The sequence below is a fragment of the Sinohyriopsis cumingii genome, chromosome 4 (genome assembly GCF_028554795.1).
Source record: "Sinohyriopsis cumingii isolate HCF-2022 chromosome 4, ASM2855479v2, whole genome shotgun sequence".
In the NCBI taxonomy this organism is placed as follows: domain Eukaryota; kingdom Metazoa; phylum Mollusca; class Bivalvia; order Unionida; family Unionidae; genus Sinohyriopsis; species Sinohyriopsis cumingii.
The window spans coordinates 134136818-134280996 of record NC_142964.1 but is presented as its reverse complement, the minus strand read 5'-3'; the positions used below and the strand labels follow the sequence as shown (position 1 = coordinate 134280996).

Sequence of the window (144179 nt, the reverse complement as noted above, 5' to 3'; positions counted from 1 at the left end):
TCCTAACTGTCCGGTAGCTTCGTACAGGGACAAGTACGATCTCAAATAATTCTTCGCGGCACCAAAGTTAGGCTCAAAAGGTCGGGTACACAAGGTCTTGCCATCGCGACTGACTTCGATCTTGGACACATTGTAATGATGAAAGTTGAAAGGATTTTCATTGTAGGCTCCATTGAAAGCTGAATTCTTGACGATACCAACAATCAAACGCTTGGGTAACTGTCCTTGGAACAGATGATCTTCGATCATGGATCGCTGTCCAGCGGGAATGCTGAAGGTTTTCACTTCCACGCGACGTATCGGATACTTGGCCGTCGTTCTGCTCAACGTCTGACTGATGTCGTTTCCCACTTTAGGTAACACTTCTACGCGACGCACGTAGAGTCTGGCTTCTTCGATTTTGGTTTTGTAAGTGGCATCATTAGCAGCCATCAAATGGAAAGCGGCACTGCTGCGATTCAGTCTCAGGCGGATATCCACTCCGTTCAGCAAATACTTCTATTGCAACCACATCTCTAGATGCAAGCGATCCATCAGTTCTAAAACACGACTTCTAGCAATTTTCGTTCGTCGTTCTACAAATCCCGTTGTATTTTGAGCATCCCCAGCAACTGTAATGCTGTTGAACCTAGTCGCTTGGTCAGGTTTCCATACCACGCAAGCATCCAGATGAGTGTTCTTGGCTTCTTTTCCGTACGTCAAGAAATTTTCCAGGTAGGCTCGATAAGGGTAAGTATCCATGCTGCTGCTGACCAGTTTGTTATTCAAGTACAAGTCCACTTCGCTAAACAAGGAATGCGTGAAATTATTGACGGGAGCTACTACATCATCATCGGCTAGGTCAGTGTTGGGTGGTTCAATCACTTTCACTTTTAAGTATAGGTAACTGCTATTCAGATCGATGTAATCTTCGGGCTGTCCTTTGATTTCAAACTCGATGGGAGCGGAATCGGTCAATGAGGAGACCGGGTGAAATTCCACCCACTGGGATTCTTGCATGGTCATCATGGTGGGGGGCATGGCAAACATATCCAGTTCCGTCTTGGAACAAGCGCAAGACTCTCGGTGCATCATTTTTTCTGTTTTTTTTTTTTGTTCTTTCTCAATAATCGAAAACGTCTAAGTCTCGAACGGTTCTTCTTTTCTTGGCCTTTCTAGGTTGAAGTCTGGTGAAAGGGTGTTTTCTTCTTCGTCGTCTCTTTCTGCCTTGTCCTTGCTGAATGCCTGACTCGGTAGCGTGCAGGGCATTTATAGGTGTGTCTCGTCGGCCTAAAATGTCTTTGCCCGTTTGCAGCAAGACATTTTTGCCTGCCCTCATGAAGGCTTCTTTAGGGTTTTGTTTGTCGATGATGACATTTTGGAGAAATTCTTTGCCTTGCGTCAGTGCCGCATCTTTCATGGCGTGCAATCCGCGTGTCACCATCGGTTTCAACACTGGGGCCACCGAACGAAAGGCCGATTTTAACATGTCTCCTAAACCGTGTCCTCGCTGTCGAGCAACCCCTCGGTACACTGGATACATGACTTACTTACGAGTCGTGAGAGAACCGTTTTCGAAAATGGAGTTTCACCGTGACTTTTCCTTTGGTGAATGGAATATTTTGTCCCAAATCTCCTTTTATAGCAATGTTGACCGTGTCCAAATACGAGTTGCTGACAGGCAAATAGTGAGGATGGACAAATTCGCGGTGAACGTGGTAAGTGTTTCCACCTTCCTCGTCAGCGTTCGTGGCAGAATCCACTTTGAAAGGAATGACACGCAGTAACGGCACGGAGGTGTGTCCCACCACGTTATACTCCACCACATCGGAATACACAAATATCAAATTCAGTCCTTGGTTCAGTTCTGCCGGGGTACGAAAATACTGGGCAAAAGTCTCGTTGTCGTAAATGACTGGTAATTCGGGTTGTCCTTTTTGTTCTAATTTCTTCCTCAGCTCCATGTCTCCGCCCAACATGTCAAACAATTCAGGACAAAATACAATGGACATGATTTTACTCCTCTCAAATTTCATCAAGAAGCGACGAGCTACTTTGTGGTACTCCATGGTGACACTTTTGTTCTTGACATTCTCAAAAGCTTTCCCAAACACACCATTAAACCTGGAGGCTATGGTGCTGACCAAATGATGACCACTAAAATAATAGCCTGGGAGAATGGACAAGTGGTAGGTCGTGGTTTTAGTTTTCTCATTATAGGTTTTAATGTCAGATATGGTTGTTCTCTTATTCAATTCCTGTTGCAATTGCTCGTCATGAACTTCCACATCAAATTTCTTTTGATTGGGAAGGACATTGAGGACTTGGGTCGGGTGAATTATTTTTACTAAAGCCACTTCCCAATGGGCTTCGTGATCTAACGGGATGGCTTGAGGTAATTTAGCCGTGTAACAGCACAACGTGTTGTTGGGAAACACCTCCATGGAACTGTCACTGGGTAAGGTTAAGTAAAATTGGTTTTGGTGACTCATAATTCCAGAGTTCTGTGGCTGTCCGAGGGGATATTATTGGACGTCAGAGGCGTGTCTCCGCCCAAAATGGGGTTCTGGTTGTGGTTGTTGGAGTGGTGACTGACACTGGCACTGGGCACAAGGTTCCCGTTGGAAGAGAATTTCAGGGAGGGATTGGGAAGCAGGTAACCGATGCAACTGCTCAATAAAATGGTCCACAATTGTTTGTCTCCTTGTTGCAAACTCAAATTGGCGATGGCTGCCCCGATTACACAATACACCACGAAGATTTGGCAGAAAAAGACGATTTGCGTTTTAGGCACACGTTCTCCACACCACACCCACAAGGGTTGTTTTTGTAAATCTTGCACAGAAGAACTAGGTGAAGGAGGAGTGGTCGACGTAGCTGCGTCTGCTGTGTGAAAGGGCATGATGGTCACTTCTTTTTATAGTCGATGACTTGCGAAGCGTCGATCCAAGAATCAAAACTGGGTGGATATCCTTTCCAACGTACTTTGACTTCTTTGACACGTCGTTTGCCCACTTTACGGGTTCTGCGTTAGAGAATGCTTTCGATGTCGTACACGTCGTCTTCTTTTTTGGTCACACGTTGTAACTCGGGCAAATAAAACGTTCCTTTGAGCACTTCTCCGTTCATGTCTTCCAATTTATAGACGGCAGGATCACGGCCATGCACTCGTCCAGTGACACGAAACAATTCGGTCGTCCAGTTAGGTAAGTAACCTTTGTCGAAAGTGCGTTTGGTTTTGCCAATGCGCACCCAATCTCCTACAGCCAACATTCCACTTTTCTTGGGGACAGCCCTCGTCGGGGACGTACCGAACAGGCGCTCAAACACCAACACTTCGTTGTCGGGAGTCACTTCTTGCGGGGCACGTCCGATGCTTCGATGGTAAGATTGGTTGTACGCTTGCACCAGGTGCGGTAAGATGTCGATGTACTTCAGAGTGTGGTGATGCGTAAAATATTTCCACATGCGTTCTTTCAAAGTGCGTTGAAAACGTTCCACGATGCTGGCTTTGGTTTCGGGATTCTCGGTGGTAAAAAAATGAATGTCACGTTTCTTTAATTCTTTTTGCAAAGCTTGGTTCAGAAATTCGGTGTCTTTGTCCGTTTGCCATCGAAGAGGGTGACGACCGCTTTGTTTCAACACCCGTTGCAGGGCTCGCACTAACTCGCTGCTCGATTTGGAAGTCAAGGGCACGACCCAGGCAAATTTGGAAAAGACGTCGATGACACAAAACAAATATTTGTAGCCGCGATTGTAGCTGGCCAAATGAGAGACATCGGCTAAATCGGCTTGCCATTGATTGATCGATGCCTTCCACTCGGGTGCGACTTCTGGCAAACTTGCGTCGAATGGGTTTGTGTAAAGTGTAGGTAGCTTGTTCTTGTAACCATCGTTGCACTAGAGGTAAACGGAGACTTTTCAGTCGAGTTTTGGCAGCACGATACAATTTTTGAACTCCTGCGTAACCTGCAGGATGCGAAGGATCATAGTAAATGCTGGCTAAGACTTTTTCCATTTTTTATTTTTTGTGTTGGTTGGTGTGTTAATAAGTCACCCACTCTTCGGTGATGCTACTTTGGGTGGGTCGAAAGGGTGGTTTGGAAACGGATTTACGTGTCCAATGGGCTACGGGAGTAGAAGTCGAAGGTAGTGGTGGTGGTGGTGGTGGAGATGGCAATGGAATGGCTTTGGTTTTCTTTTCTTTTTTCACTTCTGGTTTCCCTTCTTTCTTTTTCACTTCTGTCGAAGGAGGCGTGGACATCATCTTTTTAACCCAAGCTTTCATTTCTTCTCGTTGGGGTCTGGGGGACGGGGTCAACAAGGAGGCTGCAATCTTACTCGAAATCTGAGCTGCTGACGGTGTTTGAAACACTTCTCGCATCTCTTCTTCCTCAGGCCTTCGTGGGGTAGCATCTCTGGTGACCCCAGGGGATGGTAGTAGTGGTGGTGGTAATGATGATGGTGCTGGACTTTTCATCAAGGTCTTAAAATCTTTCAGAGTGGGTAAAGCTGTTTCGTCTAAAGCTTTCTGGTGAAAGAGTTGCAGTCGTTGCAAGAGTTGACCGTACTTTTGTGATTTTTCTGTTTCGGACAAATCTTGGCGATCCATCAAGGACTGCAATTCGTGTTGTAACTGGGACATCTCGCTCAAATTGGGATTGGGAGGTAAATGCGGGGTGCGTTGTTCTTGCCACCGATGGTATTCCATCCATCGTTTGTAAGGCACTAAAGCTAGTTTTCGTCCTTCCATGGGGTTGTCAGCGGTCGATTCTGAGATCTTGGGACTTCCGAAGGCCTTTTCATCTTGCTCACACCAGTCCTCCCAACATGGTTCCCAAGACTCCTTTCAGTATGGGGCCTAACAAGAGAGGCAAAATGCCTCCACGTTGGACCAACATCTTCTTTTTTTGACGAATGGGAATTTTCTTTCGAACCATTTGGCGAAGAACGTGACGATGCTTGCTTAAGCATTGTTTCTGGTGTTTGGACAAAGGGATCGTGCCTTTCAAAACGTTCAAACAACATTCGCACACGGTATCGATGACCTCTTTGGAGGCCGTTTGAATGAGTTTTTTTCGTAGGGGTGGAGAAGCTTTGGACAGGACAGATAACATGTCCCCATGTTTGGCTAAACGTGGTGGCAGTCCTTTCATTTTCTTTCCTTGGGGTTTTCTGGAGGGTGACATCTTTGAGTCTTCAGGAGCACCAAAAAACGCTGATACCCTACTTGGTCACAGGCCTTTTTTATACTGGAACGCGTCGCCACTGATTGTCTTTACGTCGTATCAGTTTGAGGACAGGCATGACACGTCGTGCAAGGGTACGCAACGGACTAAATCGAGCCAGTTCTTGCTTGGACAAATCCAGTAAACTTTGTAACATGCCCGATCTTTCATGGACTTTGATTTTGGGAGAAAGTACTTTGTGAGCAGCAGCCACTGCCACTAAATTGGAGGGTCCTGCCACTGGGGAAGTTCTTTTGGGGGTCATCAACGGAGAAGTTCTTTGTGTGATCAACGTCTCCAAGTACTCTTCAGTTCTGGGTGTCATTAAAGGAGAAGTGGACAAACGTGAGGCTGCCGGAGACGCAGTCACCGCTGTGGCACGTCGTGGTTTGCGAGTGTAAGGTTGCGTCCTGGCCGAAGTACCTTTCTTGCGACTAGTTTTCTTCTGTGGACTTTTCTTTCTCTGGGGACTTTTTTTCTGTTTCTTTTTCTGGGGGCTTCTTTTCTTTTTCCGGGGTGGTGGTGGTGTCTGGTCAGAGGAGGGTCCTGCCACTGGAGAAGTTCTTCTTCTTGGGGACCTGGTCTTTTTCTTCTTCTTGGGGCTTTGTTGGACTTTTTTCTTGGGTATAACTTTGGGGGCATTAGGATCCCATCTTAAGAGAGAACGAATGATGACCCCTCCTAGAGTACCGCTCCCTCCAGGTTTCAAAATGATTTGTTTTTTGGTTTGAGTGTCGATGCGGATATCGGCCAGTTGGACCAAAGCGACTTTGTTTCGATCGAAAAAGCGTTTGGTTTGATGAGGAATCTGAATGATTCCTTGGAGTAATTGACGTGCCGTCACCGTGAACCATCGTAAGACTTCTTTGAGACTAGCTTCTAAGACACGGGCTCGTGTTTGTGGATTTTTTTCTCGACTGATGCCATACAAAGCACGAATCAATTTGACGGGAAGATGCGACTGAAGGGACGTCATGTTCACACTGTGTGAGACAGACGAAAAAGGGTCTGAGGTTTTTATAGATTTTTTTTATGGGGAGTGAAATGAAGTCGAGGACGGAGACGTGTACAGGACAGGCCCTCCGTCTTGGCACCAGTGGTGAAACAAGTGGGTACGAAATCGCACATCCTCGGGAGTCGTAGGTTTCAAATCGACTAGTAAATAGGCGTGTGGAGTTTGAGTGGCATCGTCGTACGCCTGAGTCAGCCAAGGCGTTCCTAACTGTTTGGCTAAGACTTGCACTTGCGATTTATCTCGAGGGCTTTTAAACAAGACCACGTAATGCGCATTGAGACTGATGGTGCGATGGGCTTTACTTTGTTGAAACAAATTTTGGGTGATGTAAACGACACTGGCATTACGGTGATGCCCTTTGCGCGTGAACCACAATTTAATTTCTTCTTCGTTTTCTCCTAACATGTCGTCGAAAATGACCAAATGGGTTTGACAAGAGTCAGAGACGATGCCGTCGTCTTCTTTAGGAATGCCTTCCACAAACACGATGGAATCGCCTTGACTTTCTCGCAAGAGGTTGTACGCCGATTGCCACTCTTTGTAACACCACACGATCCGTTGAGGGGGCCGATCGATCAAATGATGTTTATGTTCGATCAAACGTTTGACGAATTCGGTTTTGCCTGAACCGCTAGGTCCAGCAATGAGCATGTTAAAGGGATGGCGAAGATACAAAGCCTCTCAACTGGCACGATCTAAGTGTTCGTCGATGACTTTGACAGTAGAGGAAGAGGGAGCAGAGACAGTAGAGGTAGCCATAGTGTGAGGAATGTCACTTGTGACACGAAAACAAAAAAGACAAGAGTTTATATACTTTTTTCAGAACACGTTTATTGAATTTTTTTTTTCAAATATGAACACGAAAGACAAAAATACATAAAACCCAAATAGTGATGTACAGGAATAAAAAACACATCAAAACGATCAAAGTGGAATATAAACAAGTGTCTGTACAACATGTTTTGGGTAACCAAGATGTCCTAGGGACAGTGTGTAATGTTCTTACAGTCTCTACATGAGGTATTGTCACACAAGTGTCCTCCCGGAATGACCTTTCAGGCATGTCCATGACAGTCCTGTCCTGAAGCGCGTGGTTGTTCTCGGTGACGGGTTCTTCTGGCACCGTCACTAACACAGGTTGAAAAGTAACTTTTTTCCTTGAATAACTCTTGTGCATACTGGGCCACTTCTTGGGTCCAAGCCTCAAAACCCCCCTTTTTCCAGTCACGAACATCTGTCCAATGAGGGTGTAAGTCACAAGCTACACACACATCGTCATACACGTATTGGGTCGCTAAAAGTTGACGAATCTTTTTTTCCTGTTGAGGTCGAGAAGTATCCAGATGAAACCGGAAGGCTTTGAGCAAAAGGAGTCTTTCGTGACCATTTAAGGCCATTGAGGTGGTAAGTACTGATCGTAAAGAGTCCACAAGGAATCGGCTGGTAAACGAAATCCCAGAAAACAAGTCACTAAGACACACACCACTTGTCGTCCCAAATTGAATGGATAAAATTCTTGTAATAATTGATGGTAATGATCCACGGTTTGAATATGGTCATTGAGTACCTTCCACGGAATCTGTTCAATGATATGTGACATAATCCGTGGCATGGCAACTTGATTTTATAGTGTCTTTGTTTCGGAAGCAATAAAGGTAATTTCTAACCAAACATGTTCGTTCTCCAGTAGGGAATTTAAATGTTACATACTGTAACTGAAACGTCAGAGTTTGTCTAGATGTTTCGTCTTTTTTCTAAGCAGATTCCATGTAACAAATGTTGGTAATCCTTTAACTCGTCTTCCTCAATACGTTGCAGTAAGTGAATCTCGAAGTAACCAAAATTACGAACGTCTGGTCCATCATCATTCACAAACTGAAAGTGTTCAACAAGGTCTGACCACTGAAAAAATTTCTGACGAATCAGTCCTCTTATACCATTTAGGTACCAGTGGTTAAAGATCTGGTGACGTAACGGATGCAATTGTTCTTTACGTTTCACTTGTATTTTCACCAGCTCTCGGTAAATCCTTTCTCTCAACTCCTCAGGCAAGCCCAAAATGTTCTCTTGTAAAGTATCCATAAGTATATACACTGTTTTTGGAATCGTTGGGTGGTGGCCAATAGCCTCGTTTAACTTTGTGCCTAATGTAATATCCACTCATAATCAGTCTTCTTGTACTTTGGAACATAGCATAATTTAAAAACGGACGAATCACTTTGAGTTTGCGTTTCACTTGTATTTTGATCAGTTCTCGGTAAATGCGTTCTCTCAACTCCACAGGCAAAGCACGAATGTTCTCTAGCAAAGTATCCATGAATAGGTCATACTAAATCCTCTTTGGTCTGACACAAGAAATGTACTGTTTGCACAAACATGGTTTTACTTCAGTGTCGAATTTAAATCGTTCAGTCACTAATCTACACGTTACAATTCGTTCAGAAGTTTCCTCTTTCACCAAGTTGACATTGTGTTCAAGATGTTGGTAATTCGTTAACTCTTCCTCTGGAATTCGATGCAGTACGTTTACAATGATGTAGGTAGAATCGTCCACACCAAACCAATCCTTTTTAAAACTAGAGGATCGTTGATCAATGTCTGTCCGATGGAACACTTTCAATTGAATCAATCCTTGTATAGCCTTCAGGTACCAGTGGTTCAAACACCGGTGACGTAACGGATGCAATTGTTCTTTACGTTTCACTTGTATTTTGACCAGCTCTCGGTAAATGCGTTCTCTCAACTCCACAGGCAAAGCACGAATGTTCTCTTGTAAAGTATCCATGGACAGATTATGGTAAGAAGTTACTTCAATGTCTCGGTCCCACTAAGGGTAAGTAATGACAATTCGGTGACCATCGAGCATGTTCAACGTAGGCCGAAACTTGCGGTTCCCAGTGGTGAAGTGACACACCGCAACTGAAGCACTTGACTTTATCTCCTTCGCCCAAGTAGAAAAATCCGGCTCTGGCTAATTCTTCGGGGGTCGGTCCTCCCAGATACTTAGGCCATTTTCCTTTGAACGATTGAAGACGATTTTCAAAGTCGCAGTATTCCGACAAACGCACAGGAAACGAATATTCGTCTTTCACAGGTTCGTTTCGATGAGGGTTGAGTGACATGGGTAGGAGTTTGCTCAGGGCTGGATGACATCCGTAGGGGGGTAGACGTGAAGGTGAACATTCCCCTTTAAAACGAAGCCCAGTAAAATGTCCAAGAGGACGAGCGGCATCACTTTCGCATCCCTCAGGTTTGACACGCACAGCATCCCTTTCCATGATAGGGGTAGTGACACTAAAGTTCCCATGATGCTTTACGGCATCGCTAAGGTCACAACGTACAGCATCGTACCCATCGCAAGGCTCACAATCGCATTCCACTTCCGAAGCCTCACACTTGAATTGTGCCTTTCTAAACAACTTGTTCTGTGTTTCTCTGAAAGTATTCATCTTGTTCGCTCGGTCTTGGTAGTCACAATGAACTATCGATCTTGCCTAGGGTTCCGTTTTATATACAGACCAATATCGACGTGACCGTACGGCAACGTAAAGTGATTGGGAAGTCTCACTCGCTTCTGGTACACGATTTGATAGACTTTTTCCAAGGGTCGACTGACGATGTGGTGAGTGGGTAAACGTACAATCTTGTTCGGTTGATAGGTGGTCACTTTAAAGTTTCCATCCTCTCCCGATTGCAAGGCTTCTTTCAATACCCCAAAGTTGACCACTCGACTGGTACGATGATTCAGAGTCAGTCCTTTCACTTTGCTCGTCGTGTGCACTTCTTGTTTGTCACGGTATTCGTAGCCGTAATTTTTGGGACCACCACTGACGAAACTTAGAATCTTGTCGTCGGGATGCTCGTCTGTCCAGGCTCCTAAACGGTCTCCTTCGATGTCAGGGTGATGTTGAATCGGGTGATGGATGTAAATGCAACTGTCCGTGTCAAAGTACAGGACGCGTTCTTCTAACAGTTCTAAAGCTTCGTACAATTTTAAGCGAGCATGGGCTGTCACGTAAGCCGCAATGATGACATTTCCAAAAGGGTCGTCTTGTACAAAGTCCAGATCTTCTTGGTAATTGACCAAGATCAAATCCTCTCGAACGACGTCCACGTGTTTCATGTATTTGGTTTTGTCGTGAATCATCTGAAAGTAGCGGGAAGGTTCTGTCAAATATTCCGTCTTGGGTAAACACGGTCGTTGTGCCATTTTACCCCACAAGCAATTTAACATCACTTTGGCAAACGATCGCCTGCCTTCGTTTTTTTCGATGTGGTCTAAAGAGATGCCTTCTGGTTCGTAGTATTTCTCTTTGAATTGTATTTGGTCTTCGGGAGTGTGACACCAGGAAGGATAGTCGCTGGCTTCTTGTTTCAGTTTCAAAAAGGCATCCACGTAGTCGGCGAAAATGCCTTTCTGAGTAGGGTCACCCTTGTGGTACTGTTGTGTCTTGGGAAAGTGGCAAACTTCGTACACTTCTAACAGTTCGTATCCCATTGTCCAGAGCTTTGAACAATTCTACGCTGACCCAGGTTCCCGTCAAGGCACGTTCTTCCTGGGTGTGCTGACAAGGTTGGTCTTGGTTGCACGTTTCGGCACAAGTACGACACAAGGGAAACATCAGTTTGCCTTGACAATGGTGAGGTAAGACGGGATGGTATAGGTTCGTGGGAGGCAAAACTTTACACTTGATCAAGCCTTCGTATTGTCGAATGTTTTTCAGGTCGATGTGTTCCGTGAACAATTGCGGGTGCCCTACAGGAAAGCGACAATATTTGCACACGTAGGGATACAGCGAACACACGTCCAAGTATTTGATTTCTTCTCCTTTCTCTTCGTCGGCTTGGTACAGCAAACAGGTGGCATTGGTCCTTCCTCCGTACAAACTATCCCTCGGGTCCAGCGGGTCCATGAACTGGTAACTTTCCACGAGACGTTTAATTTCGGGATCGGTTTTCATACCGTGATCGTACTCGTGTTCCCACATTTCCACCACTTGGTATCCTTCCTGTTCCAACTTTAGGCGCCCCTGACAAGTGTCCTGGTACAAGTCTTCCATGGTTCGTTGCAAAAACTGATTTTTAGTGCCACGGTCAGGGTAAGAGACGGGACATCCGTGAAATAAGCAACCGTTAAACTCGTACACGATCTTGGGGTTTTCTAAGTCCCAGCCATCTACCGAATACGTTCCGATGGTCTTTTCACCCCCTCCGTTGCGGGCATGCTGAATCCATTTATCTTCCTTGTCGCACAAGTAATGTAACCAACGTAGGGCTTTGACCGAGTATTGACGTTTGACATAGTGGGTCGTTTGAGGACTGATGACAGCCACGGTGTTTTCAGGCATGAATCGTTGTCGATACACTAAGGAACACGCTTTGGCAATGGTGCAAGCTTCTTTCAAAGGATCGACCCCTCCGTGTTCCATAAACAGTTCTCGAAATTTTCCACAGCAACGCCGTAAAATGTCCACGTCGGAACGACAATACTTTAGCATTTCTTCCTGAAAGTCGAAAGGGTCCGAGGCGTGAGCCTGGTACCAAGCGTAGAAAGCTTCTCGTTGTTCGGTACGCATGTTGTCGGGGTCGTAATAGTGAACCTCGGGCAAATGGGGTAGAACGGCGTGTTGATTGGCTGCCGTATTGAAAAAGTGAGGAAAGTACCCTTTAGCCATTTCTGTCATTCCAAACGTTTTAGGCATTCGACTCAAAGGCATGGCCAAATAGCTCATCGAATCTTTAAACTGTACTTGTCCCACTTGCATGAAAATGATTTTGGCTCCGTTCAAAGTCACTTTAGGACGTTCGGTGCCATGTTCCGTATAGTATCTCAAAAGAAACTGTCCATCGTATCCGGAGAAATTGTGAGCCATCACCGTGGCATGGCGATGACAATCTCCGTAACGTTCGATGTCCTCTTGGCTCCACGTCTTGTCGATGGGATCTAAGACCCATTGGGCAAAATCGGCTAACGTGTTCGGTCCTCGAAAGATTTTTTCACGCCCTCCAGGAATCTTGCTACAGAGAGGGCAATGACTGAAGATAGGTTCTTGAATGCACTTCTCGCACGCTCGATTAGCCACGCAGAAATTAGGAATGTGAATGCCGGTTTCTTGCATGCATTCGAAATCGAAAAAGATGAAATTGCCTTTCTTCTTGTGACCATCCTCTTTCTCTGGTGGGGGTTGGTATTTTTGCACGTAGCATTGGTGTTCCAAGTCCACGATGTGGTGACAAATGTGACATTTTTTCTTTCCTGAACATACGTGTGCCTTGGTATTATTGGTACGTATGACTTGTTCACACGTAGGGCACAATCTCAGGAGTTGACAAGCACATTTCTTCTGTGAACCTTGCGTTTTCAGATGTTGTTGGTAACAGGTAGGGCTGACAAACGTGCGCAGACAAGTTGAACAAGGCACTGGTTCTTCGCTCAGACAGGGTGAAGAGGCAAAACATCCTGAGCATTTCAATCCACAATGCTTGTGTTGCTCTCGATTATTATAACCATGGTCACATTTCTCACAGTAATAACCGTATCCCAGGAATCCGGTGATACTGGTAATGGTATCGAAATGGTCATCGTGATAATAAACATGAATGTATTTTCCGTCCTTAAAATCTTGGCCTCGAAACAACAGAGTTCCACGCATTTCTTGAGGGTGCACTTTCAAGGTGTAGCGTGGAGCTAGGACATCTTGCAGTTTTTGCATCTCAGGAATGCCACAGGGTGTGTCTTTGGACATGCCAGCTTGTTGTTCTGCTTCGTTTCGTTGTTTGGCTCGATAGGAACGTTGAATAGTGTTCCAGGTTCTTTTCCATTCTGTCGTGTCGTTCTTGTTGGCATAGGTTCGTCCCACCACGATGGCACGGGCTAAACACATTTGGTCATGAGGATTGTGAATTTGGACAAGGCTACGCTTAATGCTGCGAAGCTCGTTCACCAATAACATCTTTTTGCGTCCGGTCCCTTGAGGAGGAGAGACGTGGGTCATGTCCAATGTGGCTTTTCCATCGGTGATGTCAAACTGGTCATTAGATTGTTGCACGTGTTGAATCTTGTCCATGACTTTGGAAGCGGTCAATTCTGCAGGGGTGCTAAACTCGATCCAAACAGGGGATTTCAAACCGTCGTGTTGTATGGAAAGTCTCAAGCGATCGTCTTCTTTGGGTTGACATTGTCGCTTGAGTGCAGTGAGCAAAGAATCCCACACCCCAGTGATAAACACTTCTGCTTTCTCTAACGGCACTTCAGCCTTGAAATCTTTAAACTTCACTGTGTATTTGTAAGCCGTGGTTCTAAATTTTCTAGAGGAGCGCTTTTCCGTCTCTCGAATGGAATAGTATTTTTCAGGGTTGACTAAGGGTGGTGAACTTGGTTTAGAGGGTTTGGATTCTGGTTCGCTCATGTCCTCTTCAAAATCACTGGCATGAATTTGTGCCAAGATTTCAGCCCTGGTTCGAGGCGATAGATCACGTTTCTGCCTCTTACTTTCTTCTTCTTCTTTCTTCTCGAATGAATGGGATCGTTTCATCTTGAGTGCAAAACGTCAAATGACTCAAGTTTAAACACCATAGACTAATTTATAGTCATGGCAGACCAGCGTATATACAAGGGTGTGTGTCTTGTCCTTTCACTATTCATTTCACTCTCAAGCCGAGCACAACGATGGAAGAGACTAACCAAATCGAACGTTTCGTCAGAGCTTTGCGAGGGGTCATTAGAAAATTCTCTTCAGACCAGCCCACGGACTACTCTCCTTCCTTTCGAGATAAAAGTCAAGAAACTTGCTATATCTGTCAGAAGAAAGGGCATTGGTCTTCAGAGTGTCCAGACCGTCAAAAAAGAAAAAAAACAGGGGCTAAAAAAGACAAAAGTCAAGATACCTGTTATTATTGTAAAGAAAAAGGACATTGGTCTCCAGATTGCCCAAAAAAGAAACAAGAGGAGTCAGAAGAAAAGAGGAATTCTTCAGAAGAAGAGAGGGATTCTTCGGAAGAAGAGAGGGATTCTTCAGAGGAAGAAGAGGAAGAAAGAAGACAATTCTATTTACAAGAGGCAAAGAAACAGGAGAAGAAAAGAAGAAGGGAAGAAAATGAGGATAAACGGTGAAGAAATTAAAAAAACAGAGAGACTAAAAAAGGAGAAAGAAGAAGTGTATGAACTTTATATTAAAGTGTTCTGTTGTGAATTGTGAATTGGATTGTAAAAATGGATAAAAGAATAAATTAATGATATAAGGTAAGTGTCTTTGAGTTTTGATTTTAAAATAAGAAGCTACACTCACGCACTCATACACAGACACGTACTATAAGGGTAAAATGGGTTGGTTTATTATTTTTTTGAGTTATTGGCAAATTGAAATTGTATTTGTTTTCGAGAAATGTGAGTGGCCCTGAAAAGGGCCTTTTTTATTTCGGTGTAGGGGTGAGTTTAAGCAATCAACTTTAACTGCCTTAAGCCTTTGCCACGGCCAAGGCCTACTTCTGGACTACGTAATGTTGATGATGATTGGGTTGAAATCACTAAGGGTGGTACGGTAGGCTTAGTCACAGGGTTGGCGTGTTTAGCTCGGGAAGGTCGTATTCTCTTCGGTCGTGATAAAGAAGTCTGATACATTTGTTTCAGACTTCTTAACTCCGCTAAAATGTCCAACAGTACCGTGCCCGTTTGATTTTCACCCTGTTGTTTCTTTGCTGCTACTTCTTCTTGCTGTTGTTGCTTTTGTTTTTTTCTTACCTCTTCTTCTTGCTGCTGTTGCTGTAGGAGAAAAGCTTGTTCCGCTTCCTTTTGTCGTTGTATAAAATTTCTCCAATTCTTCTTTCTGTCTCTGTCTAAAATTTTCCACTTGCGGTAATGAAGAAGGTAACGAAGGTTCCGGAACAAATTCTTGCGAGGAGAGAAAATCCACAAAATCCCAATGTACCTCTTCTGAAAGCAAGTCCGGGTTCCCTTGGGCAGTCTCCCCTGTTGGTACACCCCAATGGATCGTTTTCTGAATTTCCGTCATGTTGAATCACTGTCGCATAGATTGACTGCACACAAGCGCTAGCGAATCTATATAGACCAACTGACGTCACAGACTGCTCTCTTCGGATTGGATGCTAGCTGACTGAATTTTGTAACGCGTGTTTGGATTGGTGAATGAACTCAATCCGTTTCAATCCTTCCTCTACCTATAAATAAGCGCAGTTCACTGCATTGATTCACCTGTTCTCGGCGCCTCAACATGTGGACCGATGTGCACTCTTCAACGCTTGTGTCAACGATGATGTTCAGGACGGACATGCTCATGTATGTCCGATCCAAGTGGACCGTTGTCCACAGGACAAACACCAGTCTGTGGATACGTAGGATCTACGTTGAAAGACAAGGATGCCTGAAAAGAGTGCTGATTTACGGGCCAACAGTGAGACGCAGCCTAAGAACAAGAAGAAGACCAATGCGGTGCCATTTATGTTAATGAATACATTAACATAAACCCAAAGGCCCTTTTCAGGGCCAGCCATATTTCTCGAAAAGAGAATGACTTTTCAATTGCCTACCCCTTTTTTTAAATTTTTTTAAAAAAAAAATCCCATGTTAAATTCCCCTTGTACGTATATTGACCCACGATTTTTCGCCATGTTAAATTCTCCTTGTACGTATATTGACCCACGATTTTTCGCCTTGTTAAATTTCCATTGTACGTATATTGACCCAGGGGTGTTTTTAATGCTAATTCCCATTGTACGTATAGTATCCCCCTTAACTACTGATGGCTGCCATATTTTGTATACACGTCTGAGCCAAAGATAACTAAACGCTCTTTCCGCTGCCCTGCCCAGTGCTTACACATCTGTCATGCGTGCCCCTCCCTTTTATTCCCAATACATTGAGCAACCTCCAGATTGATTGGGCCAGAAAACCTCTACAACCAAGTTCCACATGGAGCAACCATGTTTTACACCCTCTATCCCTGCAAAACTCTACTAACTCTTGGTACTTAGTCCTCTTTCTCTCACGAACCTCTTCTGTCTTGTCGTTCCACAACACAGTAAGTTCCACCAGGATCATTTTCTTTGCAACTATTGACTAGATGACACGGCCAGGATGCAGTGATGTCTGACCGACGTCAGGAATTACGTTTCCTGCCCATGTCGACTGACATCTATGATTTCGCTTTTTGCAGCAGTCATGCATTTTCTGCCGCTGCTGTCTTTTGCTGTTGTCCCGCTTTAACAAACTTGATAACTGGTGACCTGTCTTCTTTGGAGCTCTGTCTTTCCGCCTTTCTCTATCAAGGATATCAGCCATTTCCCTCAATACTTTGTCAATTCTCCACCAGTAGCGACCTGGGGTCAGCGCAACCTGGCATCCTGATAATATGTTAGTGAGTGTTTCTCTTCCTTGACAAAGTTGACATGATGGGTCTACTAAAAGTCTCCACTTCACTATAAAAAATTTTTGTTCCACTGCCTTCTATCATTCGATATATGTTTCATTACTATGATGACTTCCAAATCTGTAAAGTGGTATGTGATAAGCCAATAGAACGACAAACAGTCAGCATTTTCAAACAGATCAAACAAATTAACATGGAAGCTGCATCAACAATTAGCATCTCTTGATTTTTGAAGTTTGGATGTACGGGTATATGAAGTGATACAACTCTATCGTCCTAAATTAAGTAACAGAAAGAAGCGAAACCAATAAGTTTAGTGAAATGAACAAATAAATTTATTTCTCTAAGTTACAAAGTGAAAATTGAAGATAAACTTACAATATTGTGACTAAATACCAAATAATCCTAATTTTTTTCTATCCAAAGTCCACACATATATAATATTCGAATGAATTTAAATTATCTAGCATTTGCTGATATACCAATAGTCTTAATGTATCACAATCCAGAATATCGTTACATGAATTAACAATAACCCCATGTCCAAAAAGTCAATGAGCACTATGTAATTCCAACGAATAATTTAAATAAATAATTCCTCTCAAATTATGTCTGAACACAACTATAAACTCTGATCATAGATTCTCAAATTCTGGTTTTAAAAACAGCTCTGAATATGTGCGTGTAATGAACATAATTTGAGTATGATTTGGATTTTAGTATATACGAAACTTACTGGGTTTTTTTAATAATTGGGAACATTCTGTAAATTTACATATCATAAATAGGAAGACCAATATCAAATGTTTTGTCTTCTGTCTTCAATTTTTAGTTTAGTCTGTAAAAGACGATAAATCATCTTTGGTACACAAGTCTACAAGTTTAACATATGTAAAAATGTTGATATATAGAAAACGTTTGTTCATAATTTCACGTGTCATTTATCTTAGAGTTTCATAAATTGTCATGTATTCCGTCGCTTTTAAAATCCACATCCCTTAAAATTATTTAGAAATACCGACAAATTAGAAATGGTGGGAGATAACAAAATCTTGATAGAACGTCATAACGCCATTTTAAAATGCTCATTTGTGGATGAAAAATACACGAAGTAACAAGGCCTCAGTAGTCGATTCATATGCATAAAAACGCCACTCTTTATTAAGTGACATGCGCTTGTATCAATTGTTTTGTAAGGTCACTATGTGGATTAATCACTGGAGGTATACAGTAGTTCAACCAACCATCAAGAATCTACCAGGATGATCGAGTAATGTTGATAGCAGAAGGACACAAACTCTGATGTCATATTACCATGGATAGAAACTATCCCAGTTCTCGCAGTTTGTCCTAAGATTATAACCCAGCAAAGACAAAGTCAAGTGCAACTCTTAGGAAATGGTCACTGTGTAAAAGTTAGTATTGTGATTTTAGATTTGGATTTTTACAAAGGTAAAATAAACTTTGCAATCATCAGCTTGTCAAAAAATCACACAGTGCTCTAATCTAAACATGTTCTCCCACCAGTTATATAATAAAATACCACCAATGAAGTTAGGAATTTTTTGTTACCACTAAAACAGGTACTAGGCACCGAATATATATATATATATATATATATATATATATATATATATATATATATATATATATATATATATATATATATATATATATATATATATATATATATATATATATATACATACACATATATATTTATTTATTTATTTATTTATTTATTTATTTATTTATTTATTTATTTATATAAAATGCTAAACAAGCTATTACATATAGACCACAACAATACAATACTGACAGATATAACCAGTGGCTTAAAATATAATGAAAATAATATGTTACTAAGAAACGGCAGGCAAACTTATAAAGCCAGTTCGAATTACAGAAGGAGAAATAGATAGTAATGTAGATATACTAATTGCGTTTGATGGGAACGGTTATCATTATTGTGGAATAAATGATTTGTCAACTCTAATACCATCCCCAGTAAGTAAAGGGCAGAATATAAAATATTTTTGATTGAAGCGATTTCATTATTCTTATCCTGAATTATAAAATGTTATGCATAAGAGTATATAACAATGCATGAAAAGGGTTCTGCATTTAACTTTAGAAACTACAAATATCAACTAAAGGCTCCATTTCTTTGGTATTGCGACTATACACGTATTCAGGAATCCATAATCGAATGCTAACAGAACTAGAATACATCATGAACAATGGCAAAGCACAGACCGTCAGGAGTTTGTTTATACATTTAAATCATCTCAGTGAAACTATAAGCATATATCATACAAAGAAGCAGACTACATAAAATCTTTTACGAATATTTGTAATTAATTGCAGAAAGAAGAACTAAATCTCTAAAGGTCGAGCTTCTGCCAAGGCGGACTTGACACATATCTGCAACGGTCGAGCTTCTGACATGGCAAGATTGACACAAATCTGCAAGGGGCGAGCTTCTGCCAAGGCGAACTTGACACAAATCTGCAAGGGTCGAACTTCTGCCATGTCACATTTGATACAAATATGCAAGGATCTAGCCTCTGCCAAGGCGGACTTGACGCAAATTTGCAAGGGGCGAGCTTCTGCCAAGGCGGACTTTACACAAATCTGCAAAGGGGCGAGCTTCTGCCAAGGCAAGTTGGACACATCTGCAAAGGTCAAGCTTCTGTCAAGTCAGACTTGAATGAACTCGGCAACGGTCGAGCATTTGCCAAGGCATACCTAATACAAATCTACAAGGGTTGAGTTTTTACCAAGCTTCTGCCAACGCAGACTTGACACAAATCTGCAAGGGAGGTCCTTTAAAAATAAAAGTATTGATTTGAATTGACACAGGAGTTTTGATTTATTAAAATAGTTTACTTCTGCTTGCAAAATAGTCAACTTACAGATACGATAAGGACATCTCAAATTACAGAAAGCATAAAAAACGCCATCTAAATTTGATATCCCCCACACACCAAAAACAAATGTCTAACAATTTTGGTGATGTAAAAAGTTAGGAAGTTTTTTTTAGGACACCTGATGCTTGACAGATGAAGCATGACACATGGGAGGTGAATGGTCATTCCATTCCATAAACTTACATGGCCTTTGGTGGAAGGGTCGATCGACTACTATTGCTATACTTCCCTTAGTAATTAGTAACTGGAAGCCCAGAATTTAAAAGAGCATGATCTCAGTCTGATTCGTTAGTTATAGCCAACAACTGGAAAACCATACTCCTTCTCCTTGGACTTTTTCATATGCGTTTGTTGTCATGCTTAGACGTCTATTCGGTGAATCGATTATCTTTTTGTCTTGCTGGAGTGTTTTTCTCGACAGCATTTACATTGTTTGCGTGTTTCTTGTGGTCCTTTCGCTAGCTTCGCCGGGTTTTTATTAAAAACTTGTGCAGTATGTGGTGCTTGTTTCCACCAAATCGGAACTTAAAAGTCTAACCTACGGATTCATCTTCGCTAGCCATGGTTCCGATATGTTAACCCTATCTACTTGGAAATTTGGCAGGCGAAGATGCTACCGGTCACACTGCCATTTAGAACACCTTGGCTATGTACAAACACAGGATTGACAGAGAATATGCTAATATATTTAACTGTTTTTCACTTGTGACGCCTGTCAATACTACGATTTAACCAATATTGTATAAAAATCCGAGGTGGCCCTAATATATTGTAGTTTCTTCTTGCAAAGAAATTTCCGACAAACTGCATTTTTATGTAAATTAATTTGCCAAGGTATATTGTTTGTCTCGCGAAAATAGATGAGGTGTTCTGAATGCTGTTCAGCGTAAACCCTTTCTTAATAACGCTGAACGCTGTATTATCGCGGTACTTAAAGTTCTTAAAACTGTTTTGCTATTGCTGCTTACTTATAATTTGTGAAGTTTCAATGACTTTCCCTCTTTCTATTCCTATAAAAAAGATCTTTATCAATCGAAGCGAGTAAATGTAAATAAAACAGCACATGGTGGCCGACCCAGATTAACGTACCATGGGGGAACAACTCTATAGTATCGAGTTATTTGCCTAACTTACGTAACCATGCGGGTATTTTAATAAACATAAATTGCAATTTACCTATGAGAAGGAAAGTCCACGCCTGAACTGGCAGAACATTTCCACAATAAACGAACAGACACAATGAATAAATCGAACAAATAAATGATTAAATCGAACACACAAATGTATTTAAAGTGGAAATCCATGAATAACAACATTACAAATTAAAAACAATTATTATTTAACTTTATCTGAATAAAGAAATATAAACATATATGTTTTTAAATTATTAATAGTATTATTATTGAAATATTGATGATTTCAAGAAAGTTTAACTGTTATTGTATTGATACAAGCCAAGGATCCTTACTTGACCGAGCGGTTGTCAAACCCTGGCGCGATTCTCGCTAGAAGTAATAAGTTTACACCAACTTTCCAAAGACTTCCATACAACTTCAGTTGTAAATTAGAAAGCCCGACGTGTCCATTTTATACCTAAATTTTACTCTAATTAATGCAAGACCACAGATAAAACAACCTGCCAAATATCTATCAACCTCACATCTGCATGGTTTATCTTCATCATGTTTCCGTACCGCCAACCGTTCGCGCCTTAGAAAATATACGAATATCCCTTAACACTGGGAACTATTTTAACTCCCCCACCTTAGGCCAGTCAATGTATGCCTTCCAGGCACATTTTGCCAATATGACGGCACCACATTTGCCCCCACGGCGACATAAACGGTATCTGCCAAGTCCCTTCTTATTTATTCCCTTGTGTAATTTACCGGTTTCCTACCGTAAATACTGCCACTGCAGTCACACCACCAATGTACACCACTAGATTTTAATATGGACTATCTTACGACAGGGACATTCATTCGGTTTGGCCAGAATTCTCTACCAGTGAACCATGGCATCAAGGAAACTCACTAACACTTCACTCCGTGACGTTTGCTCCCAATAATTAGCTAATTATTTCGGGCTAGGAATATTTCCATTGCGCCGAATTCCAATAATTACACAAGTAATCATACAAATCTAAGAATTCCTTAAAACGGGGCGCTATAACCAAATGCGCACACTCCATATTTATTACAGTATTTACGTACGAGAAGTATGGTCATAAGCAACATTTTGTAAATTTTGGTCCATACTGGCTACCATTGAATGAAATTACAAGCTTAACCTTGTAAGGACATGTATGGCACCATCAGATATATGACCTATAACCAACAAACATCAGACGATACACTGAGTGTATTTCGTAATCAAAGCCAATACAGATATAGCGACTGGAGGTTTGTATATGATGATCAACGTAATTGCATACACTTTACAAACAAGTGATGTTCATTCTTTTTCACTCTAAACTTACCCAAAAAAATGTTGACATATTAGAGGAAATTGTGCTATAAGATATTCCACCATGTCGGCCAATTCTGCGCTTCGGGTAATTCTGCGCAACGATACGTCATTCCTGTAAACATTGGATCACGTGTTATTTTGGTTCAAAAATCCATTTTGCATCAAGAAAGGACGATCGTACTTTAATTCAGAAAAGTGATATTCATAAAGTGTACAAAAATATCCCACATTTAGACTCGAAATGCACATGAAAATGTGATTTCTAAATGGCAACATGTAGACCCACTCCATGACCTTCTTGAACCTGTAACCCAGAAAATCCAATTTACTATGTATCTTTTAAAATCATACAAATAAATGCATTATATAAAAGATGGAAATGTGTATCTTAAAATATTCTGCATCTTAATCCAAGTTTCCAATTTTGCAAGAAGTTGTCCCACACGTACAAAATTGTCTGCTACCCAACGTGTCAACTTGCCGCTAGAACATAAATTCTCAAGAAATTCCCATGGCGTATAGTCTGTTTCTAAATTATGTAGTAATTTTCCCCCATCAGCAAGACGTTGTAAACACATTGCATCCTATTCATTGTTGTTTTTCTTCAACATGATAGCATATTTTATTTTTTTATAAAATGTTGAACTTTACTAACTTTTTTACAAGATCGGTTTAATTTGCTTAATATCTCTTGCCATTTATAGGCATTTTTATGTTGAATTTTGTAAAACTATAAACCTGACCAAATTACTCGACTGAACTGCTGACAGAAACAGTCTAAGGTAATATATTTCATTTCTATAACCTGATGGATAAACATTACATCTTATCAAAGCTGTGCGCAGAAAAGGCCGACATATCGCGAGTCAGGAAAACACGGGGGTGGTATTCCCTGTGTCCAAAATTAATATTATTTTGAACAGAATATTCTGGTGACAATTGCCGTTTTCAAATGGTAAGCATTGCTTTATTTTATTTTCGTCAATCGGTCGAATTTTGTATGCGTTTTGCTTCAGTATTGGAGACGGAAACCTTTGGTGCGCAGAAATGCCCGACAGCGTGGTTTGCATTCTCACGAAGTTACTGGGTACAGTTTTACATCTATCTGTAAACAACCACTAGACGCCACCAGGGACGTCATTTCAACTTTTTTCGGGGCCGAGGGGGGGGGGGGGATTTAACGGGATTGTTAATTTTCGTATATAGGCTACAGCAATTTTACAGCACATGCAAAAATTCAGGGGGGAGGAGCAAATGCCACCCTGCCCCATCCCCCCAATGACTTCCCTGGACGGCACGTGTCCAAAATTAATCGGAAAATCCCGTTTTCCGCGATAATATAGAGCCGGCGATAATACAACGTTGGAGTATAACCGTTGTTGTGATAAGTATTACTTGCCCATCATTGGTTCCATGTTCTCTTTTACTGATTATCATGTGTGGTGTGGGTAAACGCGGGCACAAGACAGTCAGGGGCGGATTAAGGCTCACTGGTGCCCTAAGCACTGACAAATCTTGGTGCCCCCCTCCTTTGCTCCTTTGCACATACACCTGGGAAGATAACCCTAGGGTGCACCATGATCAAGAAACAGAACATTATGATCAATTTGCACTAGTTTTATCATTTTTTTTTACAAATCTGCATTCGTTTTTTTTTTCACCCTTTTCTCAACTTTGTGGTGCCCCCTTTGGCCCTGGTGCCCTAAGCACGTGCTTAGTCTGCTTAATGGTTAATACGCCCCTGAAGACAGTCACATGTGATGCACCACCTGCATACAGTGCACTGGTTGTACATGTATGGACGGAGATCCTACATGATGTATATGGACAGATGAAGTAACGGGACTTGGCGTGAAGTCGCCACACCAGATGTAGTCATAGGTTCTCGTATCATTGCTTAGAATTGACCTGTCATACATGTACTATATAATAATTACAAGGGAAGACACTTGTCTCCTTACTCGCGCGACCTATTTAAGAATAAACGCTTTGCGCAGCTTAATAAATTTGGTACCGATACTTAGCTCAGACATTCAACTGTTTATCCCTATCCAAAGTTTGACTTAATATCATATTTTTAAGAAATGCTAAATCATTTTCCCACGCTACCGCTCGACGTGCCCAATCACGTTCACTTGATATGCAAGAAAAACGCGCTGAATGGAATATTGTCTTCTCATTGGCCAACTAAAAATAAGTTATAAAGAAATACAGGACGTCATTTTCTTTTAACCAATGAGAGGACAGTATTCCATTCAGTGGGATCTCTCTTGAATATTAAGCAGGCACGATCAGGGCCATGTCGAGCAGGATTTGTCTATTCACATCTACAGGGATGAGCAGCAATCTCAATAAGACGAATCAAACCCTCATTGTTTTCACCAACTGGAACTGGTTCCATCTCCACTGTCAGTGGCGTCACTAGGGTTGGTGTCGCCCCCATGGACCTCCTTCCTGCACAAACATTCAACAGTTTTATAGACAGTCATGTGTAGTAACTCATGGTGTCAGCCCATAGACCTCCTTCCTGCACAACAATTCTAAATTTTTTATAGACAGTCATTTTGGTGTCAGCCCCTCTGATGGTGTCACCCGGTGAGGTCCGCATCCTCCCCCCCCCCCCCGTGACGCCACTGTCCATAGTTGTAACTAAGTCAGACAATTAGATATAAGACTGCCTTATTATTATGTGTAGACCTTGTTTATTATAATTAAACTCAATATCATCTTGATAATATAAGACTATTCCAAAAGTTCTTACAAAATCTTATTAGAAATACAGTTGCTAGATTGCTGACAAGCTCAACCAATCCAATGCATGGTCAGATTATTAAAATGCATAAACTTATAAGCATATTCAACCGAGATCTTGGTGACAAAGGCCTGTTGACCCTATTCGATCAAAATTATATAACAAATATGGCCTCTAGAGTGGTAAAACAATATTTCCCTATCAGATACAAGATCGCATAAATATGCACAAGTTTTGTGGATACTAAAATCATCATACAACTTTATCAGCGTATTTACAAAGTTACAGACAGTCTCTAAGAAATTCAGCCAATCATATGTATGATCACCTCATTAATATGCACAGACTTTGCTCATACAAAGCAGTACAACATGAGGATATTTACCTACTTAAAAGTGTGATAAAAATTATGATCAGAAATAGAATTGATTAAGTGTTTACCAACTAAATTAACCAGATGCAAAATCTCGTTAATATTCATGGACGTTGTTCATATTTATTCTCATCTTTTTGATTTAAGCCTACTTAGCAAGACTGGTCAGGAATGTTCTATTGAGTGAAAACAAGGTTAGCCATTCATATGCAAAATCACTGCTCCGGTGGCTTAGTGGTTAGAGCGTCCGCCTTGGATGTGGGAGGTCGTGGGTTCAATCCCCGACCGATCATACCAAAGACTTACAAAAATAGTACTAACAGCTACCTCGCTTGGCGTTCAGCATTAAGAGGTTAGTGTTAGGACTTAGGTCGCCCTGGTGTCAGAATAATGTGACTGGGTGGGACATCATCCTACATGTCTGCGACATGATGCCCTAGTGCTAGGCATCACTATAAACTGCCACAATGCAGACAGTGTAGCAAAGTGACTAAAAAATTGTTAAAGCTACGTTAAAAATCCAAATCACACACACACGCGCGTGTGCAACATCACCTCATTTATATGTGTTGATCTCGGTAACCCTATATATATAGTTTGATCGAAATCAGATTAAAGTAGCTCAATGTCTACCAAACAGTATAAAATTCCCAAACCAAATAAGGAATTATTTTTTTAAAAGTTTCCAATACCCTGGAACTTTGCTCTGGAACAGTATTCCAGTTGAGATTAGAAATGCCCACTCAATTTCCTTCTTCCAAACCCAATATATCCAGTGGCTTCAGAGATGCAGTTAAAATAAATAAATTCCTTTGTATGAGGGCCTCAAGGTAGATTAGTTCTTAGCTAATTGTGTTACCCTCTTCAAATAAATAAGGTCATTATTATTATTATTATTAGCCATAATACAGCTCGGACAATGGCAACATGGTCAGCTAATCAGATTAACGCATTCATTTGCATGAATCTTCTTGCTTTTGAAATCATCCAAGACCTTCATGATGCAAACTCACGTTCCACTTTTGATCACAAATGGACGAGAATTATGGTAACAAAGTGGAAACAAATCAGCTAATGTGATGCTACATCACCCGATTAATAAGCACAGATCTTTCTTATTATCCAAACTGTCCAAGATCCCAGTGATATATGTATATATTGTAAGTTTTAACAAACTTCAGATCATGAATATGGCTTCCTGAAAAGCTCAGAAGTTAGATTCTGTCATTAATAAATGTGGATCTCGTTATCAAATTCATCAAAGACATTGTGATAACAAACTGCTAATCAGATGCAAGGTCACCTCATTAGTATGCAAGGTCACCTCATTAGTATGCATGCATCTTACTAATTATTGATCTTTTCAAAGATAGAAATTCTAAGTTTGATAAAAATCAGATCAGAAATGTGGTCTCTAGACTTGTATTAAGCTCAGCCAATCAGGTCACTCATTGGTATGCATGGATATTTAATCATTACTAAACTCACTGAAGATTTTGATGATACAGTATAAGCATTTCAATTTTTACCAAATTTGACCATAAATCTGGCTGCCAGATTGGTAACAAGTAATGGCTGACAGACAGATAATAAGGGTCCATACCATAAGCTTACTAGACTTAATGATCATGCAAGTTAAAAATTAAACTACGAGGACTCGGATGACAGCAGCAGGAATCTGACCCATGCAATGAAACCTCCATTTAGAAATATTCAGAACTACAGTAATTTGAATGCACACTTGGTTTTCATAGATTTTAATTGGTTTGTAATACAGATAGGCCCATCCAGCTGCACTCTATGCATGTATGCCCCCGACCTGAGTCATCATATACCCATGATTTCCAACTGTCCAATGCTTTCAGATGCTGATAAATGGTATTATATAGAGACTGATGTTATCAAGCCATCTTCAGGAAACTTGTGTTGAATGCTTGTACATTATTTGCTTTTAACAATGCTACACATCAATTCAGTAGTGCCCACAAAAATATTTTTGGGACGGTGTGTGTGTGTGAGCAAACATGTAGTGGTCAGTTATCAAGTTTTACAGATGTAGACCAAGAGATGTTTAGAGGTGAAATCGGGGAGTAGGGGGGGGGGAAGCACTCATCTATTTATATTTGATCAAAAGTATAAAAGAAAATAATTTTAAAAACAATTTTTGCCTGTGACATTGTAGTGAGAAACTATGATATAAATTGATTATAATTTTTTCATTTCAGACAAGTTACGTCAATTCTTGTTATTTTCCACCCAATATTGCACTTCTCGATTCCACTTCCTAATTTTTTTATTATTTCAGGCTCTCTTCCTTGTATGAACTCTGAAAAGTCTTTTACAATCAGTGCTAATGGGAATAATCATCCAAATAAGTCAAGATAATCAATGTTAACAAATTTTGAACAACATGAATCAAGTTTACCCCCCCCCCCTTTCCAAATCCATGCACAATCAAAGGAACCTGAAGCAAACCGAGTATCTCAATAGTAAAATTTATATTGGTAAATAACTCTTCTAAGTATTATTCAAGAAAAAAAAGTAAAATTTTGCATCAAATCTTTGGGTTAATATCATTATTATTGTGAAATGCTTCAGACATAATATTTCAAGCAATCTGAAAACGATTAATCATCTTGGCCATATTTAGATGAAATGATATTGCTGGGAAAAGGAAATAATCTGAACTGACATTCTTTGTCAATTTGTGCTTCTTCTTATCTTAAATATGTTTAACATCAGTCATATCAGTTAGAACTGTTCAAAATAAAGATGTTATCACTTGACTGAATCACATACACTAAATTTTTGTAATTACTGAGAGGAAAGAACAATACTCAAGTAAAGAGCAGATTTTCTCAGGATATGTGAGCTGGAATTCTGTGAACAGTGATCCTGTAACCCTGCTGCAGTTACTAGTCTTTGTTGTTAATGCTAAATTACATCTAACATTACTTGAATTACTAGCCTATATTTCAACACTAAATTAAAGCAATTGCTGCAGTTTCCAAGCAGGAATCCTGCTAGTTTAAATATTTTGTCTCATTTTCTGGTTCTGTTCTGGTTGAATTCCTGCCACACTGATTGGGACAAAACATACCTCAGGTAGAAATCACAGACTTCATCACATGAGAAGCTGATTGCGTTTTTTATGCTGGAAAATAAAAAATATTTTCCTGCAGGATTCTCAGTCAAGAATAGCTGAAGGATTTGGGATGTGACAGAGGTAAAACGCTTGCTTTGCACCTCTAGGATTTTAGGTTCCACCCACAGCTCTGGCAGCTGCAAGAGTCAAGTGGTCACCCATCTTAAGTTGGTTTACTCAGGGTTCCCTGGTGGCATCCATCAGCAAAGACCAGACTATGCAAACATCTGAGCCACACAGGGTGCTTAACATAAGTTGTGAACGTATGTTACAGTACTGATGTGACATGAAAACAAGATTCTCTTGCTTATCTCTATTTCTACATGAAACCGCTTAAACCTAAAAAGAAGTGATAAACATATCTCCCTATAGGAACACAATGACAAGGTGAGATTTATTTACCAAATTTACTTTATTGGACACTTTGTGTCAGATTGATATGATGTGGAGCTGTACATCAAAACAGAGTTATAAGAATAGAATTCTACATCTCAAGGTAGGAATATATACAATAAAAATAATGAATACATTCAATATGGTGACATCAACTGAAACATATTACAACTGCTTTATGAAAAAACTCCCTTATACCTTAAAAAATTCAAAATGGAAATTCTAAACAATTCAACTGAAAATGAAATGACCCTCTAGCAATCTAAATGTCTTGTAAATGAATTTCAACTCGTATGTAAGCATGAATTTTCCTCTTTAAGCTCTTTATCACCTGAAACCTTCAATTTTTTCTGGCACATTTTCTCAAATAAAATGGAAAATAATATTTAATAAATTTTCTGACATTAAATGTAATGTTATGCTAATATGTAGGCATCGTTATCTCTGATCTGGGTGATTCATCAATTATAATCATATAAAAAAGTTAATTACCCATCATAATGATGTACACCATTAATTTCATGCAAAGCAAATTTATGATACAAAGATGAATTCTATAACTATTAACTCCTTAATTGTTATTATTAATTAATTAATTATTCATGGAGTAAAAAATTTGAAATTACAAGTCAACACCATTAAAAATACATTTAAAAGTAAACACAGGATGTGCCATTACAGGGTGTCTTTTTTTGGCCTTGGATTGATGGCCAGGCTTTAAAAACAGTATTTGGGACTCCACAACTTACAGATAAGTAAAGATTGATTAGGATTCTTGGATGTGAACATTAGTGCTAAAATCCTGAGAAAAACCCCGTTTCTTGATTGGCAACTGCTCCAGTAATTATGAGCTAATCAAAAGTAATATGCGAATTTGAATGATAAGGATCATCTTACAATACAAAACAATGCTAGAATCATATTTACACAGACAGTTTATACTTAGAAAGTGATACAATAAAAATCTAAAGTAATGCCGAAACACAATTCTAAAAATATATAAACAAGGATAACATTATTAAGGGGCGCTTTAAATCAGAGGAGCAAATTTTAATAAAATGATTCATTTACATTGCCAGCAATCTACAATAATATATTAATGCAATACAGATTACCTGGAGCAAGGTTTCTATATATAAGGTATGTAGGTTACTGAATTTAAACAATTCTGGGTAGATTAATGTCCATTTATAATTATACAATGCTTGAAAAACTAGCTGAGTAAAGGGAAGTAATCAGAAGATAGGTAATCCATGTTTTTCTACAATGCCATGAAATCTGACCAAAACTCTATTACTGATCTTCTTTCAAAAATCTCATTAAGTAATAAGCAATGCTATTTACAACCCTCAAAATTAAAAAAAAAATAACTTTAAATAAATTGGACACATAAATATAAAATTCCATTAAAATCAATAGCCCAGTAAAAAAGAATCCACAGAAGTAGGGTCATGTCTTTTCGTTACCATATTAGACCAATTTATTTGCAGAAATTTAACTTTACTTTTCTGGCCTTTTAACATACATATGAGAGCCAAATGGGTGTCGGTCCAAAGTGATGCCAACACCTCCCCTGGCAATGCTATGTACATTATGCACTGAAAAGAACGCCCTTCAATAAGTTTATATATTTACCACAAGAAAACTGGATAAATCTTGACAAAATGACTACACAATGTTACCTTAAGACAAATAACATGGAGTGTTACTGAGCATGGCAAACTTGTGGCTAGTGATAAAAAATGACAATATATAAAGAAATAAAATAAAAAATGCTTAAAAAGTGAGCAAGAACATGAAAATGAGAACCATATATACTTAGGAGTTCCTTCTGTCAAGAATATAGACCTTGATCTGTTTTTGCATATCAGGGTCTATGTTGCATGTTCTACTGATTACTTCTAACAAACTGCATAGACCCAGATCTGCTTGCACATACAAAGGTAGATCTGAGTCTATTAACTTTGCAGTTGGATATAACTTATTAGTGAGTGTATACAGTAGGCAAATATACATTTATACAAGTACAAGCAAGCCTTTCCAGCAAAAGGATCATGTTATTGTAGAACATGCTTGCTAAATAGCAAGATCAAACTGTTAATAGCTGATTTTAGAAAAGCATACTTCTGGATGACAAAAGGTTGATCATGTAAAAAAAGTACTATTGTCAATGTCATTTAGTGGCTTAAGTTCATTACATAAAATAATGAAAAATAGATCTCTGTAATTCACTGTTTGAGGAAAAAAAAGACCATTCTGGGACATGTGTCATCTTCTATTATCAACTGTCTGATCTGGGACAGGTGATTACTTATTTTTATTATCATACGGTATATCTCTGTAACAAATGCCAATAAATATGAATTTCTGTTCCAGAAAGTTGACTGGCAGGATGGGAAGACAAGTCCAGAGAATGCCCAATCTTCATACAATAATAATATCCATGCTTATTTGAGTTGACCCATTTTCCTTGATTGGCACATGTCTTGCATTAAGATTTAACATCATTTTGCCACACATTGCACCAAAACCAACTCCTGTAGTTACATGATATCTGACAATCCAAATTTAGCAATATAAACTAAAAGGGAGTTCTCTCAGTGATTTCTGTTTCTATTGGATAATAAATCAGTTTAACTGTGTTATAAAATACAACATTCTTAAAACCATTTAAAATTCTATATAAAATGAAAAAATATTCTAAATGAATTAATAATTACATATTTTACGTGATTAATGTCCAATAAAAACTATGTTGTATAAAATGAAAATATTGTGAATACATAAAAAGGATCATACTTCTACATTCAAAACTGGAGGCAGCATACAAACTTCTATCATGTAAAATGAGTTATTTTCCGTGACTGAAACTAGTCCAGGTTAAAACTATTATGCAATGGTAAATCAAACTGTTAAAACAAACTCACAGCTGTCTGATGTTAAGTGATACAAATGGTACAAAAGACAAGTCAATTACAGACTATTTTAAATCAAGGCTGTACTGTGATAGACTAGTACTGTGATACAGTACAGACAACAAAATCCACAAATGTAAAGGACATAAAAAGAGTGATACAATTTATAATATTAACCAATACATGGGGTAAAGTGGCCATGAAAAATGGATACACCATAAGAAAAGTAGGCAGTGTTACTTCCACAAGCTCTTAACCTACTGAAATCTGGTTCATTATTTGACAGACAAGTTTATTTGCATTAAATTATCAGATTGTGCAGGAACCCATTCCACGATTGGTGGACACAATTTATGTCTGTACATGCTATGGTAATTAGCCAGTCACAAGGCTTTAATATTGCATAAAGTACAACTTTGACAACTCAAACATCAATCACTTCAATATCCTGAACATCTCAAACATCAAACACTCCAATATCCAGAATAACTCAAACATCAATCAGTCCAAGAACATCTCAAACATCAAATACTCCAATATCCAGAAGATCTTAAACATCAATCACTTCAATATCCAGAAGATCTCAAACATCAATCAGTCCAAGAACGTCACAAAATCCTGAACAACTCAAGCACTAATTAGTCAAATATCCAGAAGATCTCAAACATCAATCAGTCCAAGAACATCTCAAACATCAATCAGTCTATTATCCAAAAGATCTCAAACATCAATCAGTCTAATATCCAAAAGATCTCAAACATCAATCAGTCTAATATCCAAAAGATCTCAAACATCAAGCAGTCTAATATCCAGAAAATCTCAAACATCATCAGTCCAATATCCTGAACAACTTGTACATTCAATATCTGGCATCACAAGAATAACTTTATCAATCTTGGAGTAAAGCCTTACCTTTTCTCTGACCAAACAAAATATAAAGAAATCAAAATGATCAAAAAGTCAAACAAGTATATGGGTTTTGGAGCATTTTGTGGAAGTTATGTGAATAAAAATGTCAAGGGTTCCATAATAATTTATGTATGGGTTCTTGTTAAGATGAGGTAAATAACAAAGTCCTAGATGGTCTCTTAGAGCTGGCACTGGTACATGCCTGCAGGTCTACATTTTCTTGCCACAATCTTCTTTTGTATTCCAAATAATGCTTTGCCTTAGGAAGATCAACTCAGCATAAAATTCAAAATCAAATGATGGTGTCCAAACTTTACAATCAAATTCCACCAGCAATAACGAAAACACATAATTATTATGCTGTGTTCACCTTCTCAGCTTTTAAAATTGACTTTCATAATAAAAGATCAAATGATGCCAACAAATGCCAATTATCATTTCAATGTATATATTAAAGTATATTTACAGCACACTGAACTAACAGGTAATGAGATACACTGACGATAGAGAGCTGTCTTTTGACTGTATTTTAAGAATCCATCCCCATGTCATTATATCAGTCAAATTCTTTTGCTTGTTTTGCATGGAATCCTTTTTGTAAGAATTCCCTCAACTAATATGCCACAAGATACAAAAGAATTGTAAAATGTCAATTTGAAATTAGTCTAAAACAACATTTATTTCACAAGCCTCAAAGCATTATGAAATTATCAGGCACTGTTCTGAATTTGACAAAGTAATCTTTTATTACTTGTTGGCTTGATTTTATATGTTACTGCTTCTTTTAAAGACTCCTATCTTTGACTGCACAAGTCTTATCTGATGTTCACACAGACTTATGTACATTGTCTTGCTAAGCTTTGTTCACATATATATATATATATATATATATATATATATATATATATATATATATATATATATATATATATATATATATTTATATTTATATATATATATATATAAAATCATATAACAATGTTCTACTCTCAGTCTATGGTCACATCCCAACTTGCCAGTTCCAGGATCTTATTTTGAGATTGTCAAGTTTTGGGAATAGAAATCATCAGCCTATACCAGAAATACTTTGATACATCTATGGGAGCATTAAATTAATAGATTTGGAATTACAACCAACATTTTTTTCAAATTAATAGAACAGGCAAGTTAACAGTATAATATGACTCCAGTAAACTAAGTTACCATTAGGATGCTTTTGAGAATATCTCATATAATTTTTAATTACAAAAAGTCAAGTCTGTGCTATGTGTCTTAAGTGACCATATAATTTAATTATACTTCTTGTACTTTCAATGCTCAAAAAGCTGTATTAAAAATGAAAAATTATCTCAAGAGACCTTTCTGGCTTCCATAGTCTTCATGCTTCTGTGTACATTCTATAGCAAGACTACCACCGAGATTACACACTGCTCTTTAACATAGGCAGTCTCATGTATGCACAATCAATCCAATAAAGTGAAATGTTTCGTTTTTTTATTACAGCATATACTCACAAGTCAGGTCCAACTGCAAACACCAATGATCCATATCACTTACTGCACTGTCAAATCAAAGTCTATGCTGCTTGTTCCATGATTAGTCCTAACAAACTGAACAGACTCGGATCTGCCAAAGAATTATGTGCTGGTGAACCTGGGTCTGTGCAGTCTGCAGTTGAATCTGACTCATCTATGAGTATACATATTAACTCTCCAACATTTGTTTTTCTTCAAAGAAGTCTATGATAATTGGGTTTCATAGAAGTGTATGATAATTGGGTTTCATAGAAGTATATGATAATTGGGTTTCATATAAGTCTATGATAACTGGGTTTCATAGAAGTGTATGATAATTGGGTTTCATGCAAGTCAATGATAACTGGGTTTCAAAGAAGTGAATGATAATTGGGTTTCATAGAAGTCTATGATAACTCGGTTTCATAGAAGTGAATGATAACTGGGTTTCACAGAAGTGAATGATAATTGGGTTCACAGAAGTCTATGATAATTGGTTGTCATAGAAGTGTACGATAATTGGGTTTCATAGAAGTCTACGATAATTGGGTTTCATAGAAGTGAACGATAATTGGGTTTCATAGAAGTGTATGATAATTGGGTTTCATAGAAGTGAATGATAACTGGGTTTCATAGAAGTGTATGATAACTGATTTTCATAGAAGTGTATGATAATTGGGTTTCAATGAAGTGAATGATAATTGGGTTTCATAGAAGTGTATGATAACTGGGTTTCATATAAGTCTATGATAATTGGGTTTCATAGAAGTGAATGATAACTGGGTTTCATAGAAGTGTATGATAATTGGGTTTCATATAAGTCTATGATAATTGGGTTTCATATAAGTCTATGATAATTGGGTTTCATAGAAGCCTATGATAATTGGGTTTTATAGAAGCATATGATAATTGGGTTTCAGAGGCTGTATTGCATTGTACTTTGCTGCTGCATCTCCAGCAGGTTTGAATGCAGAAGTGTATTACATACAGCAAAAAAAATCACACAGAACTGCCAGCACAAAATGCACCATCTGATCTGACCATATGCTATTAGATTAAAACTGCTAGTAAAACACCATAGAAAACAATCTTCATCCCATATACATTCACAAATATGCCACAGTCTGAGGCCAAGCTCCTTTCCTGCAGGTAAGGTTTTATGAGAAGCACCTGACTGTTCATCTGTCTGTATGTGGTTCCCAAATGAAATTTACAATTAAAATGACACCTCTTCCTCATCTTCATCATGTTCTTTCCCCTCATCCGTCGCTGCACTCTGAAAAAAGATACAGATGATACTTAATTTGGTAATTCTGTGGAAAACAAAGAATATAGCTTTACTTTCTTGTGTGTACTAATAATTCATACCTTGAATGACACCTGAACTGGATTGATACAGAAGAAAAAAATAAAAATAAAATAGATGCTATTTACTTGAAAATTTAGAAGTTGTTACATACTTATCATTTGTTTATATTATTTAAAATTAATCAATTGCAATTATTTCTCATGTTCCAAAATGTTTATGTTCATATTATTTAACATTATATGGAAAATCAGTTATTAAATATTCCACCAAGCATTCTTAAAATTCTTTATTTTCATTTCCACATGTAAATAAAGATGATTTTCATAATTATACACAAAAGCTAATTTGTTGAGAACTTTCTGTGATATTACAAATTCATCAAAACTAGTATTGCTTCAATAAATAAGACATAAATTAGGTGATGAGATGTTTAGCAAGCTAAAGCCACATATTTATATGTGAGAGCTGGTTCAGAACAATTAAACAGACATGTACATCAGTGATGTGTATTCCATTTCTACTCATCAAGTCAAACAATGTTATTATGCCTTTGGTTACAAAATAGCAAAGGGACCAGATCGAAAGTTTTCACAACTTAGCAAGGGTTCTCTCCCTTGTACTAATTATTCTTGCAACTTCAAATACAAGAGACTACACTAGGTATACATTGTTAAAACTATCATACAGCATATATGGATTTATATTAGTTTCACTTCATATATAGTACTAACAATGTGCAAATGAAAAATTGGCAAAATGATATTAACCCCTTGAAGGGGATGATGCTCTACTAGCCAAACAGAATATACAAGAATCCATGACAATACTTTCTTCTATCCTGTTGTCCTTTTTTAATTGCCAAGTACTGAAACCATTTCTGATATTCTTAAAAGACCCCGACATACCAAATTTGGTAACAAATATATTTTCTTAAACATGAAAGTTAAAATGCTGACAAGTTGCATGTAAGTACTGTACAAAATTTAAGTAATGGCCTTTAAATGACCTTGAACCTGGTATGGTGAAAAGAATATCCCTGAACTTGTCTCAGACAATTTTGAGATATCCTGAAATAGAAAGTTTTGTTGAATTAAAAGAAAACTAATTTTGCTGGTGGTGGGATTAAATTATCTAAGTGGCATCATTCAATGTACAGTTTGTTGTTGTTGTTGTTTAGACCACTTGGCCACTCGGGGCATCTTACAGTTTGTATTCTAACATATCCACAAACTGGACTTGGAAAATAAAAGCAACATTTATACTGATCCATTATCATGCTCACTTGCTGGTACTGCTAAAAAGCAGAGTCAAAATCTTTGACCTTAATATCAAGGTTAAAGTGACAAATATCAACTTGTTCCTTTAATGCAAATAAATATATTATATGGTCAAACTTTAACTTTAATATGGACATGTTACTGTGTCATATGGCCACTGAAGTACAGAAATGCAAAAAAAATAAATGACCTTTGTCTGAATCAGTTAGACCTAGTTTTCAAAACTCCTTTAAAAATGTGCAGACATATTGGTTGTTAGATATGCTAAATTTTAATTCAGAACAAGATTTTCAAGACTGATACAAGGGTGCCATGTTAGATGAACATCATTTTCATTCAGAATCAACTCCATACCATTATCATGTTTAGATCAACCCCATGTTGATACAATAAAGCTGGACCTCAAGGCAGCCATTCTGAAGTTTAGATAAAGCTGGACCTCAAGGCAGCCATTTTGAAGTTTAGATAAAGCTGGACTTCAAGGCAGCCATTTTGAAGTTTAGATCAACATAGGAACATCTAAATATTGCTTTTAAATGTCAATATTGCCATCCATTCCAAAGAAGTCGTTGTTACCAGATTTGTCAAACTGTGTGATGCCATAATGGCATCATTTTCATTTTGAACCAACTACAGAGAACTATTTAATGATAAAACCATCTTGATTTAGGACTCAAGAAGTCTTTTAGTGACAACTTATCCATAAGACCATTTGTTCAGAAAAAGTAGTTGTAACAAGATCTGCAAGATGGCCACCACGGCAGTCATAGGGGACTTAGGACTAACTACACCTAAAAAGAAGATTTCTCAGCAAAAAACCATGTGAAATGATCTGAAAACAATGCATAATGACTGCAGTAAGAAAATAGATCATGGACCTAGTAATTTGTCATTGAGGTGTTTAAAATTCATAATACAAATACAGCTATCAAAATATCATGACTGTATGCACAATAGTGTCCACTGTACTGAGCTCAATGCAAAATAAAACATTATTGCTGCAGCAAAAGTAGGTCACAATGACCTACGTTTGCCTGTGGTGAGTGGCAAATTCCAAGTTTCATGACTTTGTATATAATGATGTCAGACAAACAGACTTAAATGCAAAATCTTAACCAAATCATTGGAGATTGAAAAGGTCAGCATGACCTGCTATTGCCCACGGTTGGTAGTACTCATGAGTCCTGATGAATACTTTTAGCTAAATGCTAACACTTGACATTGATGCCTAAAACAACAATTTCAACACAAAAGTTGTACCTAAGCTTTACTAGTGAGTTAAAAGTTATAGGAATTTGTCATGTGTAACTACTGTATAATTGAATTAACACATCTTGTGATGCAATAATTATGTCCCTTTGCAATGGATCAGTGGTCAGTGGAGAAAATAATGCATTAAAATCCATCAGCAAAACTAGAAATACACAAAATATGCAAAAATTCTGTAACATGTTATAGTTCACACACACTTTAAAATTAGTATTAATTTAGATGTATTTACTGAAATTAATTCTAAATGTAGATGATGTTTTCCCTGGTGACCTCTGACCTATTGTAAAGTGATGTTAACTTTTACATCTCTTCAGGAAATATGTAGACTGTTCAGTATTTGTTTAATATGAGATCAATGAACAAGCTATTATTATCACAGTTATCCATCTACAATGATGCACTAACACCAGTCAGTATTTTGTTCACCGTCAGATCAGTAAAGTCATTATCAGTTATCTGACTACAATACGGCACTAATTGGAAGTAGAAGTGTGCTGGAATATGGGCGTCAGCACTGTTAAATATAGTCATAGCATTATAAAACTGCTAGTCTGGTTTTTGCCATTAACGATACATATGCCATGAATATTTTAATCACTTTGGGCATTTCAGATTAGCTTTTGATGTAAGCTGATTCAGAAAACAAATCTCAAAGAAGAAAACCAGTCAATATAAAAAGTATGCTACATCGATTTGTATAAAAACATTTCTAAAATCAAATTGGCCTTTAATGAAGCATGTTATTCAAGAAGGTGGATTCTAACATAAAACAAGTTTTCATCATCATTTTACTGCTTTTCGCTATAAGCAATCTTTTAGCAATAAATGTATACCTGATATTGAAAAAGTAGCAATTTATCTCGGATAATTTTCCTCTCAAAGTGGTTCATTACTGTGAATGACTTGACCCTAAGGCTAATGTTGTAATGTTGTACACAAATGGCATATAACGGTGTGACTGAATACAGTAGGAGGAATAAAGTTTACAATATTTAGGTATCTAGGTATTTAGGTAAAATAAATACAATATTAGCAATGAAATGAGTACAGAGTTCAAAGGTAAACTCAAGCAACGTCCTAACTATTGGTCATATGTGGATATATTGAAGAAGCCATATTGTAAGGAATATGAATAGTCATTTGCAACTATGCCGGATTACCCATTGTAACAGAACAATCACTCAAACGCTGAAAGAAAATGAATAAATTAATTTGCAATAACCTAAGATAAATCATTCATGTTTTCTAAATGGCATGTCTTGTCAGCTGCTGAAGCTATGACAGTTCGACTTTGCACCAAGGGCTTAGCCATACAAAAAACCTTTCCCATTATCCCATGATTTTGATTTGGAATTCTTGAACTTAAATGACATATTAAGGTGGCTCATAATTTGCAATAATTAAATACAAATAAAGAATAATCATATATGAATATTTGATTTTTGTCTGTTTATTTTCTTTCTAGGTGTCTGTTTGTATTTTGTTTGTATATAATATAGGGCTTCCTGATGTGATCCTTTAATCCAGGGCTGAAAATTAGCAGTAGTCTGCAAGTTCAAGGCTAGTAAATTTCAGTTGTTTCCAGTCAGCATTTCATGGGATGGACCAGTAAAGGTTCAGTTGGACTAGTACATTTCTGAATCTACTAGTCCTTCTGGTTACAAACAAGTTATGTTAAATTCAAGGTCTGTTTGATAATTTTTGATATATGAATGCACATATACTTTTTACAGGACATCAGAATGCCTTATGGAAGAATAATTGCTGGCTAATGTTCACATCTCAATAAATGAATTAATATTATTATTATTACTATTTTTCAGTATTATTATTATTATTATTATTATTATTACTATTTTTATAACAGTACTACATTACTATTACTGGTCTCAATGGTTCAGGTGCAGTTATACAAAGGTACATATACGTGTGTTGGTAGTCTATAGTATTCTATCCAATGCACATGAAATTGGTTTCACCAGCATATACAGTTTTTTTAACTATTACATATACATGTATTGCTACCTTAGGTACAAAGCTTATATACAACTGGTATTCAGCAGTGACTCACAATGCTCATTATAACTGAGAAATGAATGGTATCATACAATGAAAAGTGACTCACAATACTCATTCTAAATGAGAAACAATTGGTATGTAATAAGATGAAGTGACTCCAAGTACTCATTCTGAATGATACAACTTGTATCCCACAAAGTGACTCAAAAGTACTCATTCAAAATGACAAACAACTGCTAATGCACAAAGAAAAGTGAGTCAAAGGACTCATTATGACTGATAAACAATTAGTATCCTATAAAGAAAGCTACTCTCAGTACTCATTGAGAAACACCTATTAAATTTTTGGAAAGAGATTAAATCTAATAAGCCCTAATGAAGTCATTTTAATTCATACCTTTATCTAAAATTAATTCATATATATATAACTTTGCACAAGTCTATGCACACAGTTACCATGGTAACAGCTGGGTTAATTCTCAGGACAAAAGCAAGAAAATGACACCCTTCATCAAAAAGCGAAGAAGCATTAAGAAAGCAGTAAAATTCTTGTGCAGCAGTGCAAAGACAAAAGTAACCCAGTCCAAAACTAATGAAAACCTCTGAATCTTAGTAACATGAATAACACGTTTGATATGGGGTGTGAAATACTAGTATACAGTCTGATGTTTATAGGAGCTAAAATATACCATATATACTAACTTCAGTCCAACTGAAAACTGCACAGATCCAGATCTGCCATCCCATAATGCACCAGCAGATCTGGGTCTGTGCAGTTTGCTAGGCATACTCATTAGAAACAACAACCTGGACTCTGATCTGCAAGCATATTATGATATGGCAGATCAGGATCTATATTTTTTTTTTCAGTTGGACTTGACTTACAAGCAAGTATAGACAGTACAATCTGATGTTTCCATGGGTTAAACTGTAAGGAAACCTAAGCCAACTTAAAAGGAAACATTAAAATTAAAGGTAAACATGTACATTCACAAACATATAAATAGCAGCAATGCTTATCCTGTTAACCAAACATTCTATGGTTTTCAGCGAAAAACTATTTTGAACAAGAAACCTCATTATGGAACTATGTTCTTTCATGACAGTAATGTAGCTGGATTTTACACCCATCAATTAAACCGAACAGATCTCATGAACAGCCAGCAAGTAGCATGCTTCATATGAAGTGCAATTGTTGAAGGAAATGTATTTATGTACATTTGTATAGCCAATTAAATACTGATATGTAATATAACTTCCTATGGAGTGATATTTTGTCCTATGTTATGGCTCAGTGGAAATCGAAACACAGACCCAGGCCTGTCATCATACAACTTCTTAATTAACCGAGGAATTCTTGAAATTAAGACCCAGGCCTTTCATCGTACAACTTCTTAATTAACCGAGGAATTCTTGAAATTAAGACCCATGCTTTTCATCGTACAACTTCTTAATTAACCGAGGAATTCTCGAAATTATAACCCAGGCCTGTCATTGTACAACTTCTTAATTAACCGAGGAATTTTTGAAATTAAAACCCAGGCCTGTCTTGTACAACTTCTTAATTAACCGAGGAATTCTTGAAATTAAGACCCAGGCCTGTCATCGTACAACTTCTTAATTAACCGAGGAATTTTTTAAAATAAAACCCAGGCCTGTCATTGTACAACTTCTTAATTAACCAAGGAATTCTTGAAATTAAAACCCAGGCCTGTCATTGTACAACTTCTTAATTAACTGAGGAATTCTTGAAATTAAGACCCAGGCCTGTCATCATACAACTTCTTAATTAACCGAGGAATTCTTGAAATTAAGGTAAAGCATTTTAAGTTTTCCCTAACTTTCCATAAATCAAAATTATAAACAATGTTATGCACTTCTTTCATCTTTTTCTATTATGCATGAAAAAAATTACAATTTTAGGACATTACTGATTCTGGATATTATAACCATTTTAGAATGCTCCATTTGATAGATGCAATGTGTATGAAAGAATGCCTCTCTCTGTGTGTGGACATCAAAATTTTTTTTTACATTTATTACTGTACATGATCCATCAACAAAACTGGATTACGGAATCGGGTCTAACCTGATCAAAGTAAAACTTGAGTCTGCAGTCAAATTGGATGAATATGGAATCAAGTCCACCCTAATCAACGCAAAACTATAAATCTGCAGACAAATTGGACAAATACGGAATCAAGTCCACCCTAATCAAAGCAAAACTATAAATCTGCAGACAAATTGGATGAATATGGAATCAAGTCCACCCTAATCAAAGCAAAACTAGAATCTGTAGATTCACTGGGTGCAACCTTGAAAAAAGCAGTGCAATCCGTGTAAAGATAGAAAATGCATAAAGCGTTAATTTATACACACATCTGACTATATTAACCCATGTCACAAGATGAAGAAATCTACACTGCAAAACTTTTAATGTAACATTACATAAAAGGCAAATGTTCACAATAATCAAATGTTGCTAAATTTGAAATTTATCCATTTTAAATATCGAATATATCAATTGATATTTTCATAATTTTTAAATAGGTCACAATAAAAAGGCTAATTTGTGAACATCATCTTAAGTTTTAATTCTTCCTCCATTATTTTTTCATCTCTAGTAGAACAATTGTATTTTTGTGCAGATCAACATTTCTTATCTGACATGGCAAGAAGTCAGCATGATCAAACTGCACAGATCTGTGGATAGGGTAGAGGTTCTGATCACACCTTTTTGTCCTTGACCTTATCAGGGACCTCATCTTCAGAGTCATCATCGAACTCATCTGTTTCCTCCTCCACCTGGGGCTGTTAAGCAACATGCCATGCACAATTAATGACATCAATAAAATTATAAAACAATGGGAAAATAAGGGAAAATTCACTCTCTTGATCATATATCACAACAACTACTGGGTAAGAACATGGCATGCAACCATCTAGCACAGCTAGGCAATTACTTCTAATATGTTCGTCTTTATTTATTTCATTTGATATATCCTCTCTTTTCTTTTACCATCTTTACTTACTGTAGATAAGTGACTTTCCTGATGCAACGTTTTTACTCCTGATTAATAATGATGCACCAATATTTACCTATATAACTGATCACTTCAGTATTATCTAAAACTGTATAACTGACACCTTAGATGTAAATATGAATCAACAATCAGATTAACAGAGATGCCATAATTCCAATGGACCCCCAACCAACCAACCAAACTGATCACCAATTAGGTGTGAATCATTTCCATAACTGGGTGGCTTGACAAAAGCAAGGCAAATAGAAATATTTACAATGTAAAACATACAAATTCAAATCTTTACATGATCTGAAATTGTCAAAATACAATTAGAAGCTAACTTTCAATCCCTTTCAAAAATTGTGTGTTTTAAGCAAACAGATATGCAAATTAGTAGGCTGAGCAGTCTTTCCTTTCTGTGGGGTCAATTACTCTGCTCTGTACATCTTTCTGAGGTGTCAATCATTTTGCTCTGCAGATAGTTTCTTTCCTAGGTGTAACTTTTCCTGTTCAGATTTTACTTTGGTGTGAAGTTTAATTTGTCTCATGAAATTTAATAACTTAAAAATTCCTAATTGTAAGTTAATGACTCAATTCCATTCTCAATATTTAAGTAAAATTAGTATCATTACATCTTTTTTCTTGACACTAAGGCTTGTATCTCTAAGATCCCAGAAAGTATAATTTAAGTATTTCATTCCAAACAGCTGACTTCCCTTCTCTGCACTCTATTCCCAATTTTTCTAAAGAACTTCAAGGCCTATAGTTTTTATTTTGGTTAATTTAACTCTGACCCAGTTTCACCAACTTTTCATGCTGTTTAAGACTGGACTTAGGCCATCTGACTGATCAAACCTAAACCAGACTTAAACTGAACTCAAATTGCTTGGATTCAAACTTAAACCAGACTTAAATTTAACTCAAATTGCTTTTATTCAAACTTAAACCAAGACTTAAACTGAACTCAAATTGCTTGGATTCAAACTTAAACCAGACTTAAACTTAACTCAAATTGCTTGGATTCAAACTTAAACCAGACTTAAACTTAACTCAAATTGCTTGGATTCAAACTTAAACCAGACTTAAACTTAACTCAAATTGCTTGGATTCAAACTTAAACCAGACTTAAACTTAACTCAAATTGCTTGGATTCAAACTTAAACCAAGCTTAAACTTAACTCAAATTGCTTGGATTCAAACATAACTTAGGTCTAGGCAAAAACATTCTGTTCAAATAAAGACCAGACTACCAGTGTGAACTCTTCTCTGTCCAGCACAAAGCCTTATATTTACAATATTTCCATGCTAGTTAAGTAGTACTTGTCACTGCAATACCTCTATGCTAATTATATAATGTATTTATAATATTTCATTGCTGATTAAGTACTTGTATTTACAATATTTCTATACTAATTTAGCAGTTTTGTGTTTACAACATTTCTATGCTGATTAAGTACTTGTATTTACAATATTTCTATGCTAATTAAGTCCTTGTAATTACAATATTTCTATGCTAATTTAGTACTTGTGTTTACAATATTTCTATGCTAATTAAGTCCTTGTAATTACAATATTTCTATGCTAATTTAGTACATGTGTTTACAATATTTCTATGCTAATTAAGTCCTTGTAATTACAATATTTCTATGCTAATTTAGTACTTGTGTTTACAATATTTCTATGCTAATTAAGCACTTGTGTTTACAATATTTCTATGCTAATTAAGTACTTGTATTTACAATACTTCTATGCTAATTGAATATTTGTGTTTACAATATTTCTAAGTTAATTAAGAATTTGTGTTTTAAATATTTCTATGCTAATTAAGTACTTGTATATGCAACATTTCTATGCTAACTAAGAACTTGTATTAACAATATTTCTATGCTAATTAAGTACTTGTGTTTACAATATTTCTATACTAATTAATTACTTGTATTTACAATATTTCTTTGCTAATGAAGTACTTGTATTTACAATATTTTGATGCTCATTAAGATCTTGTATTTACAATATTTCTATGCTAATTAAGTACTTGTATTAACAATATTTCTATGCTAATTAAGTACTTGTATTTACAATATTTCTCTGCTAATTAAGTACTTGTATTAACAAAATTTCATTGCTAATTAAGTACCTGTAGTTGCAATATTTCTGTGCTAAATAAGTACCTGTATTTACAATATTTTGATCCTATTTAATTACCTGCATTTGCAATATTTCTATGCTAATTATGCACTTGCATTTATAATATTTCTATGCTATTTAAGTACTGTGGATGTGAGAATTTAAAAAAAAAATAGGGATGGGTTTATTTCTCAGGAATAAGCTCTTGCATAAAATTTGGCAAACATGTTAGTTGGAGTCATGATAATAATGTATGGCTATGAGGGTCTGTTGTTCCAGATAAATGTATCAGTGATACAATCATGAAAGACTTACCATTACTGCAGACAGGAAGAGAGAATATATCTCTATATATACCATTACATTACTAAACTCTTGGGAGTATTGCAATACTAATAACTCAAACTTCCATCATCTCTTAACATACAACATACTTATGAATTAATATATAACCTATGGACTGTAAATTGGATCATAACTGTATTAACAAGTGTATTTGTATTTAAAGAAGCAAATCTGGGCATTAAATATTATTTTTAAAAATAGTTTGCAATAAATGTGTGCAAAAAAACTGAAGTTTTTACATAAAAAATGTGAAAATATTATACCACAAAGCTATTTGCAGGAATTTACTGTTTTCTAAAAGCCAAATCTCAGAACTCTTAATTTATTTTACAATGGCTCAGTTAAAAGAATAGCAGCATACCATCATGTATTTGTGTGTGTGTGTGTTCTAACAGCATATATGGTACTGATTATAAGTAAAGTCCTAAAAATGTAACTGTAAATAATTGCAAAATACACTTTACAAATATAAACCCTTTAAAATAAATGTAAACTACAAGTACTACTGATGAAGATAAATGGAAGAGGCATATGAATTCTGTAAAAGATAAATAATATTAAAGATAAAGGTAAAAAATATTTTAAAAAATATAAAATCCTTAAAATAAATTTTTTTAATATAAACACCATTTCTTTATATATAAAAAACACAGGGCTTTCTGTGGTGTACATCATCATAAAGTTCCTCAATCATTCATTGTATGGGAATACAACAAAAATGAATTAAACTAATATTTAGCCCCCTACCCCCTTTTACTCCAGCTATCAGCATTGCCAGTGCCATATTTTATCTGTATTATCATCAGGTTTTTAGGTACCTACAGTCAATTCACAATAACAAGATGTCAAAGATGTCCACTGTACATGCCATACTGGACATCAGATCAGCACAGTTTTCAATTCAGATCCAAGTAAACACCATACAAAGTCTTTTGGTAATAACCCCATGTCAATACAACTTTCTGTTCAGAAGTAGAAGCAATACCATCTTGATCTGGGATGAACGTAAGAAGTCTTTTAGCAAGTTGGTATGATAATCCATAGAAAAGGAATAGGATTTTCATGGTCATACTCAATTTCTGAGCAGCACAAGTTTGACCATCTAGACCAATGGAATGAAAATGTGAAAAGATTCATGGCAATCCTCAAAGCAGTTTTAGAGCAGCAATAACAAACTTGTGCTAAACAACAGCTGCACAATGAAAAATGGATTATCAACAAACAACAGAGCATCTTGTAAACTCTCCAAGTCTGTAACTAGCAGAGTTAAAAATGAGCTAGAGTGTAAAAACGCACAATTTGATATCAGCATAATGAAATCTGTAAGAGTGGTCAGTATTAAAAAAGAGCAATCTGATCATAGAAATGCATGACATTTAGATTAACTGCCACAATCACGCACTTACTGAGTTATCTTTCATTGACTGGATATAAACAACTGCATCATCCTTATACCACTGTGCCAATAATGAAGATAAAACAAGCTGTGTTTTATTCATCAAAAGTTTTTATCACATACACAGTTTTTGAAACACTGTGTAAGAAGTCTGTTCAATGATAGTATTCTCATAAAAACTGCCCTCCTCCAGCCTTAAATTTAGACCCCCAAACCCCATGCCCATACAAAAGTGCTAGTGGGGTAATTCCACTGCTGTGTGAAAATCATGTGGAAATCAGATCTTCCAACCTTGACGAGTCTGTCTCAGTAAGGCAGTTGATCTTTTTTTGTAAGAATGACCAGTTTTCAGTAAGGTGTAATAAAATATCAATAACTGCTAGTCTAAAGCTGGAAAACATAAATAAAAGTTTGAGGAAGTGGCAATAAACATTATGTTCAACTGAAATATTTGTAAAGTACATGTTGACTTTATTTACCACTAGTACAGTTGCACAAACTTTAGTTCCAAACCATACGCAACTCAATGGTTTGTTGTTATCTCTCAGCTTGACATAATTCTTGGAAATTCTTTTTCCATTTCACTAGTCCTACAATGTAAGACATGGCACATGTTTTTGTTTTAGTGCTATCATCCCCCATAACAAAAATATTGGGTGATGTGTCTTACATTGTAGGACTTCCATTTCTCATGATGATGGCAATCATGTCTCCTGGCATGAGACATACTCAAATTGGCACATGATGTTCAATAAACGTAATTGTGTCCTTTCCAGCTTTTATTCACAAAAATACGAATACTCCTTTTTATTCTTCTGTGTTGATTAATAACACTTTTCTAGAAGCTTATTTTCTCTTTCGTCCTAAACATGCATCACTTTCTGGATGCCATTTTTTAAAAAAAATTGTATAATCAAAAGTTTGATCATCCAGATGCTTCGCACCAACAAACAGGTGCAGTTTAAAGCATCTGGGGTGCTGCTGCAAAGTTAGTCTGGTGCCCTGACCAATTTCCCTAATCCTAATATGAAACCTGAATCCAAATCAAGCAGGGATGAACCAATTATCCGGATTTTTTCCATAGTTTTTGCTTGTATGCCATAAGTCCATATTTTAAGGGTAATTTTCATAAAACTTGTGGCAAAATTGTAATGGTTGGCAGGTCTGGGAAATCACTGTTACTTCCCTGGGGCCTTGCCCCTAGAGTCATAACTTGGAAACCACTGAGATCCATACCCAAGTGAGCTGAGGTTGCTCATTTGGTTAACATGATGGACATCTTAACAAAAGGTAGTAGGTTCAAGCCCCACCATCTGGTCAGTGTGGAATTTCTCATCATTTTATTTATAGGTCATGGGTTTTATTGACCTTAGTAATTACATCTGGAATTGTTTCATGAGGACAGCATACTGGCCTATCAGATCTATTATTCAGAGCTCGAAATATATTTTAAAAATAATTTGTGATTAAGGTACTTAATATAAAAAAGGCATAAAAATCTTCTATAATGCACATTATTGTAAAATCAATGAAAACTTGAATCTGGCACCTGTCAAACTCTATTTCATGAAATATATCAAACTAGTTCCAAAATATGAATCATTTTCTAAGGAGTAATTCTTCACAAATTAACTATAAATATAAAAATGTTTTTTGTTATCTTTATAGCTTGTTCTATTGATAATTATGCCTTTTTGTATTCAAACACTTGTTTTTCAAATCTGTTTTTTATATCTTTGTCTGAAAGGGAACAACTTTGTATCCCAAACCTGTGATTCAAAATAGTCATTATCATAGATTATTTCTTTTGATTTTCTCTAACAATCTGGGTCAGAAAAATGGTTTCTGTTGAAATTTCTTCCCAAGCTGCTGAAATTACACCATGAAAACAACTGTTTCAGGGTTTCTCTAGTTTTGCTATCTTCCTCTATATTTTATGATTTGTTCATGAGAAGATACTTGTGTCAAAGTTAATTAAATTCTTTTCAACAGATTTGTTTTTGGCTAAAGGGGTCTAAATGTTTTGTATACTTAAAAATGGCAGTAATATTAGATGGCAGAACAAGCATCATTTGTTATCAATTGGAAAGACATTCAAGCCAGTACACTTTCCATTAAATTTCATCAAAATCTCTTAAGTGGTGTTTCAGAAGTTGCTAAATTATTCTCTATTTTTAGTCATGGCAGTCATATTTGATGGCAGACTATCATCATTTGTAGAAATTTAAAAATCATTTATGCCAGAATGCTTTTTTTAAAATGTCGAATTCTTTCAGTAGTTTTTGAGAACCTAATCGTTTAAAGGATCCTTTTGGTAATGTAGGACATAACTGATGAAAGATTGGTATCATCCATATCAAGTTAGAAGCTCTTACTGCCTCGATGCTTTCTGTCAGATTTTATCAATTTCTCATGAGCAGTTTCTGAGAGGTTGTCAACAACGTAATTTATTTTAAGTAATAGCTGTTGTATTTGATGGTTCAGAGGCATCCACTTGCACACACTGATAAGTTCTTTATGCCAGGATGCTATTTGTCAAATTTTGATGAGCAGTTTTTTTAGTAGAAGTCATGAAAATGTTTTTCTACTTTAATAATGGTGGCTAAATTTGAACATGGACTGGCATCATATGAACCAAGTTTGAAAGAACCTCATGCCAGGATGCATTCTTTAAAAATTTGGTAACATTTTTTGAGTGGCTAAATTTGAACGTGGACTGGCATCAACTTAAAGAAGTTTGAAAGAACTTCATGCCCTTATGCATTCTTTCAAATTTGGTCAATTTGTGTTGAGTGGTTTTAGAGAAGCTATAAATATGACACTCAATACATGATGTTCAACAGCCAATGGACCCAAAGAACCATATAGTAAGTTCATTGGGCCACATGGCCAGGTAAACTAAAAACGAATAAAATGCAAAGATGTGCGCTCACTTAAAGAGTACATAAATTCCCTTAAAGTCATCCAAGTTAATTACAGTGCTTTTTGAAAAGACATACTTCTGATTTCATCTGTCATGGGACTGAACCCCATGGCAGACTGGTAAATTTTTCCTAGGCTTTTTTAAAATTCAAACGTAAAACACAAGTTCCAGAATCCATAACTCTGGAACTCATAGACTGGTAACAAAAAACCACTGCGAGTAAAACACATCTAGGGAAAAATAAAGGAAGTACATCAGTATATTAACCTTTACATCCTCAAAACTGCTGAAGCGTTTCCGCGACCTGTCTGGTGTTGCCGGTTTTCGATCTTCTTGGTTTATGACTTCATGCCACTCCTTTTCCATATTCGGTCCATCTCTACTTCTTTTATCCTGACTCACCTGTGCAGGAGAAGGCGTGGGCCACTTTAGTGGTTAAATTTTGATTGATGGTGTGTTTATTACAATTTCAGGAAGAAAGTAGTTTTCTTTCTGGCAGCATCATAATATTCATTTTTAAAACAAAAAAATGTAGAAGGAGTAAAGAGAAAATTTGTAGACACATCTACCAAAAGCATTGACCTAACCTGACTGAAGCTCCTAACCTGGTACTTCTACATAATTTTAGATTTTATGTTTAGGGATGGAAGGGGTGATGGGGCTTATACACACCTCTTAAGATGTAAATACTTCAAACTTAACAACTATTTTACTATGTAGGCTGTGGAGGCTGCTACCTAAAAAGTTGTTATATTAAGGGGATTTCAGCCTCTCCAACAATACAAGACTATTCTCAGTTCATCTATCACTGAAGGACTAATTACATTCTATGACTGAATTCTAAAAATCTGAGTAAAAATAGAGTTACTTATTTCAGCATTTAATGGGCTCTCTTTCCTGTCCTATTACTTTGGATGAGCATGTTGAAGTTCATGAGCAAGAACTACCCATTCTAAAGGAAGGGAACAATGTTTCTAACCACACGATACATTTTTGTCACATTCTGATCTCTGTCTTTCGTCAAGTAACTGCAGTCTATCATCATATGACTGCATTATTTCATAACATGACTGCAGTCTTTCATCACATGATCTTCTACTGCATGTACAGTGCACACAAACTGGCACAAGCTAACCAATTTCCATCATCACAAAAATCAATATAAACATTAACTGTAACAAATGTACATACTAAAACAAACAATACTTGAAATTAACATCCCTTAAACAGAACACTGACCTAACTTCATGGACAGCTTCTGTACTCCCATTACAAAACAAAAATACATACTTGTATTTCTTTAATTTAAAAAAAATTAATATTCACATTTTTATTTATGAAATGTAAATTAATTCTAGATAAAAGCTGAATTGAGGACTATATCAATATTTTTTTGTGCATTCTGATTAATGGATGATGTGTACTGCCATTACCTTGGTGGTCTCAACCACTGTTCTTCGAAGTGTTGAAATGTATTTAAACAGCATTTAATGTTTACAGTGAATACTCTCTTCAATAGGTGTCTTGCCATTTGACAGTTGTGTCAGCAATCTACTTGGAACGATTTAATGTTATAACGTGACAATATAATGAAAGAAAAAGACTGTAGAGCTAACAAGCATATGGCCAAACATCAGAAACTTAACTATACATAATGCTAATGATAGCCTTGATGCCCTTAGATTGGTCATGCAGGCAAGGTTGCATTTTTTTTAAAGTTCATTATAATGGGGCTTATTTTTTAATAAACTGGAAGCATTTGCTTGTATCATTCTAAATAATAATTTTATATTTCCAAGCAAGGATTTTAATTTTATTTTCCATTGTAAATTAATGTAATACTGAATACTTAAAAATTTCTTGATTGCCATGTACATTTAGGTGCATACTAAATATTTTTCCTTTATATAAATATAACAATAAATATGAAGAATTTGCATATTACGGCTGTGAAACCTCAAGATCAAAATCTCTGTTTCTTGAGGTCCTCAATTTTCACCTAAAATTAGATGAAATCAATGATTTCCCCAGAGTTATTACATTAGTTAACCACCAGATACTGTGTAACTGGGAATTGGTGGCTAAGTAAGTTCAACCACCAGATACTGTGCAACTGGGAATTGCATGCTGGTGGCTAAGTAAGTTCAACCACCAGATACTGTGCAACTGGGAATTGGTGGCTAAGTAAGTTCAACCACCAGATACTGTGCAACTGGGAATTGGTGGCTAAGTAAGTTCAACCATCAGATACTGTGTAACTGGGAATTGGTGGCTAAGTAAGTTCAACCACCAGATACTGTGCAACTGGGAATTGGTGGCTAAGTAAGTTCAACCATCAGATACTGTGTAACTGGGAATTGGTGGCTAAGTAAGTTCAACCACCAGATACTGTGCAACTGGGAATTGGTGGCTAAGTAAGTTCAACCACCAGATACTGTGCAACTGGGAATTGGTGGCTAAGTAAGTTCAACCACCAGATACTGTGTAACTGGGAATTGGTGGCTAAGTAAGTTCAATTGTATCAGGTTAATTTCTATGTAACAATGAAATCTGGGAAGGAAAATTTGTTTCAGTTTTCACAGTTGAAGAATTTCAGTTTTATGGACTTCTTTAATTAAAAAAGTACAAATCTGGATCAATAAAATGTTTTTGGGTTTCAGGATGATTTTGGTTCAGTGAAGATCAAGTCAATATCGGCTTCACTGTATTTGAAACTCAATTCCAACTTAATACTCACTTCTTTTTCCTTCCCTCTACTGGATTTAACCTTTGCGGCTTTCTTCTCCTGAGCAATTAGTTCTTTTCTCTCCTTCTCAAGCCGCTTTTGCTCCTTCTCCTCCTCCTTCTTTCGGCGCTTAGCCTCCTCTCGCTCACGTTTTTCCTGTTCCTTGTGTTCTTTCTCAAGTCGTTTCAGTTCCTGCGCACTCAGTTTGGGAGGGGATGAAGGCTGCTTGGCAACTTCCTGCAGAATCTCAGGCTGAAAGTGCTCCTCCTTTAAACAAACCAAACACCATGGAAGAAATCTCTTATAAATACTTAGGAAGCTTTTTCAAAGCAGGTTTAAACAACAAAAAACATCTTCATGACTGTGTTAAGCACAAGAATATAGCAACTACTGTTACAATGTTGTAAAAGTGTACGGTCAATGCTGCCTGTCTGTATGTCGTTGAATCACACTCTTGTCAGAAGTGGGTGTGCATCCACATTCAACATTTTGCAGTGAGCATATATGGTACACTATGATCTGCAATTGTGTATTGGGCCAGCAGATCAGGATCTATGTTGTTTGTTGTATTGATTAGTCGTAAAAAAGAAAGTACATACAGTACCTGCATAAAGGCCCTCTGAAAGGGTACAGTTGTACATACAATATGTATACTACCTATAACTGCAAACAACAAAAAGCATAATCTGCCATAGCATGTTGTCTGTTCTACTGATTTCTCCCAACAAACTGTACACAGCAGATCTGGGTCTGTGCAGTTTGTTCTACTGATTTCTCCCAACAAACTGCACACAGCAGATCTGGGTCTGTGCAGTTTGTTCTACTGATTTCTCCCAACAAACTGCACACAGCAGATCTGGGTCTGTGTTGTCTGTTCTACTGATTTCTCCCAACAAACTGCACACAGCAGATCTGGGTCTGTATTGTCTGTTCTACTGATTTCTCCCAACAAACTGCACACAGCAGATCTGGGTCTGTATTGTCTGTTCTACTGATTTCTCCCAACAAACTGCACACATCAGATCTGGGTCTGTGCAGTTTGCAGCTGTACTGGACTTATAAGTGATTATATAAGGTATCTCTGAAAAATATTCTTTTACAGTCTAAAGTGATAATTTGAGCTACACAAACACTAAATATAATTGTAAACACTAAATATAACTGTAAACTGATGGCACCATTACAAGTTGTGTGTATGTTAACACTAAACATAACTTTAAACTGATGGTACCATTACAAGTCTTATGTACGTAAACACTAAATATAACTGTAAACTGATGGTACCATTACAAGTCTTATGTACGTAAACACTAAATATAACTGTAAACTGATCGTACCATTACAAGTCGTGTGCACATAAACACTAAATATAACTGTAAACTGATGGTACCATTACAAGTCTTATGTAACGTAAACATTAAATATAACTGTAAACTGATGGTACCATTACAAGTCATGTGGTACCAAATACAATTGCTATGCATGCTTGAAGGCATACAGTGTACATCTCAAAAGGGACTTGTTGGGTCTTTACTTTTATTGAAGCTGTTTGGATTTATACCAATCTAACTTGACTGCTACTAATCTTTCTTTCATGGTTGAGGTTTATATGTTACATGTTTATATATATCTGACTGCATCAACTAAATCATCTCCAGCATCACATAGATTTCATCATGTCAGTGGCAGAAGACATGAATACCACAAAAGGCATCATGTTACTCCCCATTTTTTGGTCACTTTTTCTGTACTATTGACCTCGGGGCTGGATTATGGTATGCTCAGTTGTGTACCTCGGTAGAGTTTAATTAAAAAAACTGTATGGGTTTAAAAAGACTGCATGAATAAAGAAACTGGGCACCAAATTGCATGTATGTCATCCATTACTGTAACCTTGACCTTGTGGCAGGGGACTTGACAGAATACTGAAGACAACTGAAGACAATGTCAAGTCTTAGACATATAACAGGCTGCTAAAGTTTGATCAACATATCTTCATTAGTTCTCAAGTTAAATATTGATACAAGTCGCCATTGTTTCCTCCCTTGCTATGACATTTTGACCTTTTAGTATGGTGTGGTTATGGTATGTGATAATACTGTCTGGTGATGATATATATATTTAGGGTTTCAAAGTTATCCTCCAGACAAGAATACAAGTCAGAATTACATTTTCCCTTAATTGTTCTGACTTTCACCCAGAGGCAGAAAGTGATTGCTTTGATATCAAAACACAGTGTCGACTAATGATATAGATCTGAAATTCCCAACACAACCATATATATTCACTTTAAGTCGAGTCCAACTGCAAGCAACAAAGACCCTGATCTGCCATAGCATAATGTACCTGCAAATCAGGGTCTATGCTGTCTGTTATACTCACTGCTCCAAATAAACTGCACTGACCCAGATATGTTGGCACATTATGCAATGGCAGATCTGGATCTGTGCAGTTTGCAGTTGGACTCTACTTATAAGGAAGTATGTATGATATAGTACTGCAAAGTCATTAATTTTGATGGTATCATTTTTTGTGGTTGTGTAAAATAAATGACACTTTCTCAGTGCTTAAATTATGGATGGGAAGTCATACAGATCACTTATCATTGAGTCTTTGAATTCATGGTGTGCAGCAACCACACAACGAAAATTGCTGCCTCACAATTATTAATGAATTCACAGAGATCTGACCTGTACAACATTACTCAACATTTCAAGTGACAGATGTTACTTCAGATTTTCAAATCTTACTCAAAATTTGCTTACAATGCATTTTCATTGGCCGTAATATATAAGAGGATTGTTTGGAGTTCAGTAATATTTTATGGAGGCCTGGATTCCAAAGCTTGCCAGATTTGGTTTACTGAAGTTGTTTTTATTAAGTAAAATGTATAAATTCAGAGTGTTAAAACTTAGAACTGTCTTTCATCCAGTTTTGATGCAATATTCAATACCAACTAAACATTACTATCCAATAACTTAACAAGATTTTCCGGGAAAAAAACCCAGTTAAAAAGTGCTATTCTAAGAGTAAGCACTGTTAACTCTACTCTGGTTATGTAACTGCATGTCATTAGATGGCATTAGTGCACCATGGTGTTTTTAGATTGGTTCTCTGTTTCAGAAGCTTTGCTCAAAAACAAACTTTCAGAAAATGGGCAACCAAACGATATGTAGAATGCAGACACTAGTCATGAGTAATGTATGAGTTCTATTGTCAACTGAAACCAGGTTTAGAGTCCAACAGATGCTTATCAATCTTTCAAAAAATGAGGCATAAGAATTCCTTTGACAGAAGTAAAGTGGTTGAAATTTGAAAATAAATGACAAAAATTGTGCATACTTAACAACATTTATTCAGTTCTTTACAACAAATATGATTACATCAATCAACTGCAAAAACCAAAGGAAAATAACAAATCTGAGATTTCACATAGATACAACGCTCCTCTGTATGCATTATGGATTTCTTACAATTTAAATTTTCACATTTTGTACAGTTATGTATAAATTTCAACCACTCTACATTACATCTGTGTTAAATTACATACTGTTTCATTAATATATCTAATTTACTGCTTAGTACTGTTGACAAATTTTTAAATAAAATTTTACTAAACATTCAATCAGATAATCAAGGAATCCTCATGCATTTCAGCTACAGCTGTTAACATGAAGTAGTCCTTATGCATTTCAGCTACAGCTGTTACCACAATAACTAGAACAAATATAAGTGTGTTAATAAATTTGAAAACAAAAAACCCCAACAAAACCAAACATGTACAACCAAAGTTAAATTGGAATTTTAAATATCAGAGCAAATAAAACTTCAAAAGACAAACCAACTGAACACCTATATGCATCACAAGTGATCTGAGAGGTTATAATAATTGGAAAGCAAAAATGCACTTGGTTAGGATTGGTTGTTATTTGGACTTGAGAGTGCTAAGTTATTTGGACTTGAGAGTGCTAAATGCACATAAGGATTCATTTTATGGCTGTTAGTAAAAGAGAATCAGGAAGATATTCTGTTCTGCACTGAATGTAAAGCAGAGTGATGAAATTTTACATGTTAGAAATAATTAATACTTGATATTAGTGAATGGATTAAATTTGATACAATAAATAATACTTTTCATAATAGAATGCTTTACACATCAGATAACTATGACAATAATAAAAGATATAATAGAGCAAAATCCAATACGTAGGAACATGGATACAAAAAATACATACATTGAAGTTTGTATAAAGTTCATTTGTATGTGATATTGTATGGATATGGTATAGATATCATGAAGTCATGGGGGAGGGGTCATTGTTAGAATGTATTTTACTGTAAATGTTAACAACATTGCACATGATTTATGACAGATCTATGACTAGTACATGGTTCATTCTCTCTCACCAATTTTAATGTGTGTGTGGACTCCAATTAGAAAACAATGATACTGTTAATATGTGAAAAGGTTAAAAGTAACAGCAAAAATACATAAATCACATGCATTATTAAGAACACCCTATATCAGTTCTTATCTACACCTGACTGGACCTGTGCTCAAATGACACACCGCAAATACGATTAATAAAGCATAGTTCAATATGCAAGCAAATTTTATTAAGAAAACCCTGAAAATCAAATTTTAGCATGGTCAGTTTCTTATAAAGATACATAATGAATTTGGCCAATGAAATTCCTGACTGACAAATGCCCTGAGAGGGTGTAATGGATGTACATGGGTGACACTTTAATTGCCCACTACATAAAGCGGGGTGAGCCAAACAAAAGTTTCCTAATCTAGGGATCTTCATAAATAGACTCCAGTCATTAAATGTCAAGGAGAAACATTGTACAATCTGCAACTTTTCTTTTTCTCAAACTGTTTTTGTTTAAGAGTGTATGTATGTATGTATATATATATATATATATATATATATATATATATATATATATATATATATATATATATATATATATATATATATATATATATATCTATATATCTATCTATCTCTTAGGTACTTAAAATTTTTTTTAAATGATACCAAGTGAAGAGAAAATAGTGTATATGACAGTATGTCTGAACAAAATATATTACAATATGTCTGAATTAAGCAATGCATGATCAGTGTGTGATAAGAAATTAAAGTGTTCCGTAATGGATGTACAAGTCAAGAGCACCAAATTTTCTCAATAAAAGAATTTCTGAATACTTTACTATGTAAAAATATTTGAGGTATTACCTGAAAATATTGGTAAGAAAACATACAATATTGATTGTTCTTCAAGTTGGCAACAGCTGTGTAGGCTTACATACATGTATGGACTGAATGCATTTTAACAGGTGTACATTCTGTTTCTTTATCCATATCTTCATAGTGTGCGGTCAAGACTTGTTCTGTGTGCAAGTTACACTGATACCATAGTCATATGACACCCCTAACTGTAAACTACCATGGTGACTATTCAGAGATACACAGAGTATGATAAATTTAATCATCATAAGTACATGCTGTCACATTTTCAATGCTACATGTACAAGTACACTTCAAAAGTACATGCTGTCACATTTCTAATGCTACATGTACAAGTACACATCAAAAGAACATGCTGTCACATTTTCAATGCTACATGTACAAGTACACTTCAAAAGTACATGCTGTCACATTTTCAATGCTACATGTACCAGTACACATCATAAGTACATGCTGTCACATTCTCAATGCTACATGTACAAGTACACATCAAAAGTACATGCTGACACTGCATTTCCTCAAACTGATCTCATTTTAGAAGACTCTGCATTACAAGAAGAAGGGTCCTCAATACATCATTTGGCAGATTCATGTTACCACAATATTAACATGGATATCTTTATAAACTCTAGTTATAAGAATGGATTCAAGATGCCAGTCTAGATGTTTTAACCACACAGGTTGCACTCTTTAAGTAAATAATGTTCTTTGATGTGCTGCTATTTTGATAATAATTGCAGGCATAACCATTACAGATCTATTTTAATACTAAATACATCATAACCATTATACTAACTGCATGATAGCCATTACAGATATATTTTAATACTAAATGCATGATAACTATTACAAGTATATTTTAATACTAACTGCATGATAGCCATTACAAGTACATTTTAATACTAAATGCATGGTAACCATTACAAGTACATTTTAATACTAACTGCATGATAGCCATTACAAGTACATTTTAATACTAAATGCATGGTAACCATTACAAGTATATTTTAATACTAAATGCATGGTAACCATTACAGATATATTTTAATACTAACTGCATGATAACCATTACAAGTGTATTTTAATACTAACTGCATGATAACCATTACAAGTATATTTTAATACTAAATGCATCATAACTATTACTGGTATATTTTAAGCCCACATTCAATTTACATAAAAAATATGGCAGCCAGACATGAATAAAGATGTGCAAGTTGGCATTAGTAAAACTGGTTATGCACAAATCATTAAAGCATCTGAGATTGAGTGGCATCATTATTTAAAGTTCAAAATCCTCCTGACACTACCAGTATTATATAGTCTAAGATGGCCAGACACTGTTACATAACAAAATCAAAAGAAATTCCAACTGAGGACCCTAGAAATAATACTTCTTCCAACCCTGACAAAGTTCTATTGCATGAATTTTAATGCAACTCAGATCATTCTCGATAACGCTGCATTAAGTTTCTGAGGTTCATTATGTAGCATTCTCTGGTCTTCTCAGAAACCCTTTCACCAAAAAAAACAACAATGAGAGTGCTGTAGGAAACTACTTAGCCCACATTATTGCACAATCATTCTGTTACATTACAATTCATTCTTGCAAGTGTCCCAGTTACGTTATTTCCCAACATATCAGACACATATCATATATCTACTACTGCATAATGATCCAGCAGATCTGGGTCTATGTTGTATGTTCTACTGACTATAGCTACCAAACCATATAAACACAGACTGGAAAAAATATATGTCAAAAGTCACTGTGAGAAAACCATTTGTCTTCTTTCAGTCACAATGACTTTGAATTTATCTTGGGAACCCCAAATCTCAAGTTATTGTATGGAAACTATGTTTTCTTTCAGTCACATTGACTATGCCCTTTGATTTTGTGAAGCCAACATTGATAAGGTTACCTCAAATGCAAGACATCAAAAACATTGGTAGCTGTTGATGGAGAAGAATGAGTGTGATTTGGATTTTTAACACAGCTTTAACAATTTTTCAGTTAAATCGCTATAAAGTCTGCAGTGTGGCAGCTTACAGTGATGTCTAGCATTAAGGCATCATGCTGCAGGCATGTAGCATAATGGCCCACTCAGTCTCATTATCCTGTCACCAGGCTGACCAGTCCTAACACTCAAACTTTTAATGCTAAGCGCCTAGCAAGGCAGATGTAAGTACCATTTTTATAAGTCTTTGGTGTGACTCGGCCTGGGTTTGAACCTGCGACCCCCCGCATCTGAGGCAGATGCTCTAACCACCCTAGTAGTCTCAATGGAGAAGAATGAATTACTGTGCATATTCCATGTATCTTCCTTCAGTCATAAAGACCTTAACCTTGACATCCAAATAAACTCAGTTCTTATTCCTGTGCAAGGTAACCACATATTCTGTGAAGTACAGATGTAGAACAAATTATTCTGGAATTGTTTTTATCTCATTTCAATCAGTCACTTAGACCTTTTGACCGCAAAATTACTAGGGTTCTTCCTTACCTCAAGTGCAAGACATCCACAAAGTTTGGTAACTGCAGATGATGGACAACTCAAGTTATGGTGCAGAAACAGATGGACATATAAACATGACCATCATAACATGGTCTGCCTTAAGGCAGGCATAAAAATAAAGGTCAGATTTTTTAATAGCACTTGTCAAGAAGTTTGTACTAGTATAATGATCAAAGAAGTAAACAAAACTACAGACATACGTGCATTTAAATAAATCTTTTGTAACAGATTTTTACTCCTAAAAATAATGTTCCTGCACTATTTTAGTGCAGCTTCCCAATGTTCAATATACATATCCAATAATTTACCATAAAGACCCACTTACATCTGGCATCTTAAAATGAAATAAAGTATCAAAAACATTAAGATCCCATCTCTGCTAGCCAAGTTTCCAATATAACCCTATCTACACCTGACAGATCAAACAGATATACTGGTGCTTTGTCCTAGTGATATCTATTGGATTTCACGAGTTGCCTCCCTTAGTATGTAATGACAACTAACAAATAGCATGGTGCATTGTACATCGGCTGAAAATTGTAGAGCAATTGACCTAAATAGGATACTTTGTAAGTTTAATATTGAAAGTATGACTATGTACCAGAGGGAAGCCACTACAGGTCTATTTAAGAGAAAGGTATTTGTGCAAAAAGGACCGGCACTGGAAAATTGCCTATTTATTAGTCCATTCAAGTTGCGTGCTCCCCCTTGTCTTGATCATATAAGAAAAGTGTTAAAATTTGAACAACTTAATTTTGATTGGATGTTGTTGCTTGGCGCTGCATCCAGTGAAGTTCACAGACTCGAAGCATAGAAGTATCTGCTCGATCCACCAAGGTGTAGATAGGGCTATCACATTGGAACCATGGCTAGCGAAGATGTTAAGATTCAAGCAAATCAACTTCTCAAGGAAAAATATCAAATACCATTTACAAATCAACTGACAAATCCCCAAATTCTACCCACCTATCAACAGCTGTCAGTCAAGCCTAGTTTATTTTTAATCCAAGTTTTATTCTGTTTGAGTTATTACATAAAGATGACTGTTGTGCTAAGGTCAGTTGGTCAAACAACGGCATATCACATGTTAAATGATGGAAGGTCACATATTAAACAATGGCATGTCACTTGTATCAATTTTGCTACATAACCAGGATCTGTTCTGAATAACAACTGTGGTATCGACCAATCTTGTAAAAATCATACATAATATTTTCAGGCTCTACATTAGAGTCTTCTTATATTTAGGAAAATGTCCTCTGATTTTTCAAAATCAAAGCGAATTTCAGTTCCAGAATAGACCCTGTATATAAAATTTACAGATTCCAACTGTATGATATTATCTCACACACAATTTTCTTGAATTTTCACTGCACCTAAAATTACTATGTGATAAAATATAAAAAAGAAAATCTGATTTGTAATAAAATGAGATGCTAAGTAGTGGGCATTATATTATCATCACTGATCTGGTGATTCATCAATTAAACAATAAAAACAATATGCTAATTACACTGGTCAACAGTGAAATCATTACTGACTTGAAAAGGCCCTAATCTGTAGTATTTTGGTGTGCCGAACACGAATATAACCGTGAAAAATTTGTATTGGCTCTCGTTTTGAAGATATTCATATACCTCATTTTCTATGTTTCACTGTGTAAATTTCTCCAGTAGGACTGCAGCAACATCCGGAATAATGATGTAACATTGCATAATACCATCATGCTCACATCATCCACAGTTGATTGCATCATTTTCTGATGCAATGCAATACTAATGCCATGCGGCTGCTGAAGTAAGTTGACGTCAGCAGTGTACTATACATGTGTAGGCCTATTATACTAATGCCAGGCGGCTGCTGAAGCTGACGTAAGCAGTGTACTATATAAAGCCCAATCAGATAGGTTCAGCATTTAAAATATTTTAGACGTTGTGCGAGACAGTTCAAGCTACTGTTACATAAAACTTATTATTTTATCCATTTACATACAATAAAGAACAGTAATGCCTCGAAAGTGTGTTAATACCGCGGACAATTTTTGCTATATTTGTGGGGAAGTGACATTTGCCAACCAGAAGAAAAGTATCAATTCTCAAGTGAAGAAGGCATATCATCTTTACTTCGGATGCAAGGTTGGTGACCAAGACAAGCCTTGGGCTCCGCATATATGCTGTGCTACATGTACAACACAGCTTTCACAGTGGTTGAATTGCAAAAGGTCATCAATGCCGTTTGCAGTCCCAATGGTGTGGAGAGAGCCAAGCAACCACCTAAATGACTGTTACTTCTGCTTGGTTCCTCCTCTTTCCGGCGGAATAACGAAGCGAAAGAAGTCGAGAATAGTCTACCCAAACATTCCGTCTGCATTGAGACCAGTTCCACATGGTGAGGGACTTCCTATTCCAGAACCTCCAGCAGAATATTCTCTTGATTCATCTGACGAAGACAAAGGTGAGTCGACCTGTTCTTCTCCTGGTCCATCAGCATGCAGTGATCCAGATTTTCACTGTGGTGCATCATCAACCCCACACAGAATAACACAGGAAGAACTAAATGACCTGATTCGTGATTTGGACTTATCAAAGAACAAGGCAGAATTGCTAGGATCAAGACTCCAACAATGGAATCTTCTAGAAGAAGATGTCACAATTACTGCATATCGAAAGCGCCACCAGCAATTGGAGCCTTTCTTCAGAAAGGAAAGTAATCTGATATTCTGTTCCGATATTGAGGGCCTCATGAATGCTTTAAAAATCACTCATGACCCACAAGAATGGAGACTATTTGTGGACTCTTTGAAACTGAGTCTCAAGGCTGTGCTTTTGCACAATGGAAACATTCTTCCATCTATTCCAGTAGCGTATGCTGTCCACATGAAAGAGACATACGATAACTTAAGGCAGCTACTGAATTCCATTGAGTATAACAAGTACAGCTGGCACCTCTGTGGTGATTTGAAGGTAGTTGCCCTTTTAATGGGACTGCAGCAAGGATATACAAAATACATGTGTTTCTTATGCGAGTGGGATAGCCGAGCAAGGGAAATGCACTACATGAGGAAGGAATGGACTCACAGGCAGAATGTAGCCATTGGAGAGAAGAATATCCAACACCCAGCTCTGGTTGAGGCTCAGAAAATCTTGCTACCACCCCTTCACATCAAACTAGGTTTGATGAAGAACTTCGTGAAAGCCATTGACCGGACTTTGCCAGCATTCCGATACCTGCATGAAAAATTCCCTCGACTCAGCGAAGCAAAGATTAAAGAGGGAGTTTTTGTGGGTCCTCAGATTCGAGAGCTTTTCAAAGATGACCGGTTCAACAACTTGCTGGAAGGTGACGCGAAACAAGCATGGAATGCTTTTCGCCTAGTTTCTACAAACTTATTCGGAAATGTTAGGGCAGAAAACTATAAGGAACTAGTAGAAGACATGTTGATGAAGTATAAGAAACTTGGCTGCAATATGTCTCTAAAGATTCACTTCCTTCATTCCCATTTGGATTTCTTTCCTAGCAACTGTGGTATTGTTAGTGATGAACACGGCGAACGTTTTCATCAAGATATCGCAACAATGGAACAAAGATACCAGGGAAAATGGTCCACTACAATGCTGGCTGACTACTGCTGGACACTCCTCAGAGATGCTCCCGAACAGCTGTACAAGAGCCAGGCGAAGAAATCTAAGATGTAGTCAATGACTTGATTTTTTATAGGTAGGCTATTACAGTTGACCTTTTACTATTGGAATGCATTTCGTTATGTAAACATTAATTTCTTGCAGATTACAAAAAAACTAGAGCCAATTTTGCAATTTGACTGTCATATTCGTGTTCAGCACATAAAAATTGATAAGAATTGACTAATTTTATTTCAGTAACATGACTTTTGTAAAAATTTGTTGTCCAGTGTTATCAGAGATTTCAAGAACCTGCTTACTTTGCATAAAAAAAGAGATTCAAAAAACAAACTTTAAAATGGACAATAACTATAGGTAATTGACGTATTGAAATAAGAAGAAAAAAACTTAACACATGATTGTGTTTCATTTCCATGCATTAACAGAATTTAATATTTTATGTCAACAAAAAGGTCCTAATTGACAATAATTAGGGAAAATAGGATTATGCTACAATAAACTTGTATATTGCACTCAGAAAATTGTTTTATATAAAAACTACATGAAGATTATCACTATGAATGTATATGAAAATAAATACACTGGTATTAAAAATCAAACCTTTTATCACAGACTTACAGTTAAAACTCAGGTTGCTAACAAGATCAGGTCATTAACAGAAAATCAGGTATGAACTGAACAAAGCATCAACCAAAAAAAAACTTGCAAAAGGACACCCATAATAAAAATTCAGAAAAAAACTTTAAATGCTAAAACTGAACATTTAGAATTTTTTGTCAGTTTAAGATGCATAACAAGTTTTAGGTATAATTATTTAACCTGAGTGAAATCAAAGATTATGCATTTCACCTCTATGATGCTTTCAGAAGTCCCCAGTGGCAACTGTATACAGTAATTATCATGCCTAAAATAGAATCAGTTAGAATGATTTTGATAACAGTATGTTGGCTCCTGTAGCAGGAAACAAAAGATGTAAAATAATTAAAAAGGCCATTCTCTTCTGTCGTGTCTAAAGAGGGGTTTATAATGAATTGATTAAAAAAATGACTTTAAAAAAAATAATTGTTCTTAAAATCTGTTTCAGAAGCATTTTTTCTCACTCTGGAAGTAAGATTTTACAGGGTCAAAGTCATGGGCTTTAAGTGACCACAGAGTGACCACAAGTATCATCTATACAACGGGTTACAAAAGTATCTAAATGTGTACATAGTTTACAAAAGCAAAACTATATCATTTAATCAAAATGAGTAGAAACTCAAACTTTCGTTCATCTACCTATGCTGTTAAAATATGCACATCGTACGTCATTCAGCTTGACCTTACATTTGCTGTATGTCTTGGACCACTTATTATGACAAGATTCAGTATGCAAGATTAAGTCTTGGCTGAATATATATATATATATATATATATATATATATATATATATATATATATATATATATATATATATATATATATATATATTAGGTAAAACATTTCTAATATTGTATTGATATTAATTCCCACTGCTACTTGGGGATACACATGAAAACAAAAATAGGTAATGCAACCAGATGTATAGATGTATATTGTGTAGACATGCACATGGGATGCTCTTGTTGTAGTGTGTTTGGTTTAATGCCATTTTTCAGCACATGATAGGCTATACATAGTGGCCAGTATAACCAGTGGAGGAAAATCCCCAGGAAAACCCATGTAAGAACCACCAACCCATGGGAAGTTAATGGCAAGCTTTCTCATCTGCCCACATTGGCCAAGCCCAAAACTTGAAACCAACTTGACAGAGGTGAGATGGCTGTGATTAGTAAAAGCAAGTGCTTTGGACCACTTTGCCCCACCAGGGCCCCTGGATGCTCTTGTAGAATCTACAATGATGAAGGAACTATAATGTGGCTTAAAAACTTGAAATGGTGTTTCTTTAAAATAGATTTTACTAATCTCACAGGTCCTATTAACAAACATGATTTTACAGAGGTAAAACTGAACATTAAATAAAATATTTATCAGCATTGTCAGTAAATTAATCTGTGTAATCTGTAACATGTAATCTGTGTGATCTGTAACATGTAATCTGTGTAATCTGTAACATGCGCAAAAGCAGATTCTCATCAACTTGTGCTTTGTCCACAAAAATGCCAAATTCAATATTAAAATCGTACAAAATTTTATAAAAAATTAACAGAAAAATTATACTGAACTGTAAAATTAAACAGAGTTTTGGAAATTTATTATCTAATTGGGATATTTCTGCATCACTGGCAGCCATGTGCATGTTCGTTTACATCCTTATCTATTTTGCAAATATATAAAAGCAGTCAACGAAACCAAGCCAATTATACATGTAAACATTGCTGCCAAAATGCCAACATAACAAAAAAGTACAAGAACTCTCCTATACTTCATAAAGATGAGCTAAAAATGTACATGTGTGGTCATTATCTTTTACCTTGTATGTAATTTGTATACACAATTCTCCCTTATATCCCTTATATTCTATACAATTCGATTTATCCGGGTGTATTAAAGTTATTCACTTAAACTCGACATAAAGGAAGTAAAGTCATTAGTTGATATGAACAGGCATCAAAAGTACCTAAAAGCATTAATGTAATAAATCGTATGTATAGATACAATCATTTTAAGTCCTATAACAACAAAATGGTCCATTTACCAAGGATATGAGAACGTCACAGCTGCACCACTTTTCTTGTGCAGTGGTGCAAGACTGAGACAATGCACTCTAGTCAATTCAGTTTGCTTCCTGTAGTGTGAATGATGGACTAAAAACAGCTGTTTTATTCCTTTATTCCATTTATGGAACAAAATGTTTGATGAAAAGTTGTTTGTAGTAGTTTTAAAACTTCTGTTGGAACTAAGAATGATTACTGGCTACCATACAGCATGTAATACCTACACCATCTTATACCAATCCTTCACAAGAATCATTTAAAAGTAAATTTTCTTTGACAATTTTATTTCAAACTAATGGAATTACTGCAACTCTTGGTATACAAATTACTGTGTCTTATATGGCTAGTACAAATTGTGATAACCAATAAAGTTACTCCTCTACGGAAACAATACAATCCCTTTACAATTCTACATGATCAGGTATCAACAAAAATAAAATTTTGTGTAAGACCACAAGAACTGATAGCCAAGAAAATCTCAGTATGGCCTACAGACTGCTGTCTACAAAAACTGTGCAATAAACACAAGCACAGCTCCAGCAGCCAAAATAGCCATAATCTGCACCACGATTTCCTGCTCTTCTGTGAGATTAAACATTGACATTTCCAAGTCAACTTGATCAAAAGTTGTTGCCATTGAAGTTTCTGATTCGTGAATCCTATCCTCTTGAGGTGGATCATGTTGTGTTTGTCTATTCCTAACTGTAGTGGGGTTTTCTCCATGACAACCAAAACTGACTGCTCCATCAACTCCTAATTCATCCTGAACCAAAACTTGATCTTTTTCTCCAGTATTCTGTAACAAGTCTTCATACATATCCATTTTATTCCCATTAATATGCTCCTTCCACAATTTTTTGGACACAGAAACTTTCATATTTTTTGCAGAAAATTTGCTTTTGCCATTTTTGTCACCATTACTCCCATCATCATAAAGCTCTGTGCTACTTGTACAATCAACAGTGTCACTTTCTGAGATAACAATAGTGTCACTTTCTGAGATATCAATAGTGTTGCTTTCTGAGATTCGACTGAAACCAACATTTTTCTCCAAGTCAAAACTACCAGCAACAACTAACTCTGAACTTTCAAACTTATCATCTTTATTTCCAGAAAGCCACAGATCTGACACTAAGTGAGCTATGGCTTCAGTATCTGAAGATTTTAAAGAATTCTCCCCTGAAATACCCCTATCCTCTTCAAATGACTGAGTGTTCCTGCCATGTATATCTTTAACAGCACTTTTGTACTCTGCCCTAATTCTACTTGCCTTAGTATCAAGGTGTTTATCTGTTGACTGCTCAGGAAGATTAGGGGCTTCTATGCCAGGCATTCTCTCTAAATTACAACATGTGCCATCTGATGCTACTTGGTAATCTACCTGACTGACATAATCAACAGAATCTTGATCCCTTTCATGTCTTTTCTTGGCAATGTCAACCTCTAGTTTAGATGAAAGTTCTTTTGGCATTGACTCACTAATGTTCAACAAAGGCTCCCTGCCATCTGGCACTGTCAAACAAAGAGTTTTACTAGTTTTAAATGTAGACAGCGTATGGATTTGGTAAGATGTCTGCCTTTCATCTGATAATTCTTCCCGTGTGACTTCATATGTTCCCTTTTTGTTAGAAGACTTGTCTCCTTCAACCTCTTCAGTCAATGATATTTTGGATGGTCTCTCATTTATGGTTTCTTCTGGATTTTCAGTCACATATATTTTGGATGGTCTGTCACTTATTGTTTCTTCTGGATTTTCAGTTACTGATCTTTGGGATCGTCTCTCATTTATTGTTTCTTCTGGATTTTCAGAAGATTCCACATTTCTTTCACAGTTTTTTGTCATAACGTTGTCATTCAAATTATTCAGATCTTCCTCTTTGATTATTAAGGAACTTCTGTGCTGCAACTCATTTATTTCTTCTGCATGGATTTCTGAACATTGTACTTCCTCACTTCTAGTTGAAAAGCCTTTATGTGGTTCATTGGTTTCTTTCAAAGGAATTGTGAAAGGAACTTTCTTGTAAATTACTGTAGAACTCGTCTTCACTTGTAAGCTTTCTTGAGTAAAATTTGTGCTAGGTACCGTCTCCTCCGTTCTTGAAAAACTTTTCCATCCTTCAGTAATTTCTTCAACAAGATCTGTACTAGGTTCCCTCATGTCCATTCCTAATAAACTTTCCCATCCTTCGATCATTTCTTTAGAAAGATCAGTGATTGATGGTTTCTCATCCAACCCTGACAAATGTCCCTTTTCTTCATTTACTACTCTTGGAAGAATTGTACTGGGTTCCTTATCATCATGTGTAGAAAGCCTTGGGTTAAATTCAATAGTTTCCATGGCAAGAACTGTGCTTGGTATTTTCTTCTGGACTTTTGGAAGACTTGGCTGCACTTTACTGGTATTTCCACCATGATATCTGTCAGGTACCCTCTCATAAACTGAAGACCCATGTTCCACAAAGTCTTTCTCAGAAGCTTTCCCACAATTTTCTTTAACAGATGGATCTGAATTGTTTACTGTACTCGAGTCTTCACCTGAAAGATTCTTTTGGCTGCAGATATGTCTGTCTTCCATATACAACTTTCGAGAATGAGATAATGGGTCACTCTGAAATTTGCTTTCCAGTGTTGACTGTACCGGTCTTTGCACATCTGGCTTTGAACAATGAGTTTTATCAGTCTGGAGATCATTGTTAATGGAGTCAAAATATTTCTTCATATCATATACATAAGAATGCTTTAATCTAGCTTTGTGATCTGATGTTGAGGAAGAATTTAAGGCAGTATTTACAAAGGACTTTGATTCAAACTTTTGTTCACTTAACTTGGTTTCTTTATTTATTTGCTTATGGTTTCCACAGTTACTGTGATATTTTGTGTTTTGTTTATTATCTGCTCTATATTCTTTATCTCCTAGCTTGTGACTGGAATTCCTATCTATCATGAGCAAACCAGGCTTTGTAGTGACTTGATCAGTTCCTACATGGTTTTCTTCCAATGTCTGGTTAACTTGAGACTGCCCATTATCTGAATCCTCGGACTCATCTGCAAATGGAATGTCTTCCAAGCCAAATTCTAGATTTATGAAAGTGCTTTTAGACTGCAAAGCTGAATTGTGTGTCCCTTCAACATTATCTATACATTTTATGCTGTTTAAGTCATCCATTCCAAAATATTCTGATGACATGCTATTGTCTCTTTGTAAAGTTTCATCTTGAACAAATGCATCTACGTATGAATTTCTATCATAAACAATGTCATTTCTGTTGCACAATATCTCTTCCTGCTGATGATTTGCTACTAACGCTGATGAGAATGCCTGCTGATCTGTGGCCAGACTGCCCACTACATTTGCATGGCATGAAGATATTTTACTGAGCGTTCCCAGTGGTTTCCATTTCATGTCAGTACCTGTTGGAATCTCTGCATCCTCAGAGTCCACTGGAATATGCCATCCCTTTGACAAATGCTGGTCAGGCGATTCTGCCAGGGACCTTGGAGTCTGTAACCCTTGATTACTTAGCAAAACCTTGGAAGAAGAGGAAAATACAATTTTGGAAACTTCCAACTTTTGCTGTGACCATTTTTCTAACTGATCTTGCTTTGCTGTTTCAGCAAGTAATGTTGATGATTTTACTGATATAAGTGATGGGCTTCTTGTGACTGCCATATCAGACACTTGTCTGGGTGACACATTGTCCATGTTTTCTCTAATAGGTGACTTCTTGTCCAGAGACAGCCGAAGATCAGGTATTGCTAACTTTTTAAAATTTTCCTTCTCATGTGCTGCTATCAATTGCTTTGTTCCCAGTGTGGGCTTGGAGGTCTTTCCAGGGCTAGACAACTGTCTCTGAAACACTGATGGCATCTCAGACTTCAACAAGTCACTATCAGATTTTCTGGTATATCTCATTTTAGGACTTGAAATTCCTTGCACTTTGTTTCTTAAGGTATCTCCTGAAAGCATATTATCTTCACTTTCATTTTTATTTAAACATATGTTGCCCTGTTCATGGCTCTTTGAAGATATGTTGGCATTAGGATCAGGTTGCATCAAAAACAAAAAATTATATTTAGAAGAAGCCATCTTGGATAGGTGGACTTCTCTCTTGGTGTCAGCTTCAGGTACTGACCCTAAATCACTTTCAGATGTCATACAATCTTCATTGGCATGAGAATCAGGCTTCATTGAAAACAGAAAATTATATTTAGCTGAGGCTATCTCAGATAGGTGGACTTTTCTCTTGATGTCGGCTTCAAGTACTGACCCTAAAGCAGTTTCTGATGTTATATAATCTTCAGCAGGATTCTGTTCAGGTGCCATGGTGCCTTTTGTTATTATTCCTTCCTCTCCATTGACTCTAATGGATGCTGTGTCATTCATGCTTGGTGCACTGTCATGTGACAGCTGGCCTACATAAGTGTCTGTGTCGTGTTCCTGTTTCAAGTTTTCTACATGTCCACTCATAACAGGGGGATAATGAACTTCTCTTGTTTTGCAAAATAAGGATGTGTCGTCAATATAAGCCCTATCATGATCTGGCACAGTGATGTCATGTAAGGAAGATGAATTCGGTCCTTGATTAGGATGTTCCTCTTTAGACAGAGCACATGAAAGTTCTGTTTTAGCATTGCTTGTCCAATGCTTTCCTTCACTTATTTTCTCAGACTCTGGTCCATGCATCAGTTTATTTTTGCTGTCAGTATCTTCCAAGGAGATATCTCTGAATACAGAATCATTGTTAATGTCTTTATTATTTTCCACATACAGTCTCTTCTTGAAACCAGGATCTGCATTGTGATTGCTTTCCGCAAGGTCCAAAGACATATCTCTGAATAAAGAAACATAAAAGCTGTCTTTGTTCTTCTCATCACAAACTCTCATTATTACTTTGCCATCTGCATTAAATGCTGATTCAGCAATATCGGAGTTTTCACTATCATGTTCCACTTGGTGATGTTCTCCATCTGTAATTGTAGATTCAGTATGTATGTAGCTTCCATCTCCATTGTTATCTGTCACATCTGTGTTACCTGGATCCACTGAATCAAAAAAGAAATTCTCTGTAAAATACCCTAAATCCATATTAACATCTTTGGATTCACATGCAGACATCTTTTTTGAAAGTGAGTCAAAAATATCTTCTTTCACCTGCATTCCCTGAGTACTAACAACTGGCTCAAACTTGCCCACATGACCTTGTAGGAATGGCGGCATTAACTCTGTCTGATGTCTCGTGGGTAATTCTGCATCAATGTCTATCTCCTCTAAATGTGAGTACACCTTTCTCTTTGTTGATGAAAAGTGGTCAGACTTGGCCTCCACATGATCTTGATGGAACGGCTGCTTTGACTCAGTCTGATGTGACATGGGTAATTTGGCATCAATGTCTGTCTCCTCAGAATGTGAGTAGACCTTTCTCTTTGTTGATAAAAAGTGGTCAGACTTGTCCTCCGCATGATCTTGATGGAACGGCTGCTTTGACTCTGTCTGGTATGTTATGGATAATTCTGCATCAATGTCTGTCTCCTCTGAATGTGAGTAGACCTTTCTCTTTGTTGATGAAAAGTGGTCAGACTTGGCCTCCACATGATCTTGTTGGAATGACTGCTCTGGTTCAGTTTGGTGTTTCATGGATAATTCTGCATCAATGTCTGTCTCCTCTGAATGTGAGTAGACCTTTCTCTTTGTTGATGAAAAGTGGTCAGACTTGGCCTCCACATGATCTTGTTGGAATGACTGCTCTGGTTCAGTTTGGTGTTTCACGGATAATTCTGCATCAATGTCTGTCTCCTCTGAATGTGAGTAGACCTTTCTCTTTGTTGATGAAAAGTGGTCAGACTTGGCCTCCACATGATCTTGTTGGAATGACTGCTCTGGTTCAGTTTGGTGTTTCATGGATAATTCTGCATCAATGTCTATCTCCACTGAATGTGAGTAGACCTTTCTCTTTGTTGATGAAAAGTGGTCAGACTTGGCCTCCACATGATCTTGTTGGAATGACTGCTCTGGTTCAGTTTGGTGTTTCATGGATAATTCTGCATCAATGTCCGTCTCCACTGAATGTGAAGCGGTCTTTCTCTTTGTTGATAAGTAATAAGGCTTGGCCTTAGGTTTATTATCCAGATGTGTCTGTTTTGGTGGTGTGGAAGGTAAAAGAGTAGCTTCAGTTTTCATTTTAACTCCTTGCTCTTCACCAAACTGAGTGGACAGATTGTGACCAACTCTTAACTGGGATGCTATACCTGAATCTGGCCAAACTGGACTGGCTTCTAGTTCATTATCCATAAGTGTCTCCTTTTGTGGTAAAAGAAGTAGACCAATATCCATTTTCTTCATCTTAGCCCAGTGTTCTTTACCAAACTGATTGGGAAAAACATCTCTTAATCCTTCATGTACTACAGCTGATTCTTTTTGTATCAAAGGGATCTGATCTTGTGTATGTGCAGTTTCAGGCTCAACAGCTTGATATTTTCCATCCCTCTCTTCAAAATGGCCTTGATATTTTCCATCCCTTTCTTCAAAATGGCCTTGATATTTTCCATCCCTTTCTTCAACATGGCCTTGATATTTTCCATCCCTTTCTTCAAAATGGCCTTGATATTTTCCATCCCTTTCTTCAACATGGCCTTGATATTTTCCATCCCTTTCTTCAACATGTCCTTGATATTTTCCATCCCTTTCTTCAACATGGCCTTGATATTTTCCATCCCTTTCTTCAACATGGCCTTGATATTTTCCATCCCTTTCTTCAACAAGGCCTTGCAGCATAAACTTGGTCTCTATATCTGTTTCAGGAAACCCTAACATTTGATGCTCATTGGAAACCTGTGAAAGTATTTTGTAAAATGTCTTGCTCTGTGGAGGCAACCTTCTCCTTGGTTTCTGAAGGTTACTGGTTTGTTGTTTGAGTGTTGACTTAATCAGGGGCTTGTCCTTTCCATAAGTGGGATGCAGTGTCAAGTCTGCATCAACAATGGTCTCCTTGGACAAGGTCATACCAATGTCAGCTACTGATGGTGAAGCTGAAGCCTTTTGTTCCTGTCTTCTCTGCACCTGTTCCTTGATTGACTCTGTCTGTTTTGAAATAAGAGCCAAAGAATGATCTAAGTCACTATCTGATTCTTTGGCTAAAAACTTCAATGGAACTGAAACTTCTCTTTCTGTAGTTTCTCCCCGAGTTTGTAATACTGAATCTACATAGGATAGTTCATGACTAAAGCAATTTTGTATATCATACATCTCAGAAGAAGAATCAAAATCATCAGCATCATTATCAACCAAATGAACCTGAGCTAACTTGACAGAATGAAGCGATGTGCTTTTTTCTTTTGACAAATCCAATTCAGCACTGTTTTCCAGGTTGTTATCACTGCCATCAGGATACTTCAGTAACAATGAATTGCAGGTTTGATTATCCATTTGTGAACTACCAGTACTATCCTCACTGCCTTCGCTCACATCAGGTCCAAGATAACTGAAATCATATTGATGACTGACCCAAGTTTTCAGATCTCTGTCTCTGTCTTTACCACTTATGTCTTTAACAAGATCTTTAGAACCTGGAACATTTTTGCAATAGGAAACTTTTGATGATTCATAGTCAAGGCACTTGTCAGTATGTACATCTCTTCCTGAAAGACCTGAAAGGTCTAGTTCACTATCTGATATAAAATCCTCTGACAGTTCTATGTCTTCAGGTATAGTAGCCAGAGATGAGTTTGCCTTGTCCTCACACCTAAAATCATAAGGGCTTATGTAGGCATCATCTATATCGTCTTCTTCTGAAGCTTGGTTAAAAACATCTGTTTCATTGTAGCCCGAGTCACCTAATACATCTGGCACTGAAGAAAAACAATCTGCTGGGTTATCTTCTGCAAAGTCTTCATATTCAGTAATCATGGGGGTTTTGTCCATGTCACTTAAAGCATTCTTGACTGAGGGGCCAACACCGTCTTTCAGATCACTTAGAGAAAACTGATGGAATCCGCTGTCAACATAAGATACATTTGCGTTGTTAGGTCTAAGGAGGGTATCTCCTGCCTTCCCCAGCCCAGCAATGCTGCTTTCCCAATCTGTCATATCAATGGTATCTGGTGGCCCAGCTTTTACACTGTTTGACAAAAAACTGTTCTTACTTGGCATGACTGCAGTGTGATAATCCAATAATACCTCTCTATGACTGTGAGATGAATAATTTGATCCATCCTTTTCTGTGATATCCAATGTGCTAGCATCATGAACGTGAGGAAAAAGCTGATTTTCAGGTTTGGCTTGTCTAAACACCCTGTAGGACTGCTGAAATGGATTTTTTGGCTCTTCTGAATAAACTTCTAAATTCATATCATACTTTGGCTCTCCTTCTACTTTTGATCCAGTTCCTCTTTCACCCCTTTCATTATTGTTTTGTTCCATGGAGTTATGCTTGGTTCTGTCATTATGGCTGTCAAACTCAAATCCTGGCATTGTGTTCTTGGTTGATGTCTGGCTGTACAGCTGTGCATCACTTGCAATGTCTGTGTGCGAGCTACTAGAAATATTGCCTATCACATGTCCAGGAGTTGTTTTTGCAATGCCTTTGTCTGAGCTACTAGAAATATTTCCTACGACATGTCCATGAGCTGTACTTTCAATGCCTGTGTGTGAACTACTAGAAATATTTCCTACAACATGTCCTGGAGCTGTGCTTTCAATGCCCGTGTGTGAGCTACCAGAAATATTTCCTACATGTCTTGGAGCTGTGCTTTCAATACCTGTGTGTGAGCTACTAGAAATGTTTCCTACAACATGTCCTGGAGCTGTACTTTCAATACCTGCGTGTGAGCTACTATAAATGTTTCCTATCACATGTCCAGGACTTGTTTTTGCAATGCCTGTGTGTGAGCTACTAGAAATGTTTCCTTTAACATATCCTGGAGCTGTGCTTTCAATACCTGTGTGTGACCTACTAGAAATGTTTATTACAACATGTTCTGGAGCTGTGTTTTCAATGTCTGTGAGTGAGCTACTAGAAATGTTTCCTATATGTCCTGGACCTGTGCTTTCAATACCTGTGTGTGACCTACTAGAAATGTTTCCTACAACATGTTCTGGAGCTGTACTTGTTTCAACAAAATAATGTTGCATAAACTGAACCCTCTTGTCAGGAAAAAAATTCTTCATTTCACCATCATTTATGGGGAATTTTTTATTTGGTTCATTAATTTGGGTGCTAAATTTAGTTTCTACTGATTTGGAAGATAAGCTGTCACTACTGTCATGTTTATATGCATTTGATTCTGATTTTGCTGACCTAGAATGTGTTTTATTCCTTAAGATTTTCTCATTTCTAGGTTTAATGTACCTACTTTGTTCTCTTCTGCCAATAATTCTAGGACTACACTGAACAAAATCATGCTCTGAAACTGACTGCGTTTCCAACACAACTGAACTGGAATAATATGGAGTGAGAATTGGTCTATTAGATATTCCGGGGCCTGGTTGCAATAGGTCATCCATGGAAGTGTTTCTCTTCCAGAACTTAGTCTCGATCCTTGTTTCCCCACAATCATAGTCATCCCAATTGTGGGAGAACTCAGAATCAGTTGAGGATGGATAAGATAACATATATACCGAGTCAGAATGATCTGAAGTATGTTTTACCTCTACAGGACGTCCCCTTGATCTGTCAGCTTCTCTCCCATGTCCTCTAGGCCTTTCAGCTTCTTTCTCATCCCCTTGTGAACCTTCAGATTCTCTCTCTTCTTCATCACTGTCATGTTTTTGTGGTCCTCCATAGTTGTTGTTTTCAAGCTCTCTTGCATCTGCATTCTCCTGCCCCTTCTCTATAACTGCTGAAATGGCTGTTGGGACAGCATGCATTTTTTCTAATCGACTCTTACGATCATCTTCAGCACGCTTTTTTTCTGATCTGTTCCTTTTCTCTACAGTCTCATCAGAATGTGTTGATGTGTTCAGTTCTGTTTCCTCCTCTTTTTCTGCTAGGTTCTCTTTCGACCCTCGAGGAGCTGGCTTCGGCTTTCCCTTGTTTGGGGTCTCAAACCTTGGGTCAGCTAATGGCCTCAGCACCTCTACAAGTAAAAGGAAGAGATCTGATAATAATAACAGCATGCATGTGTGTGTGATTTGGATTTTTAACATAGCTTTAACAATTTTCCAGTCATATTGCTACGATGTCTGCAGTGTGGCAGTTTAAAGTGATGTCTAGCACTGAAGCATCATGCCACAGACATGTAGCATGATGTCCCACCCAGTTACGTTATCCTGACACCAGGCTAACTAGTCCTAGCACTAACCTGTTAATGCTGAGCACCTGGTGTACAGCTGTAAGTAACATTTTTATAAGTCTTTGGTATGATTGGGCCAGGGTTTGAACACATGAGTCCATCCGCATCCAGAGCGGACTCTCTAACTACTAAAATTAACAGTAACAGAATACATTAAAGTTTTATTTATCTGCCAAAAAATGTTTCCATTAAACATACTGGTTAACAGAACTACAAACAAAGATGCCAGAGCCTGCATGTCAGGCCCATGATCCCAGCAATGAAATTAAAGGACAAATGACCATGTGACAGAAATGAATAGTCATAGCTTAATTAGGATTCAGAGCCATCAAGGGCTTTATGAGATATAAGCAAATGTAAAATTAACCGTAATACAAAATTTTCTGGGACTAACCCTGACTCTATGGTCAAAGGGGTGAGCATGCATGTAACATATATTAATAAATTTTCTTAGCTTTATAAAAACTTCTTCACAAGTATGAACACTATCCATCAAGGGGTTCAGGAAATATAAGCTAACCAAACAACTTCAACCGAAACTATAACACACATTTTCTCTGACAGTGACTTTTGCCCAAGGTCAAGCAGTGCAACAAACGTCATCAAAGAATTATTTGTCATATCTTCATAATGATTCAGTGAATGTATTATAAAACCAACTGAGGGGTTTGGGGGGTAAAGACAAATAAAGAACTTTAACCAGATTCAAAATGTTATACGACAGTGACCCTGAAGTCAATGTTAAAGAAGCCAATCTTAGAAACATTTTGAGACTAAATTAGCTACTCTGGTGAAAGCTTAACTGTGTAGTAATATTATTCATATTTGACAACATTTTTAAGATTTCAACCACATACACAAACAATACAGAGAAAGTATCACAGCATATCCACAATGTTTGCTCTAGCCATACTGTAGCTTGGAACTCAGTAAAAATACTTGATCAAGAACAAGCCTGGTTTGAGCAGGAGGTTAAGGAATCGATCTACATCTGTTGTTGAACAAACCAACGATGAACAGGGACCGTTACAACTTGCAGCATATCTGGGATAATCTGTTAACATCACTCACCATTACATTGAGCGATGTTAACAGTCAGTAGAGATCTAAACCAGTCTACTTATGAAGTCCTTTGCATGAGGATGAAAGCTTCAGGTTAGCTTTCTCTATATTGTTTGTGGTTGAAAAGTTAAAAATATTGTCAAACCTGAAATTAGCTAATTAGCTGAAATTTTTCATGCACGTAAATCAGGCATGTACAACCTATGGCCCTTGACCTGGTTCTATCCACTTATTTCATACGATATTGCTTGTAACATTGATTAATATCATACGATATTGCTTGTAACATTGATTAATATCATACGATATTGCTTGTAACATTGATTAATATCATACGATATTGCTTGTAACATTGATTAATATCCAGCCCACACCAGCAGGATGTTGTTAGTAGCTTTAAAATACCCGAATATTCATCATGAACATCTCCCTTGTGTCTGATGATGTCTGTCCAGTAAGTAACTCTGATGCAAGATTTTATGGCTATCAGAAAGTTCATAAAAGGACTAAAGGACTCTGGACTGCTTGTTAAAAGTCCAGTAAAAGGCCCAATGTAGAAATTCAAGATTGATGTCAGTCCAATTATCATCCGAAACTTTGTGACTCTATGCTGTCTGATGACAGAAGAATAAGCATCAGAAATTAGAAGATTTTGAACTACTGATGAGAGTAGCAGTTGATAGTAGTGTCCAAAACTGTCCCACCCGGTTAAGTTATCCTGACACCATGCCAACCAGTGCTAACACTAACATCTTAATGCTGAGTGACACACAAAGCATCTGCTAGTACCATTTTTATAAGACTTTGGTATGATTCAGCCAGGGTTCAAACCCATGACCTCCTGCATCTGAGGCAGATGCTCTAACCACTTAGGCCAGTGGAGTGGTAAAATATTGAATGGTGGAAATGGGAAAGACAGTTCAGTAACTGTACCAAATAGAGGAATTGCACACAGTCTGAGGACAATGTAAACTATATTCTACAGAACTAAATAATCCAGGACTAAATGTCTTAATCCAGGAGACTGAATAATGCTGGCATGCTGAATTATGCTTAATCTTCTCAAGTTCTCCATTTAATGAATTTTGCATGTTTTCTTAATCACACTTTGTTATTAATTAATTATTAATTAATCTAAAATAATAGCCTCATCATTTTTAAAAAAATTACATTAAAAAAACTGAGGGAAAGAAAAAATATTTTGATATTTCCTGAATTAAACTTTCTTCAACTGAATGGTGAAACAGATGCAAAATCAAAGTAACTATCCATCGCCAGTGAAACACTTCATTTTCTGCAAACCTACATTAAGACATCAGCCAAAACAGTCCATTCATATAGTTCCAAGTCTAGCATTTTCAGTTATTTTGCATAAACTGACATCTTTTGTCAGGATATGACACAAAGAAAGATGTGGTCCTACTTTTTCCTTTATTCTTTTTACATCTCTACATTCGTGGTTTGCAGTAGCTAAAAAATCCATCTAATCTGATATCTGACAACTCCACCCAATTTGGTACCCGACAACTCCACCAAATTTGGCACGCAGCAAAATCAAATGTGAACTCACAGTAATGGGGAGAAAGAAAAATAAAACAGCATGCATCGCTGGAGATACATACCATCTTGTAGAGTCCTCTTGCTTGGAACACCATGGTATGTCGCTCGTTTGCTGTGAACACGGTCAAAATATGGTGATGGACGGTCAACTTCTGACACAGCCTGACGAGCCTGGAACTGTGTCCTCCCCGAGTAGCGGAATCGAGAACCAAATCGTGGAAATAGACCACTTTTCTTTGGGGTCTCTGGCTCTCTGAACCTATACAAAATCAGAAGTCAGTATGAAAAATATTTTAGACAAAATGCAGTAATCCTACCCAAAGGCAAGATATAGGTTTCTCAGGATAACTGATTACTCAGGTAGCTTAAAAATTCATAGCAAAAAAATAGAAATAGCTGGGGACATGTTGTATCTCTATAATCCACATTTTACTGAGGTACAAGCATTATACTGAGGCAAAGTTATACTTGAACTGTGCACATTAAAACCTCTCATGAACATCACCTCTATTAAGTACTTATTTGTATAAACTGCCACTCTCATGGTCACCAAAAACGAACCTTAGAAGAAAATAATAACAAAATAAGAACCTGTATCAAACAACTAATCGTTGTCATTACTCCTATTTTAATTCTATTTCCCAGAGGTGTCTGCTAAATATATTTAGACTTGTTGTTGTAGGGTTTAACGCCATTTTTCAGCACAAGATAGGCTATACACGGCGGCCAGTATAATTGGTGGAGGAAGAACCCTGGAAAATCCCGGGAAGAACCACCGACCCACGAGAAGCTACTGGCAGGCTTTCTCACGTACCAACATTAGCCGAGCCTATGACTCGAACTCACGCAGACAGAGGTGAGATGGCAATGATCTGCGATGTTGAGTGCTTTAGACCACTCGGCCACTCGGGGCCCCCAATTAGACTGTAATCATCAGGTTTTTCTAACAATCAATTTAAAGGTATGGAAAGTCATGTCTTCCCAAACTTACAATCCAGGGCAAGTTGTTTTTTTTGTTTTTTTAACAACACTTTCAGCCCTCTGAACCACCGAACCACAGGAAGCTACTGGCAAGATTTCTCTCCATGGGAGAAGTACATTGTGCTTTGACTGTGACCCTTGCCATTATCATGTAGATGCATTACTAGCCACATGACTATACAAACTCAGACTATGACTTCTGAAGCCCGTAGTCATTTGATATTAATAGCAAACTCCTGGACAGTCAGATTCATCAAGCACAGAGCAAATGTCAATGTGTTAGTCACATGACACAACAAAACCCGTGTAGTTGTTCTCGGGATAAATATACAGAGAAGTTTGTTTTCTTTCATTTTTTTTCTTTTTTTATTACAAACAGTATATGACTTTCATTTAATATTTTTATTTTTTCTGCAACATTTGGAACATTTTATTAATGATATCACATGACGACTGAATTGATGATGTCATGATGATTGTGTTGCAAAATTTGTGTACTCATGCGACAAGCAATAAAAATTGAGAGCACAGAGTAAAATTTCATCAAGGCTGCTGTTTTATATCGTCTTTCAGCACATTAAAGACAAAATGATGTAAAACCTGGAAGTTCTGAGAAAATAAATAATTTTCATATCGATTTTCTGCAGTTTTTGACTTGAAATAATAGCATCTAAGTTTGCTAGGAAATTTGGTGAGAGGCTATGCTTTGACACCATCATGTTGGCTTCTAGTGATGATAGACGGGTTTTCAAATTTCTATATAAGAAAGGATGCCAATACTGAGATGTCTGTGAAACAATCAATCTACAGCTCGAATCTAATCCACTGAGTGTTTGGATTGGCTCAACAAATATGCTTATGAAAAGCACCTAAATGATTCTTACTGCAACCTCTGTTTATTCTGGTCAGAAATCAATACATTTAACTTGCAATCAGTTCAGTTATGACTCAATTACATAACTGTTTCTGGAATTAGGTGTTGGCAGAAAATTCCTGGGTTATCATTACTATGTATCCGACCATGGTGAAAATTATACAGCAGTATTACACAAGTTTTCTCTATCACACAACAGACCTGTACCCATTTAAATACAGCTATAGCAAATAAGTGGGGAAGCAACTGCAATTACCAAGGGCACCTAAGTGTGTAAGGTTGTTAAAGTGAAAAGCTAGAACCATTGTCGTTCAAGAAAGTAAAGTTGATAATATACAGATGGAGTATACATCCCTTCCATGAGAACACTCATCCAACTTGCTTTAAGGTAGAAAACTTCCAAAATGTTTCTCCATGGATTGCAAGGCTTCTGTCTGTAGTGTGTGTTACTTGGCACGAGTGCAAAATTACCAGTAATCTCAGTAACAAAGGAAGAGCACTCTAACTGCCACCTAGGTGGACATGTAACATTTAGCTTTTAAGCAAAAAACTTTTAGCCTGGGAGGGCTGGATTTGCAAGGTAGTATTAGTTCTCCTATGGTATTATGATTGGGTAATGTATTTGAAGAAGAAACCTACATTTCAGTATGTCTCCTGATGGACATTATGCAGGACTGTGAACAGCATTTATGAATGTAAAACTTGTTGTGCTGTTGTTGTAGGGTTTAACGCCATTTTTGAGCACACGATAGGCTATACATGGTGGCCAGTATTAATGGTGGACAAAGAACCCAGGAAATCTCCAGAAAGAACCACCGACCCATGAGAAGCTACTGGCAAGCTTTCTCACATACCCACATTGACCGAATCTGAGACTCGAACCTACGCAGACAGAGGTGAGATGGCAGTGATCCGTAACGGACAGCACTTTTGACCACTCGGCCACTTGAGGCCTCCTGAATATAAGAGTTAACATTTATGCTGAGGGACCACACAATTCCCCTTATAGGTCCAGGGCAACACCCTAGAAGAGGGCCAGGGAAGGCTACTCCCCCAAAAATCCTGCAATTTAAAACCCCTAAAATTGACCCAGAATTATATACTTCAGTATTTGCTATTATAATAACAATATGTGACAGTTGCTGCTGCGGTGTAATAGTAAGTTCTCCAAATGGTTTAGGTTCATCAATAAACTGTTTAAACACTTGTCAATACTGTAGTGTGAGCATTTATTTTGTATAAGTGACATGTTTCGTTGATCTGACACAATCTTTAAGAGCAACTGAGCCATGATTGCTCTAATTTATTAGCACTGTACACAAACTGCATAATGCCTATCCCAGTAAGTCATCCTTGACAAAAGTTGTGCCTAGTTTAACCAATACCAGTTCATCTAAACCTGTCTTCATTTCTACACTAAACAATATGAAGGAAAATTTATTCATGTCTGACAATTTCTGTCACTCTAGATTCCATGTTTTTCAATAAAATACTCATTTTTTTAAACCATGACAATTTCCACATTCATCATTCAGCTTCTTTTGTTTTCTCACAAAGATGAATGCAAAACATCGTTTGAGTAGTAAACTACTTGGTGAATGGTTAATAAATATAATCAGTCTTTTTTGGCCAGAAATTAAGCTGTATACATTATTGATGAATGATTATATTGTTCTTGTCTTTGTGGATCAATAGCTTATCCTTAAATTTTGGCCAATCTCAAAAATGACTCTGGGGTTAAATAAATCCATGGAGAATTCGCAACAATGATTATGATTCAAATTTTTCATGATAAAATAATTGTTACATTAAAAAGATCCTACTTTTACATTTTGATAGTGACATATGACCAGCACTGCTTACCTAAAGAATGAATGATGCTCCACTGCAATTTTCCAAAGTCTTTTTGACATCTTCACATTTACTAGACGAAAACCAATTAAACTCTCGAATCGTTCAAACTGAAATATAAAGCATATTGCCAGTGCCATGTGTGTATCCTTTTTTGCATGGAGTCACATCGCATTTCAATGCATGAGGTGGCAATTAAAAATAACAATAACTGATGTGACAAACTTGTATCTAACTTGGGAACAAAATGTATCATGATTAAAAGGTTTCTGCAAGTATCCGGCTGATGTGTTTTCTTTTCCAAAAACTTTACACTAGTTCGATCAAAATTAAATATAGGCATTTAATAACCAGAAATAATATCATGGTTCAGTAAGTACCCACCCACCTTCAGTAATGATGTGTAAAGACAAATCTATTGAGTATGCACCACATGTGGATACAAATCTGAGCATATCAGGGGAGGCAGTGACTGAATAATCTACAATGAACTATGACAGACAGTGACTGATAATCTATAATAATCCAACAGCAACAGAATAATCTACAATGACAGACAGTGACTGAATAATCTATAATGACCAATCATAACAGTGACTGAATAATCTACAATGAACTACGACAGACAGTGACTGAATAATCTGCAATGAAATATGACAGACAGTGACCAAATAATCTATAACGACCTATCATGAATGGCAGTGACCAAATAATCTATAATGACCTATCATGAGACAGTAACTGAATAATCTACAGTGAACAATCAGGACAAAGTGACCGAATAATCTACAATGACCAATCATGACAGAAAGTGAATAATCAATAATGATCTATCATGAGACAGTGACTGAAAAATCTATAATGGCCAATCATGACAGACAGTGACTAAATGTATGATGGCCAGTCATGACAGTGACTGAAAGATCTATAATGACCAACAGTGACTGAAAAATCTATAATGACAAATCATGACAGTGACCAAATAACCAATAATGACCTATCAAGACTTTGAATGATCTATAATGACAAATCATGACAGTGACTCAATAATTTATAATGACCTATCACGATAGTAACCAAATAAATCTATAATGACCTAACATGAAAGACAGTGACTGAATGATATATAATGAACTAGCATTACAAACAGCGACTGAATAATAAATAATGACCAATCAAGACAGACAGTCACTGAATACTCCATAATGATCTAGCATGACAGTGACTGAATAATCTATAATGACCTATCACGACAGTGACTGAATAATCTATAATGACCTAGTATGACAGACAGTGATTGAATAATGTATAATGACCTATCATGACAAAAATATATCATCAGTAATTAGTTTGGTACTCTGACATGCATACTCTCTAAATGCAGAGAGTCAGCCAGTAAGCTAAATTCATATCACACCATGATAATGGTTGTTTAACCTGAAGGTAAATTAGAGCTTATTTTAGTTTAAAGGCTGTCTGATGATTCCTAACGGCAAATTTGTCACAAGGCGGACAGAGAGACAATGCTAAATATGACAGAAATTTTAGTTTCTTGGGCATGTTTAAAGGCTGTCTGATGATTCCTAACGGCAAATTTGTCACAAGGCGGACAGAGAGACAATGCTAAATATGACAGAAATTTTAGTTTCTTGGGCATGTTTAAAGGCTGTCTGATGATTCCTAACGGCAAATTTGTCACAAGGCGGACAGAGAGACAATGCTAAATATGACAGAAATTTTAGTTTCTTGGGCATGTTTAAAGGCTGTCTGATGATTCCTAACGGCAAATTTGTCACAAGGCGGACAGAGAGACAAAAATAAATGAACATAGCAGAACGATATCACTTTAACTAGTTATTCATTCCTAGGGTTGCATAATTTTCTCCATCCTGACAATAAATGAATATTTCAGCCCCTATAAAATTCATTTTGTTCAAATCAAACTGGTAAATGACCTGACATTTTTTTCCAATAAAATTTGTGTTTAACTGCACACAGCATGAATATATAAACACCATTATATATTGCACAGACACTCAGAGCCTATAAATAGACTGGACAGCATCAACCTTGACCTTCATCTGCACATGTATAAGGCAAATCTTACCTGGAAATACAAAAGTCAGAGACTTGGATTTATTCTTGACCACTCAAAAGTGATCTTCCAAAAGTCAAGCTGTCTTACAGTTGACACATAATCTAAAACTTAATAAGGTTTTATGATCCCCAAGTCTGGATTTAAGTTTATCTCAGTTTCATGTACATCATAAAGAGCCAAAAATTCAATATATTGTTTCTACCTACCTCTCCTGGTCTAATTTTGATGTAAAATTTATTCCGTCTATAGGAGATTTTAAGAACTTTAGGCCAAACAAATCGGTTGATCTGCATCTTGTCCTGGTATACCTGGATACCACTTGCACACACCCCTATACTGATATCCTTCCCCTCTGCATCCTGTTAGGAAAAAAATAGTCCTCCATTTTATGTGTTGATCAAGGATTCCTTTTAATGATATACCTATTCACACAGACTAAAAAATACCATTGCTGTTATAACAAGCTACATTTTTAACAAAATCATATACAAAGATGTAATTCTTGTTCACCTTACTTTGATGTGATAAAAAAAAGATATCCAAATGAATCGCCGAAAAGTGAAATCATGCTGATGAATAAATTACTAAGAAGGGTAAATATTTGCTGTTGGTTGGTTGTTTTCTAATGGCACTTCCAGGATTTTATTTGATTATATCATACCAAGGAAATGGTAAACAAATGCCTTTCACAAGGGCAAACAAAGGCAGACAGATTGGGCTTGCCTGGATGAGTAGTGAATCTGTGATCCATGGATTATGACTCTGAGCTACAGTCTTTGTAGGGTTTAAATCTAGGGCTCGGCAATTGTGGGTATGTGAGAAAGCTTGCCAGTAGCTTCTCATGGGTCGGTGGTTCTTTCCGGGGTTTTCCCAGGTTCTTCATCCACCATTGACACTGGCCACCACGTACAGCCTATCTTGTGCTAAGAAATGAAGTTAAACCATATAACGACAACAACAACAATCTTTTTATGTTTGAAATATCTTCGCTCAAGACTTTTACATCTAAATCAAATTCAGGTATGCAGAACACATCAAATTGCAGTTTGTACATTCTTCAAGTCTCACAGACTTTTACTTGTGGAAAACTGTTTAGTCCCACACTGATTTTTCTGGGTCCATGGCCTTAGGCTTTTAAATTAAAACAAACTACTTGTCACAAACCTGTTTAAATAAATCTACCCTGAACATAATTCTGCATCATTGGAAAAAAATTTTTTGTTGCTCTTGTACAAAGGATAATTTCTCCTCCATTTCATCACCAACACAAAGAATGTTGGCATATCTGTAAGTTCTTCACCTGTGAAAGCAGTAACTGTCAATATCAGTGACATTGCTGAGTCCACTACAGTTATGTGAAATAATGGTGGTTTGACTGAAAGTGACTCTAAGTTACGATATCTGTTTGAAAGTTTGAATTTAATTTGGCTATAACTTGACTTCAATGGTTTTTTTAAGAAGTGCATCTCTTGACAGCATCTTAACCCTTTACCTCATACAAGCGTCTCTGGACGCCTCTACTCCATTCGCATGAAAGCATCTTTGGACGCCTCTACTCCATTCGCATGGAAGCGTCTTTGGATGCCTCTACTCCATTTGCATGGAAGCGCCTTTTGAAGCCTGCTGTAAACATCAGCCATTTTGAGCTGGTTTTCATAGCGCCACCTTTGGGGAAAACCCCCCTATTAGATACTACATTCATTTCTGCGAATGACAGTTACATCAGATCATGTGGTCGCTTTTATGCACTGGTCGATATCTGCTATTTAAAGTAACTGGGTCGTAATCTCCACTCTCCAAAATGGCGGTCGTGGATTTCATTCAGTACTTACAAAGTTTTCACAATTAGAATCACAACTATGAAAGATTCAATAGCTTAGGTAATGGCTCTGATATTGATGTAGGCAGCAATTAGTTTTTATAAATTATCAAATTCAGATGACTTAGTGATGTAGACGCAGACGAAAAGCATGTAAATTTCGAGTATGGGAAATGGCAGCTATGGTTGGTCATGCGGCCTCATTGACATGACGGTGAACGAGTTCTCTCAAGATTTTAAAGCACATAAAAAATTCTTCCATGAAAAATAATTACACAGCTATAACAATAGGACGTTACTCTTAAATTTTTCCACATATAATAGATGTGTACCAAAAATGTAAAACGGTTAAAATTCCTGTTAAACGTAACATACACTACATTGCTTTACAGTTCACAGGCAGGCCTATGCGTATGCTGTCGACTAGGTAACAGGTGTTCTATTTATAGCATGCTGCACTTTGTCACTATGAGGTAAAGGGTTAAGAGAATATAGATACATTTTTAAATGTAACAATCGTTTATACTGTGTTTTTGTTGTGAAACAAAATAGATTCTTGGAGCTTACTGAACAGAACCTTATAAATTAGTTTATCTATAAAACATGAATTCCCATTCTTTATTTACTATATTTGTTAATAACACTGTTGTGTGGGATTATTAACATTTCCAAAACTTAAATTTTTGCTAACATATCTCACAAATAAAATCTGATTAACTGACACACTACATTATGTTATTGGCAATATTTTGTACTTTCTATCTACATCAAGAGTAGCCCTTAACAACCCTGATATTAGCCCCTTAACAACCCTGATATTAGCCCCTTAACAACCCTGATATATCATGCTGAGGAAAAGGGAGTTAAGTGTCTTAATCAAGGATCTCAAGGGCACACAAAGGCAATCTATGTGGACTGGCATGAGTGGTTAGCAAACTCAGGACCCTCTTTATTTGTCTGACACTTTACCAGTCAGCTATCATAAATGAAGTTTTTACATGGTTCGGTTTAACTACTGCCTTATAATTTAACCAATTAGTAGACCTCTATTATTCAATAATAAGCTTCATCTGAAGAATGCTACCTTGGCTGCATGCAACTCCACTCCATACATAGACATTTTCTTGGCATTTTCCAGGTAATGAAGTTCAGCTTCCTCTGGCGTTTGACCCCTGTATCAAAAGTAAACATGACATTTTGAAGCCTGTTGTAAAATTTGTACACAGCAGAGATTACCCAAGCATGAGGAATTCAGATCCGGGTATGGACAATCAGAGATTACTCAAGCATGAGGAATTCAGATCCGGGTATGGACAATCAGAGATTACTCAAGCATGAGGAATTCAGATCCGGGTATGGACAATCAGAGATTACTCAAGCATGAGGAATTCAGATCCGGGTATGGACAATCAGAGATTACTCAAGCATGAGGAATTCAGATCCGGGTATGGACAATCAGAGATTACTCAAGCATGAGGAATTCAGATCCGGGTATGGACAATCAGAGATTACTCAAGCATGAGGAATTCAGATTTGGGTATGGACAATCAGAGATTACTCAAGCATGAGGAATTCATATCTGGGTATGGACAATCGGAGATTACTCAAGCATGAGGAATTCAGATCCAGGTACAGAAATCAGAGGTATGGGAGACTGATAATAATGTGTAGATATTCTTGAAAAAACTGGTATGGCCATTGTGACCCCTATTTATTCTGAAAGACTGCACTTTTGACCTTGCAGGACCCCACGTTTTCAATTTCTAGAATAAACACCATTATATAAAAATGTGTTTACCAGCTGTTTACCGTCAAAATCGTGTGTTTCTTAAGCAGGTTAAACTATTATTTACATTATTACATAATATCAGTATTTCCTACCCTGTTAATGTCATACTGTAACTGAAAAGTCACACAATGAAATATCATGAAACATCATATGGCAAGGTCAACAAATAACATAACACAGTGCAAAGTCACCAAATAACATAAGAAGAAGTAACTGAATAACACAGCAGTCAAAGTTGAGCTATGTACTAACAAAACATAATGTTTAATTGGATAGAAATGTATAACTCCTTAGACAATTACAATATCATGTTTCCTATTAAGCAGACACTTATGTAAGATACTCCACAATTGTAATATCTGTGCAGTAAAAATCGCCGGCATACTATACCGATTCCCTGATGTTTACTGATATTCATGTCTTTTTTCAATTAAAGTGCTAACTGACCTGAAATTTACTTTTCATTTAAAAATGATAATGCCAATATTATCAAGTGTATTACCTACATAATAAAAGCAGTCGAGAATTGCAGTACAATAAGTGTGGAAACGATAAGGCTTATAACAAGATTTAATGTTTGTAAACTTTTATTAATTAGATAAAACAACTGTTGTTCTTAAATTTAATACTAAAATAAGTTTAATGAATGTCTATTCATCCCCGATTGCTCTGCACTTTAGATGTCATCACAAAACTTTCACTACGTACTTTTACAGCTATAAACTAATAGGTCAGTGCAGGATAATACAACTTTGTGCCAATACATGGCACTTTCACTACGTACTTTACAATGCCATACAGCTATAAACTAATAGGTCAGTGCAGGATAATACAACTTTGTGCCAATACATGGCACTTTCACTACGTACTTTTACAATGCCATACAGCTATAAACTAATAGGTCAGTGCAGGATAATACAACTTTGTGCCAATACATGGCACTTTCATCGCGAAATCACAGCATGCAATCTGCTTTATACTGGATCACACATCTCATGGTTAATCTAGTCCAAAAATGCACATATACTTTTTTAATACCGATATTTACAAACATATTTCTCTGGACATTGATATAAAGTTCTTCCAAAGGATATTGATTGACAAGGAGCAAATTAAGCAAATAAACACCATTTAAAGTTATGTTCATCACATTGTCAAAATTGATACTTACAGCTGAAGTAATCACACTGAATGCCTACATGACCTGTATGACGTGTACTTCAAGTAATTAAAAACAATGCATGTCTTACTTGTGTTGTTTGTGTAGGTCTGCAATTTGCTGAAGAAGGTCACGATCCTGATGTGGTGCAAATTTGATCTCCTTGAGGTAACCAACCCCTGTCCCGAACTCCTCCGTGTCATAATCCCCCAGCTCTGATTGGGCTGTATATGACCCCAATAGGGCATATGTCACAAATGAACATGGCAACCTATCAAAAGTGTAAAATAAAACACTTAGAATAAACAGCTAAAAAAAAATATCATCAATCTGGAAAAAAAACTGCACTAAGATGTTTGCTATTCTCTCATGCAAATTGATGTAATTAACCTTCATCTAATAATGGCCTGTTACTGGTGTTACTTGCCAAAACAGGAATTGGCCTACATGTACAGCTCTCCTTTGTTAAAACACCCTTCATTATACTACTGCTACTAGTACTACTACTACTACTACTACTAATATTAATAATATTAATGACTTTATTTTCTGAGGATGACTCAATGAGTTACAAAAATGAGATCGTGGTATCACTGAGAACATGCAGTATATCAGTTTGCAATCTTGCTCTCCTCAGCCATGTAGTTATCAAAAAGACATTTGTTTTGTTTGCATTGAGGATCATACCAGTTTCCTTGCACCATATTTGAAGTCTGTTGAGAGCAGTCTGAAGTGGGGTTTTTCAACTTCGGCTTGGTTGTCTTAAGCACCAAAGTAGATTCATCAGTATACATGCCAGCTGATGAGACTATCTCCTAATTTTAGGTGTAGGTCAGTTACGAACAGAAAAAATAACAAGTGCCCCATGACAGAACCTTCTGTAACTCAACAATTTATCATTTTAATTTCAGATAGGTGTCTGTTAAATGTTACCTGTTTCGACATAACTCAAGTAGAAGGTGAACCACACAAGAGTATCTTCACTACATTGATAGATTTTTAACTTTACAAGAAGAATTTCATGATCTACCAAGTCAAAAGCCTTTTGAAAATCAATTATTACAATAACTTTCCATCATCTAAGGCTTTCCACCACTTGTCAGTCATTGAGGCAAGTGCAGTTTCACTAGAATGATCATTTCAAAATCCAGACTGATTTTCAATAAGTAGATTGTGATCATTGATATAGATCATAAAGAATGGTGTACATACTTTTTCAGTAATTTGGATGGAAGAATTCATATTGGTCTTTAGTTATTTACATCTTTGGGTCCCGCTTTATGCAGTTGTGTTACTTTGGCAGTTTTCCAATACTGGGTTAATTGACTTGTTCTCAAACTGTCATTACACAGAAAAGTAATACTATCAGCAATGGTTGATGCAGCTGCCTTAAGAAGTCTTGGACCTTGTTGTTGTTGTTGTTGTAGGGTTTAATGCCATTTTTCAGCACACGATAGGCTATACATGGCAGCCAGTATTAATGGTGGAGGAAGAACCCATGAAAACCCCGGAAAGAACCATTGACCCACAAGAAGCTACTGGCAAGCCTTCTCACATATCCACATTAGCCGAATCCGAGACTCAAACCCATGCAGACAGAAATGAGAAGGGCATTGATCTTTAATGAAGAGCGCTTTAGACCACTCGGCCACTTGGTGCCAGTCTTGGACCTATCATGTCAAGTCATCCTGTAGATCAAGTCACCCTCGATTTCAGATTTAGTATCATTTGGAAGTTTTGTGGAACAAAAACCTTTTAGTTCTGATTGAGCAGAGTCTAACGTTTTTTCTGCAATCTTGGAGGCAGTGTTTAGAAAGAATTCATTGAAAATATTTGCAATGTCATATGGATCACAAACATGGTTACCATCATTAATTAGGGATGATATATCTGTCCCACCTGTATACTTTCCTGCACCAAATTCCTTTTTAAAAAAAATGTAAGATATTTTTGGGGATTTTTTTCTTTTCAAGAAAGTTTTTGGTAGTGGTTTATCTTTGTTTGGTTGATCATCTTGTTTATTTTATTTCTCCGGATTTTGTATTCATCTTCATTTACCAACAGATTTCATGTGGTCTCATCTTTTCATAGTTTTTAAATTTCTGTGGTGACCCAGATAAGTAGATGATCATACTTTACATGTGAATGTTAATTGCCAACTTCTAAAAACAAATGAGACCAAGTGCTTAAAATATCTTCATTATCATAAAAAAAATTTTTTTATAGTATCCCACTGTATTTGCTCTAAATGAGTTAAAGAAATTTTCATTACTGACAGTTTTAAAAGACCTGTATGTAATAGATTTATAAACACTGTTATCTTTTCTTTTGAGAAAAATTGTAAAATGATCGCTTTGGAACAGTAATTCTGAAAACATTTTCTTCAGTATTTGTGTATATATGGTCTATAAGTGTTTTTGTATTGGAAACATTCAACAAATGTGAAATCTCTATAGGGTCAACAAAATTCAACCAATGTTTCTTTATTTGTTCATTTAGGAGGTCCCTATTTATGTCATCTAATATGTAAAATTCTTTCTCTTAATTTATTACTTTTTCTATCGAAAATTCAACATCTTCATTCCCAGCAGTGAGTCAACATTTGATGATGGATGCCTATACACGAAACCCACTAGATAGGGTTTGGCTTTTTTTCTGGTGCCCCCTGGGTAGCCTGAATCCATATAGGGTTTGGCTTTTTTTTCTGGGGCCCCCTGTGTAGTATGAATCCATATTTATTCAACTTTTTGGGATTCAAGATCTATCCTTCTTCTGTAAACTGTACCATTGCTGACACATGCTAGGAATCCCTCCTGCCTTCCTGTCTCGTTGAACAGGTGCATCATATCCATTAATGTCGAGAAAATTATCAGTTTAACTTTCAGTCATTTGTGTTTCTGATATGCCAAGCAAATGTATCATTTTGACTTTCAGTCAGTTGTGTTTTTGATATGCCAAGCAAATGTATCAGTTTGACTTTCAGTCAGTTGTGTTTCTGATATGCCAAGCAAATGTATCAGTTTGACTTTCAGTCAGTTGTGTTTCTGATATGCCAAGCAAATGTATCAGTTTGACTTTCAGTCATTTATGATTCTGATATGCCAAGCAAATGTATCAGTTTGACTTTCAGTCATTTATGTTTCTGATATGCCAAGCAAATGTATCAGTTTGACTTTCAGTCAGTTGTGTTTCTCATATGCCAAGCAAATGTATCAGTTTGACTTTCAGTCATTTATGTTTCTCATATGCCAAGCAAATGTATCAGTTTGACTTTCAGTCAGTTGTGTTTCTGATATGCCAAGCAAATGTATCAGTTTGACTTTCAGTCATTTATGTTTCTCATATGCCAAGCAAATGTATCAGTTTGACTTTCAGTCATTTATGTTTCTGATATGCCAAGCAAATGTATCAGTTTGACTTTCAGTCAGTTGTGTTTCTCATATGCCAAGCAAATGTATCAGTTTGACTTTCAGTCATTTATGTTTCTCATATGCCAAGCAAATGTATCAGTTTGACTTTCAGTCAGTTGTGTTTCTGATATGCCAAGCAAATGTATCAGTTTGACTTTCAGTCAGTTGTGTTTCTCATATGCCAAGCAAATGTATCAGTTTGACTTTCAGTCATTTATGATTCTGATATGCCAAGCAAATGTATCAGTTTGACTTTCAGTCATTTATGTTTCTGATATGCCAAGCAAATGTATCAGTTTGACTTTCAGTCAGTTGTGTTTCTCATATGCCAAGCAAATGTATCAGTTTGACTTTCAGTCATTTATGTTTCTCATATGCCAAGCAAATGTATCAGTTTGACTTTCAGTCAGTTGTGTTTCTGATATGCCAAGCAAATGTATCAGTTTGACTTTCAGTCAGTTGTGTTTCTGATATGCCAAGCAAATTTAACAGTTTAACTTTCAGTCATTTGTGTTTCTGATATGCAAGGCAAATGTACATTGTTATCTGGAGAAGTTAACATGAGTTTTAACCTATATTGACACCTTTTCCTGAAATTTCTAAATTCATAACTGAACTAGTTCTACAGACATTTACATTGTATTGCTGTCTTTTTATCTCTTTTGATATCTTTAAACCCATTCTCATGCACAGTTTGTTTCTCAGTTCTGTTTAACATATATTTACAGTATTTACAGTCTACTTATTCCTGGTATAAATGATGGCAGGAACAGCATCATTGTCCTACTGACCAGAGTTATGAGCTCTGGCTTTGTAGCCTATCTCATACCCAGCATCTAAATTCCTAACCCCTATGCCTACAATCAGTGACAGTATGGTTTGTCTGATTCTAGATTGAATGTGGTATCACTATGGACCCCATGAGCAGAATGGTACCACTATGGACTCCATGAGTAGACTGGTACCACTATGAACCCCATGAGTAGAATGGTACCACTATGAACCCCATAAGTAGAATGGTACCACTATGAACCCCATGAGTAGAATGGTACCACTATGGACCCCACAAGAAGAATGGCACCACAGTGAACCCCATGAGTAGAATGGTAACACTATGGACCCCACAAGTAGAATGGCACCAGAGTGAATCCCATGAGTAGAATGGTACCACTATGAACCCCACGAGTAGAATGGTACCACTATGGTACCCATGAGTAGAATGGTACCACTATGGACCCCACAAGTAGAATGGCACCACAGTGAACCCCATGAGTAGAATGGTACCACTATGGACTCCACAAGTAGAATGGCACCACTATGAACCCCACGAGTAGAATGGCACCACTATGAACCCCATGAGTAGAATGGCACCACTATGAACCCCATGAGTAGAATGGCACCACTATGAACCCCATGAGTAGAATGGCACCACTATGAACCCCATGAGTAGAATTAAACTATGGTATATGTTTTAAAAAAGCATATATTTTCGTTTGTTCTTTTTTAAGATTATTATTCACAAAATTAAATACAGAGATACCACAAAGTAAAAAAATTATTTAAGTTACAAACACTAAATTATTTCAATATGTTTAACTTGTGTTTTGTTTACCCTCCCCCATACTCACCCCTACATCAAGTGACTCAAATACATGTAATCATTCATTTTTTAAAATTATTCTTATTATTCTAGCTGATACAAGTTTGATACATAACATGGTTGGCATGTACTGTGTTACAAGGATGGGATGTACTTCGCACAAAACTCTTTCTCAAAAAAAAACTTTTAGGAGGTTTATAATGTGCCTGTGAGAGATCACTTAAAATTAAGTGAAAAATTGGTGACTTTCAGTACCTGAGATCATGAAACAAAGCCCAGAAGCTGTAATGTAAATTCATTTATTTTGCAAGCCACATTTATCATGGGTTTTTCAAAATATCACATTTTTGTGCCACACTATATCTGACAGAAGAGGCATTCGTGGCAAAGATTTAAAATTAAAATTAAAATTTAAAGTATGTAGCAGCTTTAAAAATTAAAAATCCATAACAATAACTTTGTAAATGAAAATTAATTAAACCATATAATAATAATATCTTACTTTTCATTAACAATGTCTTTCCTGATCTGGAGGCAGAGCTGGTATCGGGTCAGATCCTCATGAAGCTGCACAGGATCTGGTGGGTAAAACTTCACCTCAAAGTCAAATGACCAGGGCTGACCTGGGATGTAATACATTAAACATAAACAATAGCATGGTATAACACATTATATGCCTGTGGCCAATAGAAAGATTGAACTTTATTGCATAAACTCTGAAAAGGTAAAAAATCTGACCAATGACAATTAGAAATCAACCAGTAGATGTCTTTCAGTGTTAAAAGCAAGATATTCCCGAAATTTGCTAAAGGTAAAGGACACATAAATTGTAAGTTATTGTGTTGAAACCATTATTAGTCTCTATGACCAGAATATTTGAGCGATTGACCCCAAACTTTTTTTAGGCCCCTTTGTTTTAAATGCACACCAATTCACAAAATCTAGTCATGGTTTGCAACTAAGTACTTTAGTTATTTTGTGGAAACTGTTTTCCTTCTTGACAACCCTCTGACCTTGACCTTTGAACTATAAACCAAAACCTAAAGTCAACAGGTGTTTTATCTGTCTAAAATACAAGTTACATATGCCTATGAAGTCAAGTCATTAGGTATGTATTATGAACTTTAGTAGTTCTGTGGAAAGTACTTTTCCTTCTTGTAGTCATAATGTGACCCAGACATGCATTTATGACCACAACATAAATACTGTCTCAAATGCATTAGTTGATTAAGAATTCAAGTATCATGAAGGAACCAGTATTCTTTTACCTTTTGAACCCAAGAATAATAGGAGGTTTTCTTGACCCAAAATGCACCTTACCAATAATGTTTGGCAATAGTAGATAATGGAGAACTCAAGTGATTATTCAGAAACAAAATAGGGAACAGATGCAAGGCATCAGAATACAATATGCCCTGTCTCATGAAAGGATACATAAAAAATAAAATCCGTGTTCCGAAGTCTTACAAATTGCAACTCTAAACTGGAATGTATAAAAGCCATTAAAATTCAACTGTAAAGCCAAAGTATAATAATTGTGTAAAGGTGTCTGCTGTAACAAGGACCTCATAAACTATGATAAAACTAAGCAAACAACCTAATGATTTGTTTGAGAAAGTTGGACTAGGATTGTTACCAGACCAATAAATCATTGGTAAATGTACATAAAATTGAGAATAAAAATACACAAGGGCAATTATCATCACACTTAAGCTAAAACTTTGATAAATAAGGTAAACTTTAAGTAAATTGCTACCATCTTTCTGTGCATTATCAAAGCAACAAAGAAAATGATTAATAGAATAAACCTCCATATGGATGCTGGGTTTTTCCCTACTCAACATACAGACTTCTTAAATTATACTCCCGTGCTTTTAAATTAGGACTCTGGATGCCTTCTACAGAAAATAACAGTAAAATTGTGTCTTTCAAAGTCTCAGACCTGGTATGGGGTTCATGAGAGAAAAGTTGCATGATACACAAATTTCGCATGAGAAAATCATCAAAATGATTCAGCAATTTCACATTTATATTAGATAATTTTCAGAGGAATGGGCAACAGAAAAAAGTATGGAACATTTATTCTTAGGCACAGGCATCTGAGATTGGAAAAGTCAACTCAACTAAAATGAGCTGTAGAAGTTGTTTCCTCATGCCAATTCTTCATATATTGTACTTGGTTAAACATTAGGAAAAAAATGGACAAGTTTTTGCAGCTAATGGTCAGTACCAAAGAGTAAATATAATGAACTTCCTGCACACATTAGTTGATCTAATTCAAGTATAATTTTATAATGGTAAGGGGAAGTAACTCCTACAATTCAACTAAGCTATCTTGACCCCAAGAACCTGTGTTCTTCTACTTCTTATCAAATAGTGGGTGAAAAGATGTTCAGTCATGGAATGTGGATTAATGCCATGGAACTACAATCAAATCATTTATTTGACTCATACAAAATACAAGACTTTGTTATAATTCAACTCTAAATACGTGATAATTTTCACCCAAGATTCTCGGCATGATAGCTCTAGTACCCACCTTTCAACTGCTTTGCTATTTTCTTCTCATTATCCAACCAATACTGAAATGAATCAGAGAAAAAAATTGTTATGTAAGACAATCTTTGTATTTCAATCATTTATACAGCATTCAATCTGATTTTATACTGAGATGTCCAGATCTATTTTTGTAAGGCTGAGAATAATGTAACCATGAAGTTCTAATGATTTTAAATTGTATTTTTTTTTGCATAATCAAGCAGAAATTGTGATAATCAAGTCCAAAATGCACCTGATTTTTATTTCTCTGCAAAATATCCAACGATACACAACATTTTGGGTGCGCATGTACACAGTTTCACAAGGAGTATCCTACATCAGTGCACGTGTACAAAATTTTCAGTTACACAAGATCCTGCATGGATGTCCATGTACAAAATTTATGAAATGCACGCAATCATTTTTATTTTTTTTATGTCTTGCCAACCAACAATGGTGAAACAAGTTCCTCATATTTCAAAGATTATATACAAGATGAACACATAGTAAGAGTTTATTGAGCATAACATTATAGTATTGTAAGACGTAATTCCATGACAAGTAAACATAATGCAACTACCTGTCCTAGTTTCTGTGTGAAATAACTGACTTTATGTCTGAACCAATGCAGACAATTATTCTACTGGATAGCTAAATCTGAGAAACTGTGAAGAGGGCACCTGCTCCATGCAGGTTTATTTATTCAAAATGAGTAAATATCATATAAAGAAGGGACTCAACTGCCCAATTATGCATAAAAGAAAACTATGAAACTCAAAACAAATATTTCCATAATTTGAACCTTGAACTATTTATTAGTTTTATATGGTTGATCAGCTGTTTGACATCAGTATCATACACCAAACAATTTTTCACCAGTGTCAACATGTATTTGTTCTTCAATCATCAAAATCAAATATTAATAATTAGTTTGCTCTGAATTTCATGTACACTGTAAAGATAAAGATAACTCCAAGCATAAAGAAGAGCCCCTAGAAGGGACTGACACTCTACTGGCTGAGAAGAATTTCCAGGAATTCAATATTAGACCATTTCTTCCTTGTAACTGTCAAGTCTTGAAACCATCTCTGATATTCTTCAGCAATAAACATGATTTTGACATATTTGCTGCTGTGGTAGACATGCTGTAAGTGTAACAACATTTTCATTCATGACAAAGTGGACATTTTGATGAAAACTCAATGTCATAATGATCATTAATTCACGGGGAGTAGTGACAAGATTTTTAAGACAGTCATCATGGCAGCCACATTGGATGCATGACTAGTCCCATTTTCATTTAGAACCAGCTAGGTATGAAACCCCATGTTGACATAGCCATCCATTTGGAGAGGAGTAAAGATAACAATATTTCCAAGATGGCTACTCATGGCAGCCATGATGGACATCAGATCAGCATTTTTTCAAGACCAACTGGACATTGTAAGAGGACTTTTGATGAAAATCCCATGCCAATAAGACGACATTCAAGATGATATGTGACAACAAGATTTTTTAGATGGCTGCCATGATGGTCATTTTTATTCAGGACCAACCAGACATTATAAGAAATTTGAAACCCCATCTTGATATCACTATCCATTAAGAAAAGCGATATGAAGATTTTAAAGATGGCTCACATGGTGACCTTAGATTGCACAAAGGCACTATTTTTATTTAGGATGAACTAGACATTGTAAGAACTCTTTTAGTTAAAACCTCATGTTGATATGAACATCCATCCACAAGGAGTAGTGATAAGATTTTCAAGATTGCCCCTGTATGGCCATAATGGATGTCCAAGCAGCACTATTTTCATTTAGGACCAACTAGACCATGGGAAGTCCATGTGTCTCAAGTTCAAGGCAATCCGCTAAGTAGTAGAAGAAAAGAAGTGATAACAAACTTGTACTAACAAACAGGAGGATATGACAATGTATGATGCACAACAGACCATCCTACAAGCTCTACTGGTGCATGACCATTGAGCTCTACTGGTCCATGAAAAAAAAGTATGCAGAGTTAGAGGAAAAAACCTGGCAAGATATACAAATACATCTCTATCTAATGAACTCCACACATTTTTTTCTATGCCATTAGAATCTAGATTTTCTGCTGATGGAGAGAATGTATGGTTTCACTGCATACATAAGACATACCATACATGTTCATATTAATATGTGAACATTAGTTTTATATTTGTTTTCTTGGCTTTAGCACCACTTTAAACACATTATTAGCAAGACTGTCAAAAAAATGAGAGTTAAGTGTCTTTCCCCAAGACACTCTGATGCAAGAGACCAGGGCTAGCCTAAGCAGGAACATCAAAGACCTGCAATCCTTGGATTAGGAACCTGATGCTCTACCAAGTGAGCTACTGTAGCTCCCAACCAAAGTCTGCCATCCTATGATCCATACATAGATCAAGCTACTGTTAAGTCCCAACCAAAGTCTGCCATCCTATGGTCCATAGATCAAGCTACTGTAGCTCCCAACCAAAGTCTGCCATCCTATGGTCCATAGATCAAGCTACTGTAGCTCCCAACCAAAGTCTGCCATCCTATGATCCATAGATCAAGCTACTGTAGCTCAAAACGCCAACCAAAGTCTGCCATCCTATGATCCATAGATCAAGCTATTGTAGCTCCCAACCAAAGTCTGCCATCCTATGATCCATACATAGATCAAGCTACTGTAGCTCAAAACCAAAGTCTGCCATCCTATGATCCATAGATCAAGCTACTGTTAAGTCCCAACCAAAGTCTGCCATCCTATGATCCATAGATCAAGCTACTGTAGCTCCCAACCAAAGTCTGCCATCCTATGGTCCATAGATCAAGCTACTGTAGCTCCCAACCAAAGTCTGCCATCCTATGATCCATAGATCAAGCTACTGTAGCTCCCAACCAAAGTCTGCCATCCTATGATCGATAGATCAAGCTACTGTAGCTCAAAACACCAACCAAAGTCTGCCATCCTATGATCCATAGATCAAGCTACTGTAGCTCCCAACCAAAGTCTGCCATCCTATCATCTATAGATCAGGCTCTGTTGTCGTTGTTTGGGTTTAGTGTCATGTTTCAGTGCATGGTAGGCTATACATGGCAGCCAGTATACATGAAGCTGGCGGAGGAAGGACCACCGACCTATAAGAAGCTACTGGAAAGCTTTCTCACATGCCCTCATTGGCTGTGCCCAAGACTCAAATACACACACACAGAGGTGAGATAGCCAGTGATTGGTAAAAGGCAGTGCTTTAGACCACTTGGCCACCGAACCCTTAGATTAGACTCTATGCTGTTTGTTAACTCATTCGGCCCCAGCACTGTTTTCAGTATCTCTGCTGATATGCCTCAGAAGCACAAAGCTGTGTCTAGCTGCTTGTGCCCCATAGTTTTCACCTGTTTGAAAACATCGTGCACATGCATTCACTCTTACCTTAATTTCTCTTCTTATATCCAAACAAAATCCATGAAATTTTCACCATTTATTTCAAATAAATTTGTCGACACATTAATGTAATTTTTTCCCTATTTGTCGAAGTCTTTCAAAACTTATTTATACAGTATTTACAAACTTATATGCAACGTTTATCCGCAAGAACTCCGTCATCATCGCTGTCAGCATCATCATCTTTGGATGATTCAATCTCAGAAACTTCTATGTCCAAATCTAAATCTCACAAAATATTCAACTGCTGAACATATCTTTCCTCAGCTTACTCAATAATTTCAAGATCAAATCCGAGAAACTCCACATTTTTGCTCTCATCAAAAATCACTCTTCCTTCCGCCATCATTTACGATTTTTCATGAACAGAACACATGTAGTTAAACCGCTCTCAAACTTTAGCCTTTTGCTTCTGAACAATTCAAATTTCCACAAATGAAAGTAAAATCATTTCTGATTGGTTTAATAGTTGTTTAGTTCTTGGAATAAACCATTTCTAACCAATCAGAGACGTTGTATCTAACACACATTCATCACGCCTGGAGACGGGATCGGCCATTGAATGCAGTAAACAATTCACGACTACAGGCAGGGTTGGCCAATGAATGCAGAAACCGGATCACGTCTTCAGATGGGATTGGGGCCCGAATGAGTTAATAGTTATCATTTTATTTAAACACAGCACAATGACTGAACATGCCAGTATGGTATGTTGCATTACTAATCAAAATCAACATTGATCAGTTGTATGTGTCATACACCAGTAAACATGTGTCACACACCTGTATACATGCTCTCTGTGGCCCATAAGCCCACTTGTGCTATTTGAAGAATATTCACAATCCCATGTTCTAAATATCAACCAATATACCTAATCTGGTGTGCTTGTGTTTGCACAAGAAGTATATCACCCATGAAGTATTCCAGGTGATAAATCTCTCCTGGCAGGTTGTTCAAGTAGAGATAATGCATGTGACTCAGAGGCACAGAAATAACACCTTACCTGTATAGTGTACACTGACTTCATGCACAAAATAAGTCCAGTAGAAACAGGAAACAAATATACCACAGCATACAAGCCCAGTAGAAACAGTAAATAAATATACCACAGCATACAAGCCCAGTAGAAACAGGAAATAAATATACCACAGCATACAAGCCCAGTAGAAACAGGAAATAATATATCATGGCATACAAGAATATCAGCATCACAGCCATTACATACACATCAGTCTTTTCTGTTATTATTCACAAAAGTTTATATTTGTATCATTTGATTCAAGTCAGAATCCTCTGTCCTACCTAACCAATGAAAATGCAGGACATATCAGATTTCACACTGTACATATGTGCAATTTACAACATGTTTAGAGTATGTATGTATGTATGTATATATATATATATATATATATATATATATATATATATATATATATATATATATAGAGAGAGAGAGAGAGAGAGAGAGAGAGAGAGAGAGAGAGAGAGAGAGAGGAGAGATTACTCTAAATTTTTATTTGTGATATAGATTATTGTGTCAAATAATATTATATAATTATATATTATGCCCAACGATATCTCCAGGAAGTGGCATATGCCATTATTCAAATTGTTTTATGAGTTTCATGTGAAATGAAAACAAGTTCAATGTTCTATTTATCAAAAGTTTGAGACATTGCATCACTCAATTACACTAAGTTTACACACAAGCTTCAATTTCTACCACTGACCTTTATGCAGATGATACTACTCTGTCTGAGATGGGTAAAACCAAAATGGTACTTGACAGTAACTTACAAGATGCTCTCAACAGACTTCCGGTATGGTGCAAGTAAAACAGTATGATCATAAATACAGAAAAAACGAAAGCCCTACTAGATACAACACAACAAACACGAGCAAGGCTAGATAGTGACAAACTCCAGGTCCTATCTGACTAGGTAAGCCTTAAATTGACCTCTCAAGATAGAATTCTTGGTGTATTCGTAGATAACAATCTTACTTGGTCTATTCACATTACATATTTCAAAAAAGGTTAATTCTTATCTTTGGCTACTGAGGAAATCAAAACATACATTCCACTTCAGTACAGGGTCATCTTTTATAAAAGTTATATTCAGCCATATCAGGATTACTGTAATGTAATTTGGGAAAAATCCTCTAATTCAAAGATAACAAAACTTTTATGACTCCAAAAGAGGGCTTGCTATTTAATTCTACATCAATGTATAGACAATGTTCAGGATGCAGTGAATAATATAAAGGTTTTAACAATACATGAAATAATATTTCTTAGAAAGCCCAAATTGATGTATAAAATATCCAGAAAAGCCATTCCTGTCCATCTAAGCAATATCTTTCACCAAAAAGATGCTGATGGTACTCCAAATTTAAGGTCCATAATTAGTAAATATTACATTATACCAAGGCCAGAAGGAATTGTTATAAAAAAAGTTTTCATTATACGGGTCCACTGGTACGGAACAACATTCACAGTGACATAAGGTAGGCTATTAGCATTTCTTCTTTTAACAATCAATGTCTTAAATGGATGAAATCTTTAGAAAATTGAACAGTTCATGTACAAAAAATACTGCCTGCTTTTCTGTAATTTTTTAAATTTTAAAATGACTTAATTATTTATTGTCAAGCCAGATTCTTCACATCATATACTGTATATATTGTACATGATAGACAGAAGGCCTCAAGGTAGATTAGTTCTGTAACTACTGAGTTACCTTCTCTAAATAAAGTCTTTATTATTATTATTATTATTATTATTATTATTATTATTATTATTATTAACAGCATGGTGAGAGACATCAATCACGAAGATAATGGTAAAAAAATAGGTATCAGTGGTATGTGACAATATTTTTTTGTTTTAAATATCTGAGCATTCTTACCATCAGATTTGTACAGACTGATAGCAATTAGGTTAATATACCCTAATTAAATGACACAGTCTACAACTATGCTGAAGTGTAACCATGATTTTGAATGTAAACTGATACAGTTATCTAAAGATCTACCTAAGAATATAATAAATAGGGTAATTTACTCCCTCATTTGGAATAAAAGGGATTTAGTTTTATAATTCAAAAGGATATTCACAGAACACTGTAAAATGATGCTATCTTCTGCTACCAGATTTAATCATTAAGTCAAACCTACACATATGAATGCATCAAATGTCTTAATGACTAGGACTATGGTAATCAGGGTGAGCTTGATTATTTGGATCTAGCTGAGTGAATACTGTAACCGGAACTAATCAGGGTGAGCTTAATTATATTGATCTAGACGAGCGAATATTCTAACTGGGACTAATCAGGGTGAGCTTGATTATTTGGATCTAGCTGAGTGAATATTCTAACTGGGACTAATCACATTATCAGAGTGAGCTTGATTATTTGGATCTAGCTGAGTGAATACTGTAACCAGAACTAATCAGGGTGAGCTTAATTATACTGATCTAGCTGAGTGAATATTCTAACTGGGACTAATCAGGGTGAGCTTAATTATATTGATCTAGCTGAGTGAATATTCTAACTGGGACTAATCAGGGTGAGCTTGATTATTTGGATCTAGCTGAGTGAATATTCTCACAGTAAGCAAATACTATCATTTCAAATGTACATGATATATGTGCAACCTGAACAACTGGCACAGGTTATACTGATTAAATGTACAATATGGATCATGGTAATATGGCAGGAAAAATATTCATACAACCTTTTCACTAAATGCCTAAATTAAAAAATGTTTTGCTTTATGTGAATGCATGGAACAATAAATTTCTTTACGCACTTTTCTCAGTAAAATATACAAATATATTGCTTATCTGGACTTTTGGTTAACACAAAAAAGAGTCCAAAATTTGAAGCAATTTACTATATTTTATTATAGAAGCCGGAATGAATCTTTAGAGTCTTGACCACTGTACATGAGCTATCCTAGTCCTCCACTGTACATGAGCTATCCTAGTCCTCCACTGTAAATGAGCTATCCTAGTCCTCCACTGTAAATGAGCTATCCTAGTCCTCCACTGTAAACGAGCTATTCCAGTCCTCCACTGTAAATGAGCAATTCCAGTCCTCCACTGTAAATGAGCTATCCTAGTCCTCCACTGTAAATGAGCTATTCCAGTCCTCCACTGTAAATGAGCTATTCCAGTCCTCCATTGTAAATGAGCTATCCTAGTCCTCCACTGTAAATGAGCTATTCCAGTCCTCCACTGTAAATGAGCTATTCCAGTCCTCCACTGTAAATGAGCTATCCTAGTCCTCCACTGTAAATGAGCTATTCCAGTCCTCCACTGTAAATGAGCTATCCTAGTCCTCCACTGTAAATGAGCTATCCTAGTCCTCCACTGTAAATGAGCTATTCCAGTCCTCCACTGTAAATGAGCTATCCTAGTCCTCCACTGTAAATGAGCTATTCCAGTCCTCCACTGTAAATGAGCTATCCTAGTCCTCCACTGTAAATGAGCTATCCTAGTTCTCCACTGTAAACGAGCTATTCTAGTCCTCCACTGTAAATGAGCTATCCTAGTCCTCCACTGTAAATGAGCTATCCTAGTCCTCCACTGTAAATGAGCTATCCTAGTCCTCCACTGTAAATGAGCTATTCCAGTCCTCCACTGTAAATGAGCTATCCTAGTCCTCCACTGTAAATGAGCTATCCTAGTCCTCCACTGTAAATGAGCTATCCTAGTTATCCACTGTAAATGAGCTATCCTAGTCCTCCACTGTAAATGAGCTATTCTAGTCCTCCACTGTAAATGAGCTATTCTAGTCCTCCACTGTAAATGAGCTATTCTAGTTCTCCACTGTAAATGAGCTATCCTAGTCCACTGTAAACGAGCTATTCCAGTCCTCCACTGTAAATGAGCTATCCTAGTCCTCCACTGTAAATGAGCTATCCTAGTCCTCCACTGTAAATGAGCTATCCTAGTCCTCCACTGTAAATGAGCTATTCTAGTCCTCCACTGTAAATGAGCTATTCTAGTTCTCCACTGTAAATGAGCTATCCTAGTCCACTGTAAACGAGCTATTCCAGTCCTCCACTGTAAATGAGCTATCCTAGTCCACTGTAAATGAGCTATTCCAGTCCTCCACTGTAAATGAGCTATTCTAGTCCTCCACTGTAAATGAGCTATTCTAGTTCTCCACTGTAAATGAGCTATCCTAGTCCACTGTAAACGAGCTATTCCAGTCCTCCACTGTAAATGAGCTATCCTAGTCCTCCACTGTAAATGAGCTATTCTAGTCCTCCACTGTAAATGAGCTATTCTAGTTCTCCACTGTAAATGAGCTATCCTAGTCCACTGTAAACGAGCTATTCCAGTCCTCCACTGTAAATGAGCTATCCTAGTCCACTGTAAATGAGCTATTCCAGTCCTCCACTGTAAATGAGCTATTCTAGTCCTCCACTGTAAATGAGCTATCCTAGTCCACTGTAAACAAGCTATTCCAGTCCTCCACTGTAAATGAGCTATCCTAGTCCTCCACTGTAAATAAGCTATCCTAGTCCTCCACTGTATATGAGCTATTCTAGTTCTCCACTGTAAATGAGCTATCCTAGTCCTCCACTGTAAATGAGCTATCCTAGTCCTCCACTGTAAATGAGCTATCCTAGTCCTCCAGTGTAAATAAGCTATCCTAGTCCTCCACTGTATATGAGCTATCCTAGTCCTCCACTGTAAATGAGCTATCCTAGTTATCCACTGTAAATGAGCTATCCTAGTCCTCCACTGTAAATGAGCTATTCTAGTCCTCCACTGTAAATGAGCTATTCTAGTCCTCCACTGTAAATGAGCTATTCTAGTTCTCCACTGTAAATGAGATATCCTAGTCCACTGTAAACGAGCTATTCCAGTCCTCCACTGTAAATGAGCTATCCTAGTCCTCCACTGTAAATGAGCTATCCTAGTCCTCCACTGTAAATGAGCTATCCTAGTCCTCCACTGTAAATGAGCTATTCTAGTCCTCCACTGTAAATGAGCTATTCTAGTTCTCCACTGTAAATGAGCTATCCTAGTCCACTGTAAACGAGCTATTCCAGTCCTCCACTGTAAATGAGCTATCCTAGTCCACTGTAAATGAGCTATTCCAGTCCTCCACTGTAAATGAGCTATTCTAGTCCTCCACTGTAAATGAGCTATTCTAGTTCTCCACTGTAAATGAGCTATCCTAGTCCACTGTAAACGAGCTATTCCAGTCCTCCACTGTAAATGAGCTATCCTAGTCCTCCACTGTAAATGAGCTATTCTAGTCCTCCACTGTAAATGAGCTATTCTAGTTCTCCACTGTAAATGAGCTATCCTAGTCCACTGTAAACGAGCTATTCCAGTCCTCCACTGTAAATGAGCTATCCTAGTCCACTGTAAATGAGCTATTCCAGTCCTCCACTGTAAATGAGCTATTCTAGTCCTCCACTGTAAATGAGCTATCCTAGTCCACTGTAAACGAGCTATTCCAGTCCTCCACTGTAAATGAGCTATCCTAGTCCTCCACTGTAAATAAGCTATCCTAGTCCTCCACTGTATATGAGCTATTCTAGTTCTCCACTGTAAATGAGCTATCCTAGTCCTCCACTGTAAATGAGCTATCCTAGTCCTCCACTGTAAATGAGCTATCCTAGTCCTCCAGTGTAAATAAGCTATCCTAGTCCTCCACTGTATATGAGCTATCCTAGTCCTCCACTGTAAATGAGCTATCCTAGTCCTCCAATGTAAATAAGCTCTCCTAGTCCTCCACTGTATGAGCTATTCTAGTTCTACACTGTAAATGAGCTAGTTCTCCATTAAAAAAAAAACATTCATTTTCATTTTAAAATATATCTTTCATTTTATTTGATCGTATGTTTTATGCTACCTTAAATTCCTCAAAGCTACAAAAATTATAAATTTTGAAAAAGGTGATTAAAAGATGTTAACATTATTGGCAACTGACAGACCCCTGAAGCATTAATGGCTTGCTGGAGGGATATTATTTATCATCAAGTCAAATAGCTTACCAAGACAGTGTATGAATCACCTCTTCATGTACATTAAGTGAACCCAAAAGCAAGTTATGATTGGCTGAATGTCAGCAATAATGAAATCGAAACTTTATGAATTATAATGATAGTCATTATGCAACATATTGGCAGCTTTCATATAATATTATAATTCTAGTCATTACATAACATAATGCCAGTTTTCATGCATTATGAATTAAAATGATCGTCATTTTATACCATATAAACAGTTTTCATCTTGATGTTTTGGGTTTAATGCCATTGCTAAGCACAGAATAGACTATACATGGCAGTTTGTATAACTGGTAGAAGAAGAACCCAGGAAAAACCCATAAGATTCAGCGACTTGTAACCTTTTTCACATACCAATAATGGCCGAGTCAGACTCGAATAATTGCAGAGATTGGGCAAGCGCTTTAGACCACTTGCCCTACCCACCATTATTATGCATTATGAATTATATAATGTCATAGTCATAATATAACATACCGTCAGTTTAAGGTCTTCGGTATTTTACCAGACAAATACAAAGTCATGCTTAAACTGTCAACCTACCATAATATGTTTCAAGCTTAAGAAATCATTGGGAGGGGAGAGGTAAAGGATGTGAAGTAGATTTCATTCAAATAACCACAAGCAGACAATGGTATAACACATTTTCACAATCATATATACATGTACACAGTAGGTATATTAACCCCTTTTGATAATGCATAGAGCTTGAAAAGTCAAATTGAAATGCAACACAGGCATATATGATGGCAAGTTAAGTGGTCATGAGAGACCAACATAAATAATAGTAAGTTAAGTGGGAAAGAGACAACAGACATGAATGACAGTAAGGTCAGTGGGAAAGAGACAACAGACATGCATGCCAGTAAGGTCAGTGGGAAAGAGACAAGAGACATGCATGCCAGTAAGGTCAGTGGGAAAGAGACAACAGACATGCATGCCAGTAAGGTTGGTGATAAAGAGACAACATACATGCATGTCAGTAAGGTCAGTGGGAAAGAGACAACAGACATGCATGCCAGTAGGACGAGTGATAAAGAGACAACAGACATGCATGCCAGTAAGGTCAGTGGGAAAGAGACAACAGACATGCATGCCAGTAAGGTCAGTGATAAAGAGACAACAGACATGCATGCCAGTAGGACGAGTGATAAAGAGACAACAGACATGCATGCCCGTAAGGTCAGTAAAAAAGACACAACATACATGCATGCCAGGATGAGTGATAAAGAGACAACAGACATGCATGCCAGTAAGGTCAGTGAGAAAGAGACAACATACATGCATGCCAGTAAGGTCAGTGATAAAGAGACAACAGACATGCATGCCAGTAAGGTCAGTGGGAAAGAGACAAGAGACATGCATGCCAGTAAGGTCAGTGGGAAAGAGACAAGAGACATGCATGCCAGTAAGGTCAGTGATAAAGAGACAACAGACATGCATGCCAGTAGGACGAGTGATAAAGAGACAACATACATGCATGTCAGTAAGGTCAGTGAGAAAGAGACAACATACATGCATGCCAGTAAGGTCAGTGATAAAGAGACAACAGACATGCATGCCAGTAAGGTCAGTGGGAAAGAGACAAGAGACATGCATGCCAGTAAGGTCAGTGGGAAAGAGACAAGAGACATGCATGCCAGTAAGGTCAGTGATAAAGAGACAACAGATATGCATGCCAGTAGGACGAGTGATAAAGAGACAACAGACATGCATGCCCGTAAGGTCAGTAAAAAAGACACAACATACATGCATGCCAGGATGAGTGATAAAGAGACAACAGACATGCATGCCAGTAGGATGAGTGATAAAGAGACAGCAGACATGCATGAGAGTAGGATGAGTGATAAAGAGACAGCAGATATGCATGACAGTAGGACGAGTGATAAAGAGACAGCAGACATGCACAATGGTAAGGGTAGTGATAAAGAGTCACCAGACATGAAAGTTCAATAAAATCGTATGTTTTAACAGCCACACCCCGCAAATCCCTTGTGCCATATTACAACTGAAATTTGCACTTATAAATGCATTTTATACAAGCATTTGGTCAAAAAAGTGGTGTGAACTCAATAAGACATGTGCAGCATTATGCAAAATACCATAAATGTAATTAAGACACAGGTGCTCATTTGTATTGGTCAACTCCAGATAATTCATTTTTCATGAAAACAAAAGCTCAGTCCTTAGTCCTTAAAGACTGTTATCAAAGGTAACTATTATTAAACAAAGGTAACTCTTTTGACACTATCAAAGGTAACTCTTTTGACACTATCAAAGGTAACTCTTTTGACACTATCAAAGGTAACTCTTATTACACTACAAAGGTAACTCTTATTACACTGTCAAAGGTAACTCTTATAACACTATCAAAGGTAACTCTTATTACACTATCAAAGGTAACTCTTATTACACTGTCAAAGGTAACTCTTATTACACTATCAAAGGTAACTCTTATTACACAATCAAAGGTAACTCTTATTACACTATCAAAGGTAACTCTTATAACACTATCAAAGGTAACTCTTATAACACTATCAAAGGTAACTCTTATTATACTATCAAAGGTAACTCTTATAACACTATCAAAGGTAACTCTTATTACACTATCAAAGGTAACTCTTATTACACTATCAAAGGTAACTCTTTTGACACTATCAAAGGTAACTCTTATTACACTATCAAAGGTAACTCTTATTATACTATCAAAGGTAACTCTTATTACACTATCAAAGGTAACTCTTATTACACTATCAAAGGTAACTCTTATAACACAATCAAAGGTAACTCTTATTACACTATCAAAGGTAACTCTTATTACACTATCAAAGGTAACTCTTATTACACTATCAAAGGTAACTCTTATTACACAATCAAAGGTAACTCTTATTACACTATCCAAGGTAACTCTTATTACACTATCAAAGGTAACTCTTATAACACTATCAAAGGTAATTCTTACTATACTATCCAAGGTAACTCTTATTACACTATCAAAGGTAACTCTTATTACATTATCAAAGGTAATTCTTATTATACTATCAAAGGTAACTCTTATTACATTATCAAAGGTAATTCTTATTATACTATCAAAGGTAACTCTTATTACATTATCAAAGGTAACTCTTATTACACTATCAAAGGTAACTCTTATAACACTATCAAGTGCTCTTAATGGCGACTTGACAACACATTATACTCAAATACAGGAAGAAAATATGCATGTCTTCATATGGATGATAAAGTGCTGAGTGATAATGAGTAATAAATTATATAAATGTAGCACACAAGACATTTGTAGATGTTTAATCTGCTACAAGCCTGAAGTTTGTAGGAAGAGCAATTCCTATGAAAAACAAGCCTCAGACAATTAAAATGCCTGTCTCAGTGTAGCTGTGTAATTAAAAAAGATTTAATTTATAAAAGAAAAGACAAACAGAAAATGTGAATTTGAAAAGACAGTTTTCTCTGCATAGGTAATGGCAAGTAACTACAGGTACTTAACTGCAGGCATGTTTGCCCTTGGGTTAAAACAATCTAGCTTAAAAGTTGCATGTATGTTTATCTTAAATACATTTTGTGTAATGCCATGATTTTTTTATTACAAGAGTGAAATTCTGTCATACATAGCAGGTAAAATTTTTGTCAATGAGGGTATATAAAAAAGGGTGACATTGTTTTCTATCTAGCGGTTACATTAATCGAGTGAAATTTCGTTCTAGCCAGAGGGTATATCTATAGTGAAATTTCATCCTAACCAGAGGGTATATCTAAAGTGAAATTCTGCCATTGTTAAAGGGTATTTCAATAAATAAAGTAACATTTTATCAATGAGGTATAAAAAAAAGGGATGAAACTGTTTCCTATCTAGAGGGTATATCTGCTTTTACAGGACAACATTTAGAAACTCAGTTTATAATGAATATCACTTGTGTACTTGTCTTGACAAACCAATGTTCTGTCAACAAAAATCTTCACCTTATAATCCCACCCCCACAGTTGATACACCCAAGAAAATGAGGCCTTTCATGGCATGTCTTCAGAAATAGTGGTCTTTCAAGCAGCACTCTAAGCAGACCAATAAATCAGCGCCACAAGTGTAATGATTCTGACAGAAGGCTTGGCACTGATATTGCCTAGTCATTAAAAACTGCAATTATTTGCAGAAAGTTTCATCTACACACATTTTATACACTTACTGGTCTTTCTCACAGCTGTTAATGAGCTACTGTTGGTTGAAGGGTTCTTTTGGCATATGTACATATTTTCAAATCATATTCTATGTCTGATGACTTGTAAACGCACATGGAATAACACAACCCTCTATCATGTGCCCATTTTGAATTTCACACTAGATATGGCTAGTACCAAATACCAGTAAGTGTCTAAACTGATGCATGTGTATTCAGGAAAGATTTTCATACAACTAAACTGCACATTTTAAAAAGCAAATCATCTATCAGTGTATCAACACAGATTGGCGGCTGGGTTGATTTATTGGACGATATGTACACTCCAAACATCTTTTTTAGCAGCCAAAGGCAACCTACATTTTTGTGGTCATTTCAAATTTTAAATCGACAAGCTTAAATAACTTGTCACCTTAGAGACAGAGAGCAGAAATCCAATGAATTAATAAGAGAAGATGACAAAAAGAATTTTGTTAAGGCCAAAGAGTCACATGACCCATATCAAAATATCATAAGGCTCTTTATAATCCAAAACTGACAACAATTTTTATCAGCCAAATCATTTGTCAACTTACTGCCTCACCTTAACATCATTTCAAAATGTCCGTAACTTTTACTTTCTATGGAGGATATATTATTATCAATACAGCTTCAGTCGTATCTGTGTTTGACATAGCTGTATGGATGTGTCCCATGTCCGCATTTTCCAGGCCTGTACAATTAACCGAGGTTGAATACAAAGATCATGCATTAGGTTAGTCCAGTTAACTTGGCTGCAAGGGCAGGCTAAGTCACATGTAAAGATGGCAACTTAATGTAGGAACAGTCTCGTAACCAAATACAGGTAACGCTGTGTACAAAAAGGCAAATGCAGAATTCTTTTAGAAGAATGGGTGTATATTTGTATTCAGAAAGTATTGACATCATTTTAGAATAGCTGCTTTATAATTCAGTTGATCACATCCACTCACCAACTGTGAAGTTTTAGTCACAAATGTGGCCATTGTAGTTTTAACCTATTAAAACAGATATTTATCCAAGAGAAAATTCTATTCCACCTTAAGTGTTCTTTATAGACTGGTTTTCTTGCCTGCATGATTCAGTTTATTTCCTGACTTACCTTGACTCCCTCAGCATCTATGTATGACAAGCCAAAATAATCCTTCTCCAGGATGTTGAGGTGCTCACACACTTTGTCAAACAGAATCCAGCCTATTGCACGTTTCTGAAAGTAGTCACACATAGAATTTTTAAGTTTTATACTTTTGTTTTGCATGAATTGTTTTATCAGTTACACAGGTCTACAATTTTTTAGAAGCCATCTGCATTGGAGATAAAATGTGCTGTTTATTATGGATTTTGATATGCTGAAATTCAAACATGACAATGAAAACAACTGATTGGCTATTGTTTACAAGATGTTTAAGTTTTTACATTTTACGTCTATGTATATTGTGTAGATAGTAGTTTTTATCATAAATTGTAGACCTAGGTCTTTTCATGTGTTTATGGTTACCGGTACTTTACATGAGAATATTTCACCTGTCCTATTTGCAGAGAAAACAGCTGCAGTACTTTCTGTATCCAGTCTGCAGACAAAAAAAAAGACAGCAAGAACCTTCACATTGCCACAAAGCTGGCACTGATGTTGGTCATAGTTTATGCACCTCAAAAGCTGTTTCATGTTTTCATAGGTTTCCTTCATAAAGACTGCATGACCAACAGGAAATAATGGCAAAACATTGTCATTAGGCAGCAAAACAGATTTAAGACTCGCCTTCGATGAATCAATGAACAGTCTTCACTCATCTGGATCATGAACAATGTTGAGGGATGCCATCACACCACTGATGTTGTTGCAGGCTACAAGATAAATCACCTTCCATGAAGAACAAGATCCGTTTGATGGTCATGGAACATGGAAACCCTAACATCACCTGCCAGGGGATGGCACTGCTGTAGTCTGGAGCCCAAAAGCTCTGCCTTACTCTTGGATAGTTCCAAATCCCTGACAAGGTCATTCAGTTCACCTTGTTTTATGAGGTGTGGTTTAGAGAAGTAAGATAGGAGAAAATATGGGTCATGTGACATTGATGGTTCAGGACTAGAAGTTTTATCCACTTCCTTGTCTGAATGAAGTGAGAATGATTCTGGTGCATCAGGAACCAACAGTCCTTCTCTGTGGGGTACTGGGTGTATAGCTGATGGAATGTTTGGATAATGCAGTCCATTATTTCTTCTTTGGCACACCTTTCCCAACTGGAGGCACCATGCAGAAGTAACAATTGCTGATATGATCTGTTGTCTCTCTCCAAATCATTGGCACTGCAAAAGGCTTAGATTTCCTTTCCCTGTTCAACCACAGGCAAAGATTTGTTGCAGCATATGTGTGGGGTACACCTCTTATTTAATGTCCTGATCTCCAATTTTGCAGCCAAAATAAAGGTGATAGACTTTCTTAACTATAGTGGCTATACTGTGCTTTTGTGATGCAAAAGTCAGTTTACCACAAACATAGCAGAAGTTATCTGCATTGTTCACATGAGTATGAGGCGTCTCTGCTTACTTCGGCTAAACAGAAATGTGTCCTTTGTAAAATCAAACACTGATAAATAAAAGAGCATAACACTGAATCATTTCTAGAGCTGATATAGGACCATTTGTTCAGCAAAGTGATGCAAGCTTAGTTATGATTGCATCATCCATGATTTCTAGGAATAACATGTTGTAATTCATATCATGCATGACACAATGGCAGCCTCAAAATTGCATCACTCATTGTTTTGCTTAAAAAGCCAGTACCATCCAAACCCAGTCATAGATTGTTAGAGAGATCCAGTTGAAGATGTACTGTAGTCATTTCTGGTTTAAAATGAGATCCCTTCAATTTATAACTCACTTATCCTCTACCAATCCTAAGTCATGGGTCGTATATACTGACCCAGTATCATATCTTTAAAACTAGAGCCAATCAACAACTTTAAGCATCATTTTCGTTTTTGGTGACCCAGAATTAGTAAAGTTTGAATATATATATATATATATATATATATATATATATATATATATATATATATATATATATATATATATATATATATATATATATATATGTATATATATATAATAATGACATTACCGTTAGATCAATTGAGTATTCCCTTTCAAGTTTAGTCCTTTCTATAAATATATGAAAATATAATGGAAAATGACAATATTGGCAATAGGATCAATGTGTTACAGATGTTAACATTTTTTTGTTTTAATACTTGTGGATTTTATTTTTTAAAAGTGTTTGTCTTAGAATGTAGGACTACTACACACCTCAAGGTGCTAAGGCTAGATGACACTAGTTTTGCACTGTGTTTCAATATAGTTTGTTTAATATGTAATCATTCACAAAGTTGCAGTCACGGCCTTAAAAGTAGAAGTCCCAATTGTTTATATATTTAATTTGTATTGTGTGATGTACCTTTGTCCATAACTGAGGGTTGGAGTTTTGGCAAACATTACTAAGGCTGCATTAGGGTAAACATGTTTATTTGGTTCTGAGTTCTAGCTACAACCTTGATTCTGACCTTAGAAAATTCTAGAAATTAATTATGTTTACAGTTTGACCCTCATCTTGGTCCTCTGTGGCTTAGGTTCTTATAATAGGGTTGTTTATATTAGAATTACTCATTCCTGCTTTAGCATCTCACTAGTGGAATCAGCCTTTTAGTTGTGCTGAATTTTAATTTTAGGAACTTTATTTAAAATATTCACTGGAATTACAAAATGCCCCTTTGTTTGGGGATAATTGTGAATTCATTTTGAGATGTCTTGGATTATATCACTCTGATACATCAAGATTTAGCACATCAACACAATTACAGGCTTGTGAAGTGTCGAATTTTGAATTACAAAAATTTTAAAGTTGAATGCATTGAGCATTAAAGTCTTATCGCATTTAAGCCTTGAAAGTCTTTTTAAAGAGTCACTTCGACCTCTCTTCGTTCATCTCCCCGTATCACTGTAAACTTCAAAGGGGCAGCATTCCAGCTCAGCAAAATTGACTGGGATATCTTAACACGGTCCTTAGAAAGGAAACATTTGAGCTACCAACCCTAACCACATGGTAGGAACCTATGTCCACTTATCATATTTTCAAAGAGAAATTTTCATGCATTGTCACCCACAGATTCCGAGCTGTCTAAACCTGATGAAAGGAATTATTTCTTTGGGAAAAATTAGGGACCACTGCCTACTATTGGGCAGAATAAAGTAGGGCGTACACTTTAGAGCAATCAGACATTAAAGTGACGACCTTAGTCAAAATTCTTTAGAAAGACATGTTTAGTGCTAGGATGCACAAGTCCTTAAAGAAACAGCGATAAGGAACAGCTTTCTTAGAGAAAGACAAGACAGTCCAAAGACAGGAATACGGGGAAAAGAAAGAAGGACGAGGTCAGAATAAAGGGACCAGGAAGTCCATGAAGGAGCAGAACACAGAGCACAGATGAACTAGGAGACATTGATATACGATCAGACAGGAAGGTGATGCAATCAATCATGGACATTGCGCTCTTTTCACCTCTCATTATGATGATGAAATAAATCCAAACTGGAAAAACACCAGTTAAATTCTACTGATACAATTTAACTTGAATTGGAATTGCCATTATTAATTTGTTCTGATTAAATTTGTTATATTCTTGTCATATTGTTTTATTTCTTCCCAGTATTCTTGCTCAGTTCTCTGTTGAAATTCCAATCTTTTTTCACTCCCGCCAGGCTATAATATCGAGGGAGGTCATCCTCTGGATAACACCAGCCAAACCAAATTAACCACCCCTCTCACTAAGAGGGTGACATAACAAGGCTATTGGGACATACTTTGTTTCCGTGCAATAATTCAGAACATTATGCATACATCGTTGGTATACAAGTCATGTGAAATATTTAGTATTATAGTTATATAATGAAAAAACTGAGAACAGTGATAACTGTGACTGTGAGGTTATGACTCTAACAATTCTCAATTTCTTTACTTGGCCTTTCTTTAAGTTTGTGTGTAGCTAGGAAGAGATAACATTTTCTTTTCTATATTAATTTATTTAGTTTAATTCAATTTCAAATTTGCTACAAATATGCAAGAGAAAAAAAAATTGACAAAATTCACAAATTTAAACAGCACAGCATGTCAAGCCACACTCACTTTGTTCTCTTAAATATTAAGGTCTATATGCCCTTCTCGATCATTACACCATTTATTTTGGCCACATGACTTCATATGAGCAGAGCAGAAAGTATATATTGCAATTTATTCTAGCCATTGTAGTACCAAGATGACAGTACTGCAATAACGAATTCAATCCACTGCCACTAGAAGAAGCAATTTTTCTGAGTTTTAAAATCTTTCCTCAACATTAACCAGGTCCAAAAGATGTAAACTCCTCCATAACACAAGGGTGTGAAGAAATGAAAACTACTGCATGAAGCTGACTGGAAAATCACTCTGCCATTTTCATAACCTCACAAGAATAAACAATGTGAAGTGTTTGGTGATTTGCTACTGATGGAGCAGACCACATATGCAAGGACTGAGAATGCTCTGATTGTAACTATGTATCCTGCTGCCATATTGTCCCATATGAATGAAAGTAGTTCAGAATATAGGTCTCAACAGCAATGAATTACAGCCAAGCCTTCTTTTCAGCTTGACCATTCATGTGCTTTATGTAGATTTATATGGGTTATTTCCAAATTGTTTAAATTTTTTTGGAAGTTTTCACTATCTGGGGGCATATTATCAACTTAAAGACTGAACTGCTTGTGTTTCAGTGGCAGTTGAATAAACATATTTACATTTTCTATATTACTTTCTTGAAACATGGAATGCACAAAACAATGAATATCTTCAGCGTTGTGCTTGGCACCAAATAAATTATGTATCAGAAATAAAAAAAATACACTAAAAAGCCACTGGGACTTGTTAAAAATGAAACTAAATATCTGTCAACATGGGTAGAGAGTTTGGAGGGGGAGGGATCAATCCTTTAACAATATGACACAGAGGAAGATACAAATTCTCATACCTCAGTACTTCCCACTATGTTAACGTGTCATATTTTCATCTCCAAATGTAAAACTTATGCCAGCTATAACCAAGAATATACAAGTTTTTAAAACATCCCAACAGACCTCATTAAATTCCTGATACAGTGGAGAAAATTTACACTTGCTGGCTGATTTAGAAGACCATTATGAAGTTGAGGAAAGAAATTAGTACGGATCGTCTTGGATTCACCCTCGACAAAAAGTTCAGAAAAATTCCTGATCCATTTAAAAATTTTGAAGTTGTGGTTAGCACAAATATTGTAAACTGTCAAAAAAAACCATGACATCATTATATTAAACAAGCTACACTGGGCCATGTAAGTGTTTGACTTCTACATCAGCCACTATATTCAAGTGCTTACCAAGTGACTTTCTGCAACCTAGCAACAGCACATAGAACAGCACATAGCAAGTCTGTACAACAGCAGAAATGTAATTTTCATTATGTGATTATAATGTCTTTATTCATTAAAAGTTATTTACCACACATTTGTTAAAGTATGCTTATTTTTGGGATCAATTCATATACACTGTGTATATATATATATATATATATATATATATATAGACCTCATAAAAAAATTGAACACAACCTAAAAATGTTATCTCTCTTAAGGCTAAAAAAATGTCTTTCTGGTCAGCCAACCATTCCTTTTTTTTTTCATTGCTGACCTAATTAGAACACTTTTCACCCAGGGTATGGAAAACAAATTTTACATTAAAAAAAAATAATTCTGAAAATTTATTTATGCATCTAACTGAACAGGTTTAGCCCAGTATTTGAAGCACTACATCACAAAGAATCATATATATATATATATATATATATATATATATATATGTTAAAAAAATACTACCCACCCTTATTTTAAAACCAGTGCAATAAGAAACACACATGGGAGAGGGCTCTAATGAAAACCATGAAACAGTTAATACCAAGCTGCATAGTTAATTGATAGTTACTTAAATGTAAAATAACCAGACTGCATCAAAAATTTAAAATCCCCAGACTGCATCATAATTTTAAAATTCCCCAAGTCACAGGACTGCATATGGAAATGTGTCTCAATCAAGTAGGACACAAGTTATTCATGTTGAACCTGACACCAAATTTGCACTGTGCAGGTGGTTACCCATCTAGCAAATACCAGTTCATAAGAAACAGAAACTCCACAGGCAAAGTCCATCAAACTTATAAACAGGTAACATATCCACAGTAAACAAAGAGAATGAATTGTAGACGATTGCTAGTAACTGTATCCTCATGATGGTGTACTATAATGACTGGGATAGATAGGAAAGGTGGCTCAAGGATTCTACACAAATTAAATACTTTCTGCAGTCCCTAAAATCTGGATTATACTATATTCTTGTATTTACATTATGTTTATAAAAACACTGATGTCAACAAGAACTGGGGAAGAAGGTTGCCAATTAGTATCCAATTTGTTTAAATAAATATATAAGTTATCAATATTCCCCACAGTACACACTGGCACATGTATATTGTTTAAATATACAAGTTATGGATATTCCCCCCAATACACACTGGCCTGTCTATAAAGACCAACATTTTTTTCTCTCACTATACCACACACAAAATGTTTTGCAGGAGTGTAGTATATTATGATAAAACCTTAATGTCATGTGAACTAACATATATTTAGGCACCAACAGCATGCAATGGGTGGGGGACCAAATTTTATATCTCAAAATGTCATGGCAACCCTCCAGGTACTTCATACGGAGTTAATTACAATAACAAACTTGTTGTAATGATTGGATAGCTGATAGACCTTCCAACAAGCTCTTCCGGTCCATGACCAGTACAGCTAAAAACAAATGATGTCCATCATATTAGAATGGCCTGGCTCAACAGCGAACTCCTTCCACACACACCTTCATTAATGGTTAGTCCAACAGTATCCCAGATGTGCCACAATTGTGTTGTCTTCTTTTGGTTTGAAGGAGTATTATCAAGGAGTACTGTAAATTCTTGTAGAGAAACATGTACATGCATGCAATACTTTTACATGTAACAATCCATAACAGTAACTAACACATGCTGGGGTGCTTCGTGCATTAACAACTGTATAGAACATGTAAACATAAGAATAGAATTACAACCACTACTTGAAGACAGACTGATAATCTGTGAATAAAGACTTGTTTCTCCATCACAGGTCAATGATGTATTCATTTTTTTTGCCGTACTTGGTGTATTTAGCCATTTAAATTTGAGCAGGGCACTTTAAGATAAAAATGGATCTAATTCAAGTTTAGCTGAGCTTGACAGCAGATAATGGAGCTCCTATCACAGCAGTAGACTGGTCTGGTCACCACTGTTCAAAAACACTGGGCCAAAGGTCAATTCAGGTGAATCACAGGTACAAAAGAACAGAAGAAAGAAGCTACCAGTGCCATCTGTAGTCTCCAAGGTCTGTCAAGTGGGGCGATGAAACTACAAATCCCCAAATCATGGATATTCAAACCTACAATACTGTACAACATTTTGTTTCAAGCTGAAAGCTATCGTTTGAATATTTTACCACTTTAATGCAATAGTGAAACAGTCTGAATTCAGGCCAAGGTGACACTTATTAAAACAGCTTAGCATCAAAATACAATTTTATACTGTTGTAGAACAGACTTTGACTGGAGTGAGGTGGCAGTACAATGGAATGTTAAATAAATTAAACCTGACTGACCACTGATGGTGCGTATGTATATGTATCTTTGGGATTATCCAATGTATGTATCTTTGGGATTATCCAATCTATGTATCTCTGGGATTATCCAATGAGGTTCTTCTCCTGGCTCCTAAATAGCCATCCCCATGTAACAATGCTCCATTTTTTTTCAAGATGCAAGTATGTTTTGTCTCAAAAAGTAGCACTAGTGATAATTAATCTCCATGGTCGCACTGTAGCAGCTAATTTGGTATGGCATGGGCAGGTATAAAAAATGAAACCATTGGATTACAAGCCTTATGCTAATTACCAACTAATTCTGCTACCTTAAAATACTGAAATAGAAGACTGACAGCAAGAATGACACATAACCAACTTCAGCTATTGCTGTTATCTTGAGATCCTGAAGCTGGAAGAGTCTGATTGCAAGAGTGCAGCCCCTTTTCGTTGTTTTTTAGATTCTTAAAAATGGGGACAATCTTCCCTATGATCAGTGGGACAAAACAAATTGAATTTTTAAGAGATTTTGATCATGGACAGTGATATTTTTAAATAAGAAGTGGGAAGAGAGAACAAGTTTATGTGGCCTGGTTCATTCTGATTTACCCCCTTTGAAAAACTAAATGTCATGCCTCGAATACTTGCGATATTGGTCACTGAACCATCATTCACATTCTGCTGAAGTGAGTTCTCACGAGCAACAATTTCACAATTTCTCATGATCAGGTTGTAAATAATGAATAATTGTGACACAAAACTCTGTTCTTGTGATTTCCGACTGTATGCCTTTAGGTTGATGTACCATATTATTTTACCATGATCTGCATGTAGCTATGATAAGTATTTAGGAGGGCATTGGAGTAACTTCATTTTTTGGATATTGACAAAATCTTCACATTTTTCAAAGCTGAAAACACTAGCGAAAACCGACGCAAAGAATTATTCATGTTTTTATGTAATATCTATCATTAACAATAGAATCTTCAAGTTCATATTTAGTTAATGTGATAGAACTGTTGACGTGTGATCAATAAAATCAGTGGCAAGCAAATATTCCTTAAACTAAATGGATTTAAATATAGTGTGATCATCTTAGTTCCTTTAGGGTGAAAAATACACCATACTGAGGACTTTTACAAATCACTAGTCTCCTAGCATGACTTAAACCATCAGACCATCGCATTCCTCTAATACTGGTATATTTAGACAGCAATGAATTACCAGGTCAGGATGAGCAAGGGACAGCTTATTATCCTCATGTACAAATGAGTACTAATTATAGGAAACCAATGAAGTACAGACAACAGAAATAGTACTGTTCCCCATTCATAACTCACATGCTTTGCTTTGCTGTTTACAATAGCTTGCAATACAATCAAGCAGATAATTTTCATAATGGGGAGGGAACTACAGATGGGACCCGGCAGGGAGCTAAGAATTAATATTTTACACTCTTCGAAGAACTTCGACATAAAAATGGAGCATTTCATCAGCAGGCTCAAGGTGTCTTACAGACAAATTAGATAACACTGGGGATTGGGGAGGGGACAGACCAGACACTTACAATATGGAATATGCCTGATCCAGATTTGAAAGCTACACGGGCACTGGACTATCAGGGTTGTTTTTTTTTACCTTGGATCATTGTTTTTCTTACTATGTTATTTATATTGAAACCATCACTATTTTAGAAAGTACAAGACAGTCTTGGTAACACTGAGCATTAAATTTCACAACTGCATGTCTCCTTAACACCACTTGCACAACCTCTGAAATATTATACACTAGCAGACATAAGCAACTTCAAGGCGAAAATCTACAGAGAACAGTGCATGCAACTAAATTTTTAACTCTCCAAACATTTTACTTTATTTTTTTTTTTATGATTCATCAAAGAATTTTAAGTGCAATTGGCATATCTGGCCAATGATAATGGCAAGAATGGTCTGATATTGATATCTTCCCAATGATAATGGCAAGAATGGTCTGATATTGATATCTGGCCAATGATAATGGCAAGAATGGTCTGATATTGATATCTGGCCAATGATAATGGCAAGAATGGTCTGATATTGATATCTAGCCAATGATAATGGCAAGAATGGTCTGATATTGATATCTGGCCAATGATAATGGCAAGAATGGTCTGATATTGATATCTGGCCAATGATAATGGCAAGAAAGGTCTGATATTGATCATATAAATGGACTACTTCAGCTGCTACACAGAAATCTATGTTTTAGCATTTAACCACACCGCTCAGCACAATGATGGTTATATGGTGCCAATTAAAAGTTCCAAAAACTATAAAAATAAACAAAAGTTATCACACAATGCTCCTTGAAAGTCTTATTTTTACAGCAAAACTTGTTAAGAGCAACCTCAGCTATGAGTGACCACCTATCATTTCCGACCATAATCGTAATGCATGGATCGATTTTATTATATAAACACTCTGTCGTGAGCAACCACCTGCTAAACGTGACCAGCAATCATGAAGTCTTGGCAAAAAAAAATTGCTTTTTGCCACTACTATGAATGACCACATTGCAAAAACGGGCATAAACTCTGCCGACCTTTATTTACTGCTTGTAACAATGACCACTTACATGATTCAAAAAAATAAAATAAAAATAGACTGGCTACCAATATCTAAAATATTTTATGTATGTAAACCAGACTTAAGTACATGTAGATTATTCCAGCACTTAGCCTGGTTCCACGCCTTTTCATTGCTATCATGCATATGTATAAGACCCAATATTCTTATGAACAATCGGATCATGAGAACAGAGACAGACATCTTTATGTAATCATTTGTAACAACAACCGTGTGTATGGTAAAGATTATTCAGATTTTTTTTTTATATAAAACAAAACGACTGGCTACTGGTTTGTATATACCGGTAGTGAGATGGTACAGTCCATACGCCAGGCTAATGTTGTTGTAGGGTTTAACACCATTTTTTCAGCACACGATAGGCTATACATGGCGGCCAGTATTAATGGTGGAGGAAGAACCTGGGAAAACCCAGAAAGAACCATTGACCCACGAGAAGCTACTGGCAAGCTTTCTCACATACCCACATTAGCCGAATCCGAGACTCAAACCCATGCAGACAGCCAGGCTAATGTACATGTCCCAAATTGCTATTGTAGTTGCAAAATTAAGGTAGTGGTTGTGTATATTGTTTTGTTTTTAGAGTTAATCCATATTTCCTGGGGGTGAACAAGGTCTTTGTCTATTAAACCAGCAAGTGATAATTGTTTGAGGGATTCGATTGATAGTGTTAAAGGCTTGTGATGTTTGTTGTTCTTTGTTTTTTCCCCCAATGTTACAGTGATTACAACCAATCACCAAGCTGTTGTCTGTTCAAGTTGGTGCGACCGGTGTTATACCCTTTGTTTATAGAGTTAATTCCTGTATGTCTTCTTTGAATTAAGCTATTTAATTTTTGTCTCTGAGTAAACAATTCTGTTTCTAGATGAGACAAACTGTTTCCTTTTCTTTCATTAATTGTTAGATAAACAAGAGACAAAACTTTATACACAGAGTACAACTGTTGTCACATTTAGAATTAAAATCAAATATTCTGACAATAGTCATACTCAGAAGAAAAAAAGACTTAAAACAACAAGTCAATAATTAAAGTTATCAGAAAGATGTAAATAAATAGTACACAACTTATTTTTCCATCTCATCATAGTATCTTGTAATATGCAATAGCAATTAAACACTAGCATAAAAAATCAAAAGTTTCTGCCAAAATCATTCTTAAGTTTTTATCTTACATCCACCAAAGGATGGCTGACTTTTAACCAAAGACTCAAAAACCATCATGGAACACATCTGATCCCTTTATTACTTACTATACCTCATTTTGCCCAAAACTCTCAAAATCACAAGAACAATGCAATTAATTAACAGCTTGTTGTGTGATCACACTTAGCCTTAATCCCATAGCTCAGCCATGCATCACTGCACTAACTGCAATGAGAGTTCTAGTACACACCTGAAGTAGCATCAAATGCACATGCTTAAGCCAAGGAAGCACTAGTTACAGACAACCCAGGCAATCTGTCCCAATTTCAAAGGTCATGTGCTTCATTTGTACACAGAGTTTAAAGCTTTCAAATCAAATAGATGATTTTCATAAGGATAATTGCATACATGATGATAAATATTAATAATCTTGAAAATAAATTGCCACATTTCATCACCATGATCAAAGTTTACTCCGGCAAATAAGATCTTTCTTTAACAAGTCAGACTGTGAAGCACATCTTTAAGAATACAGGAGGGGTCCAATCTGAAATTAGAGGAGCCCTGGGCATCTGGCCTTCAGATGTTTTTGGCACTGCACATGTAATAATTCATTAACATTTTTCTTGATTTGTATTTCCACTTCACGTTCAATTAATAATGCTGATCTCTTGTTAAAAAACATCCATTGAGAAAAGAAGATACAACTGAAGTCTCTCACTGAAATATCTCAGCATCAATGAATTAACTCAGCTTTATCTGGAAAATGTTGTGTCCACTCAAATGAATGCTGACAGTCATGTCATTCAATTTTCACCTTGAAAGTGATAAAATGAGGGATCATGTTCCAATCTTTAATGGTGTAATAAAATAAACTTGACAAAAATCTATACCACTACCAATGGTGGAACATTAAAGTTTAAAATCGACTGCTCCTTGTGACAATGGTGAAAATCACTGATCTGCATGTACAAGATAGAGCTCAGAAGTAAGATGGATATTTCATAAATAAAATATTTTGTGAAAAGGAATCACTGTATATGTACAGAGGGGCAATGTCTTAAACTGTAAAGCATGGGTACTTTACTTACACTGTAAACATAAAAAATAACACTATGACCAATGATGATAACATTTATACACCATGGCCTGTATGATAAAATTTATAACCATCATAAACCATATAAACTCTTGGGGGGGGGGAGGTCTGTTGTACTAAGATGTGGCCAACAAATTGCTAATAATTATTCTTCTACTTGTTGTAAACATATAGACCATTTTAAAAATAAACGACGAGATGAAAAAATAAGCCATAAATGGATAAAGAATGAGGTAACACGCTTTCATGTATGTTAAGCTCGCAACATTATGCGAAAATTAAAAATTGATGTGCACGGCCGACGAAGGGAGATAACACCCTACATTAGTATGAAGATATGTACTTTTTCCATTAAAAAAAAATAAATACCGCAAGTAAACGAAATGACAGCTGGATATTTAGTTGGGGTTTGTTTTGTTTTTGTTTTGTTTTCTATGTAAATAACGAACGTTCGTGCACCGTTGCAAATAACATCGTGTTTTCTTTTCTGTACAGATCTACGTAAATGTTGACGTAAACCCAGGTGTGCCTAATGACTTCTTATATCGTTCAACTCAAACGGATCTCTGTAACGCGTGATTTGTATTCACATATTTCCAAATAAAGAATAAAAATGACATTGATATACTTACATCAACAGTCTCTTGAAGTTTGTTATTATCAAGCAAATGCACACGAACGGGTACCAAACGCGCGCTTCGCACCTGCGCGATCTCCTGCCTTTCGTCCCCGAAAACCATGACGAAAATTTACCTGTTGAGAAAAAAGCACATGTACATGTTTCTGAATACAAACATAAGCACAACAATTACACACGATAAACTCTGGAGTTTGATGGTATTATTGTCTCAAATTAGCCATGTGATCTCTTGGAACGGCACACCTCAAAATATATTTATCGTATTACGAACTGGAAATATATCATGTAAACAAGAAAAATGGAGTCATCACGATCATACCGGCATTTTGGAATTCGAAATATTTTTTGGCAATACAAAGTCTTCTCTATCTTTTTAACTATATCGTTATTTTAGGTTAATACATAAGAATTAATAAATGTAAGGTTTGATTAATGTACTTACCTGTCCAACATTGAAATAATGTAAATTTAATGCAGATTCAGTCAAAACATCCTAACTATTCGAATGGTGACCTACTTTTACCTGTAGCTCTCTAATATGTCCCTACGCTGTCTGTAGATGGCGCTACCCACAACAGTGACATCATCGTATCGGCATCATGACAGGTAAACAAGTCACCGTCCTGTAACAGGTATATACAGGTATGATTATCGATCCAAAACCATGTTTTCCCTAAAGTACTGTACATACTCCCTCTTTTTTAAATTTATTTAAACAAAAATGAAGAGGAAACCTAAAATACAGTCACCCTAAAAAGTTCCCCCGACATACATGTTTATTAATCATGACTCCAATGTGAATATATTTTCTTGATGCGTGCATGCATGCATGCATGTATGTATGTGTGCATGCATGTATGTATGTATGTATGCACGAATGTATGTATGTATGAAATCAGAGAAAGCACATGGATGAGATGAAATTTTTGAAAAGCCTCGGAGAATCATAGTGTATCATTACTTATTTATTTCATGTAGTGTTTAATGCCGCGTACCTTTATGACTTAGTATATAGATACGAATATTGTTCCACTTCTTGGAAAATCTAACCAAAAATGACCAACAGATAATGTGTCTGATATAAGTTATGAGTAAAGTTGTTGCTAATATTCTGAATAAAAGGCTTACACACTACGTAGAATAAATAAAAAATGTCGGTATATAGAACAGCTAGAGTAATGTAGATAACACACTCACACCCGTTACAGATAACAAAACACACACACACACACACACACACACATGTATGCATACGTATACATTTAAGTGTTATTGATAACACACGCACGAGCAGCTTCCAGTACCTTAGACAAGCACACAAACGTTTAAGTAACTGTGGATAACACACACGCACACGCACGTTTTAGTACTGTGGATAGCACACGCACACAAACGTTTCAGTACTGTGGATAATACACGCACACATACGTTTCTGTAGCTGTGGATAACACACACGTTTCAGTGCTGTGGATAACACTCGTTGCAGTGCTGTGGATAATATTATGTTCTGATTACACTTATTTGGAAATATATGAGAAAGAAAAATGGCAGATTGTCTTGTACATTTGTAGACTTTGAGAAGTTAATTTTATAAAATCAGATTGATAAAACTGATAGAATAGCTTATTTGTATAAGCTGATTGTGTGTAACTTAAAGATGCTGATAATGTTACAAGCAATATATGCAGATGTTTGTATAAGAGTTTCGAGCGAATGAATAGAGGGGATTTTTGGGGCGTCCAATAGGGTTTTGACAGGGCTGTATGTTGTCACCACTAATATTTTACAAATACTTTTCTAGATGTCTTACACTTCTGATGGTAACAGTGGTATTGATATAGAAAGCATGTTGAAACTCTTTCTTCTGCTTTATGCAAATGATCTTATATTACTTTCCAATCACTTGAAATGCAACGGTTTACACAGACTTTTCCAAGACTGTGATTATTGGAAACTTTGTGCCTTAAGTTTAATAAAACTGAGGTACTAAAGAAGTTGTGAAAAATGGTATTTTGGAAATAGGAAACTTCAAGTTAATTCTTATTATAAAGACTTAGGGGTGTTTTTCTCGTGAAAAAGAGTTTGGAACTAATGTATAAAAAAAACCACTACAAAAAACAGAACATACATCATAGTTAATATATGCTGTGAGAAGTAAATCGATTAAGTTTAAGAAAATTGTGCTTAAATATATGATTTCAAAGTTTTTGAGATAAAATGTGGTGACACTAAAATTGTGGCCATTGTTTCTGTATGCTCCTGAACTTTAGGGTTTTAGTGTAGCCCCTTACGTAGAACTAGTGCGCGATAATGTTTGTAAATATGTCTTTCAGTTGGTCAAATCAAGTCCTAACTGCTTTATTTTTGGATAATTAGGTCACAGCTCGATTTAAATATGTATAAATTGACGTACATATCAAATAATGTCTGAAATTACTTGAAAAGTTAGATAATCGGGTGCCCAAACTGTTTTATGAAATGCAGCTATCTCTGACGGTACACTTAGGAGCTTTTCATTTTTTGGGTTATTATGTTAAGAAAGTTTTGCCGAGTTATAGATTTGGTGAGGGATGGCATAACCCAGGAGTGGAGGAATAAGGAGATCTCTATGAAGTTATTAAAACAAATATGAAAACGTACCTAATATGTCAGTATGTGTAACTGTCTCTTGGGGGATCATATCATAATTATATAGGCGCCAAAGATTTACATGGAAATGTCACTTTGGGGTCAAATGATAATTATATAGTGCCCGTAGGTTTAACATGGTATTGTTTTTATGGGGTCAAAACTTTTTACAGAGTCTACCAGGAATGGTAATGACAAAGGGTTTTAAACATTTGTTGTCAACAACGCATACATAGACAAACACTCAATCACATATGTAACACATAAAAATACAAAATGGAAATTACTGAGTAGTGTGTCTTTTTTCTATTTATATGTATGACCGTGAAAAGGGCCGTTTGTTTTCTTCTACTTATTCTCCATCGCTGACCAGCATTTTTTCACTATTTCTTCCATGATGACTTAGTGGAGACGGTCCGTCCTTCTGTCTCCTCAGTAGAAATTCAGTCGAGATGGCCTAGTCTATTAATGTTTCCTGGACATTCACCCAGTTTGCATCGCGGGGTTAAAATTATTTTTCATTGTTCTGAACTCCCTCTTTTTTTCTCTCCTTCTGTCATGTTGCCATAATCTTCTTTGCTTCATTCGCTGTTACTTCTGTTATAATTCTCTTTGATGTTTGAAGTGCAGCCATTGTTGGTGGTAGAGTGCCTTTTAATAATATCTGCAATTTTTCTGCCAAACAGCAGTACCAGCAGCTGAGAAAGGGCCAGTTCCTGTTGGGGCAACTTTTCGTGCTATTCCTGGTTTGTTTTTAGCAATTTTACAAAATATATATTTAAACCTCCATCTGCTGTTTCCCATCTGTACACATTTTCTTCCTTTCATCGTTATTCGGATTTATTATACAGTTTTTCTGATATGAAGATAATGTCACCGGTTCGTTATTCCGGTAATCTTCTCGTCCAGATTGATCTGTCAGTGTCACTGTCGTAATTGAAAGCTGACTTTCGTTTGCCACAGGATAACAGATCGTTTGATACGGTTGTATTTCCATAATCGAACTAAGATGAACAAGAGCGACCACATATAGGGACAATGAAGGGAGGGGGTAGGCACATGGCCCACTCCGATGATATCACAGTCTAAACATGTTTTAGCCTACATCCGTAAAACTTAATAGCCGTCCACTACATGTTTGCCACCACCACCCCCGAAAACAATTCTGTGGGCGCCCCTGAGGAGGAACATTAGGGCTTAGCTGTAGATAGTCTGTCCATGACTATCAAAGGTGCTGTACGACCCTTAAGCAATAGAACATGAAAGCAGGATACTACTGACCTCAGTGACATCAACAGGAATCTCACCTTCATACTTAAGTACAAGAGCTGCATCGGCTCTTCGTTAAATACCAGAAGCCTGCCAACTGATCTGTTACCCATGCGTTTTACCTGAGTTAAAATGTTGATAATGTTTAGATTAAATTCTTCATCAGAATCTGATACTCCTCAATAGTCAACTGTCCGCTCGCATGTAGATGATTCAGTATTTTCATTTCCACACATTACCTGCTTCTTTCCATGACTTTTTTTTCCATTTCCACACTCACATTACCCGCATATTTTCACGATTTTATTTTCCATTTCCACACTGACATTACTTGCTTCTTTACACGATTTTATTTTCCATTTCGACGCTGACATTACTTACTTCTTTACACGATTTTATTTTCCATTTCCACACTGACATTACAAGCTTCTTTACACGATTTTATTTTCCATTTCCACACTGACATTACTTGCTTCCTTACACGGTTTTATTTTCCAGTTCCAGACTGACATTACTTACTTCTTTACACGATTTTATTTTCCATTTCCACACTCACGTTACCTTCTTCTTGTCAAGATTGTTTTTAATCCATTTCTGCACTCACATTACCTGCTTCTTTTCATTAGATAGGGAATATCAGCCTGTCAACTAAGTCTCTATGGCTTCCATAAAATTCCACACCATTTACTGTTATTGTTATATTTCTTTTGCCATCAATTTAATGAAATATTTTTGCTGTGGAAAAGAAAGGATCATTGTCAAATCCTTCAGTATCAAGTGACTATTGCCTACCAGATTATAATTTCTAATATTACTGCAATTAAGCTCTTTGTTTCTGAAGTCCCTTTTGCGAACGTATCCTTCGATTCCTAGATTGCTTTTCACCGTTTATGAATGATTCAAGCTTTCGCTTGACTGCTCCGTTCCCAATAGTTGTATAATTTGCATAATCATCGAGATCATCAGCTTTCAGACACACTTGTTCTGACAGCACTAGTAACTACCATGACTGCATTATTTTTTTTAAAAAAGATCTCGCTATCATCTTCTCTTCTTTGTAGCCGCATTCAGTTTCTTTAAGCAGTAATGCTATTAAAACTTAGTCTTATCTGCGAGTGTTTTCTGACTCTTGGTCAGGTAACTTCCGAACTATGTCAGGATACTTTCCTCTAGTGAGCATTTCACCCATTAAAAAAAAAATATTTCTACAGGTGTTTACTTGCTATCATCTGGTGTTTTCCCAAAGATAGCATCGGTGACAGGCTTAAACAACTTATCTCGTTCCTCTTCTATTGGATCTCGCGAAGCATTACCTGCTGAATAGCCTCTTTTGTTATTTTTAATTTGTTCAATTAGGTTTTTCATAATTTCGTTCTTGTCCATTATTTATTGAAGCAGATAAAACACATTTTAGTACCAGTACGAAAAAAAAATCATTTTTCGAACCTTTGGTGGAGTAATGGTAAAGCTGGACAATTTTTGCTAATACAACCACGTTGCTCTGTGGCAGTATTTTAAATATCATTATTATCAGGCCCCGAAAATAAAACAAACCAACCAGTATTTCGTCTAATGAACTTGGGAACGTTATAATATCACTGAGCAAGATAAACTGAATTGGAGCGCTTGTTTCGTGACAAAAAAATATTCCATTATTTTTGTTATGTCCTCGCTGCCAAGCCTAATATCATCAATGACAATTATCTTTGCTAGTGTCTGAGTCAACCTCGCTAAAAGGAACAATTTCATCCGGTGTTTTTATTGTGTATGTATCTTCATCATGGCAAAGTTAATTTTAACGGTTTGGTTAAATTAATGCAAAGGCTGATATTTATCCTGCTGTGTTTTAATTGTATAAATATAGACATTATCGTGATGCAGATGCTTGTCAAGCAGAAGAATAATCAGCAAGTTTTTTTCTTCCATAACCGGTTCTCCCAATAATGAGATAATTACAATCGGGTAGGTTATTAGTAGTAAATGGGGTGAGATTAGCGACAATGGGAATTAGCATTACAGAGACCCCTGGGTCAGATTAGCGAAGTTTATTTAATAACCTTTTCATTATCGAGGTTGATGTTGCTCAATTTTATATAACCGGAACCGGTATTATATAATTCTAATTTGAGCTATTGATCAAAAGTTGAGATCTTCTTGGTGAGGCAATAAGTGTTACTAGCATTAATATACACGAATATTGATAAATAATTAGCATTAAAGGCCAGTAAGGAATATTAAGACCAAAACTATAGTCAAGGCTTAATAAAGTTCTTTACACTTTGAGGCATTCCTAAGTCCGTCCAATGTGATCAAGGTTCTAATTTTATGCGAGGGCTCTTCCAACAAGTTGTGTATGAATTGGGTATTCAACAGTTAAAGTCCTCTGCCTATTACCCTGAGGCATTGGAAAGATTTCATCGGACTTTAAAGAATAAGATATGGTCATATTGCTTTGATGACAGAAAAGACTGGGACGAAGGTGTTCACTTATTGTTTGCTGTTAGGGAGTCAGTTCAAGAGTCAATTTGATTTAGTCCTTTTGAATTTGTTTTCAGACAAACTATTCGTGACCATTGAACTTGTTGAAATAAAACCTTCTTTTAACAGACGAATTAGAGATCATTTTACTTGATTATGCCTCTGATTATAAATACAAATTATCAAAAGCCTGTGAAATGGCATATACTATTTAGTCTACCCAATTCCAAATGAAACAGGTAGGACAAAGCTATAAAGAAAAACTTTTTTTTTCAGCCTGGAGATGAAGTTCTGGCTCTCTTGCTTTGTCATGAGAGTCCTCTTCAGGCTAGGCATTATGGTCCCTATAAAGGTAAAAAGAAAGTATTGATTTAAATTATATCATCGATTCTCCTGGGAGGCGGAAAGTGAAACAACTCTGCCATATCAGTATGTTTAAGGAGTATGTTGATCGAGGTAACTCTGTAAATGATTCAGTAAATTTAGTTGTTCCTGTTCAACACAATGACGATTTAAATGATGACGTGCAACCGGTATATACTAATCTTGGTTCAATCAGTCTTCAAAATTCTGAAATATTAAAAACCATGGACATTAAACTTTCACATTTACAGCCGGGGGAGAAGAATGAGTCAAAGCGGCTAATATGTGAATATGAACACTTGTTCCCAGGTGTTCCAACTGGAACAAACAAAATGTACAACGATATTGAAACTGTAGGTTCTAAACCTGTTAAACATTATCCTTACAGGATGAATCCTCTTAAGCAGGAATGTTACACGAAGGAAGTTGAATATTTGTTGGAGAATGACTTTATTGAACCAGGGAAAAGTAATTTGAGTTCGCCGTGTATTCTTGCGCCGAAACTAGATAATTCTTTCCGAATGTGCACAGGCTACAGAAAAGTTAACAGTGTCACCAAAACAGACTCATTTCCAATACCGAGAATTGGTGACTGTATGGATTGGTAATGCAAACTATATTACTAAGTTTTTCCTGTCAAAATGAATCTGACAGATTCCACAAAATAAATTGTGGCATTTGCAACTCAAGATGGACTCTATCAATACAAAGTAATGCCATTTGGTATGAAGAATACGCCCTTTACATTCCAGCGCTTAAGAAACATAGTAACATCTGGTATAAATGGATGTGATGCATACATTGACAACGTTATTATTTACAGCGATTCATGGAAGGATCACCCGGAAACTATCAGGAAATTCTTTGTTCGCTTGAGTGAGGCAAAACTGACAGTTCATCGAATTAAACTTGAATTTTGCCGAGCATGTGTCAAATATTTTTGACATATTGTGGGACATGGAAAAGTTAAGCCTAGAGAAGTTAAGGTTAAAGCTATTTCTGAATTCCCTGTGCCTATGAGTAAGAGGCAACTGATACAATTTTGGGGTTTGGTTTGATATTATCGGAAATTTTGATCAAATGTTTCCATAATGGCTGAGCCCCTTACCAATTTATTAAGTAAGAAGAAGAGGCATTTGATAAATTAGAGGCCATACTAGTGCACCAGTTCTTTCAGCTCCAGATTTCAATCAACAGTTTAAAGGTTCTGTTGATGCGAGTGATGCAGGGCTGGTAGCGTATTAATGCAGGAAGTTTATATCAATCATGCTCCTTCTCCGATTATTGTATTCAGTGATCACAACCCTCTTACCTTCGTCAACAAAATAAAAAATAAAAAACGAAAGGTTGTTGAGATGTAGTTTGATGTTGCAAGAATAAAACAACGATGTTTGGTACATCAAGAATAAAGAAAATTTAATCGCAGTTGCATTTTCACGTGTATAACAGTTTTATATTGCTTTATTTTGCACGCATTTTATATATATTCCTTTGAAATTTTGTTATGTGTGTATTTGATTAACATGGAAAAAGAAAGCTTTATCGCATAAATCTTTATTTTCCTTATGAGGGGAAGTTTAATATATATATATATATATATATATATATATATATATATATATATATATATATATATATATATATATATATATATATATATATATATATATTGTAACTCCTGGTACATGCTTTTATCTAAGTTTTATCTTTCTTATTCATGGCTGTAATTAATAGAGAATATCGTCAGTTCAGTCTGGCCTACGTGACTTGTGTATAATATTATACACAAGTTAGGATTTATAAATAGATGATTACGTATGTTTTGACAATTAGTAATACAAATCTTAATAATAAGACTTAAAATGGCTTCCCATTGGTAGCGCGAAGTTACCTGAATATGCTTAATTCGTAAAATCAACAGTGTATTGTAACATAGGTCTATTGCGAAGTACAGTCGCAATATATGGTGAATATCAGGAGAAAGCTGCGCAGTCAGTTTCATTCCGATTTTTGAAGTCATACATACTTATTGTGTTCCTAAGACTGCAGAGGTATTTTATGCTGTACTTAGATATTTCTTCGAGACAAAAAACATTTGTTCAGTGGAAAAAGAAAGTTCTTATTATTTGGACTATAATATTATTCTGGAACTGTTATACATTATTCGAAGGATTTTTGATCAATTCCATCTTAACAACGTGACGATGGAGGACCAGTACATTTCCGGTGTTGAAATTTATAAGGAACTTTTCTTTCATTTAGGACTTTCATAGGCCCGTATAAAGAATAGCTTCACATTTTTTATTTTTAACTTTTTGTTAAGTTTGATAACACTTATTGCTTCTTTCGCTTCTTTTTTTGTTACTTACGTTTGTGACCATAGAGTAGTAACACTGGATATTGTTATGTATATTTGATTTAATTTAATTATTTGTTTGTTAGCTTTAAAAAGATTTCTTCCATTATATGCTTTTGTAATGTAACTTTGTTTACTGGATTTGACATTGTTGAGAAATTTAGTTCAGTTCTGTTTGACCTGACTGTTAAATGTTTTAAAATAAACAACTAATAATAGAAACAATGTATCTAATTCCTGACCTTGATTCAGAACCGGTGATAGTTTTGATAAACAACTTTTTAAAAAAATAATATTAAAAACTCTTTCTCAGAGTAAGAATCATTAAGGCCATACCTGGATTACGTGACAAATAGCATGTATCAAACTTCAAATTTTTCTAGAAGATTTACTACATCCGGGAATCTGTTTTTCGGCTCATACTTGTGTACAACTGTTGTCTGTACAGAGGTTGTTCAGTCGTGCCTTAACACTTGAAAAGTCATGTTGTTTTATGTTGTGTCCAATTTGGGCTAATTAACTATCTAACTTCAAGTGATTCTTTTCCCTGTTTAAGTTTAAGTCAACGTAACACAATCAGCAGCAGTAAAGTTAATGACTGAGATATTATTCCTGGAAAAAAAAACAACCTTCGCATCTTCGCAAGCCAAAGTTCCAGTATGTTAACCATATCATCACCTGGGCGGATCGATCAGATATTTCAGAGATTTGTCCTAACGACATCTGTTGGATTTCATGAATTGCCTCCCTAAGTATCTAATGCCAAATAACCAATAGCGTGTAACACCGGTGCATGGCATATCAGCCGAAACTGGAGGAGGCGGTTGACTTCAAAAAGATACATTGTATGTTTAGCATCGAAAATATGACTACATACCAGAGAGAACCCATTACAAGTGTATTTGAGAGAAAGGATGTATTTGTACAAAACACGTTCCGGCAGTGGAAAATTGATTATTTATGAGTTCATTCCAATTGTGTGCTCCCTTTGTGATTGGATGTGATCGCTTGCCGCCGCATCCAATGAAATAAAGTTTCTGTCCCAAGGACTGAAACATCAGATCGATCTGCCAAGGTGTAGATAGTGTAACATATTGGAACCTTGGCTAGTGAAAATGAAACCTTCGTTAATGGTGGCAATTGAACATGACTACTCACAAGCTTTTCAGAGTCCGATGCTCTTAATTACAGTCAAATGAACACTAAACTAGAAGAATATATACTGTTAGCTGATTTTTTAGTTTAAGTTTTATTTGTGAACAGTTAAATGATATGAAAAGGTTAGAGGATGATGATGTTTTTGGTGAGGACATCATAGAAAGAAATTATCTTGCTGTGCGTGGTATGCGTGCCAATCAAATGCGTGAGAATTTCAGCGGCATGTTGCAACATGCGTTACATTGAAATGAAAAAATACGGCAATCAGTCCACCATCAAATATCTTCCTGGACTCGAATGCTGGGTCTGCAATATGAACTCAAAGGTTGTCTTGCTTGCTGCCCTGAACAAGGTCTGCTCTGATCTGTTTCTGAATATTCTCAAAAGTCTTGCCGAAGACAGCATTAAGTTTTAAAAAGTCTTTCTCAAACTCGTTGGTTGCTGAGGTACGCTTGCATTCATCTGAGCCATTCATGCACTCTAGTTTAATGGGTACACTCATTTTCTAGTTATCAACTTCAACTTATCAGGGTTGGGAGTAGCATATCGACTGGTAATGTTTAACCGATCGTTGGGTCGCACCGCAAGTTTACTGACTACCTTGTCCAAGTGGGAATTTAGAACCTGCAGCGAGTCAATGAACTGCAGCCCAACAATCACATCTGACCACACTGTAAAAAAGAAACCCACATGGAACTTGTTCAGCTACTTCCCTTATATTTGTTAGTACTTCAGTAGTGTCCCCTGGAATATTAAGGCATTGGAAGAACGCATCAATGACGTACTGTCATTTGTTGTTAAACTGCTGTACATTTTAGAATGTTTCTTTTTGTACTAGGTTCAATCATAACCATAAGATGCTGTTTTTCATTAATTTTACTGATCCCACCGCAGCACGTGTCATGCTGGTCATGGAGGTTTTGGGATTTACATACATGAATGAAACATTGGCATGAAAAATCTATACCTTTGTAATTTTCTTGCCGGTATATTATTGGTGGGAATTTTTCATCCACAGGGAATAGCATCGCGACTCTAAACCACGTAAGAATAACCAATCAACATTAAGCTGCCTGCATGTTATATCGATTGTCGAATCGGCTGTCAAAATTAAGTAACTCAAACTTACTAATGTCAGTAACTTGTAGAGGAAATTCTGTGTTACAAAACTTAACTTCACTTTCGTGTTGTCTGTATTTTCTATGTTGATCTTTATTATCACTCATGGCATGCAACGCACACAAGAGTGCCTGTCCAAAATATCGAGTGTCACCATTTTCACATCGATTACTGCTCGCGGCCGAGTACAAGCTGCATTGAAAAATAATTCGTCCTGCGGAAAGGATTTCACGAGGAAATATGCAGGAGAACTTCTATACATCTGTCCATCTGGATCCTGCTTTGTGAAATTTTCCAAAGTCTTAAGAATCTCCGCAAAATAATCATCAATAAACGTTTCAGGGTCTTTACGGTTTAAGATTATAAGCAGACCACCATGAATCCACGGGCTCTTAAGCGCATTATCAATATCATGGTTAATCAATATCAGAGGGTGAACAATCGTTCTTTTTGCGACAGCCTTTGAGGCAATTTCATGTGTAATGTGGCGGCGATGCTCCTGCTCATCACCAAATACTTGTACTATTACAGTCCGCTTGGCCTGTGGAGCATTCGTGATGTAATACTGCGCTGCCGTTTCAGAAGTTGCTTCACAGTCAACTGTGACGCGTATGTCCTAACCCTACAGGTGTGCCAGTTTTCTTCATACCGCTTGTTATTCGTATTCCACTCTGTCGCGCCAGTTGCTGATGTTGTTGTTGCTGTTATAGGGTTTAACGCCATTTTTCAGCACAAGATAGGCTATACATGGCGGCCAGTATTAATGGTGGAGGAAGAACCCGGGAAAACCCCGAAAGGAACCACCGACTTACGAAAAGCTACGGGCAAACTTTCTCACATATCCACATTTGCCGAGCCCGAGACTCAAACCCACGCAGACAGAGGTGAGATAGCAGTGATCCGTGACGGAGAGCTCTTTAGACCACGCGCCCGTTGCCTTAGTTGATTTAAAGTTGGCATGCTGAGAGATTAGTAAAGTCATTGAATGAGAAATATTTGTTGTATTATTTATACTTTACCAGGATTAGAAACTGCAATCGCTTCAACACTGACTGTTATGTAATGGATTTCTGTATCATTTTCAACGGTGTTGACGTTGACGTCTTCGGGTGTTTCTATAATCATAGGTTCGGCGTGCCTTATTCAGCGTGCATGATAACACATGCAAGCACATCCACACAAAGCTGATAAGGCTACATTTCTCCCATACCACTTTTAACACATGGTCGAGAACATTGATTAACAGGTAACTAGAAAATGTGATTTATAGTAATCGAAATGACAAGTTCTGCTGCATAGTTAATATTTTCCGAGGTATACAACATTTCAATGATTGCGTCCAAATGTCATCAGCTTCTTATATATCACACACACACACACACGGACGCGCCTCGTTTATTGATTTAATATCAAAAGGACCATTCCTAGCTGGGGTTGTTCTGTAAATTATTGTTTCTTTGAGATTAAAAGAGCTCTGCTGATTTTAAAGCTGTCACACACTACGTTCTTATGATCATCAGACGTGTGTTGTCAGTGTAGTGGCGGTTTGGATTTGTTATCCCAGATGAACCATTAATGTGCCAATCGACTGACTATAAGGCTCAGATCAGGTTTCAAGCTAAATTACGTCTCAAATAATTATGCGAGCCTCGTAGTTATAATTTACATCAACCAGCAATCATGTATTTTCAAACTGACTTCCATTTTTATGTACAACCAACTTAAGTTTCCTGGATTAATAAAGAAAAATATTATTTTCCGCAATTTGATTCGAACCTGCCTTGTACCGATCAGAGGTATACCACGGTAACCAATTCGCCCACCAAGAACACTTATTGAGTAAGAGAAAAGCTCATACTTGAATTTAACAAGCTGGTGGAAAAGCATGTGCTCTCACCTTTCCTCTATTAAGTCGATGTGAAAACTACGATATTTTGAGTTACTATTCCATGACTCATTATATATGTATCCATACATAATCCAGTGTAATTACAATCAGACATAATTTTAGGATAGGAATTATATGTTTCTCAAATGTAGATAGCATTTCAGCTAGTAATAATTTGAGTAGTTTTGAAAACTATCAGTATGGATGACTCTTGTAGTGAGACAATTCTGCTTTTAAATAATAGGTACGCCAGAATACGACATATTTTGGTTAAGATAAGAAATCGCTGCTTCCCCTTTGAGAATTGAACGGTGCGCATGAAATATAATTTAATATATCCTTTTACAAGAGTCTGAACTGCTCTCATAACTAATGACAAAGAAAGCTAAACTAAGACTGTATGTAAATATCGATTAGTCTGCAAGCACATTGCCTAGCAAAGGCTGCACCGTTTCTGCTTTGCACCCGCGCCGTATCTGCGCCTGTATTTTGTAATTTTTCTTTGTCTTTGCATACTAGTATGATAATAGCGGTTTTCAATAGTTACTGATTTAGTCTTCCTCCAAACATGACTATCTTCTGGCATGTTGGAGGCGCAAACGGATTACAATCGCGGGTGATATAAGGACGAAGTCGGTGGGGTTGGGTAAGGGGATAGCAGCAGAGGGGGTGAACAGACCACTTAACGCGTCACGTACGTTTTTTAGACAAAAAAAATAGTGACCCTTCATAGAGGTCAATACCACGTCTACGATTATTGTTTGTCCCAAACAGAATTGTAGACAGGACCCCTCTGCTGCTCAATAATCCTGGGAATCTTCATCTGAATCCTGGGAATCTTCATCTGAATCCTGGGAATCTTTTGTTTTGTTCTTCAAGTAATATTCAAGTTCTGATGGTGGTTTTGGATTTATGTTCTTTCTTTTTCTGTAATATATCATTAAACTTCGATATCGATCTCCACCGCAATTTTTACAAATCTGATATAATCCTCTAACGCCGTTGTTACATCCAACACAACTTCGTGAACCAGCATGAGGATTTTTCTTTAAAATATAATTATGTCTCCTGCAATATTCTCCACGGCACCTTTTGTTGCATTTATCTGTTGTTCCTTGAATTAACCACGCACAGTTGTTCATTATATTAATGATATCTGTTTAATCAAATTTATTAATTTATCCAAATATTTTATCAAGACCCACACGATATCTTGTTCTAGGATCATGTAAATTTATTGTTATAAATCCATGCGGAGTAGCTTGCGCTCGTGAAAAGAAATTTCTGAATTTAATTATATCCATGTCACCGCTGTACCAAGTTTGATGAATATTTCGCAGCGTGTGTGTGTCTACGCCATTAAACACAACTAAAATATTACAATTGTCCCTGATTACTTTTGGTATTTGTGTATATCGTTGAGTAACATAGATAACATCTGTATTTTTATGTCTGCCGCGAGAAAATATTCTGACTGGATTTGATTGTTTATCCAGCATCACATCATCATAAACAACTAAATTATTAATAAATCCGTCTAAAACATCAACGGACGGTGCTTCATCAATATCTGTTAGAAACTCTATAACATCATTATCTTCGTCCAGTAATCTTGCATTTTCGTTAAAATCTTTTAATATTTCATAACATCGTTGATCATCAACGGATGGTGCTACTAAATATAATTTATCCCATTTCAACCATCTCATTATCAGATTAAGTAATAATTGCATCTTACCCGATCCAGATGGTCCTATGATAATCATTCTGATGGAATTCGGTAGCGCAGGATGATGCTTAACAGGTTCTCGCTGCCGAGTTGCTGAGAAATCAATTATATCCATATATATTATAACATGAATTTATATTGTTTACGCTGTAGAGTTAAAACTCCGACTACTGATTTAGCTACAGTTATAACAAAAAATAAAAAAATAGCGTACGGTGGAAAATGTGCTGTATGCGGTAGAAAGAAATTTTCATTTTTACCTAATAAGCGCGGTGGTGATGTTGCTAATTTGATGTCAAAGTTTCCAGGTGCTCCATGGGCTAAATACCCAGGAGAAAAACATCTACCAGGATATAATTATTGCGGTCCTGGTACTCGACTTGATATCAGGCTCGATAATCAGGATCAACCAAAACCAGGCGAGGAACTAGTAAACGCTATTGATCGAGCTTGTCATATTCATGATGTTGCGTATAAGAGTAAAAATCTACAGGATAGGCATATTGCAGATGTGAAATTAATTCACGCGTTAAATTCCATAAAAAATAAAAATATCAGAGAATCATTAGCTAATTGGTTAGTAAGATCCGCGATGAAAGGCAAATTAGCGTTTGGGTCTGGTAATATATAATGGAATTAATTTATTATTCACCAAGAGGATATTGGAGAGGCAAAGCAGCAATTGGTAAACTCGCTGATGCAGCAGCGGTTAAACATTCTACTGCTAAAGCGTGGTTATCCAAACAGGCAATATGGCAAATTTATCTACCACCAACGAAACTAATTCAGTACGCGTATTTCGATGTTAGTGTTCCTAATGAAGTTCATCAAGCAGATATTCTGTTTTTACCACATGATACTGTGCGTGGAAAAACGTACAAGTACGCGTTAACTGTAGTTGATATTGCAAGTAGATATAAAGAGGCAGAGCCGCTATCAACGAAAACATCATCTGAAGTAGCCGATGCGTTTGAACGAATTTATCAACGAGGTGGTCTGCGATGGCCAAATCTGCTGCAGGTTGATCCTGGTAAGGAATGTCTTGGTCCAGTATCATCGTTGATGAAACAACATAATACCAAAATACGACGAGGACATACTGCGATTCACCGTGATCAGGCAATTGTTGCGCGATTTAATCGAACACTTGCTGAGCGGTTATTTGGATATCAATACGCTAAAGAATTTATTCAAGATAAAAGATCTCGCGAATGGGTTGCAAGATTACCAAGCGTGATAGCTGCATTAAATAATGAGATTACACGAACAACCAACATGAAACCCGTTAATGCAATTACAAAAAAAAATATACCAACACAACGAAAAGGTACTGAAAAACAAAAAATATTGGGTGATGTTACAGTTAGATATTTATATGAACCGGATGAACTTGAAGGTGGTAGCGTGAGAGCAACTGATCCTATTTGGAGTGTTACCACACACAAAATATCCACCGTGACAAGATCCTCAGGTAGACCTGCAATCTACAGATTAGATTCGGCTGCTCCTCAACCTGGATTTGTACGTGAACAACTACAAATAATCCCCACGGATACACAACTACCACCGCGATCACTTAACTAGCACTAGCGCCTCTACGTCGATTGCACTCGAGACAGGTCAACATGGTATTTTCTCGTGTATGACCGCGACCATTATCTTTTCTGTCTACGGTAAATTGTCTTGAATCATTACTCGAATACCTCCACAGCATTATACAATTGCAACTTGCGCAATGATTATTCTGCTGCTGTTTTAACTCAATAATGAATTCAGCATCAAGATCAAAATCGCGTTTATTTTTTTTTATCAGATTGTTTGTATTCGATTAATTTTTTTCTTATTATATCATCATCAATGACGTTAAATTTATTAACGATTTCAGAAATTATAATTCTACGTAATTGAGATATATTTCTCACCCTCGATACCGCTAAATAAACTAAATTTGACCACTCGATGTGATCGTCTACAATCCAAACTCGTGTGTCAGAAATAGTTAATCCCTGAGATGAGTGGATCGTTATAGCGTATCCCAACACCCATGGAGATTTGTCAGCGCATAATGCATCTTCGGCCACACTGATATCAACAGCGACAATATCATTTAATACGAAATTTTGATTCTCAGTCTGTCCTGGAATATCAACATTAATATTCTGTTTTCGTGTATCTGATGGTCTGTAACATAACGGTACGGGTAATTCTGAATATTTTTCTTTATGCAGCTGAAATAACTGCTGTTGTAAAGCGTCTCTGATCATTTTTCTGCTTGCTACTATCAAATCGTTGGGTCTCCATAATTTCAAAAAATCACTCATTGAGGTCTCTGAGATCACTCCACATATTATTTCACACTGAATTTTGTTTGATTGTAATCTGATTAATTTTTTAAATTCCTTTAAATTTTCATCGAGAGCTCTATGATCATCATCTATTTCTTCGTAATAATCGACGAAATTTTTTAACCAATCATGTGGAGATGGTCCAACAAAAGGCGGCGGTTGACCATGATCGCCATACATTATTATAGCGGTATTTTTCGTCAGCAACCAATCAAGAAACGTTTTTAATGTATCCAATGACACCGTGCATATCTCGTCCCAAATAATTATTTTAGGTATATATTTTTCTCCCATTCGTTCAGGAGTCCATGTATCCCCGC

At 36.5% G+C, this 144179-nt stretch overlaps 1 protein-coding gene across 4 annotated transcripts; it reads right to left on the bottom strand.

The window, feature by feature from the left end:
• Nucleotides 1-28669: 28669 nt before the first annotated feature.
• On the bottom strand, nucleotides 28670-127086 carry LOC149802125 (band 4.1-like protein 3). 4 transcript variants are annotated; one of them, XM_089956520.1, is made up of 15 exons: nucleotides 126969-127086; nucleotides 126519-126639; nucleotides 113355-113459; nucleotides 97561-97603; nucleotides 95524-95644; nucleotides 90103-90282; nucleotides 88148-88235; nucleotides 85451-85603; nucleotides 83159-83256; nucleotides 79503-79699; nucleotides 76175-76602; nucleotides 52439-52693; nucleotides 49969-50103; nucleotides 42618-42695; nucleotides 28670-35283 (listed from the first exon to the last, which is right to left on the bottom strand). In XM_089956520.1, the coding sequence occupies exons 2-15, from the start codon at nucleotides 126624-126626 to the stop codon at nucleotides 35224-35226; spliced, it is 2049 nt and encodes a 682-aa protein (XP_089812646.1). In that variant the 5' UTR covers nucleotides 126627-126639; nucleotides 126969-127086; the 3' UTR covers nucleotides 28670-35223. The 4 variants fall into 4 exon arrangements, with proteins under 4 accessions (XP_089812646.1, XP_089812647.1, XP_089812648.1 ...); XM_089956521.1 differs by lacking the exon at nucleotides 42618-42695; XM_089956522.1 differs by lacking the exon at nucleotides 49969-50103.
• Between the last annotated feature and the right edge of the window lie 17093 nt (nucleotides 127087-144179).

Excerpts from the sequence above, each read along its gene's own strand:
- LOC149802125 (XM_089956520.1), bottom strand. The coding sequence starts at position 126,626 with ATGGTTTTCGGGGACGAAAGGCAGGAGATCGCGCAGGTGCGAAGCGCG. Across the intron at positions 97,604-113,354 it reads TAGATGCTGAGGGAGTCAAG|TATTGGTTGGATAATGAGAA; the intron begins GTAAGTCAGGAA and ends GATTCATTTCAG. Across the intron at positions 88,236-90,102 it reads GACCTACACAAACAACACAA|GGGTCAAACGCCAGAGGAAG; the intron begins GTAAGACATGCA and ends CTTTTGATACAG.